General features: G+C 45.1%; 1 protein-coding gene across 1 annotated transcript; it reads left to right on the top strand.

Annotated features, from left to right (window-relative positions):
- Nucleotides 1-35,082: 35,082 nt before the first annotated feature.
- On the top strand, nucleotides 35,083-142,737 carry EMC3 (ER membrane protein complex subunit 3). The gene is made up of 9 exons (XM_069206786.1): nucleotides 35,083-35,277; nucleotides 39,339-39,507; nucleotides 47,934-47,991; nucleotides 66,915-67,008; nucleotides 80,540-80,644; nucleotides 84,469-84,550; nucleotides 90,574-90,653; nucleotides 118,491-118,573; nucleotides 141,337-142,737. Exons 2-9 carry the CDS (start codon nucleotides 39,353-39,355, stop codon nucleotides 141,469-141,471), a joined length of 792 nt encoding a protein of 263 aa, XP_069062887.1. The 5' UTR covers nucleotides 35,083-35,277; nucleotides 39,339-39,352; the 3' UTR covers nucleotides 141,472-142,737.
- The last annotated feature ends 1,442 nt before the right edge of the window (nucleotides 142,738-144,179 follow it).

Genomic DNA, 144,179 nt, shown 5'->3' with positions numbered 1-144,179 from the left:
ACACACACTACATTAAACAGTTACCAGAAAGCCCATTGCCGCACACCTTCCCCTCGTTGTCCTCTTGAGGTTAGTGGGTTGATAACGTTATGGAGCGTTCCTTTTCCTTTTACATCCCACCCTTTTCTTTTCCCCGGTAGGCATTTCAGATTCTGGAATTCATTACAGATTGCATCCGACTGAAGGGGAAAGAGTGGGGTTAGCACTGGAGTCCATGGCCTGAGTTCCAGTGAACTCCTAACAAGTACTTTCAAATGCTAGGTGGGGATGAAAGGTCAGCTGGTACCTAATAGTACTGAAGTCTTGAAACCTGGAAACTGAAACTTGAAACTGAAGTCTTGAAGCTCCATTCTGAATGCAAAATGAGGGGCACCAAATGGAAATTGCACCCCTCACATCAGTCATTGTTTGGCTTTGCCGATTCAGAGACTATGCTCACTACCAAATGATTCCTACTCAATATTGATGTAATAGCTTCTGTGCTGCTGTTAGAAATTGGGTTTCAGGCTGGTAGAGGTATGTGCCCTGTCCAAGCAGGAACCACAATCCTAGTCAGGGTAAGTCAGATACACACCATAAATTAACCTGTGCTTACCCTCTGGTAGCTTGGCACTGAGCAGTCAGGTTTATCTTAAGAGGCACTGTGTAAAGTATGTGTGCAACACTTCAAATGGTAAAACAGTGAAAGCACAACACAAAAAGATACCACATGTGCTTAGAAAAATAGAGCTTAATTTAATTAACAAAACAAAAACAAAACGACAAAAATCCAATAAGAAGTTGAGGTATTAATTTTTAAAGGATATCTGCAACTATAGGTTCTAAACCAGGCAATTGGGGGGTGTTGCTGCCGAACGCCTAAGGTGTAGGTGATGTGCCGTCATCAAGCTGCACAACCGATGATGCAACGAAGATGCATCAGTTTTATCATTACAATTCCATAGGTAATTATGGCAGGTCTACTCCTTCTCAATCAAGAATTACACTTGCTTAAATATCACATGAAATCCCCAATGTTAACCTATGAGAGCGGTAGGTCTCACAGGAATGAAAAACACATTTGGGAATTTTTCACTACCAGAATATGTCAAACTTGAAAGTATACGTAATTCCTTTTAATTACATAGCACCCTGGTAGGTGGGCAACCTAGGGCCTACTTAGAGGTGACTTATATGTACTAAAGGTGGAGTTTAAGGCTTGGCAAAGGGTTTTAAATGTCAAGTCGACATGGCAGTCAAACTGCACACACAGGCTCTGCAGTGGCAGGCCTGAGATGTTTAAAGGGCTACTTAAGTGGGTGGCACAATCAGTGCTGCAGGCCCAATATTAGCATTTCTTTTATGGGCCCTGAACACACATAGTGCACTTTACTAGGGACTTATAAGTAAATTAAATATGCCAACTGTGGATACATCAATGTTACCATGTTTTAGGAGAGTGAGCACATGCACTTTGGCACTGGTTAGCAGAGGTAAAGTGCCCAGAGTCCTAAGGACAACAAAAATAGGGCAGCAAAAGTGAGGCAAAGTAGGCAAAACGTTTGGGGGAAGACCACTATAAAGCTGAGAGGTCTAAGAGCTGCTATGAAACTTAAGGTCTCCTTTGGTACAAATTTCTCCTTTGCCATGGAAACAAGACAATCTGCAGAGACCTCAACCGAATTATAGCACAAAACAGTCGCTTGCTGAAAACTGTTTACATCTTCCAATGCATAGCTTAAAGATTGTCATAAATGTGGTGCATGGACGATGGAAGTGGAGCTCTGTTCTTTCTAGCAAATTTTATAAAGAAAAATGTCCACTGTAACATGGAGAGATAGACCAAAAACTATGTGCCACCCAAAGGCTTGTTGATGAGGAAGGGTTAAGGTACAAAGCCTTAGGCAGTGGTGGGATGCTTGTGCCTGTGCCCCTGTAAAAACGTTAAACTAATACCTTTGATAGCGTATTTTCAGTGTGGCTTGCCTCTGCAGGCAATTCCTAACCGCAGGACTCGTGCATACTTAAGTATCTCTGGACTCATTTACCATCATATATCTATCCAGAAATAACATTCTTATATTTATTTTAACAGACAAAAATGACATTAAAAAGTTGCCGATATGATTTGCACAGTTTTTATGTAAAAAGGTATTAAAATCACCTGACAAATAAAAAAAAAAAAGATCGGAATAACAATGGCTGACCAGTTTTACATGGCTATAGTCACGAAAACTGTGGGCTCTTCAAAATGTGGTTTGTTTACGTCAAGCTGCTATTTTCAGCTATTATCTGAAGTAACCAGTTATTAGCCCCTAGTATCCTTCGCTGTTTAATTTCCATTGAAATAAACAGATTTGTGAACTAGAATCAGCTGAATATACGGAGTAGAACCTTCTCTAGTCTGAGCTGTCAAAAGTGTTTCCTGTGACCAGTATGTCATCATCAACTGTGTGCCTAAAAGTGATGTGAAGCAGAGACGTTTAAAGTTAACAGTTGTGTATGCAGATGCGTAACATTTTCCAGGGAGGTGTTTAAGATGCACCAAACATACACAAAAATACAGCAGCAATTAGTTGATAAATAAAACTATAATCAGTTCCCAAATGTATCGCTTATAGAAACAACAGGCAACCTAAAACTGTTCATGGAAAAAGATAGCAATAATGTAAATAACAAAAACAAGCACTGCCAAAGGCAACAGGTCTCTAAACATGCAGTGCAGCATGGCTAAATAAGGAAAAAAACATGACAAGGACAGCTACGTAATTTTGAGGGATGCACATCGCATCTGCTGTTTTCCATTTTATTTACCAATTTCAGTGGATCGTTGAACAAAATAAAAGTGCAAAAGCTTTTAGTGCATAGTTGGTGGGCCAGGCCAGCAACACAGAGGGTGTGGGAGCAACACAGGGTAGGAAAGAGAAACAACAGCGACCGAGAAGGAGGGTGTAGATGGGGGTGAAGCAACACCGAGAAAGGTGGGGTAGAGGCAAAAGAAAGGGCGGGCTAGGGAGAAGAAACAAGGGTGAGGTAGTAATGTGGAGCAGGTGTGGGATAACCCGGGCAAGAAAGCAACTGTCGGAGGATATGACAAAGAGTGCAATTTGGAGGGGGCAGGGAGAAGCACATGGGCAACCGTGAGCAACTAAGAGTGCAGAGGAAGAGAACTGCATGGGGGAGACAACTGGAAATTACAAGTTTTCTCATGGAGTAGTTAATCAAAAAGAAGTAAAGTATTGCTTGAAAGAAAACAGTGGGAGCGCAAAAGCCAGCTAATCAAAAGAAAGGGTAAGGAGGCTATGCTCCTTGAGATGGACAAACACGAGATTGACAAACTGGGACACGAATGAGGTAAATGAGATTAACAATCCCTCTATGGCGGTCTGAAGCTTGCTGAGGGAGGACACTGAGGAAAGGGCGCCTGTCAGGTAGGGTCACCAGAAGTCCCAGACTTGCCCAGACAGCCCAGGTTTTCCAATGACTGTCCCGGTGTCCCGACACTTGTTATAAAAATAGACAAATGTCCTGGTTTTGGGAGAGGGTTGGGTGAGCCCGCACATTTATCACTGTGTTTTGAAGGCTCATGTTCTCACTGGCCCTCTCCTGACACAACAGGCAGAGTTTTGGTTAAGAGACTCTCCTGGTGTGCTGCCTGACTTAATTCAGGCAGCATAGCAGGACTTAATGGGGGGCAAATAAACCCCTGTGGAGCCCATCACCCAAGGTCATAATAACAAAGGTCCCATTGCAACACACTGCAGCATGGCCGAGGAAGTCTTTCATTTTCATGCTACAAGCTGTGGGTTTCAGTAGCATGAAAATTAGACTTCCTTGGCTATGGTGTGGTGTGTTCCATATGGCTGTCCTGATACTAATAAAAAATATATATATATTGACATAGACATAGGACTACATGTTGGCTCTGGTCAGTGCAGTGTCAACATTTAGTCCTATTTCTATGCCAATGGCTGTCCCGGTTTTTTGTTCTGGTCACCCTACATGCAGGGACCGGCAGACTGGCATCGCAAGGTGGGAGAGGCTGTCTGGATGTCGGAGTCCGACTGTTTACTATTTCCAGACAGAAGAGAGGGCGCGCTTGGACAGCCTTAGAATGCTCTCCTCCAGCCCCCACAACTGTGCCTGTGTATAATGTGACAAGCAAGGGGATGGGAGCTTGAAGTGGTGCGGTGCATCAGAGATGAGAGCGGGCTCGAAATCTTTTTAAGGGCAGAGGACTGTCTTTTGCGAGGAGTTATCTGTGCTCCAACATAGTTTATACTCTTGTCCCCACAGTTCCATTTGCTTTCTAGAAGGACTAATAGATTTTAAGCTCTGTAGGTCTGTCAGAGAAATTATATAATCATGATATAATCAGAGCCACACCAAACGCCCCAGTCTGATAGCTGACATTTTATTTGCAATCCTTTTTATGGATAATATGAAGTGAGCTACAACAGAGACTGCATTGGGTGTAAGCCTTCTCCAAATTCAGCGGTTCCCTGTCCCACTCCATTTCTGTTTTCTGTGGCGCTGGGCTGAGACTTAATCCCCCAGGTTGCTGTGTGTTGCCTAGGCGGGGCCAAAGACTGCTGACATGCCCTTGAGTGCAGACCACTTCCCACAGCGCGCAGGATGCGACCGGTCAAAGGCTGCGCCTCTCTTCACCTGGAGGAGGCTTGGCTGGGTTACCCCTCTTCCATCTGTTTCAAAAGGTACCAAGTAGCTACTTTGCCAACTCTTTGATCTCTGGACTCTGTGACTTCGTCTGTGCATACACCAGAGGGAAACACAGGGCCACTCATTTAAAATCCACCCCGGGGATCACTCTAAATAGCTTCTTACTGCGAGCTGTGGTAGTAATCAACAGAAAAATCGAAGTTGCCCAAAGGTGTCTGTCCCTGTTTTTCTCGTTTGAACCTGATCTTGAGCCCGATGAGTCCCCATTGTGCTCACACACTGTCCTCTTCACTATTTCACCCCAACAAACAGTGTGCATCAACGTCCCTGGGAACCGTACTGCACACATGCACTCCTCTGCACCAATCCTGGTTTTCCTGCAACTACCATGCCTGGTGAACTCCCCAAGAGAATTCAAATTCCCACCAGCTGAGTTGACACAGGAAAGTCAAAAAGCTTAAGGGGGAAAAGGAAGAGAGGGGAGCCAAATACAAGAGACAATGCCTGGGCCTTTTAGCGGCCCCACTCAGCACAGCCCTAGCTCCCAATCACCACCCTAGCAACCGCTCACAGAGCAACACTGGGAACACTTTATCCGACTTAGAGGGGGAATTATGTAAGAGTGTTGAATCTTCTCTCACGTGTGCTGGGTCTGATCCTGGATAGCCTCAAGAAAGTGGAGGCAGAATTGAGAGATCTGAGGGGTGAGTTTCTGGTACAACACCCTGCCTGGTCATCACCACCTCGTCTAATAACCAGTGTAACCAATGTTGCTTCATCCTTGCAGCCTCCTGCGGTCTCAGCAGACACCCCCATGGGGGGGCCAAACGACCCCAGAGGAAGAGGGATTGATACTGGGCCCTGGCTGGTTTCACAGCACTCTTCTGCTGGGGGAATTGAGGTTTGAAAACAACTCAGAGGGACCCGTGGCCCTGGGATTAACACACCTGGGCACATTCTGCTACCCCTGATACCCAAGTTTCCTATGCTACATTTACCGCCTCAGGCAAATCCGTTTGTTGTCATTTTAAAGAACATTCCCCCGCTGAGAAGTGATTAACGCGAAGACCATGACGAACTGGTTAATAAAGTGGAACACTGGACTAATGGCCGAATGGGCGGACCAAAGCAATTTCATAACCAGTTAATCTGAGGGATTTTACTCAAACTGTTTTTATTGATTTTGACAATAACAAGGAAATACATTGCAATGCTTTTTTCCAGGATGCTTTCGGTCTAAGTTGGGCTATTGTACAACTCAGTATTGCATAGAGATTGCATATGTAAATAGTGACCGTATACATTAAGCTAGTCATTTGCAATGATGTATCTTTCAATAAACAAAACATGAGCTGTACTGTAATCCACCCTCCTTCACTCCCACGGTAATGAACCAGGGAAATTAGGAAACAGGGGGAGTGGTATAATTGAAACCAGTCTATAACAATTCCACCAGTACAATTCTCAGAACAAAGAGGAGAAAAACTACAAAGAGAAAAGGGGAAATAATAAGTAAATAACAAAGGTGGCATGTCTAAGAGGAGCATGTACTAATCATTTACAAAGGGTAGGGTTGTGGTTGAAGTTTGTTTTATTTTGTGTGGTGATAGGACTAGGTTACGGTGGTGCAGTGAGAGGAAGGTCTCAGATCTGGAACTGATGGAGGGCTCTTGTGTGTGAGGGCGAAGAGAATAAAGGGAGGCCCACAGAGAGATAGCGTACTAGCGGGCACCATATGAATTCAAAATCTTTACATGTATCCGTGATTTTATCTGTCAAACGTTCCATGGTGATACCCTGCTAAAGGCGTCCATGCCATTGCGATAATGAGGGGCAATTGTTTTTTCCAGGCTGCAGCCAGAAGCATTTTTATGGATACCAAACAGAGCCACACAATGGATCTGTCCCCAGCGGTTTGGTGCTTGAGGGTTTGATCCCACAGGCCCAGTAGGGTAAATTAATGCATTTGGGGTAGGGGATACCCCAGGATGTTTTTCATCTGGGCAAGTTTTTCAGACCAGTAAGGCCGGATTGTGGGACAATCCCACCATATGTGGCGGAAATATCCCAAAAGGCCACATCCTCTCCAACATCTGTCAGACGTGTCTGGAAAAATCTTGTGTAGCTTAGCTGGGTGGAGCTACTAGTCATAGAGTACTTTATAGTGGGCTTCCTGTATACCAAGAGGTTGATTGAATTTTGTGAGATCTCTTGCTAGGGTCCGCCATTGCTCTGTAGAAATAGCATGATCTTTCCTGCCTACGTACACATTTCTCCAGTGGAAGCAGTTCCCTTCGGGCCGCTTGGCTAATCGTGGGGCTAGATACCCAGTGTATAAGTTGGTAATGATATAACTCAGTTGCCGGTAGGTTGAAGTTCCGGCGGCAGTTCTCAAACGTAAGGACATCACAGCCATGGAACAAGTCCGAAATGGTGAGACATCCCCTCTCTCTCTACACATCAAAAGGCCCCGGGATTAGAGTTGGCAAAAAGTCTTTATTAAAGTGTATCGGGGTACGCAGGAAAGGAAGGTCATCAATTTATATTTACTAGCCACCTCATCCCATGCTTTCAGTGTCGTTCTAGTTGGAGTGCTCAGGTGTGCGTTGGAGAGGAGGGGGGGGTGTGGTCCTAGATTTCCAAAGCAAGTCCCATATTGTTTTCCCCACAATCGCTCTATCCATGTGGAGCCAGAGTCTATCTGACTCTTATAATGACCATTCTGTAATTACTCTTAATTTTTGCCGCCATGTAGTAGAGGGGGAAGTTTGGAAGTGATAAACCTCCTGAGTTGTGGGAAGGGCCAGCAGTTTGTTTGGAAGCCTAGCTCTCTGCTTCTGCCAAAGAAATTCTGTAAGCATTGTTTGCAGTGATATAAAGACATGCCTGTCGACTTACACCGGAAGCCCTTCAAAAACATATAGAAGACGAGGCAGGATTGTAATTTTGAAAGCATTTATTTGTCCTAGCCAGGTTATATATAGGGGGAGCAATATGCTCGAAGCAAGAGCCCTCACTCACCTTCCGGTGACATGCTTCATCATGGGGCTATGCTCCTCGTCAGGCCGGCACTGCAATGCCTGACGGACCCCACAAGGGGGCTCTTTGCCGGAGATCTTTAGACAAATGGTGTGAAGCCGGTCAAGTCGTGAAAAAAAGGATTGGTATAGAAAAAGTTAAAAATGACTAGGGGTAAAAATTAGCCTTTTATTCTGATATTTAAACCCCTGACATGATTAAAAACACTATATAGGGATATGGTAAAATAATGTCTACATTCCCTAAACACAAAATATAAACGGTTTACTAGGATTCAAAGTAAAGATGGTACAAAAAGAGAGTACACAGAGTCACCGTGATACTCAATCAAGGGGTCAACATGTTTCTCGCTATATTGAGTCAAAATTGATCTCATGCGGTTCCGGGGACCGACACGGCTCACAGGTGAACCAACGTTTGTGGTTCGACACTAATTCATAATGGATTTCTGAGCCTGCTACCTCCCCGATGGGGCCCACCAGTAATACTTGGAGGGTTTTGAATTAATCAGTTCACAGAATTTTTTTCATAAGGATTAGGTACGTAATTAGGTCCTGAAGAATCGCATGAGATCAATTTTGACTCAATATAGCGAGAAACATGTTGACCCCTTGATTGAGTATCACGGTGACTCTGTGTACTCTCTTTTTGTACCATCTTTACTTTGAATCCTAGTAAACCATTTATATTTTGTGTTTAGGGAATGTAGACATTATTTTACCATATCCCTATGTAGTGTTTTTAATCATGTCAGGGGTTTAAATATCAGAATAAAAGGCTAATTTTTACCCTTAGTCATTTTTAACTTTTTCTATACCAATCATTTTTTTCACGACTTGACCGGCTTCACACCATTTGTCTAAAGATCTCCGGCAAAGAGCCCCCTTTTGGGGCCCGTCAGGCATTGCAGTGCCGGCCTGACGAGGAGCATAGCCCCATGATGAAGCATGTCACCGGAAGGTGAGTGAGGGCTCTTGCTTCGAGCATATTGCTCCCCCCCCCCCTTTTTTTGGAAACCTTGGCCTAGAAAACCATAACCCTTTCCTTTTTTCTCGTTTTGGAACTGTGTGTATATATTGTTTGGATATATTATTGGGAGACATACACACTGGACCAGGAGTTATCTCTCTTTTTCTCTCCGAATCTCCCACTCTGCCCCTCCTTTATGAGTTATATATAGGGGGACCCATTTCGTCAGATCTTGCTTGAGCTGATGTAAGAGTGGAGGGCAGTTGGCCTGGTACAGGTCTTCTACCCGCGGTGTGAGACTGACACCTAAGTAATCTCTTTTTTCACCATGCAAAAAGGTATATTGATAGTCTCTCCATATCCCTCGGTGTGACCGCCAGGTTAAGTAGGAAGGATTTAGTGAGATTAACCTTAAAACTTGCCACTAGCTCAAATTCCTTCTGTTCAGCTTGCACTGCTGGCAAAGATGTGTGGGGAGAAGTTAACATAAGGAGAACATCGTCTGCAAAAAGTCAGATTTTATGGATCATTGGCCCAAAAGGCATGCCATTAATAGATGGGGACTCTTGAATTCTGGCCACCAGGAATTCAATACTGAGGGCAAACAAAATGGGGGGGAAAGAGGGCAACCTTGTCTCGTACCCCGCTCTAGCGAGAAATATTCAGAGCCTGGACCATTAACAATAACTCTCTTGAGCGAGAGGGTGAGCATAGATGGCCTGTCTCTGTGTCATAATTCTATTCCCAAATCCAAAATGCCTTAGCGTGTGGAAAAGGAATGACCAATCGACGTGGCCAAAAGCCTTTTTGGCATCTAAGGCCAGTAGTATTGCTGGTATCTTTCTCAGTGACTTTTTGTATGAGGTGGGTCACTCGCCTGAGGCTATCATGGGTCTGCCGTCTTTTAATAAAGCCCGACTGATCCGAATGAATCAAGTCTGACATGAGGTCTTCAAGTCTTTAGCTAGTATTTTGGGGCCAGATGTATGAAGAATTTCCTTTGCGAGTCCCAAATAGCGAATTTTAAGAAATCGCTATTTCCGGCACGCAAAATGTGATGTAACAAAATCGCGAGTCGGAAATAGTGATTTCTTAAAAATCGCTAATGCAATTTGCAACGTCCAAATACCGGATCTCAAAAAAAATTGCGATTCGCTATTTGAAAATCGCAAATTGCGAAAACGGTCACCTGGCACAGCCTGATGAAATCACAAGCAGGAAGTGAGTCAGCCCATGCTGTTTCCAGGTACCCCACCCACAGGAGCAGTCAGACAGTCACAGACCAGCCCCAGGGAGCAAGTTTGTGAGCAAGCTAGGACCTAACACCAACATGGCCAATGCTGGTAATGGGAAGGAGAAGGGAAAGAGGAAGAGGAAGCTGAAATTCAGTGAGCAAGAATTGGAGGTGCTCACTGTGGAGGTGGTCAGGAGCCTGACCGGCTCTTTGGGAAGAGCTCACTCCAGGTACCAGAGAGTGAGAAGTGGAAACTTTGGGCTGACATCCAGACCAAAATCTGCGCAGTGGGGGTTGCGCAGCGCTCGGTGGAAGAGATACGCAAAAGGTGGTACGACCTGCGTTCCAGTGCCAAGGAGAGGGTGGCCAGCAGGCTAAAGGAGGCAAGGAGCATAGGAGCGGACCATCCACCCAGACACCCTCCACCCCATGGAAGACCTGGTGGAGGTCCACACTGCTTCCAGAAGCTGTCAGTGGGGTCACTGACATTGACACTTCCGGCACACCCAGCACCAGTAAAGGTAAGTCCAATAATGATATGTAACCCCATATGTGCATGTACAAATGCCCCTTACGAAATAGCAAGTAGTGCAAAGCATTGTGATAAGTGGTCCATTCCACATCTTACATGCGGCACAACAATGCCTTATGGGAGAGGTAGTCCACAACCCAGAGCTCAAAATAGCACATAGATAGCAATTAAGTATACCGACACACAGAAGAACAAAACACACAGTTCATAGTGATACGATGTAGGTGTGCATTTATCACCATTGTGCCACATTTGGTGATACATACATAAATGACATGCTGCACATTGTCCTTGCAGATGGCTCAGGCCCAGCAGCAGTAGAATGTGCCAATGTGGGGGATGCAGAAACACAGCCTCTGTCCAACTCTAACACCAGCGAGTCATTGTGTATGGCACCAATCAGACGCAGGGCAAGGGTGTTACCTCTCCACGATTTGAACCAGGACTCCGATGACATGCCGGATGAAGGCCACACACCACCCCCAGAAGCTAGATCCACAGGAAGGCAGCAGTATCTGCAGCAGCGTCACTCAACTCCCCGCAGGAGGTCTCACGATGCAGGCACACAGCACACAGATGAAGGTGAGGGCCCATCATTCTTTGGTGGCCTTGAAGCGTCCATGCTCAAGGTGCAGCGCCTGCAATGCAAAAACATGAGGGCAATGAACAGGCAGTTGCAGTCACACAATGCCAATATGGGGGGGCTGCACAAGCAGTTGGAGTGTCTGAATGCAAACATCTGCAAGCTGCATGAGGGACAGCAAACAGCGGCGGATAACACCAAGGAACTAACAAATGCCATTAAGGAACTCTGTACTGAGATCAGGCATGAGCGTCTTAGCCACCGCAGGTGCGAATGGCAATTCATGGGAATGTTCAATGGCTTTTGCAAATCTGTAAATCGTCTTGCTACATCAACTGCCCTGATATCACGGCGTGCCGTGGCCGCACAGGTGGAGGCAGCACATAGCAGTCGGGATGTTGCCCAGGGACTAGTGCAAATAACCAACGTTCTGGATGCTATGCTGACAGCACGCAGTGCTACACCCAGCGAACTGGGAGTTGGGGATACTGAGGAGTCATCTAGCCTCAGCAGTCTTGCAGTGCCCGTGCCTGTGAGCCTGATACAAGAGGTGCCGGCGAGGCCACTGCGCACTCAAGTGGAATGCGTGGTCGTAAGAAGTGACATTGAGGGCTACAGGGGACTACCTTCACATGTAGCAATACAGTAAACTATGATGATAATAGTGTGACACTGTTAATGGCTCATGTCTGACTCATGTGTATTGCTTTGTCCTAGTGACACGTATGTTGCCTGAAGTCAAGGTAATAAAGGTGCTAACTACCGGAATACATGTCAGTGAGGTGGCGTTGTCATTACTTACATCTGAAATGGTTGTGCTTGATGTCAGCACGCCTTTGCCTGCCCTCCGCTGCACTGGTCCTGTCTGCTGGCTGTAGGGGTGGTATGGGATCATCATCCACATCTGAGTCTGGCTCTGATATTTCCACAGGTATGCCCCTTGTGGTAGCTATATTGTGCAAAATCGCACATGTGGCCACTATTCTACAGGTCATGTCCGGGCTGTACTGTAGTGCCCCTCCACTTTTGTGGATGCACCGGAAGCGACTCTTCAGCAGGCCAAAGGTGCGCTCCACAACATTGTGGGTTGCCCTGTGTGCTGAATTGTATCTCCGCTCTGCTGGTGTTGCAGGATTTAGGTAGGGTGTCATCATGTAGGTGCGCACTGCGTAGGCACTGTCTCCTGGAAGGAACAGAGGGTATAATGAGTAGCTGTGCCATCTGATGTCACACTGCCATCAATGCAACATTGTAAAGTTGGAAATTACCCAGTAGATAATCATCACCAAATTCCCCAGCTAGCAGTCTTGTGTGAATCCCGCTGTGGCGAAAGATGTACGAATCATGTGTGCTCACTTATGATGTAGGAGGCATTGCATATCACCTGTATGTTCATTGAATGTTGGTATTTACGGTTGCGGTACACATACTCTGTGGTCGATTGCAACATGTGTCCCATCTATGGCACCTAGGATGTGGGGGAACTGTGCTATCTGGTAGAAATCTATTTTTGTCTGCTGTATTTCCTGTGGGGTGTGGGGGAATCTGATGTACTGGTGTATCCTGCTCAGCATGCATTTAGAAATGCATTGAAAAATCTGGAGAGGGCACTCTGTGATACCCCTCCAGCTGCTGCTATGACCCCTTGATAGCTCCCTGAGGCAAGTAGGTGCAGGGAGCATAATACCTGCGCATGGGTGGGTATGCTATTGGTCATGTGTGTTGTGCGCTGCAGTATGGGTTGTAGCTGAGCTATAAGGTCAAGTATCATGGCTGAGCTCAACCTGTACTTCTCAAAAATGTCCTCCTCAGTCTGGTCAAAAAGGGTAATGCGCACTCTGAAAATGCACTCCTGTCTCCTCCTCCCTCTCCTCAAACCTGCCAAGATCCTCATTCTCCTCACCATGACGTAGAGTGCAGCCATTGTGGAAAAGAGGCTGAGGCATTCGGGCCTCTTTATATAGGTTGCACCTGGTTACCACCTGGTTTCAATCCGTGGTAAATTGCATGTGAAAAAGGCAATTCTGCGAATATTCGCAATTTGCGATTTTTTTATGCATTGAATTGCGACATGGTTTAGCGTGTCGCAATCTGCGTAACGCAATTTGCGACACGAAATACCGAATCTGTATTTGCGAGTCGCTATTCGGGATCGCAATTTGCGATATGCATATAACGATTCGGTATTTCATGCTAAAACATGTCGCTTCGTGAAAAAAATCTAAATTTTTGCGATTCCTTGTTTTTGGCATGCGAATGCCTTTCATACATCGCAAAACACGTTTTTGCATTTGCAAACGGCCGATTTCTGCGATTTGCACCGTTTGCGAATGCAAAAACGTTTGATACATCTGGCCCTTAGTGTATAATTTAGCATATAGGTTGAATAAGGCGATCGGCCTATAGGCGGAACAAGCATTCAGATCCTTGCTGGCATTGGGTATCACTGTTATTAGGGCTTCTCCCATCAATGGGGTGACCGCTTGAGAGTCTGTGAAGGAATAAAGAGAGCGGTCAAGTAAGGGGCCAAGTCATTTCCAAATGTTTTTCAAAAATGGGCCGTGAGACCGTCTGGGCCGGGGGATTTATTGAGCTTAAGAGAGTCAATAGCTGTATGGGCTCGTCAAGCTCTTCCTGTTGTGCTAATGAAAGTTTAGGAAGTGTAGTATTAGCTAAGTAGTCCTATTGCGTGTGTATGGGTCCCGGGTCTATGGGAATGGGAGAAGAAGGTGTGGTCTTTAATGCTGGGATGGGTTATGAGCCATGTGTCCAAGATTCCCAGCTGTGTGAATTCATGCTGCAGGGGGGAGCAATTGTACCTGTATGCGACCTCAGTGGGTGGGTACTATCTAATTCGGGGTCCCACACCAGATTGAAATCTCCCAATACCATTATCTCTCCCTTGGCAAACCCTGCTAACTGATTGAGGGAAGCAGTCAGGAATTCTGTCTATTTCATGTTAGCATAGATCACAGCTATAGTACATTGGCGGCCACGTACGATCCCTTTTACCATCAACATCCTTCTCTCCTTGTCTGTCCTGACCTGAGATGTTTGAAATTTAAGAGAGGAATTGAACATCAAAGGAAACCCCGTTGTGTCGTCCTTCTAAATGACACTGTGCTCACAGTTTATAAATTGTGTTGACGTGTCGATCCCGCAGGAAACCCCTCATCCCATCCCCCCCAGCTCCAACCCACTCCCACCACTCTCTCGCCCCTCTGCATTAGACGTGCTGTATTGCACCATTTAAAACTCATTAACAGTATGAAACATAGGAGCTTGAACTCCTCACAAACAAATAAACTTAACTTTTACGACATATCTCTGGGGACTTTGGTCCAGTTCCGCATGTTCTCTGCATAGAATCAAATAGATGCTTAGGGAGACGTAGGCTACAGTTAATTGGGTCATCCCAGGATTAGGTGGGGGGCGATATGATTAGTCTGATAGTAACAGCGGTGTGGGTTTGACGCCCATTCCAGGAGCTCCCTGCCCATAGCTCTGGTGATAGGGTATGGGAGCGAAATTCACTCCTCTCAACTCTAGCCAGTTAAAGTTAGTGTCCCCTCTGGGCTACCCCCTCGCTCTGGGTGTCCCAAGAATGCTACCACCTGTATCCTCACTTGCCTGAACATCAACCCTTATGTTGCTGCGCCACTGCACGCTTGTCGTAGTTCGTGGCTGATTCACAGGTTGGTCTTTCCTCCTTCCAGTTTCTTCACTGGTGTTTGGGACATTGAGCCCCAGAAGAGCCGCCGCTGCATCTGGGTCCGTAAAGTGGTACGACTTATTGTATAGATCAAAGGCTATGCCAAATGGGTATGTCCATCTGTAGCTTACTCATTCCTTTCTCAGATGGTTCGTGACAGGCTTGAGCCACATTCTCCTCATCAAAGTGGCTGGCGCCAAGTTGTGAAATAGAGAGTAAGTAGCTCCCTGGAAGGACAGCAAATCTCATTTGCTGGCCTCAAGGAGGATCTTCTCTTTGACCTTGAAGAGTGTAGCTTGGATAAGGCGTCCCTCATTCGTCTGCCATCTCTCACTCTCTGTGGTCCAACCCTGTGGACCTGCTCAAGCTGCACCCCTGGGTGGCCATTTCTGAGCAGGTTTGAGACTAGTCCCACCACAAAAGACTCCAAGTCCGCCCCCTCGGCACCTCCCTCCAGGCCTCTTATTTGGATGTTGTCTCGCTGAAAGCAGTTTTCTAAAGCCTCACACTTGAAGATATCTGTCTGTAGTTGGTTGGAGATATGTTCGGTGTAATTTTCCAGTGAAGTTACACGTTTATCGAATTCTATGCATTTAGCTTCCAGGTCCTGAGTTCGGGATCCAATTACATCAACCTCTGTCTGAAGGGAGGACAACCGGGAATTGATATCCTTCCTCAGGGTATCTAGAGATGCATTGAGATCTGTACGTAGTTCCTCTGAGTTCTGTTTTAAAGTCTCTGAGTGAGGTTAGGAAGTCCTCTTTTGTCAGGGCCATGTCGTTTCCAGTAGCTTCTCAATTCTGCTCTGGTGACTGGGTGAAGTAACCAGTGACTTTATTTGACTGGCTTTTCTTCTGTGGCATAGAGGCTGTTGGGTTGGATGCTCTTCAGTGTCAACGATCTTGTCCCAGGCAACCACTCCAATAATCTTTCTCAAACTCAATATAGACTCCAAGGGAGGCAGTTGGCCCGTGGCCGCCAATAGGTCTTTTCCCTATGGATCAGAAGGCCGGGGGGGCTGCTGTTATGGTTATTTGTCTTTTTGTCTTTCAACCATACCTATAGATCTTTCAGGGAGAGTGGAATCCTCTAGGCGTGTGGAAACCTAGTATACCCAGATAGGTGACACACATAAGTGTGAGTCTTAGAACCCAGCATTGCAGGAGTTACAGAGTGGCTACAGGGGTGTTGCTATGGTTCACATGGTGGTCTAACCAATGTACCCCAGGCAGAAAATCAAGCACCTACCGCAATCTTGTCTTTAGCCAGCTTGCTTGCCCTATGGCCTTTAATGTGGCAGTTTGCCGTACTGGGTGATCATGGAGGTGTTTCCTCTGCCTGCTCACCTCCTATTTCGGCTGTGTGGTGCATCGAGACAAATCAGCAGGTTGGCGCCGGCGGGTCCAGACCTTTCAGGGCAGGTGTCAATGTTGGGGTCAGGCAAGGTTGTAGCGCTGTTTCTCTCACTGCCTGCCTGATCCCTTTTCTTTGAGTTGTGTGGTCTTCGCCGCTCCTGGCCCTTGTCAGCAGTCGATTTTCTGCTGTCTTCCACTCTCCCGGGTCTGTCGCAGCACTGTACCCACCATTCCGCCAATGGGGTCTCTGGCCGGTTCTAGTCCTCGGTCTCTCAGCACCCTTCTGAAAGCTAGTCCAGACTTCCCCTGGTCCTCCACTCACCGCTCCCACTCCTTGGGGTGGGGGGGGGCTGCACTGGTTTTGTATAAGGAGTCTTTGACTCCATTTTTGGCAGTGCAGTGCGGAGACGTTGTGGATTACATCCAGGTGGCCATGATGGTTGGCCACCACCCCTTCTGTGGGATTTTAATTTGAGACTTTTCCAGGTTTCCTCATTCAGGGCCTGTAGGCTGGTGGATAGAGCTGGGGACCCAATTGACCACTTTGTTCACTGTCCATTTGGGGATGAATTTAATCTAATCCTGACAAAATATAATCTAATTTTATTTTTTGATTCCTTAACTTTTAAATGGATTACCTCACCTACCTTTGTCGGGAGGGGTGCTCCAAGCCAGATTGACTTTATCCTTTTTTTAAAGGCAATGAGGAAGAGGGTGCTGAATTATATCCTCGTAGATTCGGCCCTTAGTGACCACGGGCTCTTGGCTCTCTCAATTCATGCTTCTTTTTTACAAGGAGTTTACTGTGAGTAATCCTCTCCCTCTCTCATTCTCTCAGAATAGAGGTATGGTAAAGAGGTGGTCTAAGGTGGACGAAGTTCCTTTTTTGACAAATCTGGTGGCCTTCTCACTCTCTGACTTCCTAAGATCTCTAGCTCATGACTATAAACAGGGGGGTGGACTTGAGATAAATCACAGCTTTAACAAAATATGCAGCACAGCATATGATCTGCTCTTGGCCCCAATTAAGTCTGGCAAGGGGAAGTTTAGCAAATGGGTTGACGTAAATTGCACCAAGGAGCACAACCAGCTACTGGTGGCCCTTAAACAAACCCAAGAGATCAGGAAATGGTGTTTAGGTGAGTGTCCTGTAAAAAAAAAAAACACCCTTAGAGCTAGGAAAACCATTTATAAGAGAGGAAGCCTACTCTTCCCTATTTCGGGCCAGCCAGCTAAGAGACAGCAAAGCCTTCTGAGCAATTGTAAACCACAACTATTTTGAAAGTAACAATGAGTGAGACAGTGATCATCCCCGATAGTTAGGTTGCTCATTTCACAAATCTCCATGCAGACCCTGATGCAAAGGTTATTTCCCCTCCAGGAGAGGCAGTCGTTAGCTCGCCCCAGTCATCCCCAGATTTTCTTATGCCCTCCCAGCCACTGGTTGCATCTTCAGCTGGCCCAGAGACTGAGCTGAGCAAGGTTTCGCTAGCAATGGACAGCTGTCCGGCCGTGAAAGCTCCTGGCCTTTAAGGGATTCCTTCTGATCTATTTTACAGCTAATACCTCACTGTGAGTTCCACTCCTGTGTAATGTTCTCAATGTCATTCTAGCCACAGGCCCGCTGAACACCTGGTCTCATGCCACCATTGTCCATATTTTTAAAAAGGGCCCCAAAGGAGATCAACATTGTTATTGCCCCATCTCTTTGATTAATTTGACTGCCTAAAGCATGGGGAGAATACTGCTAAAACATTTACAGACATGTGCTAGTGAGCGGAACATGCTCTCAGAGCTACAATTTGGTTTCCGTCCTGGCCTGAGAACAGTTCTTAAGCTGTACCTCCCAATTGGCAAATATGCTGTGGTCGAAAGGGGCAAATTGTATCTGGCATTTATGGACCTGAGCTTCGCAAGTTGTGAAGCATTATGTCAGGAACGGGGGCAGACTAGTATATAGTTGCTTTTAGACAACTCCATAATGAAGTCACCACTAGTGTGAGATATGGCCCGGGGGGTGGGGGGTAACTGCAGCTTCTAATCTTCCTAGGGGAGTTTTCCAGGGCTGTGTGAGGGCACCATGTCTCTTTATATTATACATAAATGGCCTGGAGAAGCAGCTCTTAGAGCTTGGGTCAGATTGCCCCTGCATAGGAGGTCGCACTATCCCTGCTCTGATCTATGCTGACGACACAGTCCTAGTAGCTAGGATTGTTAATGGTTTGCAGCGCCTACTGGACCGTTTCTGTAATTTCATAACAAGTTTGGACCTGAGGGTTAATCGGGCCACCTCGCGTCATGGGTTTTATCGCGAGAAAGGAGGAAAGCCCTGTCTTTACAGCATGCATTGTCCCTACGATCTCCTATTTAGGAATTCCTTTTGATAAGCACCTTACATGGGGCCCACTAAAGATTAGCCGATTTGCTGCTTTCTCTAAAACTGTGGAGGCCGTCCTCAATTTTACCAGCAGACTAGGCCAGAAGCCAATCAAGGAACTCCCAGCCATCTATAAAGATAAGTGTCGTGCAGTTGCCTCCTATGAGGGCTGGGGTGTGGGGCATTAGCGATCAGGGAGGGCTGGAAAAGGTTGAGGAAGTTTTTATTAAAAGGTTACTATCAGTCAATAAAAGCACCAGCTGCTTCATATATCACTCTGAGGTCCGGATAGGGTACATTGATGATATCATGAAAACACAACCCCTTCTTTTGTGGCTCAGAATCTGGACAAGGAGCCTGACCTCCTTCAATCGGGCTGTGCTTGTTGACTGCCTGAAACTTGATTGATGCCTAACACATCCCCTGGATAAGGTATGTTTGTAACACCTGCCTTAACCTGGGGTGTGAAGTTTTTTTTTTATAGCTCCCACTGTAGTCTGAATGCAAGCTCATTAATTGCCCTGAAAAACATGTTTCTAGCCGATTGTTTGGATGATAAAGTGTGGAAGGAGGTTGAGAATTCAACTGTCTAGGCACATATGGAGATTTCTACTAACAATGGTATTGAGCCATATCTAACATTGGTGTGCAGCCAGTATCACAGGGTTTTGCTGGTTAGGTTTAGATTGAGCACAGTGCACTTTCTTGCTGCCTTTCCCCTCCAGGGCTCTTATTTCATGAACGTACCTGTTTGTCTTTGCGATTACTGTTCTTCTGGACTATGAGGACCTGTTGCTTTTTTATTGCTGTTTTTATATTCAAAGTGTCGCAGGGCAGAGGACAATTGTTTTTATGTACCGAGCTTAACCTTTTCTAATCTCCATTTTATTCTGTATGTTTTCATGGTTTCTATGTTTCTTTTATGATAAAAATTTGTGCTTGAATAAAGATAATGAAACTGAATTGAATTCAGAGTGATAAGACAACCAGCCAATGACAAGCAATGGGTGAGCTCCAAGCCCCTGCTATGCTGTCTGGTAGGCACGACTGTTAGAAATGGTGTTTCTGGTTGGTTAGGTTATGCACCTAAGCCAGGCAGAACCCACCCACTCTAGTCAGGGCGAGGGAGATACACACCCAAGATAACCCCTGCTCATCCCCTTGGTAGCTTGGCACAAGCAGTCAGGCCTATGCCAGAGGCAATGTGTAAAGTGATTGCACAACACACACAACACACATGACGCACTATTCCCACCACAAAGGAAACACAACACCAAGTTATATATATAAAAATAAACTGTATTGTATACAACATCAATAGACCAAACACAACATGTCTGTAACACCCTGCTACACAAGCAGTTGTCAGAACATTATTCAGCCACTAGTATTCTGAAAAAGCAAGCAGTAGCCACATAAAACACATAGGTTACTGGTTATCCTTTAACATAAGCAGTAGTCAGGTTGTCATTATTGTTATCAAGAATGCACAGGTCATAGTAAACATGTTACCAAAAATGCATGTCATTGTAAACACGTTACCCAAAAATGCATGTCATTAGTATCACCAAAAATGCACATGTTATAGTAAACACATAATTACAACTGCCAAAACACCATCAGGAATGCACATAAAGTGAGACATCACCAAAAATGGTCATGGCAGAATAAACACCCCACCCCTGCACAAAGACTACAATTCTTGAAGACAGTACAGAGGTGCTCTTATCAGAAGAAGCACCACATATAGTGTACCCTCAGGTCATGAGATGCGGCAGTCAGGTTAGGGACGGAGAAACATGAGAGTTACCAATCCTCTCTGTGTCACCCAGATCGTTACCACAGTGGTCTCACACAACCCTGGACATTGATCCTTCTAATTACCAGCGGGACCATCAGGTCGGCTGCACGCCCTCCCCCCTATTCTATGGTGGCAGTATATCCCTCACAGAGGCCAGGAATAGTCAGGTCGGGACCTTTAATGAGGATTCCCCCTCCCCGCCTGGTCAGAGATTCCAAGTGCCCCAGGCTCCTTTCGACGGATACGCCCCACTGAGAAAAGGGGAAACCTACGGCTCCTACTATATGGGAGATCCCTCCTGGGGCACCTCGCGGCTGGGGAGCTTACCAGGCATCTGTCCGCATACACAAGTGGAAGCTGCTCCCTGCGCCGTCGTCTTCATCAGCCACCTGCCTTTTCAAATGGCATCCAGAGCTCTCCAAATCTCGGGGATGCGTGACCCGGCATTTCCGCCAGGCCTGGCCGGCCTCAAGCGCCTCACTCCTGGGCCAGCCTGAGGGCCCTGATCCTTTTCTGTCCTTCACAGGCAAACCTCAGGTACCTGGCAGGTCCCTCGCCTCCTGCTGATATGCTGTGTGTGTGGCCTGGGCCGAACCGCTGACTTCTTCCAAAAAGCAGTTCCTGCTTGTGCCCTGGGGGGGCCACCAGAACTCTCCTGCGCCCCAGGAGCACTTTCGTGAGCACGGCTCGGCTGCGCTCGGTTACTCTCGACCAGTGGCTCTTCCTTCCTTCTCCTGCACCAGGGAGAGGAAGGTACAGCAGCGCTCACCAGGTGCTTTGGAGCAACTCACTCAGCACTCACCAGGCGCTTTAAACATAAAGCAGGATGCCAGGCCTTCTTGTGCTCCTGATCGGCCCCAATGAATGTAGGGAGCGTTCTCAACGCTCTAGCCCCTAAAGTAAAGCGCCCCTCCAGCCCTCTAAGAACAAGATGCAGGGGAACAGGCACCTCAGAACCAAGCCGGCGGAGACAGAAAAATGGGGTACAGGGCGGTAGGGCCCCAGCAAAGTTTTGCAGGCAGTGGCAGTTCCTCTAGTGACCCAGCAGGTCACAGATAAGTAGCAGTCCGAAGGCGGTTCCTGGTGAGTCCCTCCAGAAGCGTCCTGTGTCCAGGTCAGTCCATTCATGTCTCTCCTAACATGGGGAAAACCCCCTGTACTTATACTCTGTTTTGCACAAGCTTTCACAAAAAGGGGGAGAAGAGGTTCCAACCAATTCCAACTGGTTCTAGGAGTGTCCCTTCTCTCCTCCAGCACAGGACCCAGACATCGGTTGGGGGGTAAATAAGCCCTTTGTGCGAGGCCAGGGCACTGCATTTACAAATGCAGGTGTGCCCGCCTCTCCTCCTCTCAGCCCAGGAAGACCATTCAATATGCAGATGCACCTATGTGACACCTCCACACTCCCTGTATACAGGCTGCCTGAAAAGTATGCACAAAGCACAGCTGTCAATCTGCCCCAGACGTGGATTGGAGTCAAGCTGAAAAACACCAGAGTCATAAGCACAATGAAATACTCACTTTCTAGAAGTGGCATTTCAATAATGGCAATAAAAAAATCCACTTACACCAGTAAGCAGCATTTCTCACTACCATTACAACCATACCAAACATGCCTATGCTACCCCTCATAGATCAGACAATACCCCTAGACATAAGGCAGGGTATGCCCAATGCAATCCTCTGAGCAAGGCAGCACTCACAGCAGTGAGAAACCAAATAGGCTGTTTGTAACTACCAGGACAGATAACACAGAAAGGCACATGTCCTGCCTTCTACATACATAGCACCCTGCCCATAGGGCTAGCTAGGGTCTACCTTAGGGGTTACTTACACATAGTAAAAGGGGAGCTCCAGGCCTGGCAAGTGAATTTAGATGCCATGTCCCTGTGGCAGTAAACTGTGCATGCAAGCCCTGCAGTAGCAGGTCTGAGACAGGTTTGAAAGGCTACTTCTGTGGGTGGCGCAAACAGCGCTGCAGGCCCACTAGTAACATTTAATTTACGGGCCCTGGGTATAGGGATACCACTGTACAAGGGACAGGTAAACTAAATGTGCCAATTTGGTGTAAACCAATCATACCAACTTTAGAAGGGAGAGCACCTGCACTTTAGCACTGATCAGCAGTGATAAAGTGCTCAGAGTCCTAGAGCCAACAACAAGAGGTCAGAAAAAATGGGAGGAGGGAGGCAAAAAGTTTGAGGATGACCCCGCAAAAAGGGCCAGGTGCAACAATGACCTATAAAGGTTGGTCTACAGAATCTTTGACTAATCTCAATTACGACAGGTTTAATAAATGTCCTTCTTAGAACTGAAAAAGATATTAAAAGGAAAAAATGCATGTGTGCTGTAAAGAGGCATTATCGCAAGGACAACATGTGTAATATGGAGACAATACCAAAAACAGATTGTATGATTAAAAAAACACAACTGTTTTTTTAAAAGACTAGAATATAAATAAGGCTCCCAGTTTTCCGTTTTTTTTTTACAAATACAGCCAGAAAACAATGTGTTTCCTTTCTGTATTTATTTTTAAAAGGGGAAAAACTACTGAAAATTGTGCATATAATGAGTGACGTTCAATGTTGTTTGTTGTGAATTCCAAGACAACATAAGCAGATAGACAGCATGGGGAGTTAAAAAACGGATCAAAATATCTTTCAATAAAGGCATATGTTAAAATATATTTGCTTTAAATTGCTAATATTTACCTGTGGGTGTACTGTTTTGCGATATTTGGCTGCTGAATTTGCTAACACATGACAGGCATCAAAGTATAAGTGCATGTTTATCAGTTAAATAAATGCGGAAATGTACCATTTTTGACTCCACTTATCCAAAAACCAAATAATAAATATGGATAAATACTAATAAAATGGCAAAAAAATAAATATGGATAAATACAGACGGGAATGCTAAAAAATAACTACCATAAAACCCAGAGCCCTAAATATAAGACATCCAGGTCCATTGCTGTTGCTCCATTCTTGCAGTAGTGTAAAGCAGATTGATACTTTGTCAGTTTTTATTAAACCAGTCAACAGATCTACCATGACTCTAAATCGAAGCCAGCAGGCAATTTCATTAATATAATCACACCAGGAAACAATACATATATTTTCCAGCTGCATAATGTCATTTAAAAGTAATATAGAAAGATTTACAAGGGAGCTTGAAAAGAAGTTTCAGCCCCAGTGTATTCAGACTGCTGCAGTTCATTCATGATTTTATGGAGTTCCTTTGTTGGGAATAAAACTAGTGTGATGTGGTGTGAGCAGTAGTTTCGTTTTGCCTTCATTACAGTTAAAGTTATATATTGTGGCACAACATTTGGAGGGTTACATTTTTCATTGCTACTATCAGTTTGCTTCACAGAAATGTAAATGTTTTTGCCATTAGCACCAAAAATGAAAAACAACACAAAATAATACTATGCAGGAACTAGATGTACCTAAAGTGAATGCTAACTATCGTTCTGCATTATTTTATTTTTGTTATCATACAAAACATGGCTTTTCCTAATATTGTTTACCTATTGATTTTGCCTAACATTGACAAAGTTAAAAGGTTGTTTTAAAATACTAACACATGCGTGCACAAACCAGGGGTATGGAATTCCTATTGTAGACAATAAGGGCATACTATTTGGAGTCAAGAAAAACAAATTTTCAAGTTATTTTGTCCAAAACACTGGCTGCTACTATACAAACCCACAGTATGGATTTGTGATAGAGGATGGTCTCCGTGTAGGAAGCTGGCTCTGTATATATTATACCAAAATGAGGTATAGTGCGCACCGAGTCCATGGGTTCTCCTGAGACTTAACAGAGGCTGAAGTAGATAATACTAATGCTGCCTTTTCTAGTAATGTGGTCGAGCAGTTAGGCTTATCAGAGGGCAGTGCAAAGCTTTTCTTGTACACACACAGTCAAGAAATGGAGCATAGACTCAATGATTAACTCCAGGCCAACGGTTTTTATAGCTAAAATATATTTTGTTACTTTATCACTAGAACCAGAAGAACTTTGTTGCAGGTAAGTACAGATGTCAATAGGTATCAAGCATATGTATCAAATAGACTTTGGTTTTTGTACATAATGCAATTTACAAATAAATAGCAATTTTCTTTTTCTAAAGTTGACACAATGCAATTTTCCATACGAACCAATGCAGTCCTATGGGTGGAAAAGTATTAGTATGTTATGAAGGTAAGTACTCGACTTACAGTTCCAGTCTCCGGAGTTTAGGATGTCCACCAATCAAAGTTCAAGTTGATCCCAAACATGCACCACCAGCAACAAGGGGCCGGCCGGGTGCAGAGGTCAAAGTTGATGTTGGGTTCAGAATGGGATCCTATGGAGACTGGGGGCACTTGGGAAAGATCTGTTGGCAGGTAAGTACCTGCGTCCTTTGGGAGCCGACCTGGGGGTTTAGAGAAGCACCAAGGGACCACACTTTTATACCAAACACACACCCTCAGTGGCAAAGGGACAGCCGGGTACAGGGTGCAAATACAGAGGTGGGGGCACACTGCTTTTCAATGGGGGGGCCCCAGGGGTCACAAAAGATGCTGCAGGCCGGGTCCAGGAGATCGGTTCTGGGAAACCAAAGGATGGGCAGGCAGGAGAGGCGCCTGCTGGACGTTGCTGGACCGTCAGTCGTATTCTCCAAGGCCACAGGGCGGCAGGTGCAGGGGGTCTCCTTGGGCGTCGGGAATCTTTGTCGGATCTGGTCGTGGTCAGGAGGGTCCTCCAGATTCAGGCTGCAGGCATCTTTGTGTTGGCCAGGAAGGGTCAACCCAGGGTGGATTCTAAGTCGGAATGGCCTGAGGAGCTTCACTGGACTGGTGAGCCACCTGGACTCGGGCTGTGGGCGTTGAGTGCAGAGTGGGCAGGACTCTCGGATCCAGAGTGGCTCTAGAGTCCTTTTGGTGGTTTCTTCTGGACAAGACTGCTGTCCTCTGGAGTTCTTGGTCCTCTGCTGGGGTTCTGCAGAGGTCGCTGGTCCTGCAGGATCAATTTACTTCTTGGAGCAGGGGTCTTTGAAGCTGCAGACAGGCCAGTAGGGCTGGAGAAAAGTCAGTTGTCGTCCGAGTCTTCACTGCTGGGGTCGGCTTAGCAGTCCTTCTTCTTTCTTCTGAGGTCACCAGGAATGTGAGTAAGGTTCAGGGGAGCGCCTAAATACTAGATTTAAGGGTGTTACAAGGGCAGATGGCTACTGTCCCTAAGAGTGGCTACACCCTTGCTGTGCCCACTCTCTCTGGGGAGGGAGGCACAATGGTCCTTATCCTCCTAAACAAGCTGGAGAATTCTGCCAGGAGGGTGTCACCTCAACTCTGGACACCTTATGGGTGGTCCCAGCTGAGGTGGTCACTTCTCCTTGTTTTTCTTAATTTTCCCGCCAGACTTGCTGCCAAAAGTGAGGCTTGGTCCAGGGGCGGGCATCTCCAATAGCTGGAGTGCCCTGAGGCACTGTAACAGTAGGTCAGAGCCTTTGAGGCTCACGGCCAAGTGTTACAGCTCCTGCAGAGGGGGGGAGGTAGGGTGACGCACTTCCACCGAGAGCAGGCTTTGTTTCTGACCCCAGAGAGCACAAAGGCTCTCACCCCATTGGGTCAGAAAGTTGTCTTTTAGTGGCAGGCTGGCACAGACTGGTCAGTCCAACACTAAAGGGTTGGTAAAATACAAGGGGCATCTCTAAGATGCCCTCTGTGTGTTTTTTACAATAAAGCAAACACTAGCTTCAGTGTGGGTTTATTGTTCTGAGAAGTTTGTTACCAAACTTCCCAGTCTTCAGTGAAGCTATCATGGAGCTGTGGAGTTCGTAATGACAAACTCCCAGCCCATGTACTTAACATGGCCACACTGCACTTAAAATGTCTAAGAATTGACTTAGACACTGTAGGGGCATATTGCTCATGTAGCTATGCCCTCACCTGTGGTATAGTGCACCCTGCCTTAGGGCTTTAAGGCCTGCTAGAGGGTTGACTTATCTATGCCACAGGCAGTGGTTTGTACGCATGACACTCTGGAAGGGATGCCATGTCGACTTTGCTTTTTTCTCCCCACCAGCACACACAATCTGCAATGGCAGTGTGCATATGCTTGGTGAGGGGTTCCTCAGGGTGGCATAATACATGCTGCAGCTCATAGGGACCCTCCCTGGTCACAGAGCCTTTGGTACCACTGGTTCTTTTTACAAGGGACTTAGCTGTGTGCCAGGGGTGCCCCAACTGTGGAAACAATGGTACAGTTTAGGGAAATAACACTGGTGCTGGGGCCTGGTTAGCAGGATCCCAGCACACACTCTGTCAAGTTAGCATAAATACCAGGCAAAAAGTGTGGGGGTATTTTTGTAATATTTGTATCTATATGCATAAATGGTTCAAACGTTTATATTCAATTCACAGTGGAAAGCTTTTACTGTTTGGAAAACATTTTAAGGGAATGCTATGAGCTCAGCTTTCATTACTGCTAGTGGTTATGATATATATAAATAGTTGGCAAAATGTAAAATTTTGAGGCAATTTATTATTCTCCGAGAAAGCTCCCAGATTATGTACAAATATATGCATAAGCACGGACAAAAGACGGGCGAGTGCTTGATTTCAATCTAAAATGAACACAGAAAATGCAAATGGGCAAAAACAGTCTTGCTTAACTATTGAGCAGCTTCAAATACCATTTTCTGGGGCATCATTTACTCAAACATGTGTGATGCATGTTAGTATTTAAATATTTAAAATTAATAATGGAAAAGCACTGAAAAAAAAATCACCAAAGTACTCTGCAGTTATACGCCCGTCCACTGATGCAGCTTTACGATTTTCAGTAATTCACAAGAGTTTACAAACGTAAGTCTGGAGACCATGCTTCTATGAAACTTTTGTGAATTCCATTTTCGCATGAGCAAATATATGTGTGTTTGCTCATGTGAAAATCTGAGTGATTGCAGATTCATTTTTTTGGTGATTGCAGATTCATTTTTTTCATGCCCCCTGAAAAAGTTTTAGTCTTACCCTTTTAAAGGGTAAATATGCAACCTTTTCCAATGAGAGATGTGATTCAAGAGCAGCTGATAAACACACTTGAACACATTAGCTTTTGGTTGTCCAGTGGCTCAAAGTGTTCAGAAGTTGAAGCTACTGCTTCCTACCTTCTTCTAGCTCCTGTATGCAAATTTGCATAAAGGTGGCAAAACTGGAGCTTTGCTAGAATCTAGACCCTAGTACATTATAAACCCTAAAATAATAAGAGATGCCTTTATCAGAGCTCTAATATAATGTAAATGCTGCAACCATTACTGAACTCACTGTATTTCACCAAGAGGGACAACTGGGCTTCCTTTACAGGGCAAGTATATTTCTAAAACGCTCAGGTCCTTAGACGTGCAGATATTTTATAAAATGTCACATCCCTGACAAACGCACACTATTCCTGTAGTATGTCTCTGCAACCTACATGTCTTTGCTGTCTAAACATGTGACTTGTTTTTTTTTATTACCAAAGTTTGTGGTGCATGTATTAGCACATTAAAGACAGACTGAAGCAATATTTTCCATAACTGCAGGAATATGACACTTTCAGTCTAAATATTAGAGCAATATATTGATTTGACCTTCCTTGTGAGTTGTGTCACAGGCAGGGGAGGACCAAATTATGTGGCAGGGTGACTAAATTATGCAGCACGAAAAGCCAAATTGTGTTGCCGAATGTGCCATATTTTTATGCCCTATTACTGTGTCATTGTTTCACGTTGATAATGTCTGAGCAAAGGTTTCACCCTTTTAGTACCAGAGGAGCACCCAAATACAGCAATAAGCAATAGAAAGGTGCCCAGACAAGCTTTGCGAAGGAGCTTCCACTGCAGTGAAACGTGTTGCCGTATTTGTAGTAATGTAGATTTTCCTAGTTTTAATGACGGAAAGTCTTAATTTTATTAAAGACACGGAGGCGAGTATTATGCATTCTTTTCTTGCTTTAATTAAAATAGCAGCAAGTGAAGAAAAACAACAATTCCCTTGAGCGTGGAAAAAAAACAGCCAATGGGAAACAAAAGGTAGTCCAATAACAGTAACCAATGAATAACTACATGTGCTATTATGACGTAACTGGACTGCGAACAGCCCTCTTTTCTTGTGCTTAAAGATCAGCTGGCACGAAATAAAGGGAAAATAGAAGCCAAAATTAACAGAGCCATGATGAAGGATAACAACTCGGTGCAGAAGTTCATAAGACCAGGAAACTGCCGATGAAGGGAGGCACACTGATGATCCGCCAAACAGAGAAGAGGATATGGGGAGAGCGTTGACGATGATGATCCATCCACACCATAAAATGATGACTTAGGTAGTAGGTTGGATAGCCGGTGCCACTAAAGGGAGGGAAGAGAAGATAAACAAACAGTAGTTATCAGGAAAACAACGGGTGGGATAATACTCGCCTCTGTGTCTTTAATAAAATTAAGACTTTCCGTCATTAAAACTAGGAAAATATACATTTTATGGCAAGACCGGAGGCTCCTAATATGCATGTTTAAAGCGAATTAATGACATTCATAACTGCATTATCAACCGGCTTACAATAAAAGACTCTAAACACATTGTCATTGGACGAATCTGCAGATCTAAGAATGTCCTCAAGACGTGAGCCCGCCCAAAAGGCCTTGGATGCCATAGCGCCTCTGGAAGAATGGGCTCCAAATTTGGAAGTGTCAATCCCAGCCAAGGACATAATCCACTTGACCCAACGAGCCAAAGTAGCAGAAGACACTGGCTTGTAAGGTTTCCGAAAGGAAATAAGAAGTTGGGAAGATGAGGACGTTCTTAGATGAGCAGTCATATGTTCGTACACTTTTAAACATTTTGCTACACATAATTTAGGATGATCAGGAAAATAAGGGTAAAAAACAGAATGCAAATTTGTTTTTGTTCTTCTGGATATGGTAAATAATACTCCAGAGGGAGTAAACTGACGAGAAGAAATGTCTAAAGCTTTGACGTCAGAAATCCGTTTAAGAGAGACAAGACACAACAACATAGTGAGTTAGCCGACAACATCTTTAAAGTAAGAGACGAATTGTCGGGCCATGAAAGGAAGAAATTCAGTACAATATTAACATCCCACAAAATTCTGTATTTAGGAAGCAGGGGATTAGAAAATTTTACTCCCTTTAAAAGTCGGCAAATTAGCGGGTGTTCCCCCACTGGCTTTCCGTTGACGAACTGATGATTCGAGGAGATGGCGGACCTATACAGATTAATAGTACGGAACGCTTTACCCTTGCTAGGTTCCGCAACGAGGAAATTCACTATAAAAGTGACATCTGCTGAAAGGGGATCAATGTGTTTTCCCAAACACCAGCTGTGCCATAAAGTCCAGGCTGATTTATAGGCATTCTTTGTTCCAGGGGCCCAAGATTGTTTAATATATTCTGAAGCTTGTGACGAAATGCAAGGGAAAGATTGGTAATTCCCGAAATTTTCCAAGCTGAAAGGGAAAGAAGATTGTCCAAAATGAGGTTGTGAGGGCGTTGAAGAGGGTCCAAAAGAAGGTCCGGGAAAGAAGGAATGAGAAAAGGAAATTCTATGGCCAATTCCAGAAGGGTTGGAAACCAAATCTGAGACTGTCAATAAGGAGCGATAAGAATTAATGTAGCTTGCTGACGCCGGACCTGAGCGAGAACTCTGCTGATCATAACGAAAGGTGGAAAAGCGTAAGAAAGGGACTTGGACCAGTCCTGAAGAAAAGCAACGTAGACTCGGGCCGAAGGATCCGGTCTCCAACTGTAAAATTGGGGAAGTTGCGTGTTGAGGCGAGACGCGAACAAGTCGATCAACATGGGCCCCCATTTGTCTTGTAGGAAGTGAAAGATTGCGGGATGGAGCTTCCAGTCGCTTGAATCGTGTAGATGACGTGAATGCCAATTGGCAATGGAGTTGAGAGTTCCCGGAAGATACTCTGCCTGAACCGAAATTTGGTTTGCAAGGCAAAACTCCCAGAAACTCTTTGCCAATTCTGCTAGGGGTTTGGATTTTGTACCCCCAAGATGGTTGATATATCGGACCGCAGAAATGTTGTCCATTCTTAGAAGGATAGCGCAACATACCCTGTTCTTTGCTAGGCTTCTGATTGCAAAGGAGCCTGCAAGCATCTCTAAACAGTTGATGTGCAATCTGGACTTCTCTAATGACCATGACCCTCCAGACGAGATTGGTCCACAACGGGCCCCCCAACCTGTTAGGCTTGCATCGGATTCTAATACAAGATCTGGGGCTGATGGAACGATAGTCCTCCCGTTCCAAGCGTCTAAAAGGTCTATCCACCATTGCAGTTCTGTACGCGAATCGTGATCTAGGGGAATAACATCTGCGTAAGAAAGACCTTTGCGTAAATGTTGAATCTTTAACCGCTGGAGGGCCCGGTAATGCAAGGGGCCTGGGAATATAGCCTGAATGGAAGAGGAAAGAAGACCGATGACGCGGGCAAGGGTCCTCAGAGAAATGGACGAATGACGAAGAACTTGAAGAAACTGACTTTATAGACTTGATCTTTGCAGAAGGGAGAAGCAGCGTGGACGAAACTGAGTTTATTAGGAAACCTAAGAATTCTATAGTTTGGGTAGGAAGAAGAATAGACTTTTCTTTGTTGACGATAAAGCCAAGATCTGATAAAAGAGAACACGTGAGGCTGAGATGGGATGAGAGTAGATGAGGAGATTGATTCATGAGGAGGATATCGTCTAGGTAAATAAGAAGTCTTACCCCCTGGGCCCTGAGGTGCGCTATCACTGGCTTCATGAGTTTGGTGAAACACCATGGAGCTGAAGAAAGACCGAAAGGAAGAGATGTAAAATGAAAGAATTGGTCGAGCCACTGAAATTGAAGAAACTTCCTGTGATCCGGGTGGATCGGAACTACGAGGTAAGCAACCTGTAAATCCAAGCGGACCATCCAGTCGTTCTGAAGGAGAGAGTCTCTGAGATAGAGAATGGTTTCCATCTTGAAGTGGCAGTAAACCACAAATTGGTTGAAGAACTTGAGATTGATAACCGGTCTCATTTTCTTGTTCTTCTTTTGAACTAAGAAAATGGAATTGGTGAAGCCCGCCGGATGGGGTTGAGTAAGAGCAATAGCTTGTTTTTGAAGAAGGGATTGGACTTCCGAGGAGATAAGAGCGGACATATCTATAGAAAAACGGGGAAGCGGAGGAGCAGCGAATTGTATTGGAGTTGAGTAAAATTCTATCATGTAACCTCGAATGGTGTTTAGAATCCAAGGATCTGAGGTAATTAATAGCCAATTTGGGAAAAAATGACAAAGGCGAACGCCCACGGAGACAAGAGAAGGAAATGGATTTACCTGTTTGGTTGGCGTTTCTGTTGTTCCTGAAGCCTCTGGTGCGGAAACCTCTGGCTCTTTGCGGGTAAAACTGTGGCCTAAAGTCTTGGTATGAAGAGTTGTAGATGTAGTTGCCACGGGAGCCTTGGTTGTAATATGAACGGCCGGCAAAGCGGCTCCTGCCTCTGCCGGCCCTGTTGAAAACCTGTTGACTGAACATTTTCTTTAAAGACTGTTGAGCCTTATCGAGCAAAGTAAAAGTAGCAACGTACTTGCCCAGTTCTTTGATAAAGTTATCGCCAAATAAACAACCTTCTGTTTTGGTGAGCGATTGGAGTGAGGCTAGATGAACCAGTTTGGGATCCAATTTGAGCAGAATACCCTTGCGACGTTCTTGTGAAATCGCAGCGTTAGCATTGCCTAAAAGGCAGACAGATCTTTGGACCCATAAAGAGAGTTTCTCAGGATCCACAGCAGAACCATCGATTCTGGCAGCCTCCGCCATGTCGAAGATATGGGTAAGAGGGCCAATGACGTCCAATAATTTGTCCTGGCAAGAGGACCAGGCTTTATCTACCCCTTTCCTGGGATCCTTGCCAAACTTAGTGAAGAAAGTGAGGATGGGTTGGTCAATGGTAGGAGTAACGGATGCCTTGTACTCTAGAGAGGGGCAAGGACACTCAGATTTAAGTTTAGAGCGGGTTTACTTATCTAAAGGACAGAATAACTTGGTCGAAACGTATTCTCCCACATGAGTAGCCGGGAACCATTCAGTTGAATTGGGGTGTAATATGAAGGAGGGGTCAAACATAGGCAACCCTTCAAAATCTAGGAGTGGAGTGGTATTGGAAGAGGAAATTTTGGGTTTTTTAGGGACAGACGCGGCGTCACAATCATCTTGGTCAGATGGATCAGCATCTCAATCCGCATCGGGTACTTCATCATCAGTGTCCGGGATGGAGGTGATAATTAAAGGGGACATAATATTTTTTGTTTTTGCTTTGCGTTTCTGAGCTGTACCCTCAGTGACTCTTTTCTCCTTAATTGGAGCCTTTTGAGGAACCGCGTCCTCTGCCATGGGTGAGGAAACCTCACAAACTTTGTGCGCCAATTTTTGTGAACCTTTGGAAATGAGTGAAGGGCGCTGTCTGCACTCCCCTGCAGACTGGACAGATAATGTCTTATTAAACATTTTCAAAACTGAGGATTCTAAATTTTTTGACAAGTTATTTATAGAATTATTAACAGCTTGTTGAACAGAGTTTTGAATAAATTCATTAATATCTTGCTTAATGGCAGAAGCCTCCTCAGGGTCCACCTGACGCGAGGTTGAGCTGCCAGAATCCATGTTAAACTGAAAACCGGGTATGAAAGGGTTAATGGTTGAGGGACTGAAAGGAAAGGAAACAGCTCCGCCCCAGGGCGTGCCTAATACTGCCTACTGTATGTCCTGGAAGACGCAGACGAGCTCCTGAGGAGAAAGGACGTGACCGGGATAGGAACTGGTAAAAGCGGCCTGGCTTCAGAGAAAAACGCGGAGGTACGCGTTAAAAGCAGCTGTAAAGCGAAGGAGGCACACGGAAGTAAGCCGTTCCTCACGCGCTGTCAAAATAATGGCGCGACGCGGGGAACGGTTAAAACCGTTTGGGGAAACCGGGCGCGCGCCGGGAAGCGCGAGGGCAAGCAGCTAATGCGGCAACATGCCGACTGGGAGAAAACAGCGTATTAACAGTAAAACAACGAGCAATAACATTACGCATAAAACGAAAAGTAAATAACCATAACTATTAAAATAACACACAATAATATAAGAGGAATATGGAAAAACAACTTAACTGGTTGCGAGCAGCAAGAAAAGAGGGCTGTTCGCAGTCCAGTTACGTCATAATAGCACATGTAGTTATTCATTGGTTACTGTTATTGGACTACCTTTTGTTTCCCATTGGCTGGCTTTTTCCCACGCTCATGGGAATTGTTGTTTTTCTTCACTAGCTGCTATTTTAATTAAAGCAAGAAAAGAATGCATAATAGGAGCCTCCGGTCTTGCCATAAAATTTATGAGGTTTGAGCTAGAAACATTTTTTTGTTAAACTGCCGATTTTGTAGGAGTTGATGAAAAATGTGGCGAATGTATATTTATACAGAAAACAATAGGTTGCAAAGTCATATTCTTCTTGCGCCCCTGCTTATGGGTTATTTGCTATCAGGATTCTTTCAGTCAACTTGGTTGATGGTTAGACTTCTTGGGGTATAGAACAGGCTACTTTAGTGCTCACATATAGCTCAATGATGTCTTAGGGCATTTTGCGCTGTATAAAGTTCTATCATTTCATTTGGGTAGTTTTGCCCAATTAACTCCATGTCATGTAGCGGGCCTTTTCCATGCCTGGGATTTTCTTGCGTGCGCGACTGTTTACAGACATCAACTGAGCTCAATACAACTGTACTACAATTCCCATAAAGAACTGATTTACTATGTGAAAGCATGGGACAGGAAATTAAGCGTAACCTTACTAACTTGTACACCGTGATCTCTACGGTTGGCAGGATTTTTTTTGCTACTACGACTTCAGGCTCCCCTCACCTATAGGTCCGCGGCCTCCACCTCCTGTCCCCACCGCCAGATGCCTCTGCGACCTGTGGTCCTTGAGGTGCCGGCCAGCGGCTCCTCGGTCCTAGATCTATTTATTTTTATTCTCTTGGCTCCTAGCAACCCTGAGAGCGTGGCGTGTTATGCGAGTCCAGACCCTGAGCGCCAGTATCGAGTCTTTAAAACTCGAAAAAAGATGCTCAAAAGACGTGACTAAATTGGGGACGCTTCAATAATTCTTGGACAGTGCTTTATTTCAGCATCTCTTCCTCATCACGCTTTTAAATAGCCGCTTTCAACTCGTCAGCACGGCGCCAGAGTAGCATTAAGTAACCAAAAAGGCGGAAGCATCTGTTGATTGGTTGTTGTACTTATTCGGCTGGTCTCATTGGCTGTGGAACTTCCACAGTATGATCTAATGTTGATTAGTAGTCAAGAGCGCTGGTTAGTCATTTCTGCCTTTCGTTCATGGTGTGGTACTGACGAAGTACTGTGACGCCGTCTTTTTAGTGAAAAACACAAAAAGAACAGTGACCCAGGCCCATCAAGTCTTTTTATTATACTGCTCCGAGGCTGAGGCCTGCGTCCACCCGGAAACACCAGTAGCTTGCTTTGGGAGAGGTCACGTTAAGCATGCCCACCGGCACCACGTCTGAATCTGGGTTGTAACTTGGGTTATGTACAACCACGCAGCTTTGTCAAACAATCAAGGTGTCCCTACGCCTGTCCAACTGTACCTCCGTCATCACCGTCCCCCCTCCTGCTAGCCCCAGAGAAGCAGCACTGTTCCATCCCAGTTACGCTAACTGCTTTTTCTGAAAGAAGGGGTGGCTTTGTCTATAACAGGAAGGAAGTGACTGTAAAAGGGCGGGGAAATCAAGCATGGGCCGTTTGATTGGATGTCACTGAAACAGTTTGTTGACCGTCTCTCCAATTAGAATCTATTCTCTATTATAGCCCTTACCCCACCCGTAACCAATAGGGATGAGTTAAAGAGGCAAGCTGCATCAAAGAGGATCTGTGGCAGACCGTAGGCACCGGCAGAAGAAACAACCATTCTTCCTCTGGAACTGGGAGCTGCAAAAAGGGTAGGTGGAAACAGCTGAGTTAGGATATTAGGTATGCCGTAAACGGAACATAGAAATGGGATGAGAATAAAATCCCATTCTCATTGCGGATGCGTAATAACAGCCGTTGACGTTCTTTTGATGTATGTGACCCAGGGAAATTAAAGCGTTTTATTTAATGTGTTGGGAGGGTAAGGTGTTTTCAGGGCGGAACCGGGAACCCAAAGCAGCCCAGGCAATTTTTGTCAAACCAGCCCCCATAGAGTACATTATAGCGCGTTAGCCTGACCACTACAATGGGATTTCGGGGAGAGGGGAGTCCCCCTCCCCCTCCAAAGAAAATGTAAGAAAAATGGCAAAGTGGTACATTCTACAACATATTTCTCATTATATATTCAACTGTATTAGTTTTTAAAGCATAGTAAATTATGACCTTACAGTGCACCAGGATATGGTCATCTCTATTGAGGTTCGTCAACGATTCCCTCACAATCGCCCTTTAACAATGCCTCCCATCTCTCCGTAGCCCATCTCTCACAAGTATTTCATTTGTTTTATAGTTCCTCTCTTAGCAGCGTAGGGTATTGGAACACTTTACATCACTCACACATTGAGAATGAAAAATACGTGTATAAATTAGTGTATAGAAAATAAAAGGACTAGTAAGTTGTAGGATTCACATCATTCATACTGATAGACGTCTCATTATAACTATATTTTTGTGAGTTTAAAAAACAAGTGTTATCCAATTCAACAAGGTCATCAATAACAAAGCAACTTTGGAGCAAAACATGCCTGAAAACTGTTGGGCATAAAAGGAACTCTGCAGTCCTTTTGAAACTGCTGTACTGCTACAAAACTGGCCGCCCATCCTTCCAGCCCCCGGGGAAATGTCTCATGAGCGGTATGGTCAGTCCCACCTCGGGTGTTTTTGTTTCAGAAACACACCAGGTCCTCAATGAGTCGTACCTCAGTGGGGGATATGTATTCGTCTATTTTTGACAGATGGTATAGTGACATAGCAGTCTTCTGGTTAATACACTTATTGTGATTCATGGGGGATTAACCTGCCCAGGTTACGGCCTGGGCTATAAATCCTAGAATTTGGTAGTCCATAATAAGCCCACCATTTCCCCTGAATTTTATCATGTTTTTGAGGACAGCCATGTGCATCATATATTGGTTTTTCTTTGGACAAGCGTGCCAGTCGACTCCCTTGCAATGAGGGGGTTAAGAGGTGTTTCCAGAGGTGGGTGACATCTCTTTTGGCCACCATACATGCCACCCCTATTAAGGTAATCTCAGAGCGAGGTCGACCACTGCCTCCAAAAGACCCAATAGTACTACCTTGGGATCCAGGTCAATGGAGTGTCCCAGAACACTGGTAGGCACTTTTTAAGAGTGCTTGTTCTGGGGAAGCATAAACTCAAGATTCAGAACGTAATGCAGTGGTTAGGGTTGACTTTACTAATAACAATTTTGTTTCTACCCAGACAAACCCTTTTTTTAGCTAAGTTAGGATAATCAAAGACTGGAAAACCATGACTTTATAACCTGTACTAGGCAGTTTGCATTCTGCTCTTTGATAGCAGTTCATAGCTGACTGTGCAGGATTATGATTGTAACTTATGAAGTATACAGTAAGAAAAGGATTTCTGTCACAAAAGCAGTATCCCACTGAGCTATGTACATAAAATACTGTTCTGTAATTATCTGCATACTACACGTTCTTTGCAATAGGCATATTAACCCTCTTGGCTACCCTTGGATGAGTCAAAACTGCTACTAGACAAAACAGCAATCTCAAACGGGTACATTAGTAACCACAGCTGTCTTGGCACTTTTAATATTGCCTGAAAACTGTTGGGTATACAAGGAACTCTGCAGTCCTTTTAAAACTCCTGCACTGCTACAAAACTGTCCCCCAGGAACTAAACCGTCCGCCCATCCTTCCAGCCCCCCAGGGAAACGCCTCATGAGCGGTAGGTCAGTCTGGCCTTGGTGTTTATGTTTCAGAAACATCACCAAGTTCTCAATGAGTTGTACCTCAGTGGGAAATATGTATTCACCTATTGTTGGCAGATGGTATAGTGACATGGCAGTCTTCTGGTTAATACATTTATTGTGGTTTGTGGGGGACTAACCTGCCCAGGTTACGGCCTGGGCTATGAAGCCTAGAATTTGAAAAAGGCACATGGTGATTGAAAATATATTTGAAGGCTTGTTGATCTGGAGCCATCAATAAGGTATCATCTATTAATGTACACCCCGCATCTTCAGAGGGACTGATGAAACTTGCATTTTGAACTTGTTAAAATTACAAGGACACCAAATGGGAGAACGCTAGCACGTTCCTTTGATGGAATTTTAGATATTTGTGATGATGTTAGCAAATGTGTACTTTGTGATAAACGTACTGAAGTTTGAGACACGTCATACAGTCCTTGGAAGAGGTTTGGTCTGTTGTCCTAATAGAAAATCACTGTTGATTTCAAGGGACATTAGAAGTTTGATTGCTTGAGGAAATCTGTATTGAAAGAGCAGGTAGGATTTGTAAAGGAGTAGAATAAAATTCTACACAGTACCTTTTCACAGCTTTTAGGATCCAAGAATCTGCTTTGCTTTCTGTACATTTTGAATAAAACACCATTTGAAGTTTTATTCCATTTCATATCCTATGATACTGGCTCTTATAAGAAGCCTGTTTAGGCAGTCTTGCCTTAAGTAGTTTTTCCTTTGCCTTGATCTCTTTACCTGTGGTCTGTGAAGCTTTTTCTCCTCTGGGAGTAGAACCGGGCTCTGTAGTCTTGCAACCCAGACCAGGAGCCCCTAGAATTGAAAATGGAAAGTTTTGCCGGTCAAGCTCCGGCTATTTGGAATTTGCACCAGCTGAAAATTAATTCACTGTGAATTAAATTTGATCTGGTTCTGTAAAAACTTAAAGGCTTGGCTTTTTAAACATGTTCATTTGACTAGCCCTTCTGGCTCTGTATTTCAACCCTTTATAATCTGTTAGTTCTGTTTAGCACCAATAAACCTCTGGGTGAACATGCACTCTATAAATAAAATGAACATAACAAATGTATGTCTGGCGTTAGCCAAGACTTTTTTTTGATATTTATTAAAATTATATATATATATATATATATATATATATATATATACATACATATATATATATATATATATATTAGCTCTCAGCCAGCTTTCTTTATCCTCCTCTGTTAGTCACGTTTTTCTACTGCCCACTATAGCATATGGCATGTTGACAGATGATCAGCTCACTCCATCCATTGGCTAAATTCACTGTGAATGTCTTGCATAAGGAGTACACCACACACCTAGTAGTCCTCTTCAATGTTTTTTGAGGCCCAAAATATTTTTGGTTTTAGTAAACCTTTTTTTTTAGGTTGATAGCTTTTCCAGCAGAAAAAATCTGCAAAAATCATGACACTGCCAAAAGTATGGCAGTCTGCGCCAGATGTACTGACTTTACCAGTGCTTGACTTAAAGAGATTGACATACACATATATGTATATATATACTGTGTAGAGTACATAATACATGTGTAGTTGATATAAAACTAACAGTTGTTCGCTCAAATGCCTGTCCATTTGAACTGTTTTTAAACAGCCTGCATTTTAACCTATAATCTTAAAATCGTAAAATAGAGGTTACTCCGGGTCAATAAAACCTTACTATTTTTTTCTTCTAATATTTTACATATACATTTGTGTGGTAGAATGATACCCTTCCCCACCTGTTTTATATTTGCTGCTTCCCCTGGACCCAATTTGTTGAAAAGGCCCAAAGAGGATTCTATAGAAGTGGGAAGTCAGAGGCGTTTGGGCCACTGGTTAAAAACATACCACTAGTCTTACAGTAGTGAGGAAGCAGTTTGTTATTTTAGAGACCTAAGTGCTTACACAGTGCATCATCTGTGACTCAGAATGAACAATTGTAAATTATTTTGTCTGCTTGAATCCAGGTTAGCAATGTTTATTAGTATCATCATAGTGCATGAATTTATTTGTAAGCTCTTAAGTTTATAAGTGTACATTTTTTTTTTTTTTTCCAATCAGATTTTGTTGTAAAAATGACGGAGCCGGAGCTGCTGCTGGATTCCAATATCCGTTTATGGGTGGTGCTACCCATTGTTTTCATAACATTTTTTGTGGGGATGATCAGACATTATGTTTCCATCTTGCTTCAGAGTGACAAGAAACTAACCCAGGAACAAGTATCTGACAGGTAAATACCCCTGTCAGGTGAGAGAAATAGCATTCCTGGATCTTTTGAATTTCGCACATGGGGACTGTCAAAGCAGCTGAAATGAATGTCCCAAGTTAGGTTGTTATCACACATCTAAAATATCGGGTTCATTGGGTAATGCTTTAATTTATATTCTCCTTTAACCTGTTGACATATTCAATTACCGTTTGAAGTCTCTTAATCTATTCTCTGTTTTTTGCAAACTATTTTGCTGTCAGTTTGCATTCACATAAGAACAACACCACTTGGTCAGCATGTAGAAGAAACTTTGAAGAACTCTGACTTACATCCTACAGAAGAAATTATTTTTCCATTGTCTGATAGAATCAACAAATCCTCTTGGCACCTGTTAAGAAATTAGCAAAATACTATTTCCTAATGTTCATTCTTCCACGCAGTCCAAAATACTGGATACAAGAACTCAGTTTAAACCTTTACAAGTGTGGCTATTTAAAAAAGGGCTTTATCAGTGAAATGTTTGAAGCGTAGGACAATACTTTGTAGGTTTAAACATTGTCTTTACAGCATGAACCTGTTGTAGTTTCACAGCACATCCATTAACTTGCCACCTAGTTGCAGGACTTGTAAAATAAGTTTTGTGCATCAACCTTCAGCATGGCCCAGAACACTCGTAATTATATCAACTTGAGACTTGTAAAGCTAGCTTGATAGCGTTAACTTTAGAATCTCTGAATCCATTTAAGCGTCTATAAGGTAAATTATCATTAAAGAACTAGACTTAGTAATAGGAATCACACACTAGAAGTGTAGGGAATTGTAAATCCATGTTCTGCTGGTACCAGAACCAAAGCTTTCAATTGAGCCAGCTGGGCTGTACAATCAATCACCCAAAATGTCTGTCTGTTTTATGTGCATGAAATGCACCATCTTTTGTTACACCTTTCACTGCAGCGCATGTAGCCGAGTATTTATACTTAGTACCAACCAAAGGCTGAGCTGAACCATCAGTATATTTTATGCTCATACTGGAGAAATTCCTGCGTTCTCAGAGTAGGGTCAAAAACATAGTCTACATCAGTAGCTGTTAAGGAAGTGGTCCACTGGTTTCATATTGGATGTAAGTATAACTTTGGCATTAGGAATGACTACCTTGGTGACAGCCTCTAAGGCCAGAACAGGCGATAACTCAATTGTGTGTTTCCCCTGAGCTACTGGACGTTCCTTCAGTACAACTGTTTGAACTGCAGTCAAAAATATTTCTGTCGATGCAAAATGCATTTCCTTCATAGGAGTATAACTGTGATTTATAAACAATCAGCACAGTTTCACCTTCATTAAAGGTGATGTACGTGTAACGACTGGAACCCGCAATGATACAGATTACAATATTAGCAGTGTTAACACAAGTATGTAAGTGTTTAGACTCCAGCATGTCTGTTAATAAGGTTTTCAGAATAGTATGTTTGGTAGCCCAATGTTTATTAGAAAAATCATTGCATAACAGTTGAATCCGTTATGCATAATTTGGTATGCATGTTCTACCAAAATTTAGAAATCTTGAAAGTGACTAAAGCTTTAAGGTATTTGGTGGTTGTAAATGAGTACATTTCTCTAAGGAATGTGGTGCTAGGCTTTTACCTTCATTTGATCATTTATATCTGTGAAACAGGACACTGACAGAGGCAATTTTAGATTTTGGAAAATTACGTTTTTAGCCATGGTCAGCGAATCCCAGAACCATACAATCTACTCTGGCCAAATTAGTGTTTAAACCATTATCTGTGAGGTAAATGTCATCAAGGTAAGACAGTGTTTCTGAGTCAGTTACTTGTAAAATTGATGTCACTCAGACAGCAAACAGACTTGACTGTTTTTATATCCTTGTGGGAGCCTACAGAACCTTCAATAGGTTCCTAGAGTGGGGAAAGTGGTTAAATCCCTGCTTTTGGGCACTATATTTTCACAGAAAAAACATTAGAAATGTCCAATGTAGTTTTGTATCTTTTTATGTACAATATTACTTATTAAGGCTCTGCTGTATGAATTTTCTATAGTAAAAGTCTGTGTGTGACTGTTGAAATATTGATAGTCTAAGACTATGCAATAGGAATAATTAAGTTTAATCACAGGAAATAATGTACTATTCATAGGGGAAACACAAGGCTCAATCACACCTTGATATACTAATTGAGATAGAATCTCCCTAGCCAAATGTTCAGCATCATGTTTAGTAGGATATGGTGATTGCACTTGCAACCCAAACCTTACAGGTATAACATGATAAGGTGAATCTTTATCCCAACTAGCCTGATTGCGATTTAATGCTAGGGCCTGTGCGAGAGCCGGTTTTGCTGCACATGCTTCTTTAACTTCCTCAGGAACAAGAACAGAAAAGGAAGGTAGTATTACATCCTCTCCTTGTGGGACTTTTCTAACAAACTCAGGTGGCCAATCTACCTCAGCCAAGAGAAGGTCATATGCATTAGTTAAATTCTTCCGGAATATTACTTTAATAGTACGATGTATGTCGCCCTCAATTTGTATGTCCAAATCAAAAACTCTATCAGGAGGCCTAATTGCTGATCTTGAGTTTCAACTTGTACAGGGAGTGCAGAATTATTAGGCAAGTTGTATTTTTGAGGATTAATTTTATTATTGAACAACAACCATGTTCTCAATGAACCCAAAAAACGAATTAATATCAAAGCTGAATATTTTTGGAAGTAGTTTTCAGTTTGTTTTTAGTTTTAGCTATGTTAGGGGGATATCTGTGTGTGCAGGTGACTATTACTGTGCATAATTATTAGGCAACTTAACAAAAAAAAATATATACCCATTTCAATTATTTATTATTACCAGTGAAACCAATATAACATCTCAACATTCACAAATATACATTTCTGACATTCAAAAACAAAACAAAAACAAATCCGTGACCAATATAGCCACCTTTCTTTGCAAGGACACTCAAAAGCCTGCCATCCATGGATTCTGTCAGTGTTTTGATCTGTTCACCATCAACATTGCGTGCAGCAGCAACCACAGCCTCCCAGACACTGTTCAGAGAGGTGTACTGTTTTCCCTCCTTGTAAATCTCACATTTGATGATGGACCACAGGTTCTCAATGGGGTTCAGATCAGGTGAACAAGGAGGCCATGTCATTAGATTTCCTTCTTTTATACCCTTTCTTGCCAGCCACACTGTGGAGTACTTGGGCGCGTGTGATGGAGCATTGTCCTGCATGAAAATCATGTTTTTCTTGAAGGATGCAGACTTCTTCCTGTACCACTGCTTGAAGAAGGTGTCTTCCAGGAACTGGCAGTAGGACTGGGAGTTGAGCTTGACTCCATCCTCAACCCGAAAAGGGACCACAAGCTCATCTTTGATGATACCAGCCCAAACCAGTACTCCACCTCCACCTTGCTGGCGTCTGAGTCGGACTGGAGCTCTCTGCCCTTTACCAATCCAGCCACGGGCCCATCCATCTGGCCCATCAAGACTCACTCTCATTTCATCAGTCCATAAAACCTTAGAAAAATCAGTCTTGAGATATTTCTTGGCCCAGTCTTGACGTTTCAGCTTGTGTGTCTTGTTCAGTGGTGGTCGTCTTTCAGCCTTTCTTACCTTGGCCATGTCTCTGAGTATTACACACCTTGTGCTTTTGGGCACTCCAGTGATGTTGCAGCTCTGAAATATGGCCAAACTGGTGGCAAGTGGCATCGTGGCAGCTGCACGCTTGACTTTTCTCAGTTCATGGGCAGTTATTTTGCGCCTTGGTTTTTCCACACGCTTCTTGCGACCCTGTTGACTATTTTGAATGAAACGCTTGATTGTTCGATGATCACGCTTCAGAAGCTTTGCAATTTTAAGAGTGCTGCATCCCTCTGCAAGATATCTCACTATTTTTGACTTTTCTGAGCCTGTCAAATCCTTCTTTTGACCCATTTTGCCAAAGGAAAGGAAGTTGCCTAATAATTATGCACACCTGATATAGGGTGTTGATGTCATTAGACCACACCCCTTCTCATTACAGAGATGCACATCACCTAATATGCTTAATTGGTAGTAGGCTTTCGAGCCTATACAGCTTGGAGTCAGACAACATGCATAAAGAGGATGATGTGGTCAAAATACTCATTTGCCTAATAATTCTGCACTCCCTGTATATAGTCATTAGTTGGGTCCGCCACCAGAAACTCTTGAACAGTCTGCAAAACTATTGTGACCTTTGCTGCACTGTCGAGCAGAGTTCTCACCCATGTCTTGTTCAGAAGAAGAGTTCTGAGTATTTGTGACATGTTTTGTGGCAATCCCTGTCACGTTCTTCTTTTTCAGTTGTGTTTTTGTTGTGGAAGTGTGTCTTCCATTTTTTTATGAAGAGATCGGAGGAACTCTGAGTCAGTTTTTGGTTTCACATACTCTACTTGCCTGTCGTCTTCTCCTTCCACTCTCATCTGAAGGTTTGTAAACGTGTATCAGAATACTAATACCCATCAGGCTGTTTAACCGGTTCTGTGCTGAGGATGTAATGGTTACGTCCAGCGGCACAGTGCTGCTGTGCCCAGGACGTAACCATTACGTCCTGGGCACCCAGCCCAGAGGGAGTGCTAGCGCTCCCTCTGTTTGGTTACCCCCACCCCCCCAAGTCAGGGATGTAAGGGGAAGCCCTTCCCCTTCCACCCCGACCCCCCACTCCCCTTGTGACGTCAGCGCATTTCTCTTCCGATCACGTGGAGGAGGCAGAGAGGCTTCAAAGGGAAGGAAAGTTATTTCATTCCCTTTGAAGTCTCTCTCTGCGTTTTGGCAGCCGGATTGTAAAGCAATCCGGCTGTCAAACGCCCACTAGACACCAGGGATGTCTGTTTCAAAAAGAAAAGTGGCATAAGGGAGCGACCCCTTGGGCAAGGGTCGCCCTCGGGGGGGGGCATTTTTTTGAAGGCCTTTTCTGCCCCCCACCCCCGGGGGGGGGGGGGTCAGAAACCTCTAGGCACCAGGGATAATTTTTTTGTTTAGTTTTTGTTTACTTTTTTGCTTTTTGAGGTGGGGAGCGACCCCTTAGGCAAGGGTCGCTCCCCTAGGGGGCAAATTATATTTAGGCCATTTCTGCCCCCCTTGGGGGAAGATTAGCCTATTTTTATGAGGCCAATCTGCCCCCAAGGGGGGCAGAAACCACTAGACACCAGGGAGTTTTTTTGTTTTGTTTGTTTTTCACATAAGGGGAGCAACCCCTTAGGCAAGGGTCGTTCCCCTGGGGGGCAAATTTATTTTAGGCCATTTCTGCCCCCCATGGGGGCAGATCAGCCTATTTGAATTAGGCCGATCTGCCCCCACGGGGGGCAGAAACCACTAGGCGCCAGGGCTTCTTTTTTTTTGTTTGTTTGTTTTTGTAGAGATTGGGAGCGACCCCTTAGGCAAGGGTCGCTCCCCTGGAGGGGCAAATTGTTTTTAGGCCATTTCTGCCCGCTTTGGGGGCAGATCGGCCGATTTTAGGTCAATCTGCCCCCAAGGGGGGCAGAAACCACTAGGCACCGGGGATTTTTTTTTTGGCGCCAATGTCACGCAGGGGGAGCGACCCCGTAGGCAAGGGTCGCTCCCAAGGGGGTGGGGGTGGGGACAAATTTATTTTAGGCCATTTCTGCCCCCGCTTGTGTTATGGGCCATTTCCTGGCGCTGGCGCTAGGCCTACCCACACAAGTGAGGTATCATTTTTATCGGGAGACTTGGGGGAACGCTGGGTGGAAGGAAATTTGTGGCTCCTCTCAGATTCCAGAACTTTCTGTCACCGAAATGTGAGGAAAACGTGTTTCTTTAGCCAAATTTTGAGGTTTGCAAAGGATTCTGGGTAACAGAACCTGGTCAGAGCCCCACAAGTCACCCCATCTTGGATTCCCCAAGGTCTCTAGTTTAAAAAAAATGCACAGGTTTGGTATGTTTCCCTAGGTGCCGGCTGAGCTAAAGGCCAAAATCTACAGGTAGGCACTTTGAAAAAAACACCTCTGTTTTCTTTAAAAAAATATGATGTGTCCACGTTGCGTTTTGGGGCGTTTCCTGTCGCGGGCGCTGGGCCTACCCACACAAGTGAGGTATCATTTTTATCGGGAGACTTGGGGGAACATAGATCAGTAAAACAAGTGTTATTGCCCCTTGTCTTTCTCTACTTTTTTTCCTTCCAAATATAAGAGAGTGTGTAAAAAAGACATCTATTTGAGAAATGCCCTGTAATTCACATGCTAGTATGGTCACCCCGGAATTCAGAGATGTGCAAATAACCACTGCTCCTCAACACCTTATCTTGTGCCCTTTTTGGAAATACAAAGGTTTTCTTGATAGCTATTTTCCACTCTATATTTCAGCAAATGAATTGCTGTATACCCGGTATAGAATGAAAACTCACTGCAGGGTGCAGCTCATTTATTTGCTCTGGGTACCTAGGGTTCTTGATGGCTCAATGGTTAGAGCGGCAGACCCTGAAGCAGAGATCTGGCTCAAGACCAGGGTTCAAGTCCCGCTTCGGCAGGTCTTGGGCTCAATTCCCCTTGACCAGATAATTCTCGCCTCGGTGCCTAATCTAATTCATGGGTCCCACTCTGCAACTCTGGGCAATAGCTTGCTTAATATCCACAACGGCCCCAACAGCGCTTGGATGCCTGGCTTCACCCTGGGGGTGCTCAGGAGTGGGCGCCTCACAGGGGAAAAAGCCAGGAGGGGTTCCATAGCAGTATGAGTACAGCGCCTTGAGACCCTAACGGGTGAGTAGTGCGCTATACAAGTGCTAATTTACATTTTACATTTACAACCTACAAGCCCTATATGTCCCCGCAACCAGAGGAGTCCAGCAGACGTAACGGTATATTGCTTTCGAAAATCTGACATTGCAGGAAAAAGTTACAGAGTAAAACGTAGAGAAAAATTTATGTTTTTTTCACCTCAATTTCAATATTTTTATTTTTCAGTTGTTATTTTCTGTAGGAAACCCTTGTAGGATCTACACAAATTACCCCTTGCTGAATTCAGACTTTTGTCTACTTTTCTGAAATGTTGCGGTTTCTGGGCTCCAGCATTGGTTTCATGCCCATTTCAGACACTGACTGGAAGGAGGCTAAAAGCACAAAAAATCATAAAAATGGGGTATGTCCCAGTAAAATGCCAAAATTGTGTTGAAAAATTGGGTTTTCTGATTCAAGTCTGCCTGTTCCTGAAAGCTGGGAAGCTGGTGATTTTAGCACCGCAAACCCTTTGTTGATGCCATTTTCAGCGAAAAAACCACAAGCCTTCTTCTGCAGCTCCTTTTTCCCATTTCTTTTTTAAAAAAACGAAATTTTCACTGTATTTTGGCTAATTTCTTGGCCTCCTTCTGGGGAACACACAAAGTCTGGGTACCTCTAGAATCCCTAGCATGTTGGAAAAAAAGGACGCAAATTTGGCGTGGGTAGCTTATGTGAATAAAAAGTTATGAGGGCCTAAGCGCGAACTGCCCCAAATAGCCAAAAAAAGGCTCGGCACAGGAGGGGGAAAAGGCCTGGCAGCGAAGGGGTTAAGTGCCTCACGGTTAGATACCTTATAATGTTTTCCAGAAGACTCCGGTTGTGGAGATCCAGTCTTGGTTTCAGTTTTAGCTTTATTTTTGTTCCAGGTCTTTGTAGAAGACTCAGGTGCCTGCTTGGCTGTATCAGATTTGCCTTCAATCCATACAACACAGGTTTCCCCCTGTAATGAGCATCACTAAAAAGTTGGTTTTGAGCAATTAGGTCATTTCCTTTTTGTTTAAGTAAAACCTCTTCCCCACCACACTGTTTGTGTTGACTGTTGCTTGTTCGGGAGGGTGTGTGGTGGTGCAGTACCTCTCGTCTCTCCTGTTGTGAAGGGATCCCCTCTGTATCCACCAACCCACTCCCTCGCTTCCCCATCATGCAGTTTTCTCTTCTGGCTTTTCTTATTTGGTTTTATTTTCCCCATTGACCACAAGCAGTGACAGCACATTGTACTTTATTAGAGACCATAGTACTTGGTGACGCTCACTTGTTTTATACAGAAAAAACCTGAGTAGGTCAGATAAATTCCATGCAAATAATATCTTAGTAGTGTAGTAGTGTACCACTCAACTGAAGTTGATTACCCCTCCAGAGACAAAATACTACTAGGATCTATATTGATAAATGCATGTGTGACCTAGCATTCTGGCAAGGAGGTATAGTAATGTTAGGAGTAATCCTTTTACGTAGAGAATGTGCAGCTTATAATGGAATCCAGTAAAAATGTACATGAATTGCAGAATATTGCTTACATTGTCTGCTCAAACCTGTATGTTTTATTTAATTGGATAACCAGCTATGCACAACTACAATTTCAGGTTCCTTTTAAAGACTCATATTGTTGTGATTCCATGAAATTATTCCTTACAGCAGTTAAGTGACACCATACACTTTTTTTTTCTTTCTTTTAGCCAAATTCTGATTCGAAGTCGTGTACTTCGAGAAAATGGAAAATATATTCCAAAGCAGGTTGGTGCAGTTGTTGTTTTTGTACTAGTTTTATGTGATGAAATCTGATTAAACCATGAACTTTATACAGTGTAATCACATATGTTCTTTTAACTTCGCTAGCGGGTACGATTACCTGAGGAAGTAGAATACATTTCTAGAATATTTTTGCAGTTATCAATTTGGTTAATCCAGATTCTTGGAACCAGGATATACTCTGGGGAATATGCATATGCATGTTTACATAAACTTTGATTGTGAATCAATGAAAAAGGAAACGCACGAGTTCTTGAAATACATGAAAACATTTCAAGGTGTGTGACATCTGTGATTACTGACTCATGTAAAATGAGGCAGCTCTTGGTTGTCAGCTTGCGAAAGACCTCTTGTGCTCCATACCCAAAACCTACAGTGGGCTTGGAGCTCATCTGTTGCTAAAAACTGCTTGCCTTTATTGTCACTATCATTCGCTTGATTCGCTGTCTTGTCCTCCTCTTATTGTGTTTGCCTCACATAGCGTCCTTACGATTGTTTTGGTTGGAAGACATGCATTTTTCAGATGCACACTATTTCTTTTCTTTCAGCACTCCATGAGAGTATACACTCTCAGTCTCTCCTTCCTGCTGTTTCATGCCTCTAAAAACAAATTTTTTTATTTTCGGGATATCCAGAAAGAAAGTATAAATTCTATTAATGAGACAGAAGTGAGTATTCTGCTTTACGGTTCTCTACTTCTCATCAGCAGCAAATAATCAACATACAAACCATAATATACAACTCTCCTTTAGGAAGCTGGCCTGGTGTGTGGTGGGTACCCAAGGTACTTACACCTTCTATCAGGTTCAGTATCCCCTCTTAGTGAAGTGTAGGCAGTGTCTAGAAGCCAGGCTCTCTAGAGGTAACTGTGGATGAGCAGCCAACGCTTATCTAGGAGACATTCAAAGCTCATGCAATTCCACTGTAGTCACACAGCACTTACACACATGAAAGAAAACACTCAGTTGTACAAAAATACTTGAAGGGCAACCCTCCAATAGGAGGTAAGTAATACACTAAATATATACACTGGTAATCAGAAATAGGCATAGAAAAGTTTAGAAAACAGTGCAAATAGCAATAACGAATTGTGACCCTAGGTGAAGCACAAACCATATACTAAAACAAGCATTTGCAATGCAATGGGTCTCGCATTTGAGTTAGAGATATTAGCGTGGTGAATTCCTAACATGACTTTTCTTGCCACACAAATTGAAATGAAAAGTAAAACAGCTGACATAAGCAGGCCAATTCAAAGCTCCATGAGGGCAAAGGAGAGACACAAAAGGAAAAAGAAGTTTGCTCACAGTCAAACGTATCAGCAACTGTGCAATTATCCATGTAACAGGGCAGTCTTCAAGGCAGTAACAAAACCGCAAGGGGGGACAAACATAAAGCATTTACCAATGATAACAAGGGATTTCTGAAAGGCAAGCCTATGAACTAGTAAGTGATGGGGGTGCAGTGGGTGTGGTTAAAAGCCCAAAATACTTACAACACATCAAAGCGTTTGCGCGCTCAACCTAAAAACTAACTACCTGATAAGGGAGTAAGTATAAGTCGGTAGAGGAAATGGACCACTCTGTAGGGTATGGGAACTGGTAAGGGAATGCAGCAAGAATATGCACAAAGCACCGATAAATTCGGGCCAACCGGGAAGTACCAGAATAAACTAATGGCCAGTCGGTCCACTGCACCTGCATACATCTGCAACTCGCAAAACTCATTCTGCAAGGCATAACTTGCATTGGCTTTTCTGCAGTACAATACGTTGTACATGTAAATTTCAATAACCAAATATTTAACTAAGCATGACTTATTGCCCTCACCACTCTTCAATACCATTTGAACTTACGATGGATTTTGCTCGTGCGATAGTTCTGTCAAAGATGTGATGATTTACCTTCGATCTTCAGAACTCGTTTAAAGAGTACATACTTCCAGTACTGAGGGTTAGACAACAAATAAACATGTGCTGCTGAAATACCCTGAACCAAGGAATTAACTTTTAAGTAATGGATCTGACAATGCTGTATGTCATTGAGTAGCCATCTTCAATTCCCAGGACTTCCAACATGAAGTTATCCTAGATCTGATAAAGTTTGTGACTGTGTATATGAGCGACCATCTTTAAACCAAAGCAGTTTCTACATCCACATCTGACAGGTTTCTATCCTTGTATGAGAGGAGTCATCTCTAAACCCGTGGCCTTCCTGCCTGACCCTGTAGCCGACCTGACAAATGTGAATAATCCTGCATGGGTAGGGACATTTTTATACAGCACTACTTCCTGTATGATGATGTTAGAAAGTTGACAAAGGTGCGTATCCTTAAGTAACAGCCTCTGCTTAAAACTGAGGGAGTTTTTCCGTAGGGGTCCAACAGATCTGACAATGGCCCGTGTCCTTGTGTGAGAGCCATGCTGCCATCTCTATAGTCCTGAAATTCCTGCTTTGGTTTCGGTGTTTGTGGGCGTCTTTGTGGGCGGTGTTTGTGGGCGTCTTAAAACCTGTTGTCTACTTATATGATGCTATAATAATGTATTTCACAACGGGCTGTGTTCTTGCGCGAGAGCTGCCCTTTCTGACCGTAAAAGACTTCCGTCAGAGTGCTGAAACTGTCACGATAGATATTGGTGTCTCTTTATAGGTACACAATCCTTAAAATCTTGGATTTCTTACGTGCTAAAATGTGTCTCGAATTTGTGTGGCTCTATCTGGGGAAAACATGCCCTTTGCATCCAATATAACTTGAGGATGGGTTTCAAACTTCCCATTGAGTCATTTAGGTCACTCCAACGGACCACAGATGGTGACACAGACACAATCAGTTTTCTAAAGGTGCTTTTACAATTTTCATGGAAAACCCTTGAAAGAAAATATTACTAGGTAGGCTGGGGAAGCGCTGCCTGGTTTTTAATCCATTGCCTGTAGTTCAGCCTTAAAATCACAATTGTGGGGAGCGCCATGTACACGGGAGTAGCCAGAAAATTACAATACCCTCCACTTTGTACTAAACTTTTGATTGCAACAAGTAAGCAAAGTGACCCTCACCCCTCCCTAAAAGAGCTTGCTTGTCTTTTCTATCCAAGCATCTATCCATTCATCCTTTCACTCTTCCATTCACCTGCCGATACCCACTGTTCTACCTTTACATTCTGTCATCCATTCATTATTTGCTCCATTGTTCAATCTTTCCCTACTCCATCAATCCCATCTGCCATCCATTGATGCATCCATCCACTCCACCATCCATCTATTTATCCACCATGCCAATCATCCATCCATTCTGCCACCCAATCACTCACTCGTCCATCCTCCCCTGTACTCTACCATCCTTTCACCTGTCTGTCCAGCTATCCATTCACCCTGCCATCCATTCCTTTAATCCACCATCTTTCTCTGTCTGTCCCCAAATCCATTCAATCATTCTTTAACACACTCATCCATGTACTCACTCGTTCAGCTACTGATTCATTCATTCATCCATACTTTCACTCCTCCTTCAAATTAATATTCCTTTCAAGGTACCCTTTCCTATTTATTCATCTTCTATTCTTCCTTCCTCCCGCTTGCTCTTCTTTTAACACTGAATTCCTTTATTACGTTAATTATGAGCTGTGGTCTGCCGAGTCACAGACAGAACCCGTGAGCTACTGCTGCTTTTGTTACTGGGGCCCTAGCTCGCTGCACTGCTGTAAAAACGGCCACGAGTTAACAAATACGGCCCCCGCCGCTTTAAAACCGCCCCCCTCCCTTCCAGCCGCCCAGGGAAACTTCCAATGCCCGCTACGGCCAGTATGGCCCTGGAGACATATGCAGTCACGTTCCCTGGGTGTCTGACCATCTCGGATAACATTCCTCAGAGCAATTAGACTCCCAAAGAATCTAGAATTATGCGGTTAGGCTTCCTTGCAACCTTGACATCTGCAATCACATTGCAAGCATATCCGGATAAATACAGCTACTCACTACAGGGACATTCGGACACCTACATTTCCTGGCTGTTGAGATTACATCAACTAGTTATTCCACTGCCAGGGAATGTGCACATCTGTGATTACATTCAACAGACATTTGGAGTGGTATTTTCTGAGCCTCCAGGCGTCTACATGGACAATGCTTTGGAAGGCAGACATCTAGGGTTACATTCCTTTTGTAGGCAAGCGCTATAGTTGCATTCCCTTTTAGTAATGTCCCCTTTGAGGACCGGCATATAAGGTTACAGTCCCATGGTAAGGATACATCTCCGGTTACATTCCCTGGGTATCCTCTGTTGCCCTCCAGGAGTATTTCGGTACCCACAGTTACACTGCGTACCTTAAAACATTGACTGAGACGAGATCCCGAGCGCTTTATTTGCATAAGAAAGTGGGGGTATGAAGTGGGGTACACCAGGTCACCTTATATAGGGGGCAAGGTGTCGGCCACTGTCTGCGTTTTTGTGACTGCACATAGCACCTCTGGTACTGTTTTGGGGGGCGGGTGACCACTTGGTAAACACTTGGAACATAGGAGCGTGGGGGGGGGGGAAGTAATCCCTTGTGGCACAAAAGGAAGTGGGTGTGACAGGGTCACTGGCGAGAGGCGTCCACTGCAGAGTACAGGCAGAGTCAGAGGGGACACAAATTAGTCGGTACATGTGAAAGCAAAGGCGTAAATTGGGACCAGTGGACTTTGTAACAATGAGCATCTCATAACGGGAGGGGTGAATTCCGGGGTGGTTGGCTACATAAGTAAAGACGAAGGGAGGGGGTCATTCAAGAGAGGCTGTTCTAAGCTACTTTATCGAGAAGGCGGGAGAGCGAACAGTGAAGACCCGTTATACAGCGCTCCCTACAGTTCTGCAGAATGGAAGAGGCGCAGCTCCTAGAAGCGACGTCGGAGACCGTGGGAAATAAACACACCCGTGCTCCCCGAGCGCAATAAACTGCAGTTTCACTAAAACTGTTTGACTAGCCCAAATCCCCTCTTGGGAGACAAGAGTTAGCAAAGGGGGAAGTCATCAAACCGGGCGAATCAAGTCAGAGAGCGCCAGGATTGTCCGAACACCCCGGGTGCAGTGTCTGGAAAGTGGCAACACACCGGCCCTTCCCCGCATCCTGCCCAGCGAACACAGCATGTACCCTGTAGGAAGTTGGCTCTGTATGTGCTATTTCAAAGTAAGGAATAGCATGCACAGAGTCCAAGGGTTCCCCTTAGAGGTAAAATAGTGGTAAAAAGAGATAATACTAATGCTCTATTTTGTGGTAGTGTGGTCGAGCAGTAGGCTTATCCAAGGAGTAGTGTTAAGCATTTGTTGTACATACACATAGACAATAAATGAGGTACACACACTCCGAGACAAATCCATCCAATAGGTTTCGTTATAGAAAAATATCTTTTCTTAGTTTATTTTAAGAACCACAGGTTCAAATTTTACATGTAATATCTTGTTTGAAAGGTATTGCAGGTAAGTACTCTAGGAACTTTGAATCATTACTTTAGCATGTATACTTTTCACATAAAACACAATAAGCTGTTTTAAAAGTGGACACAGTGCAATTTTCACAGTTCCTGGGGGAGGTAAGTTATTGTTAGTTTTCACAGGTAAGTAAGTCACTTACAGTTCTCAGTTTTTGGTCCAAGGTAGCCCACCGTTGGGGGTTCAGAGCAACCCCAAAGTTATCACACCAGCAGCTCAGGGCCGGTCAGGTGCAAAGGTCAAAGAGGTGCCCAAAACACATAGGCTATAATGGAGAGAAGGGGGTGCCCCGGTTCCAGTCTGCCTGCAGGTAAGTACCCGCGTCTTCGGAGGGCAGACCAGGGGGGTTTTGTAGGGCACCGGGGGGGACACAAAGTAGCACAGAAAGTACACCCTCAGCAGCGCGGGGGCGGCCGGGTGCAGTGTGCAAACATGCGTCGGGTTTCCTTCAGTTTTCAATGGGAGACCAAGGGGTCTCTTCAGCGTTGCAGGCAAGGGGGGGGCTCCTCGGGGTAGCCACCACCTGGGCAAGGGAGAGGGCCTCCTGGGGGTCACTCCTGCACAGAAGTTCCGTTTCTTTAGGGGCTGGGGGCTGCGGGTGCAGGGTCTTTTCCAGCCGTCGGGAAATGGAGTTCAGACAGTCGCGGTCAGGGGGAGCCTGGGGATTCCCTCTGCAGGCGTCGCTGTGGGGGCTCAGGGGGGACAACTTTGGTTACTCAGTCGTAGAGTCGCCGGAGGGTCCTCCCTGAGTTGGTTGTTCTCCATCAGTCGGGGTCGCCGGGTGCAGTGTTGCAAGTCTCACGCTTCTTGCGGGGAATTGCAGGGGTCTTTAAATCTGCTCCTTGTAACAAAGTTGCAGTTCTTTTGGAGCAGTGCCGCTGTCCTCGGGAGTTTCTTGTCTTTTTCGAAGCAGGGCAGTCCTCAGAGGATTCAGAGGTCGCTGGTCCCTTGGAAAGCGTCGCTGGAGCAGGTTTCTTTGGAAGGCAGGAGACAGGCCGGTAAGTCTGGGGCCAAGGCAGTTGGTGTCTTCTGTTCTTCCTCTGCAGGGGTTTGTCAGCTCGGCAGTCCTTCTTCTTGTAGTTGCAGGAATCCAAATTCTTAGGTTCAGGGAAGCCCTTAAATACTAAATTTAGGGGCGTGTTTAGGTCTGGGGGGTTAGTAGCCAATGGCTACTAGCCCTGAGGGTGGGTACACCCTCTTTGTGCCTCCTCCCAAGGGGAGGGGGTCACATTCCTATCCCTATTGGGGGAATCCTCCTTCTTCAAGATGGAGGATTTCTAAAAGTCAGAGGCACCTCAGCTCAGGACACCTTAGGGGCTGTCCTGACTGGCCAGTGACTCCTCCTTGTTTTTCTCATTATCTCTCCTGGACTTGCCGCCAAAAGTGGGGGCTGGGTCCAGGAGGCGGGCATCTCCACTAGCTGGAGTGCCCTGGGGCATTGTAACACGAAGCTTGAGCCTTTGAAGCTCACTGCTAGGTGTTACAGTTCCTGCAGGGGGGAGGTGTGAAGCACCTCCACCCAGAGCAGGCTTTGTTTCTGTCCTCAGAGAGCACAAAGGCTCTCACCGCATGAGGTCAGACACTCGTCTTTCAGCAGCAGGCTGGCACAGACCAGTCAGTCCTGCACTGAACAATTGGGTAAAATACAGGGGGTATCTCTAAGATGCCCTCTGTGTGCATTTTTTAATAAATCCAACACTGGCATCAGTGTGGGTTTATTATTCTGAGAAGTTTGATACTAAACTTCCCAGTATTCAGTGTAGCCATTATGGAGCTGTGGAGTTCGTTTTTGACAGACTCCCAGCCCATATACTCTTATGGCTACCCTGCACTTACAATGTCTAAGGTTTTGCTTAGACACTGTAGGGGCATAGTGCTCATGCACATATGCCCTCACCTGTGGTATACTGCACCCTGCCTTAGGGCTGTAAGGCCTACTAGAGGGGTGACTTACCTATGCCACAGGCAGTGGGAGGTTGGCATGGCACCCTGAGGGGAGTGCCATGTCGACTTAGTCATTTTCTCCCCATCAGCACACACAAGCTGGCAAGCACTGTGTCTGTGCTGAGTGAGGGGTCCCTAGGGTGGCATAAGACATGCTGCAGCCCTTAGAGACCTTCCCTGGCATCAGGGCCCTTGGTACCAGGGGTACCAGTTACAAGGGACTTACCTAGGTGCCAGGGTTGTGCCAATTGTGGAAACAATGGTACATTTTAGGTGAAAGAACACTGGTGCTGGGGCCTGGTTAGCAGGGTCCCAGCACACTTCTCAGTCAAGTCAGCATCAGTATCAGGCAAAAAGTGGGGGGTAACTGCAACAGGGAGCCATTTCTTTACACAAGCCCCCCCCCCCAGCCCACAGGCCAGGAGACTCAGCCAAAGCTGGGAGAGTCTTCCTAGTCTGTCAGGCGAGGAAGAGTAGAGGAAAGAGGCTGGTTTGTTGCAGGGCCTACTCTGCCTTACATCCTCCTGTTCAGGTCATTCCCTCTGGGGAACTGACCCACTTCCACAGTGATAGGACCTAGTCTGAACTGCCTCTTGTCTGTGCTTTTTATGTCTTCACCCATTCTCTCTATTTTGGGGTTAGAGGTATCCACCTCTGCTAATCTTATCTTAGCCAGGGTCACCCCTAGCTTACCCAAAGAGGTTACCCAGAGCTGGAGTAACCCCACCATGACCAACAGGGTCAGGGGGCCTAACTTGCTATTTGGCATGGGGTCAGACCACCATGCCAAGGATAGTGCAGCCATAAAGGCTAACACCCAGCAGAGGCCACTGACAGCTATCAGTGCCCAGAACCACACCTTTAGCTCTTCACCTACAAGGGCAGGGGCTAAGTTACAGGCTTCTTTGGGTTCAGGGTGCCTGTCTGCTGTATTAGAGTGGGGGGTTACCACATCTTGTAGTAAACACCCTTCTTCCACTCTTTCTTCTGTTAGCTGAGGAGCCACCCACTCAGGCTTAACAGTTGCCTGACTAGCCAGGACTTCTTGTGGGTCAGGTTGGACTTTATCAGAGCCACTTTTGGAGTTCTCCCCTACTGGAGCAGAATCTCCTTGGCTTGCTGGAACCTTGGCTAAAGGTTGTCCACCTTTCCTACTCTGTTTCCTTTTCTTTTTCTTCTGGGGCCTACTTGCATTTACTGCAGAGGCAGGCACTCCAGAATCCTTGGGAGAGGACTGGCACTGGACCAGTTCCTCTCTTGGGCTCTGACTAACCTCTGGGTAGTCATTTCCAAGGAGACAATCAAGGGGGAGGTCTGTACTGACTACCACCCTTCTCCAGCTAAAAGTCCCACCCACTTCTATGGGCACAAAAGCCACAGGCCTATCAGTGACCCTGTCTGGGCTAACTCTTACTCTGGCCATCTCACCTGGGATGTACTGGTTTGAGAACACCAGCCTGTCATGCACAATAGTGTGACTGGCACAAGTGTCTCTCAGGGCAGTGGCTGGGATTCCATTCACCAGTAGGTGGTGGAAGTGTCTACTTCCCTCTGGAATCTCCAACTCACCTGTTGGGCCCTTTTTCCAGTTGAAGGCTATGAAGACCTCCTCATCTGAGGAGTCATCCCCAATGGCTACACTGGTCACCCCTGGGATTTTGCTAGGGGGTTTGTTTTTGGGACAAGAAGTGTCCTTGGTGTGGTGCCCTGTCTGTTTACAGTTATGGCACCATGCCTTAGTGGCATCCCAGCTCTTACCCTGGTACCCACCTTTGTTTTGGGTTGTGTGTCTGGGCCCACCCACCTGGTCTGGTTTTTGGGGGCCTACAGGGGACTCTTTTTCTTTGTTTCTAGTGTCACCCACTTTCTCCTGGGGAGGCTTTGTAACCCCTTTCTTTTGGTCACCCCCAGTGGAAGTTTTGGTTACCCTAGTCTTGACCCAGTGGTCTGCCTTCTTTCCCAATTCTTGGGGAGAAATTGGACCTAGGTCTACCAGATACTGATGCAACTTTTCATTGAAGCAGTTACTTAAAATGTGTTCTTTCATAAACAAATTATAAAGCCCAACATAGTCATACACTTCATTTCCAGTTACCCAACCATCCAGTGTTTTCACTGAGTAGTCAACATAATCAACCCAGGTCTGGCTCGAGGATTTTTGAGCCCCCCTGAATCTAATCCTATACTCCTCAGTGGAGAATCCAAAGCCCTCAATCAGGGTACCCTTCATGAGGTCATAAGATTCTGCATCTTTTTTAGAGAGTGTGAGGAGTCTATCCCTACACTTTCCTGTGAACATTTCCCAAAGGAGAGCACCCCAGTGAGATTTGTTAACTTTTCTGGTTTCACAAGCCCTCTCAAAAGCTGTGAACCATTTGGCGATGTCATCACCATCTTCATATTTAGTTACAATCCCTTTGGGGATTTTCAACATGTCAGGAGAATCTCTGACCCTAGTTATGTTGCTGCCACCATTGATGGGTCCTAGGCCCATCTCTTGTCTTTCCCTTTCTATGGCTAGGATCTGTTTTTCCAAAGCCAATCTTTTGGCCATCCTGGCTAACTGGATGTCCTCTTCACTGGAGTTATCCTCGGTGATTTCAGAGAGGCTGGACCCTCCTGTGAGGGAGCCAGCATCTCTGACTATTATTTTTGGAGTCAGGGCTTGAGAAGCCCTGTTCTCCCTAGATAGGACTGGTGGAGGGGATTCTTCCTCCAGTTCACTATCATCCTCCTCTGTGTTATCCACAGAGGGGTTGGCTCTATCATACTCTGCCAACAGCTCCTGGAGCTGTACTTTGGTAGGTCTGGAGCCCATTGTTATTTTTCTTATGTTACAGAGTGACCTTAGCTCTTTCATCTGGAGATGGAGGTAAGGTGTGGTGTCGAGTTCCACCACATTCATCTCTGTACTAGACATTATTCTTCTAAAAGTTGGAATGTTTTTTAGAATCTAAAACTAGTTCTAGAATCTAATTCAAACTTTTACAAACTTTTAAACTCTAAAAGAAATGCTAACAGGGACTAACACAAGGCCCTAGCAGGACTTTAAAGAATTTAGAAAACTTTTCAAATTGCAAAAATCAATTTCTAATGACAATTTTGGAATTTGTCGTGTGATCAGGTATTGGCTGAGTAGTCCAGCAAATGCAAAGTCTTGTACCCCACCGCTGATCCACCAATGTAGGAAGTTGGCTCTGTATGTGCTATTTCAAAGTAAGGAATAGCATGCACAGAGTCCAAGGGTTCCCCTTAGAGGTAAAATAGTGGTAAAAAGAGATAATACTAATGCTCTATTTTGTGGTAGTGTGGTCGAGCAGTAGGCTTATCCAAGGAGTAGTGTTAAGCATTTGTTGTACATACACATAGACAATAAATGAGGTACACACACTCCGAGACAAATCCAGCCAATAGGTTTCGTTATAGAAAAATATCTTTTCTTAGTTTATTTTAAGAACCACAGGTTCAAATTTTACATGTAATATCTTGTTTGAAAGGTATTGCAGGTAAGTACTCTAGGAACTTTGAATCATTACTTTAGCATGTATACTTTTCACATAAAACACAATAAGCTGTTTTAAAAGTGGACACTTAGTGCAATTTTCACAGTTCCTGGGGGAGGTAAGTTATTGTTAGTTTTCACAGGTAAGTAAGTCACTTACAGTTCTCAGTTTTTGGTCCAAGGTAGCCCACCGTTGGGGGTTCAGAGCAACCCCAAAGTTATCACACCAGCAGCTCAGGGCCGGTCAGGTGCAAAGGTCAAAGAGGTGCCCAAAACACATAGGCTATAATGGAGAGAAGGGGGTGCCCCGGTTCCAGTCTGCCTGCAGGTAAGTACCCGCGTCTTCGGAGGGCAGACCAGGGGGGTTTTGTAGGGCACCGGGGGGGACACAAAGTAGCACAGAAAGTACACCCTCAGCAGCGCGGGGGCGGCCGGGTGCAGTGTGCAAACATGCGTCGGGTTTCCTTCAGTTTTCAATGGGAGACCAAGGGGTCTCTTCAGCGATGCAGGCAAGGGGGGGGCTCCTCGGGGTAGCCACCACCTGGGCAAGGGAGAGGGCCTCCTGGGGGTCACTCCTGCACAGAAGTTCCGTTTCTTTAGGGGCTGGGGGCTGCGGGTGCAGGGTCTTTTCCAGCCGTCGGGAAATGGAGTTCAGACAGTCGCGGTCAGGGGGAGCCTGGGGATTCCCTCTGCAGGCGTCGCTGTGGGGGCTCAGGGGGGACAACTTTGGTTACTCACAGTCGTAGAGTCGCCGGAGGGTCCTCCCTGAGTTGGTTGTTCTCCATCAGTCGAGTCGGGGTCGCCGGGTGCAGTGTTGCAAGTCTCACGCTTCTTGCGGGGAATTGCAGGGGTCTTTAAATCTGCTCCTTGTAACAAAGTTGCAGTTCTTTTGGAGCAGTGCCGCTGTCCTCGGGAGTTTCTTGTCTTTCGAAGCAGGGCAGTCCTCAGAGGATTCAGAGGTCGCTGGTCCCTTGGAAAGCGTTGCTGGAGCAGGTTTCTTTGGAAGGCAGGAGACAGGCCGGTAAGTCTGGGGCCAAGGCAGTTGGTGTCTTCTGTTCTTCCTCTGCAGGGGTTTGTCAGCTCGGCAGTCCTTCTTCTTGTAGTTGCAGGAATCCAAATTCTTAGGTTCAGGGAAGCCCTTAAATACTAAATTTAAGGGCGTGTTTAGGTCTGGGGGGTTAGTAGCCAATGGCTACTAGCCCTGAGGGTGGGTACACCCTCTTTGTGCCTCCTCCCAAGGGGAGGGGGTCACATTCCTATCCCTATTGGGGGAATCCTCCTTCTTCAAGATGGAGGATTTCTAAAAGTCAGAGGCACCTCAGCTCAGGACACCTTAGGGGCTGTCCTGACTGGCCAGTGACTCCTCCTTGTTTTTCTCATTATCTCTCCTGGACTTGCCGCCAAAAGTGGGGGCTGGGTCCAGGAGGCGGGCATCTCCACTAGCTGGAGTGCCCTGGGGCATTGTAACACGAAGCTTGAGCCTTTGAAGCTCACTGCTAGGTGTTACAGTTCCTGCAGGGGGGAGGTGTGAAGCACCTCCACCCAGAGCAGGCTTTGTTTCTGTCCTCAGAGAGCACAAAGGCTCTCACCGCATGAGGTCAGACACTCGTCTCTCGGCAGCAGGCTGGCACAGACCAGTCAGTCCTGCACTGAACAATTGGGTAAAATACAGGGGGTATCTCTAAGATGCCCTCTGTGTGCATTTTTTAATAAATCCAACACTGGCATCAGTGTGGGTTTATTATTCTGAGAAGTTTGATACTAAACTTCCCAGTATTCAGTGTAGCCATTATGGAGCTGTGGAGTTCGTTTTTGACAGACTCCCAGCCCATATACTCTTATGGCTACCCTGCACTTACAATGTCTAAGGTTTTGCTTAGACACTGTAGGGGCATAGTGCTCATGCACATATGCCCTCACCTGTGGTATACTGCACCCTGCCTTAGGGCTGTAAGGCCTACTAGAGGGGTGACTTACCTATGCCACAGGCAGTGGGAGGTTGGCATGGCACCCTGAGGGGAGTGCCATGTCGACTTAGTCATTTTCCCCCCATCAGCACACACAAGCTGGCAAGCACTGTGTCTGTGCTGAGTGAGGGGTCCCTAGGGTGGCATAAGACATGCTGCAGCCCTTAGAGACCTTCCCTGGCATCAGGGCCCTTGGTACCAGGGGTACCAGTTACAAGGGACTTACCTAGGTGCCAGGGTTGTGCCAATTGTGGAAACAATGGTACATTTTAGGTGAAAGAACACTGGTGCTGGGGCCTGGTTAGCAGGGTCCCAGCACACTTCTCAGTCAAGTCAGCATCAGTATCAGGCAAAAAGTGGGGGGTAACTGCAACAGGGAGCCATTTCTTTACACACCCCAACATTCACATGTGTTTACTAACGGGGCTTGTGGGATGGTGGTTACCCACTTACCCTTCACGTCAGCTGCAGTCTCTCCTTCATCTTACATGCGGGAGGGCGGGCGGGAGTGCCGGATCGGCAGAAGTGGGGGCTCCCAAACGTCCCTAAAATCCCTTCTCAAGAGGGCTCCACAAACTCCAAAGGGGTCAGGAAGATTCTCCCCTCTCTGGGCTGCAGCGTTGTCAGTGACAAGAAGGGTGAAACAAGCATTTGGAATGCAATAGTCTCCTGTTTGCTGAGTTAGAGCTCAGAGCGTTGTAAATTACTGACTGGACTTTTATTGCCAGACGGACTGAAAACAACAAAAGGAAGAGAGCGAGAGAAGCTGGCCCTGGAAAAGCCCCCTCTGCTGTGGTTTTTGTTTACAGAGGGAGCGGGTGGGAGGAGGAACTGAACAAGCACCCACACTCTTTAGGTGAAACAGGCAAATGCCAAAAAAAAGTCCCTTACAGAAGAGATAAACAGGACATAGCGTAATTACACAGTACTTTGTGCTGCTCCCAAAGTGAAAAAAGGCAGGACAAAGAGGCAAACTGACCACTAGCAAGCAAGGATTTTTGAAGGACACTGCAACTAACAAATCAGAACGCTGGAACTCAATCTATTGTATCCTTTAGTATACAGCAGGCTGAACGCTAACGCTTGACCTAAAAATGGAATGCGAACACAGGACCCCCCAACTACATAAGTGGAATGTGTAGAGGGGAGCTGGGGGTACTAGAAAACCACAGAGGTATGTAGCATAACACCCCCCAGTGACCAGGAAAGCAGGAGTAAATCACTGGATTTTCCCCAAACCACCCAAAAGGAGGAAAAAGAAGACACCCAGAGAAGGCGGCAAGAAACCAGGGATGGATTCCTGGAGAAGAGGACCTGTAGAGCGATGGGACCAAGTCCATGAGTCACAGTGGAGTCCAGGAGGAGTAGGAGCTACTACCCACCCAGCTGTACATGCAGGACTTGGTCAACGGTGATGAAGAACAGGTCAGCCCTGGAGCCGGGCTAGAGTTCCAGATGGATGCAGATGATGTCCCACGCTGGAGTGAAGATTGCCGATGGGTGTAGGTGCAGGAATTCCACCAACAAGCCTTGCCAAAGGCAATCTCGCGGTCAGTGGAAAAATTGTGCCGCCTGGGACCAGCAAGGCCCAGGAGGACTCAACCCGGGAGGGGAAGTCACAGGGGACCCTCTGCATCGCAGAGAGTCCACAGGAGCAGAGGCAGCACCCACAAGAGTCCCACAGGACAGGGACACAGGAGTCTCAGAAGAAGCCCACGCAACACTACAAAAGAGGATCCACTGCTGCCGAAGAACCATGCAGAAGGAGTGCTGGGGGCTGGAGCTGCATGTCGCCTGAAGATCCCGTGGAGGAGATGCCAACAAGCCTTGGCAGCTGCAAGAGACACAGTGCACCGGGGTACTGTCCTTCATGGGAAGGCGAAGACTTACCTCCACCAAAGTTAGACAGCTGCCAGAGAGGACCAAGAGGACTACTCTGGACCACCACCCGTGATGCAGGATCCACACAGCTCAAGATGAGGGGAGATCCACGAAGCCGATCGTCATTTGCTGTAGGTATCTGCGGTTGAAGGAATGACTCCTTCACTCCAAGGGAGATTTCTTTTTGTTCAGACTGAAGAGGTGCTGTCTTCTGAGGAAGCATGGCCAGGGAAATGTTGCCAGTTGGCAGGGGTCTTGGAAACCATGTTGCATTGAGTTGTCACTACCCTTTCTGTTGTCCAGTTTTGCGCTAGAGCAGGGACTGGGGGTCCCCAGACCAGAGTGGACTGGTTTATGCATGGAGGGCACCAAATGTGCCCTTTAAAGCATAACAGTGGCTTGGGGAGGCTACCCCTCCCAAGCCAGTTACACCTATTTCCAAAGGGAGAGGGTGTTACCTCTCTCTCCCAAAGGAAATCCTTTGTTCTGCCTTATTGGGCTTGATCAGATCAAGCAGCAGGAGGGCAGAAACCTGTCTGAGGGGTGGCAGCAGCTGGGCTGTCTGGAAAACCCTGTAAGACTGGTGGTAGCAATGCTAGGAGTCCTCTAAGGATCCCCAGAGTGCATGGAATCATACTTCCAATACTTGCAACAGTATTGGAGTAGGACTCTGACATGTTTGATACCAAACATGCCCAGGTTCGGAGAAACCATTATGTAGCTGGACATAGGTAGTGACCTATGTCCAGTATACACGTAAGATGGCATCCCCGCAATTACGAAGTCCAGAAAAAATGGAACTGGAGTTAGTGGGGACACCTCTGCTAGTGCAGGAGTGCTCTCACACACAGGTACCTTCACCCTTCCCTCTGGGCTGAGAGGGTCTACCATAGGGGTGACTTGCAGTGACCTGTAGTAAAAACGGGTGCGTGCACATTTTTCACGCAGACTGCAATGGCAGGCCTGCAGAACCTTTTGCATGGGCCCCTATGGGTGGTAGAATAACTGCTGCAGCCCATAGGGATCCCCTGATGCCCCAATGCCCTGGGTACCATATACTAGGGACTTACATGGGGGGGGACCAGTATGCCAAATGTGGGAAGAAAAAGGTACAGTTACCAAAATTTACAGGAGAGAGCATAACCACTGGGGTCCTGGATAGCAGGATCCCAGAGGACACTTTCAAACACACTGACAACAAGGAGAAAATGGGGATAACCATGCTAAGAAAGAGGGCAGTTTCCTACGCCTCTGAGTTTGTAGTGACCACCGTAAACATAATAAACAAAGAGGAATTATCACACTCCCCCTGTACGCATCCTTGCCCATCCATAGCTGCCCCAACGAACAGCTACATCTCCTCTTTTCTTTGTTGTGAAGTCTTTCCTCTAACTTACGTTCATCAACCTGAACTCCAAGAGAAACAAAACTTCCTGTAACCATTTCAAACTAAAGCCTCATTCAGGTTTTTTTGGAATCCCCTAAAAACGAATCAACAATCCTAAACTTTACACAGGTTATATAGAAAAAACAATCATCAGTGCAATACCTGATTTTTGTCTCCAACAATCTTACTCAGCATCCTTTAATAAAATAATGACATGTAAACATTATATTACATCAGAAATCGTTATGCACAATAAAATTCCCTTATTTGGATAATACTCTCATTTATATCTTGAGTAGAATGTATATTTTTTTAACATTGTCCTAAACATTTTAATTCTGTTAAATGATAGAGAGAACCATATTCTGCTTTTGGTAAAGATTCTCTATCTCCTTTCTTAAAGGACCCTCAAGAAGTTTAAAATAGAAATCACTGAAAAGATAATCTTGTGACCAAACTGCAGCTCTCAAAATGTCTTCCAATCACATACCCACCTATAACGCTTTTGAGACCATCACTCCTTTTGTAGAGGGTACACTAAACTACTTGATATTTGCATAATCTAATTCATTTTCGTAATTTGGGTTATTCTAGCTTCATATTTTTTGTCAGTTTACCACACACAGTTTAGGATTTAGTAGAAAGGCTGTATACAACACCATTCTGCAATTAGTCTTTATCCTTCTTGAAACAACAAAAGTAGCTCTCTATCGAGTAAAGGACAGTCCATCTATAGCCAATACTCCCGCGTCAGACACATTTATATGAGACTAAACACATCAAAAAAATCTTACCTAATCAATTATAATCTTGAGGTTAATCGAGTTTTTTAGTAGCTTGCTTTTTATGTTGAAGTAGATGAGAATCAGATTTCTGTTTCAGGACATTTGTAATATGACACGCTTACTAGCTTTTTTTAGTGGCAATATTGATGGAAATGCATAGGTCATTTTTACATCTTTTTTAGGTGTTTTGGGCTATGCACTCCCTTGTATTTTGTTTTGAGAAGGCATTAACGATTAGACCGAAAAGCGTCGACCGTCTCTGTGAGAGGTTCCTTCCAGTAAAGAGAAGAACCTGATTACATTATTATACTAAGGAATAATACTAAAAAGCAGTATCAGTCTTTGTTGCACAAACTGGTGGATTCACTCTCAGGGGTACCTCTGACACTTTATAGAATTTGGACCCATGGGCTCTCAGAAAATAGTGCAATGCAAACGATGCTTAATGTATTTCAGATGGTTTTATGTATTTTTGAATAGAAAATAAAATGAGTAATGTACTTTCAGAGGTATATATTGATGGTTCCAGAGATGAGTAAGAATGCAAAGGCAGTGGTGTAAAGAGATGTATATTGATTGTCTCACACCTAAATATGTAATGCAAATAGTGACTGTTTAGCGTTATTTGTGGAGTAGAGTGCAATAATTTATCCTTACTCTTCTTGATGGACATTGTACATTCAATTCAATTTAAACGGGATCTCTATCGCGCATGTCTACCCTAACAGGGCCTCCAAGCACTAGGAGAGCACCCAGACTGATGGACATTGTACATTCAATTCAATTTAAACGGGATCTCTATCGCGCATGTCTACCCTAACAGGGCCTCCAAGCACTAGGAGAGCACCCAGACTCCCGTTGTCACGTGGATCCTGTCTGGACCCATAGATTAAAAAGATATGTTTGGAGGAGTTTTCTAAACAAAGGTTCCGTCTGCTGTAAATGAGAAGGACCGACCCCCCCGCTCTCGCCTTTTTAACCTTCGGTACTACCATTAGGTCCTGGGAGCTGGACCCATGTACATGTACGCAGGGTTCAATAGGGTTTTTCAGGTACCCACAAATAACTGCCAGGTTCTCCACAGAAGCACCCAAATCCCTCTACAAGCTCCAGTTAAGGGGCAATTCACAATCATCGGCCTCTACTTAAATTGGTTCTGGCTCCTGGTCCATAGAGGCTCTCCTGTTTGGAAAAAGCCCGTGAATGTCCGGTTCAGAAATGCCATATCAAATTATTGTTATGCATATCCTAAAAGGCCACTAGACTGCCGCTCAGATAAGACTTGGGAAGGAGGTGGAACACAGGCACTGCCCTGCTGATGGGAATGTGGGCAAATTATGTTAGGGGCGTCCAAACAACGTACAATGTCATCAGTAAACGAAAAGAGGAAGCACGTTGATGAAACTGCATGGGCGCTTCTATGACCGCCTGATGACAGCCTGTACTGCTGAAATACACAACTAGGTTTAACGCATACCCTGCAACCACCCAACAACTCAACAAATACAATGTTATGCGCAAATAGCCAGGATACTCTCAGTAATGAGCTGCTATGTGTGTGTATAGCAGTCACTGCAAGTGCCTTTTCTTGCATGGTTATTATGTTGATTCTTTGTTGCTGACAAGAGGTGAAAAAAAGAGAATAGAAACTTCTGTGTCATGTAACAGAATTACATTTTTTTTTATTTATTTACCGTTCCGAATAGTCAGCCGTCTTCAATTGGAATTTTTTTTTTAAAAATGGCACCTGCTTCATTTCCTAAGTGTATGCGTTTGTGATGAAGCACGCATGTGCCTACATCTAGAATGACTCTGCTCCTTCGCGCCCTTTTTTATTTTTTTCTGTGTATTTATTTCTTGCCCATCCCGCATCAGCGAAAAAGGTGGCTTTGCATAGATCATTCTCCAGTTGGTTCTGATGTACTGTTTACTTACGTACATCAATTCTGCTTGTGTCTTGATTATGCCTTTGTATTCAGTCTTTCCTAGTGCGCAAATTTTTCTTCAACAACCCCGAGGATGGATTTTTCAAAACAACAAAGAGGAAAGTGGTGCCACCTTCTCCGATGACAGGTTGGTGAAGTGAAGTACTTTTCTGTTTATAATCAGATTGGGAAAAAAAAAATCTCTTAAATGGAATACATAGGCTGTAAAAGCACACACATACAAATTGTACAGTTTAAGGTAGCATTAGTCAATTTTACTTAGGTAAGGAGCTGAAGAGGATAACACCAGCTATATCCTGAGCTTCAATTAACGTTTCCGGTGAGCAAGTCCCAACATTTCGTGCTTAAAATGTTGAATATTTTCACCCTTTGTAAGTCTAAATACTTCCATGCCTGCAATACCGGGATCGGGTGACTGTGGGCATATATGAGAACGAGGCAACAGTTGCATAGATGAGTGCATGGTTGGATCGGTGATTGACTGAGTGAAAAATTAGTGGATGAGTAAACTCATGGATGGATGAATGGATAGATGGAAGAGTCGGAGTGCATGAGTGCAGGACTGTGTGGGTGGATGAATGGGTGAGTGATTGCATTGATAAATACAGACAAGTTACACCTGTCTTATGGGCTGACGTCTCAGGCAGCACTAATGCTGTCTGAAACCTCCTCATTATGTCAGAGGTACCATCACACAGGAGTGGGTATCAGCAAACCACAGCTTCCTGCAGTAAGTAAAGAATTATAACCACCATTCGTGTGAGCTATAGCTTAGATAAGCTATGAATTGTGACTGATTGTGTAGAACTATTTGTTTTTTTATTTCCATAGACCCTTTTCCACTTTTTAATATTATCATTGTTTTATGTAGAGTATTTGTTCAATTTGTAGTATTTGAATATATTTTTGAATTTGCTTCCAGTAATAAAAAAATAAATGACTCCCACGGTTGTCGGAGGGACGGAAGCTAGAGATATGCCAAACCCTCCCCGAGGATTCTCCAACCCCTAGTGTCCCGCTCCCTCCCGCGAATCACTCATCCGCAACGCCGCAACTCTCTCGATTTGCAGCAGGCCCGACCAGCATCCTCCGGTGGTGTCCACCACTCTTCGGTTCACTTCTCTTCAGACTCGTCAAGATAATTTGGTGGCGAGGCGACAGTAGATACCCCAGGGCTCAATTCAGGACCCAACAACCGTGTGGGATCTTGACTTTTGTGCCCCGGGGGGAGCCTGGACTACAGCACCCAGGAGCGTCAGCGGCAGGAGGCCGCTCCCGACATTCTCTTGCGGTAAAGGTACTTTGACACATGCCCGGGCCGGACGGGGCTGGGCAGCCCCCCCCACCCCCCCCCCCCCCTTTTCTTTCTAGGCTTTTGTCGATTATAATATATTTTCGTGGTGAGCTGGACGACGCCTTCTGTCTTTTGCTGAAATGCTGAATTACAATGGGCAAACTAAAAGCATCTAAGGGTTCTCCAGTGCCACGTAAGCCCACTAGCATCGATTCCAGGCTAGAATGTGTCATCGGGGTCGTGAAGAATTAGATTGATTTGACCGAAAAAAGACTATCCCGGGGGGCATGCAAGGGGATGAACTAACATCCCTTATACGTGAGACTCAGCCAGAGGTGTTTTCTGACAGTGGCCACGTGCATGGCCCGCAAACTCTCCATTTATCTCTGAAGTTTTGACGCCTTTGCGAAGTATTGCCTCCTCCTAGTCCGCTATTGTAGACCGTAGGACTTCTCTCGTGTCCACAAGCGGGATGCCTGATCTCTCCCCTGGTGAACCAGCTGCCAAACAGTATAAAAGAGGTCCCCGAGTCGGTGGCACTGGCACTCACAGGACTACGGATAAACGGAAGAGAGTGAGTACCATCGGGAATCCTGGGCCCCCCTGTCTGGGAGGATATTTTAAAGCGGCTGGAGCAGACCATATATGCCCAATTGGACCCAATCATAGCAAGACTGGACTCAGTTGAGTCCCGGCTGTAATCCCGCCACAGGGTGTGCTATTTTACAACCCGCAGTGGATGGACAAGCAGCAGTGATTCCACGTAGAGCGCATCCTTCTCAAAAGGCAGAAAGTCTTGTTAACTTGGCACATGTAGCTGAAAGGGGGAGTAAATTTAAGAGACATGTTGATACTGACCTGTTAGAGCGCAAGTCCCTGAGTCAGATATGCGCAAGGTCCACTTATTCCAGTTCCTGTTTCATAGCATGTTAACTTCAGGAACAAGGCCCCTTCCAACCCTTCTAGTGGCCCACCTCAATCCACAATTTTGACAAATGTTCCTTCTCTACAGGCTGGGGTGGTAGAATCCACCTGTGAACTCATGCGGAGAACCTGCCATTTGTTCATTTTAAGAGGAGGTTATCAAATTTAGATTGTGATACTCTTCTCTTGGCCCAACTAGTGGATTGGGTGGGCTTTGGGAATAAGCAATTTGATGACGATTGCATTGTACTAAACTTTAGGGGTCCAGCTACAGCTAGGTGACTGATTATGCCAGGTACGGTCATAAAGGGTAGAAGGGCTGGTATTTGTGTCTTCCCCATGGGGTTTTCGACCCTCCTGGACCAGAACATAGGTTGCAGGGTGATGGGTATGTGTATTCTTATGGCAGAGCTACAGTGGCTCCCCTAATTAAGGACCTAGTTGGGCTTTTGGCACTGGAAAATAGATTTCAACCCTTGGGAGACCTGGGGAGCAATGACTGACTGCTACCTGGTTGGGACCTGGGAATCCAGACTGTAATCAGTTGCCCGCTGGGGTCTGAAAGTATTAAGATGGTGAGGGAGCCCAATAAGTGTTCAACAAATTAAATAGTGGGTTGGAATATTGCTGGTCGCAAAAGAAATGATGAGAGGTCGTTAAACTTAATTTGTGCACACCAGCTAGTGGCTCTGCAGGACACTTTAGACGTATCTAGCTCCTTTTTTCTACTTGGGCAAGCTTCCTACTTTTCTCCCGCGACTTTCTTCCACTCATGGTAGAGCGCGTCGTGGGGGTTACTTACCCTTGTCTCTGTAAGCATTCCTTGTTCGTCCAGCAATACTGATACTGGTTCTGAAAATTTGTTAGAAGTCAATCTTGACTTTATAACAGTGCCAAGTCTAGTAGTAGTTAATATTTATAATTCCTCTGTGCAGACAGCCACAAATGAGCACCTTGGGCGTTTAAAAAAAATAATCTTGAATCATATGCTGAAGGGCATCATGGCCCCTACTCAGTGATCATCCTTGGTGACTTTAATGTGCACAAATGTAAGCTAGGCTTTGTAACCATGGATGATTATTGTTTGGAGTATTCTGGGGCAGTCCATTTCGAGCATACCACAGATGGGGAACTCTTAGAGTCCATTTTAGCTGATTGTAATTTGTCTTGCCTCATTCATGAGGGTGTGGAGGCTCACATCCCTCTGTTTTGTGGAAGGGGTTGTATCGCGACCATTGATTATATCCTAATCTCGGGCCCAGTTTGGGACAAGGCAAAATCTTTTGCGGTTCGGAGGAGTGTGTTTAGTGCGCATAACCCTATGGTTGCTGAGTTAGAGTGGGATATTGGAGTGATGGATAGTCCAGGAGAGGGATAATAAGGAAAGGAGTTGTGACCTAAGGATCAAGGCTGCTGGATTAAGTGGGATAACATAATCCCAGATAATTTCTTTAGCAATCTTTACAGTTCGCTTGCCTCTGATTAACACTTGCCTAAGCCTGGGTGCGCCCGATGAGAGGCTGTAAGTCGTTCCAATGAGTATGTAGGCAGGTGGGGACCAATCTTAGCTGACCAACAAGTAAAAGGGTTAAGGAGAGGCATAGGTGGTTCGATCAGAAGTGTTCTCGAGCCCATCGGAAATTAAGGAAGGCACTGAGCAAAGTGCTGAAGGATGGTACCGAGGTTGCAAAGAGGAGGAAAATATATAAACAAACTGTGGCCGAGAGGAATTCAGAGATAAAGAACAGAAATTGGGATGATTTGTTGCAGGTTAACATACTGAACAACATTGCGAAGTTCTGGGAGGTGCTTAACAGATCCTTTTTTAAGAATCATAGAAATGATCCTATGGGCTGTGTAATCGACACTGAAGTCTGGGTTTCACACTTTAGGAGTATGTATGATGGTTCTGGAAAAAATACACAGTTCTTGATCCAAGATGGTGGGCCGGCAGTTTACACTCTTGGGTTTTGCAAAGAGGTGGTACTTGATGCAATCAGCGCTTTGCCCACAAGGAATGCCCCAGGTCCTGATGGAGTGCCTGCAGATCTATTTAAAGTGGAGCCGCATATTTGGCCCACAATTCTATCACAGGTTGGATATGCAGTGTGTAGCCACGCTATCCAGCAGTCTTGGTCCAAAGCTATAATTGTCCCGGTTTTCAGAAAGGGGTCTAGAGCGGATCCAAAGTGTTATTGCCTCATCTCCCTTATTGATTCGACCGTTAAGGTTTTAGGTAAAGTTATTCTTACTAGGCTTACAGAGTGTGCAGAGCAAAATAGTGTACTTTCAGGTATTCAGTATGGCTTGAGTTCCGGGAAAGGAACTTTGGACCAATGGTTGAACTTGCAATTGATAATCGGTAAATATACACTTGCCAAGAAACGTGTGTTACACATGGCATTTATGGACCTGGCCCCTGCATTTGATTGTGTGAACAGAGGAAAATTGTGGAGGATGATGAGTGATCTGAGGATAGATAGAAGTGTGGTGTGTTTTCTTTCTGATTTGCATAGGGGTCTTGCTGCTAACATAAGAAATGATCAGGCAGGGTTGTTATCCGGCTCCGTGAGTCTAAGCTGGGGAGTGAGACGGCTGTATTTTGGCCCCCTTTTTAATTATTTTATATATTAACAGTCTGGGTTGGGACATAAGTGCTGCCTGCGGATGTATTCCAAGGGTCGGCTCACAATTTGTACCAGCCCTTTTATATGCAGACAATGCAGTACTGATTGCCAGGACTGCTAGGGGCTTGCAACAGCTGGTTGACTCATTTGTATTCTTTATGAGTGTGTTGGATTTGTGTACCAATTACCTTAAGTCGCATACAGCGGTTGCCGGATCCAAGAACTCACAAAAAGTGCGTTTTGGGAGGTAAGAAATTGGTCAGAGTCCGCACTTTTTCATACTCTTTGAGAGAGGGTCATGGGAACCCCAAATGAGACAAAAAAGGAACTTTTTTCAAGAGCAGTAGTAGCATAATTTGACTTTGCCAAGAGGTTTGGTGCCAAACCTATTCAGGCCCTTGTTAAGGTTCATCTAGGCAAGTGAGTCCCCATTGCGACCTACAGTTGTGACGTCTGGGGCTCTCAAAACAGTGGAAATCCAGACCGTGGAAAACAAATTTCTTAGGAAATTGCTGTTGGTTCCTCAGTCTGTCCTTGCATATATTATTCATGAACAGCTGGGACTTGGATATATTGGTTATCAGCTAGCTCTCGCTCCCCTGCCAAGGTGGATCAGGGTTTGGTCCAACTCGGTACTAGATCTTAATCGTGCTATCCTTGAAGATTGTTTGGCTTCAGATGAGGCATTATGTATTCCCGGGAAACTGGGTCTCCCTGAACGTTTTGTGAATCCGCATGCTATTACAAAAAAAGACTTGTTATGGGCAAAACAACCCTTCACCTGTATGATGAAGTTGGAAAGGGAGGCACGAGAACTTGTTAAACCTACTGTCATCTCCTATGTGTTGACAAAATCTAGCCCCATGATGGAGCCCTATTTATTGTTATCCGATCACAGAATTGTTTATTGCTGACGAGTTTCAGACTTAATTTACTGCATTGGTCTTTTGCAGTACCCCAAGGGAAGCACAGGCTGGAAGAGAGAGTACCATGCCCGTGTGATGATTTTTCTCTACAAGACATGGTGCATTTTCTTCTGTGAGTACTATAGTGCTCGACAGCATAAGTTCATCACGCCATTGCTTAGGGGTCGCTCATTTGTGCAGATTAAACAGGTTTTGCTGTTTCTTCAAATGTTATCGAGTCCTCTTATTTGCCATAGTGTTGCAAGTTTCTTGGTAAGGGCTCACAGGATCAGGGAGTCTTTGCCCAGCTGAAATGTAGATTTTGTACTACGATGTTGGTTTATATTTTATATTCCTTTTTAACACATTACATATTGTACATTATTTATTGCACTTTTTATCTGGTTTTAACGTTATGATTTTATATCTGCTTATTTGTGTGTGTACATTAATGGCTTTTGGTAGTCGAATAAAGTCTGCATAATGATGATGAAAAAAAAATTATACATTTGCCCCATCACTCATCAATGCTTAATGTATGTAACCTCACTAACCAGTCTTAGCTACATGTTTAGATTTGCCCGTTTACTCAATAATTCTTAAGTAGTACTTAAGTGTGCCCATCAATCAGTCATCCTTAATGAATGTGCACATTTCTTCACTTTATCATCTTGAACGCATGTTCATATTTGCCCTTTGAAATCTTGTCCCAGTCCACATTTGCACACTTGTCTGCATGCATACATTTGCATCATCACTTATTAAACCTTAGTGCATGTTAAGATTTGCAGCATCACACATGAATTTTAGCTCTTAATTTGCACGATCTCTCAGCTAGTCTGACTGCATAACTCATTAATCCTTAGTGTATGTATGTTCATATTTGCTCTATTTCTCTAAAACTGTATGTTAAGATTTACATTGCATAACCACTTGTTACTACTAAATGCAACTTTTGATTCACAGACTGGGTGCTGTACTGCAGTTAGTTGGATAAGTTAAGCCTTTCACATGCGTACAGTTCAGCTGCTTTCGGATTCAATCTTCCCGTCTGTTCTACTGCTTCTCTTTGGCTGGCTAAGAAGTACTGCAGGATCTTGAGCAGCGCATGGTAGCACTTTGTTGTTACATCTTTGATGCTGTTTATAGAACCCCCTTTGGCTGGCTCTTGCAAGAAATTGTCAAACAAGCAACCTGGGTGAAGGAAGAGAAAAAAGAACACTGAGTAATGCCAGTACAGTGTCAGTCTGCTTTCAGAGAATGAAACATGCAGGTGCCATGCACCCTAAAGTAAGAGTATGGCTGGTGATTCTGATAGTGTCATCTAAACATACTGTCAATACTAAAAGTAAATACTTGCCAGGAAAATTGTCATGCCTTCTCAAAAATGCCTCGGTAGTCGTTAGAGCAGTTCTGCATAAAAAAAGATTGTGGATAGAAGCACACAAGTATTCAGACCTAGATTGAGAATTAAGCATAAGGGGTGTTGACTTTGAACTTGTCCTGTAAAGAAAAACGGTAGTACTCAAACCCATCCTTGAACAGTATAGTATTTTTGCTCTTAATTTCAATCGAAAACCATGTTTCTTAGATGAAGTGTAGAAATGTTCTTAGGTATTATTCTAGTCTTTACTCTTCCTTTTCTGGTTTGCGTCCACAGAAAAATATCACAGTATGTACCTCTGTGCTGTCCACCTTCTTTGAACTGCTTCCAGAGATCAGGAGGCAGCTTGGACAGCTCCCTTTGCTCCAGAACTAGGCAACTTCTCATTGGTGTGAAAGTCAAGCCAAGACTTTGCTGGCACCAAGAGCTGAATTGTTTTTACATAGTTATTGGATGTATGGGTGGCTGCTCATGCAATTCCTGCTGCAACCCCTTGGTGGACTGGAAGGGTGCATGAACTGAGCGAAACAGAAACCTGCTAAATTTGACAGACTGGCTTTAAGGCACGCCTATGAAAAGTGCTGCACTGCATTGTTTGAGGGAATAACCCTAATCTTTGTTCATGTCTTAGAAACATCTGGCTTCTGGCGACAGAGGTCTTCACAGAGGGGTTGCTGCAGGGGCGTCTCATTCGCAATAGCGAAGGAGTATCACCTCCTGGATAAGCTAGGAGCTGAAAGATCAAATGATATTTTCTTATGTGCGCATGTGGGTTTGACCGGCCATCTCAGGCTGGCCAGACACACATGCGCACTTACGTTTCTCCGGCCCAGCTGTGTTGAAAAGCCGGATGGAAAAATCTGCACAGACGCCAGGGCAGTGTCTGAGCGACACTCCAAGCCGCTCAGACCAACCCTGACACTGCATTCATGCATAAAAGCAGCTCTAGGATTTCTGTGGAGCATGTGCTGGTGTCCCAGTGAATGTTGGGACACCAAAAGAGGATTGAGGTGGCGGCAGCAACGGAAAAAGGTAATTATTTTTGTTTTTATTAAATTATTATTTTATTTTCCTCCCCCTGTCCCACCCCTCCCCTTGAAATTTGCGGTGGGTGCTGCTGTTTAGTTGAAAAAGGTACCTGGGAAGTTTACTGTTTTGTAGGAAAGTGCCCCTTTTGACATGGTCACCACCCTTTTTTTTTGCCACTGGTGTTGATATTTTTTTACTTAAGGGCATAGGATTCCTGCTAACCAGGACCCCAGTGCTCCTTTCCTAAAACAAGGTAAAAAGTCCAGTTGTTTACAGCTGTCACACACTTTAGGACCTCTGTAAGTCCCTAGTAAATGGTACCCCTGATACCCATGGCCTGGGTCCTAAATAGGGTCCCTAAAGGCTGCAGCATGTATTGTGCCACCCTAAGGGACCCCCCTACACACTGCACGTGGCCTGCAATCTCAGACAGCGTGGAATAGTGCAAACCATGAGTGAAAACACAACATGTCCAAATTACTACAAATAATATATGTAAGACACGCCTACAGCAGGCCTTAGAGCCCCAAGTCAGGGTGCGTAATATTTTATGTAAGTACATATCTGCATGAGCAGATATGTCCCTCCGATGTCTAGTTCTATTACATTGCCAGTGAACAGGGAAGCATATCTTAAGGTATGTACTGGTCACTGTTCATTATGAGTTGCCCAGCTATATAATGGTTTCACTGAAACCTATGGTGTGTGGTATCAAAGACCTTGTCTTAATAACTCCATACTGATGCCAGTGTTGGGTTTATTATGACAGCACCCAGAGGGCACCTTATAGGTGCCTTCTGCTACCTACTAGTCATCTAGTGTGCTGGCTGACTGGTATCACCTCCTCCAGCAGGAAGGCTAGTGTATCTGCATACCAAAAGCCAGGGACATCTAAGTCCCTGCCGCCTCTGATATGCAACCCCGGCTTCCCCAGACCTGGGAGAGGGCATCCCCTGCCCTGAGTCCCATTTTGGACCAGCACAGGCAGGAATGTAGCTCTGCAAGGAGCATGTTGCACTACCAGGACAGTCACACCCCTAAGGTGGACAGCCTGTTGTGCTCCGCAAAGGAAGGTGTAGGAAACTGTACTTCTTTGCAGATGTCCCACCCACTTTTTGCCCCTTTTAGAACTACTAATGCTGGTTGTCGATTCTGAGGGTGCACTGAGGCCTTCTAATCAGACTTCATTGCTCTTTGCTTTAAAACAATGTATCTTGTTCGCTTGTTTTACAATTGGCACATAACTTTGTCATCCCTGTAAGTCCTGTGTAAATGGTGCCTCATGCATGGGTACTAAAGAGGGTCCCTAAGAGCTGCAGTATATCTTATGCCACCCAAAAGGACCCATACCCAAATGACACAAAGACTGCCATTGCAGACTGCGTGTCATGGTTCAAACCATGTTTGAAAACACGATATGGCACATGCATTGTGTGCCATGCCGAAATCACTGCATCTAATATATGAAAGTCACCCCTACAGCAGGTCTTGAAGCCTCAAGGCAGTGTGCATTATATTTCATGCAAAGACATATCTGCATGAGCAACTTGTCCCTGTGAAGTCTGGTTCTATTTCCATATATATCAAGTGACTGTGCAGCCATCTGAGAACATGTACTGGACACTGGTCATCATGAGTGATACAGCTACATGATGACTGCACAGAGGTCAGAAATAATGCCCATCTATGGAAGGAGATGTTATCACCTCCTCCAGCAGGATGGCTAGTAAATCTGCATCCCAAGGCCAGAGACTTTAAAGTCCCTTCCTCCTTTGATATGCAATCCCAGCTTCCCCCAGACCTGGGAGAGGCAACCTCCTGCGTGAGGTCCATCTGGCACCAGGACAGGCAGGAAAATTAGCCTGTCGGGAGGCGTGTCACACTTGAAAGCTGAACATACCCCGAAGGGGCAGCCTGAAGTGAACACAAAAAGGAGAGTTCCACCATCATGTGTGTGGTGGAATTAGGAACTCTGGGACAGGGTGATGTCCACTCACCACAGGAAGTGGTCATCTAGTGGGTTTGGTGACTCCAAGGATAAGTAGCCCATTGGCTACTACCCTTCACTCCCCTTAACACCGCTAAATTGAGTATTTAGGGGGGCCCCTGACACCAGGAAAGCAGATGATGTCAAGATTTGAGTACTGGGATCCAAGGAAGAAAGAAGGACTAAGGAGAGCAAAAATTGGTGCAAAATCCTTTCAGGCTGCATGTACTTCGACCGACTTCGCAAAGAGCTGGGCATCCTCCTGAAAACCCTTGGGGGACCAGAAACAACCAGAAAAGATCTCTCTTGGAGCACAGGAGCTTGTCCCCTGCAACTGCAGGCACTGCTCGCAAAGTCCAATACTCTGTCCCGTTGGCCATTGGGCCCACGAGGGAGCAACAATCCAGGAGAACATTGTTTGAATCTCAGGAGGTCAAGCCCGCCAATTCACCGAAGTCCCGAGACTCTGATCCCTCCCAGATTCTCCCTGCACCTATACCTGGGGTACTGGACCCCTTGCAGCAACCAAGGCTTGTCAGTGGGCCAATCCGGGCTCCCAACAGCACAAAGGCAGACCTACTATTGAGGGACATCAGAGTCCAAAAGGCCAGTCTTGAGAGTAGTCCCACTGCCTCGTTCTTCCTCTTCACCAGGTCTCCAAGACACATAGTGAGTCTCGGACCGCCGTAACCCAACGTCTCAAAACACGCCTGCACTCGATCCCCACAGCCTAGTCCGAGAGAGACAACAGTGCCAAAGGCGTTCTGAGACCCTCAAAAGCTGAGCCCACCCTTGGGCTTGGCCAGACTGAACCATTAGTCGCTGCCTGCAGCCTCTTTCTGCAGGGACCAAGAACCGGGAGAGTCTTCAGCAGCACAACCCCACCAGACAAAGCACCACTGCACACGAGCCCCCAGCCCAAGTTTGAGGGGACCAACGGCACCCCAGTCTGCCCAAGACCCTCAAGAACTGAGCACCCCCCCCTTTGGGTTAAGCCAGACTAGCCTCCAGTTCCCTGTTTGCAGCCTCTTTGTCACATGACTGTTTCCCACTGAAGTGAACGGAGCACCTAACGTCGAAACACACCTCTGCACCCGGACGCCCAGTGCCTCCCGAGGTGACCTGTTGGTGCTGCCTTGAACCTTTCCCCATATTCACTGAAAGTCCAGGAAAACGGTCCTGTAAGTCGTTGCTAAATGACCCTATGCGGTATATGTTTATTCCCCGTAGGATAACATTACCGCTTGAAGCCCACAGTAAAAGTGTATTTTATTGTGACTCAAAAACTGATAAACTCAGAAAGTGCTTACCCAATTACGATGATCGTGGTGTCTAAATTCATATACAAATCTGACTGATTTTTATAAATTGGCATCCAATTTCTTTATTTAGTGTGTATCTCACTTACTGGCTTTGTGTGTGCAATACATGCCCAACACCATACTTTGATAAGCCTAACTGCTCACCCACACTACCACAAAAGAGAGCTTTTGGGAAAATTATTGTAAACCCTGTAAGCCAATAAGGGGTCGCCCTGGACTATCTTCATAGTGTCCCCTTGCATTGGTACAATACGTAGATAGCCAGCTTCCTACCTACGGATTCCACAATCTTGTTTTTGGTGGAAATAGGAGTTCAGGGACAGGGATATGCCCACCCCCAACAGGAAGTTGTCATATAGGGGGTGTAGTCACCCCAGGGGTAAGTAGCCCATTTGCTACTACCCTGTACTCCCCTAAATTGAGTGTTTAGGTGGCCCCCTGACACCAGAAACTTGGATTCATCTGATTGAAGAAGGAGGACAAGGAAGAGTCAACAAAAGCGAGAACTGTGGAACAGCCTGGCCTTTTTGCGCCAGACCCTCCCTACCTGCCTCTGTCCTGACAATCGCCTGGACTAAACTCGTTCTGCAACTGTGCATCTCCCAAAAGCCTCTGAGGTCTGCCAGCTTTTCGCTAACCAGCCAGCATCTCCCTTGGAGTGGAGGAGCCACTTTACTTCAACCTGCAGGTACCAAACGTGATGTCCGGTCCACCAATCTGCTGACTACTGGGTGCACCGACGCAGCAGTCACCCAGGAGGAGGTCACCATGCTGCAGGAGGACAGACCCGTCTCCCCACCAAGTTTGCAGACTCCGGGCCCACCATGAGTTGCCCTGCACCAGTACCTGGGGGTACCAGAGCAGTTGCAAGCGCCAAGGCTTGTTTGTGTCTAGACCAGACACCACTGCCTCAAAAGACGACCTGACCACAGACAGATGATGGAACCAAGGAGGCTGACCACAAAAGTGGCCCTGTTGTTTGTTTTTCTTGCCCCCCTGCTGTTCTAGCCAAGACCCATGAGCGCCTTTGATGCACAGGTCCAGCCGACCAAGAACCTCTGCACCTGAGCCCCCCCACCCAGGTCCACAACTATCAACTCTGCCCCCTTGCTCCCAGGGCCCTCACAAACTTAGCCCCCCACTGGGAGCTCTCAGACTTGTCCCCAAATCACCCATCTGCAGCCTCTTTCTAGGTGGCCTCTCTCTTCGCCAACCAGCTGTGCACAATGCACCCGACTCGTCTAGCACCTCTGCACCTGACATCCCAGGACAGGTAAAACTGAACTGCTGGGGGTTCTTGTGACCTTGACCACCTAACACCCTAGACCTGAAGGGGACCCCCTCCCCTAAGAGACCTCTGGAAGACTGTATGCAGTAACTGTTTCTTCTCCATTGAAAAGCATTACCGCATAAAAGTGCATTTATGTGAAATACTTACCTCACTATGGAAAGTAATATCTTGAACAGTACTTACCTTATGCTGAAGATTTTTGGTGTCTCAAATTATTATAAAAGGTGTTATCTTTCTAAAATTGGATTCAAGTTTCTTCTTGAGTGTGTGTCTCAGTAATTGAGCCTGTGTGTTCAACAAATGCTTAGCACTACCCTCCGATAGGCCTAAACTGCTCGCTCACACTACCACAAAAGAGAACATTTAGGGTTATTATTTTAACGTCTGTCAGCCAACAAGGGTAACCTGTATAATCTGCATAGTCTACCCCTACATTGGTACACTGCATACATAGCCGTCTTCCTACACATTTGAATTGTTTTGCAGCACTCAAAGACAACACTGTCGGATAATGTTAAAATCCTTTTTTAAGAGTCTCGCAGTAAAAGCAAAAAACAATGCAAGACGTCGTATGACAAATTAGGGCATGCAGATGCTGCTTTTTTCACATTAGTAACACATTGCCAGTCAGAACTCATGAAAGATGCCAATGTTGGAGAGCTGTAGTTCCAGGCAGGTATGTTTTTCTTTCGGCATTCGTAACCTCATGCCAGTTGTTCAAATGTTATTTTTGTAAAACTCATTTATGATCCTAATTTTGCAAAAGACAAACATTAAATTCCAATTAAAACACATAGGTGTAAAGTATACTTCTATGCTGATTACTTTTTTGTCCATTAAGCATAAGTTTGTAGTTGAAGAATCTAAAGATCAACTGTGTCTTATCTTTGTTTAGACCCAACAATGTTGACTGATATGATGAAAGGAAACGTGACAAATGTTTTGCCCATGATCCTTATTGGTGGCTGGATCAACATGACATTCTCTGGATTTGTGACAAGTAAGTTTGCAAAACCTGTTGTGCTTATAATGTGACACCAAAGGTTAATAAACCATATTCAACTAACTTTGAAGAAAGAAGTATGAAATAAGAAGACAGTAAAAGCAGACTGTTCAAAACGTTACCCTTTTATTTCGATCAGTGGCTATATATGACTCTTTGTATTAGTTGTAACTTTTTAAATTCCAGTATTTTAATGTTTTTTGATGTGACAAAAAGACAGAATCATGTGTTTTTCTAGGACTTAAATCTTTTTATAGACTTTTTGGTGTGCAGGAAAAATATTGAAGTGATGTTTCAAGATTTATCAATAGTCAAAAAAGGGCCTAACTGTTTCATATATCCTTGTCTCGCCTCTTCATGCAATCCTGCATAAAAGTGCAGAATTGCGGTGCATGCATACTAGACTTTCTCTTGTTGTGAGCTTTCATTTTCCCATTGGTGTGTGGTGCATGATTTCAGTGTAGGCAAATCATTGCTTTGTTACTGTGCAATGAAAACTTCTTCGTCCTCATCACAAAGTATTTGTCAAAGTCATTAATTTACAACAACTGTTGATGGTGACTTTCGATTTCCTGCTACAAAGGCCCACTGCTGATGGAGAATGCTTCCTTGCAGCATTTAGCTGTCTTTGCATTCACCAGGCTAGCAACCCCAAAACTTGTAGCCATCTGTTCAGTCTTGTGATCAGTGATTCCGTGTCCAGCCTGTGTACCTTTCTGTTACCTCACCACTCCCGACTTGCATAAGCTTTTCACTTCCCTCGTCCCTTCAGTATGAAGTAGGAAAATAGTAGGGGTTTTCAGAGCTGTAAGCCGTCGTTCCCAAAGTTCCTCATGTGTGATCAATATACCTTTCTTCTGCAGCTTTTTGTTTTTAAACATGACTCAAACACTTTCAATTAAATCTTAGATAACCTGACTTAAATTGACTTTCTTCTAACAATGCAATGCTTGGCAATGATACAGTACATACTGTTCCAGAGGAGACCGTCTTCTTCATGTGGCCATTCACAAGGTCTTTTCAGTCTTATTCTTACCTTTATTGTGTTCTACCTTTCCTAAAATGTAACTACAAAAAGGTTGAAAATCTGGCCACAGCATTCCAGGACTGACTTCCAGACGTGGAAAATATCACTGATGTGGGCTGCATACCTGGGCACTTCTAACGTGACCTACTGTCCTGTCCCTGACACACTAAGCTTAGCTGACTTCCTGATTAGCACTTAATGTGTCAAAAATATTTCTGAAAGTAGTAGAAATACTTAGTTGAGGCAGTGAGAACTGGACACCATTAAACAGGTTCAAGAACTGGACACAGCAGACCAAGTGTGGCGTCTAAAAAAACAACTATACTTGAGTCGAGGCATCATGAAAAAAAACAAATTATTGCAACTGAACCCTCCGGAACTAGACTGCGGACATTGTACCCATCTTTTCTTTTGCTGTTTCTGCTACCTCTTCATATTGTTAACCCCCTTTGATGCCATCAAAATGAGGTCTCATAGATGCTGAAGGAAGTGAACATACTTGTGGCAGAGCCAACTAGGGAATTACCTGGTTTTTAAGCCATCCAACAGCACTTGCTTCCACCAGCTGCCTAGCACATGTATATCTGCCTGACAGTAGGCAGCCATACCTTTGGGGAACATTTGTAAGTGATTTGACTGAACATTCTGGCTCAGTTCATCTATTTAACTCAATACTCTTTAAAGGTAACCTATTCACTTAACATATTCTAAGTCAGTCCATTGCCTCAAATGTCCACAAACCGAATCAAGTTCTAGTCTGCAATGGAAAACTAGGCACAGTTTGGAAAGTCAGATCATGCCCAATATAAAAATTATAACAAGGTAAGCATGCACTGCTGCTCCCTGTGGCATGACTGTTCCATTTTACAGACTTTCACTACTGCTACTCATGGTAGAACTGTTCTGTGTGTGGGAGGAAAGATGCACTACGGCCTATGCTGCACTTCCTGTGTTGTCAAAACCTTCGCTCTTACTACTTATGTTAGTTTTGCTGTATATGTTAGTGAAACGTTGTGAAACATTTTCTCAACGCAAAGACCAAAATATGTCAAGTGTTTATAATTTATCCACTTGAATCAGGCTTGTTTATAATTTCTTTTAAACCTTCACATCTGATAGAGACTTCTAGTTGCAGATTCCTTACCTTTGAATTCCCCAGGCGACAGTCTGGGTCCGGAGATTTTTCTTCGAGCAGTACCTCTGCGAGCCCTTAGGTGGCGTCGGTCAACTCCGCGGGCGTCGTTGGCATTGTAGTCGCCATGATGACGTGGCTGTCGTATATAGGCACCACCCCGGCGCGCTGACATCAGTTCTTTTCTTTCCGCGCCAACCTTCACGCAGATCCAGGGAAAGAGCTACCTCAGTCATTTCTTGACTACCAACAGCTTTTTGTCGTACTTTTTGTGACGAGATTGTGGATGCGTCGAATGTCACGTAAGACCGTTTTCAAACCCTGCGACTCCTGTCACCAAACTACGTCGATGACTGATCCACACCTCGTGTGTCTCTATTGCTTGGAGCGTGACCATGACCCGAAATCGAGCTCCGAGTGTCGGGCCATGAATCCGAAAGCTTTGAGGGAGGGGTCCCTAAAGCTGCAGGCGGCCCGACACTTGACTCCGAGTCGTTCCCGGTCTCGCTCAAGAGGAAGGTCTCGAGACCGCCCGCGGATTCAACACCATTCTTCATACTCGAAGTCTTCAGAGCATTCAGGTCACAAGAAAAAGAAGTCGAAGAAGAATAAACGTTCTTCGACTTCACCCGGTCGATCAGATTATACGTCGCGGGAAGAGTGTTGACACTCTTAAGCCTCGGTCATTAGAGCCTGCATCTGGGTCCGTTCCGCGTTTCACCGACTTCCCGGGAGCTGGTGCCACCCCAGCCCAACTCAAAGAATTCTATGAGGCTAGGCGCCTCATCTCTGGGCAGACTGATCCACCCTCAGCGCCCTCGGGCCCAGGTGAGTCAGTAGGGACTCCGTTGGGTTCCAAGTCGTCGGCTTCGGCCCGACTCCGGTGGGATCTGCAACTAGAATATGTCTCTACCAGATATAGCGATACCAAAGGTAAGTAACTTGTACATTTGGATTACACACACCTTTAGGTATCATGAAGTTAGGTTTGACTGCCCCATCTGGTCAGCTCGTTTTCCAGACCAGCACAAACACTAGACTTTAGGCCACATCCACAGATCGCTTTCTGTGTAAGCCACACTTCAGCATAAATAAAACTGTAACTTCTGTATTTTGTATGATTCCAAAAGCCAGTTATGTATTCAGAGGTGTCACCTACTCATGCATAAATCGCAGGAAATGTACAGTGCTTCAGCAGTTGTAAGTAAAACCAAGATGCGTAAAAGTGGTGTACAGTTTCTCTTCCATTCTCTCTTCCAAAAGATGTAGGTTTAGATTTGTGTAGTTATCATTATAAAGCCTGATGTAGACTTTTCAAAAACATTAATAACAAATGTATGTCTTTATGCCTTATAAATCAATTCTGCAGTTTTTTAAAATTTCTTTTTGTGCAGTAATTTACTTCAGGTAGTTTGCATATCTGTGCTCGTTGTTGAAACCAATTACTTATTTAGCTTGATTGTATTTATACAACCATTCACCCACATGTTCTGTGGATGGTTGCTAACAATTTCATACACACCATTTTACTTCTGTTCTTGCAAATACTTTAATTTACATTTTGTTTCAAACTATAAAGTAATTGACTTTCAAATGAGATTGTTTGTTTTTTTCCTTATTTTCAGGTTTTTAATTTCCCTCTTTTCTTTCTGTTTTGTTCAGCCAAGGTGCCTTTTCCACTCACATTACGCTTCAAACCAATGCTTCAGCAGGGAATCGAGCTACTATCTTTGGATGCCTCTTGGTAAGAAGATTAATAATGTGTAACGACATATAAGGCAATTTAATGTAATAGGAAAGAAGATTGTTATAGTGGTATCCTCAACCTAAGAGCTTCCCAGTACACTGCTTTTGCTTCTCATACAGCACACATGCAAAGAGTCCAGTGGGCCCCAGCATTCACCATTCCAGATATGCAGAAGGAAAACCCACCAACACTTAATACATGCACATTCATCCATCTTCTATGCATGGTGCAGGTAAAGGAACCCAGTTGTAGGAGACAGAAAGGACCTTTTATGAGATAACCAATTAGGTTATTTGCCTCATGGGGGGGTATAGGTTGTGCCACTGACGCAAAACATGTTTCCACTTCCTTTTTCTCACAGCCTGGGGAAAGAGAGGGCAATAGCCACACGCACAAAATGATGATCCTTTGCACAAATAACACAGACAAAGGAGAAACTCGTGTGATTTTGCAGGATTGTTCAGCTCACTTGGTAAAAATACATTAGGTTACCTAAAAACATACTCAGGGGCAGGGCAACTCAGCGTCATGAAGTTACACAGCGGTCTTTAGTCCCAAGAGACTTAAACAACATTGAGCCTCTCCAGTTGAAGTGAAAAGTTGATGCTGCAGAGATCTCAAATTGTGTTCTACGTTGAGGAATTGAGTCTTACATCACACTTCTAGGTGGTGACCAAAAGGTGAGCTTGTGCTATGTGGGAGTCCTAGAGTGCTGGGTAGCAATATAGCCCCTCTAGCTCTCATACTGCGAGTGCCTTTCCTGGCACTACATGAAATATGAAATGACAAAAAGATAATTTAAAAAAAACAGACACCAAGTCCGTGTTTTGCTACTGGTACCGTTCCTAGCATTGCAACCTTACATGACTGGTGCAACCCACTGCCTTTGCTGCTACCACCAACCCTCCCTGCAAGAGGTCCGTTTTGGGGGATGGTCCTTGAAAGTGTGGTGATTGTGCTTTGTGCATCCTCTTTTAACTTGGAGTTTTGAATCCTGTGGCACTAGTTCACACAGTAGACTTAACATTTATTTACAAAGGTGGTGGAAAAGTGCTCTAATCATGTACATGGAGCGAAATCAGATACGCCTAACAGACTCTTGTCGGTTAAATGGGAGTTTGAGGTTTCTCCTTCAGTTCAGTCCTCTTGAAAACGTGTAATGCACTTATGGCTAAGTCTTCACTCACAACAATACATTTTAGAAAAGCCGTTCTGTATGTTACTTATTGTACTTTATTGCTTTCTTAAGAGCAACATGCCAATGCACTCATTATATTATGTATTTTGAGGAGCACTTACTGTGACAGTGGCAAATATAAGTAATCACAAATATCTAGAGGGTCCATGACTATAGGAGACGACTGTTTAAGCGGACGGATGCTAAAGTGGCTTTAAGGCAATGAAGGTGGGCAAGGCCTCTCCATCACATCCCATTACTTCAAACCCAGTGTTCCTCTGTGTACACCACCGCATGCTTGAGATGCTCCTGCTGTAATCAAAATATTGAATGTATAACACTCTGCTGCTGCGTGGAGTGCGGTCAGCGCTGTATCAAATACCAAAAACAATCAAACTCAGATCTATATTTGATTTAGGGGCTTTCTATTTGAAAAAGAAACAACCAACTATGAAAATTCACCTACCTTACGACAATTACATATCCACAAAAACAACTGCCAAACCCACTGACCTGGGTCAAGAAAGCATGTTACCAGAGGCGTGTGCTCACCTTGCTGTGAATGTCCCATGATTATGCTACACGCATCTAGCAAATTGTTTTGGAGCAGAGATGCCTAGTGGCTTAATGTCTTGAGGCTGTGTCATCTTGTTATGTGAAGGTAGCAATACAGCGTTCCGGCTGGCTTGGGTACAGCTTACTCCTAATGTCTTCAGGTGAAGCACTGTGGTTTTTACAGAGGATCTGGACAAACAATAGACAGTAAGTTTCATTGCTTGCCAGCAGCTAAGGGTTTGGAAACCTACTAAGAGAGCACCTGAAACATGTAGCATTTCTTTGAGTTTGTTCTCCCACGGAACACCAGACTGCTTCCAACAGTTAGGTTGCCTGGCTTGCTTGCCTTCTCTACGGGTCATTTGCAGCGGAGTCTTCGAACGTGGACAGGGAAGGTAATCGCCAGGATCAGTTGCTGAGATGATGCAATGCCAAGCAGCCCAAACATGTAGATCCAGTGGGAAGGGCTGCCTTCATACCTGGAATGCAGGGTGTTTTCTGAATTGCCTGGCTTGCCCTGAGTTAGCTCAAATCAGCCAATGGGGATTGGTAAGCACTGTGACCCTCCTGCTTGGGCTGTGGTGACATGTTAGCCCTGAGAGATGTAGTTGGCTCCTCATCCTTCACTACTATAAAAAATAATTACATTGTTGCTGAATACTATATGAAGCATGTATACATTCTACCTGAACGTGTACACCAGTTATCCATGTAAGAGCTGCAAAATGCAGACATCGGCCAGTCTAGACCCTTGTCAATGCACAGTCCAAGCACCGCCTGAAGTCACATCCCAGTGAAACGAGTCCCAGTGTTCTACAATGGCGAGCACCAGCTCACATTGATTACTGCAGATAACTCATTGCCACAGCTTCATCTTTTATCAGATCTGCTTTGCTACTCAGTTTTGTTTATAAAGAACAAGTAAGAGAAATGCAACCCGAAAGTCCGATATTACTGCTTTGATAAATGTACAATGAAAGTGTGAATAGGTTGTTATACCGAGTTGCCTTCTCATTAAATCACTTCTCAGTTTATCTCTTGGGATCTCAAAGTAGAATAATGCCACTAAAAACAGTGGGGAGAATGTTGAGAGAGGAACAAGAGAAATGAGCACGGACAGACAGAACAGCAGTACCACTAGTTTTAATAGCTAGCATTCCTGTAGCTGGATCCGACTGAACATGACTGTTAGCCCAAAACCCTCTGCATTAAGCTCACCTGTCAAGGCTGTGTTCAGCTGGAGTAGTCCTGCTTTGCTTGGCCCTAGACAAAAAGGCTTTTGGTGCCTCATCCTGCAAAAGACATGGCCTCTCTCCTCACATGGAACCTTCATCTCACCAAATGCCATACTGAAGATTTCAGTTTCATGGTGATTAACATGTTCTTGACACACCTGCAGCTGTTATCACCTGGTGGTGGACCTTCCTTAATCAAAACATTTCTCCCAGGTCTCCTACATCTTTCTTCACTGGCCTGTAGCGCAGAGCAGCAGTTCCCTTTTGTATGCACTACACAACTTTGCAAAAATATTTTTTCTTCGCTTCCTATCGCTTTTTGCCTTCTGTGTTAGAATGTCAACCTTTCAGGGGTTCTAGGTTGACAGGGGTTACTGAACCACAAACATGATGGTTGGGGCCTTTTGTCTCTGCTGGTCAGAGGCCTAAACTACTGTTGAATTTAGGCTGCACTGGAAGTACACCATTTCTGCACTGTGATTTCAGGGTAGCGAAGGCGAAACATCCATAGTGTCAGGAAGATAGTGTCCGGTGGTCCCGAGTCGCATCCCAAACAATCTTCAAAACCGATACAAAAAAATATTGCCCAGCCCACTGCATTTTTCTGTATCAGAGAAGAACTTTAATATACTCTCCAACACTAAATATTACACACAGTAATAGGTTATAGGCACGCTATTCTAAAATTGGGTGCTTTTGGACAAAGCACACCTAGACTAATCTGGTGTAAAGAAAAGCCCCCAAAATGTTCACGGTTGTATGCATGAGCAGCGCCCGCAGTGTCACTGACCCGTAAGTCAGTTTTTAATGGCCTCACCCACTGTTGAAGCTTGTTTTGGTGTTCTCCGGTCACCTGTCCAAAAGTTCTCTTGGGCTTGTTTGCGTAGCACGTTGCCTTCAGTTTGTGGTTTTAAAGCTGGTCAGCAAGTTGATCATCTTGTGCACTGACTTTGCTCAGGCGAAGAGGGTCCGAGTCTGAGATCACAAGTAAGTTTATCTCAGACACTATGAAGAGAAGCAGATCGTCTCTTCACCAGCAGCCGTCTGAGAGTTTAAGTTTGCTTCTACATCAACATCATTCTTTTGCTTCGGTCAGGGCGTTAGGTTGCGCAGCGCTTGTGGTCTCACTGCTCTTCTCTCACTGGTGATGCAGATAAATATGGCCTGCGTTGATCAGTCCCATTTTGATCTACGAAGACCTCACTACTCTGGTCGAACCCTGGTCTATTTCCTTGCTTCTGTCTGCTCCTCTGGGCTGCACTGAGCACAGTAGCTGCTCTCCTTTCAAGCAGTTGACTCCAGTAGGGGCAATACACCTTTTCCTTTCTCAGCAGGCAGAAGGGGCTTTCAGGGTCTCTAGGCATTCCCTCTACTCCTTCCATAATGATTGCGTAGTATTCCAAGCTATGTCCCCTCACCTCTGGGAGATTGGCAGTCCGCAACACTAGCCCCAGATCTCGGTATTTTCTCGAGTACACTGTGGCGCTTACCCCTCAGGTGGTGAGAAAGCAGAACGAAGTCGGAGAAATAGTAATTTTTGAGATATAGGATGCGCATCTCACTGTTAAGTCTCTTGACAACTGGCTCAGTGTGTAGTTCTCCTCTTCCTCTACAGAGCCTGCAATATTTTCTTCAGGCAATGGCGCCACAGTGCAAAGGAGCCTCAACTCGGGGCACAATGGAGTGTGAAGTTCTGCACCTGGCTGTCAGCATTTTGAAATAGCACCTCTGGGAGGGGGTGGGGAAGGCACAGATCAATCCTAAAGGATTACTTGTGTAATTAAACAGATTCTACTGAATCACCTCGCCCCCAAACCATCTACGCAAATAGCATTTCTCCTGGGTGTGACAATCTGCAGCCCGTTTTGAAAAGGTCACTGTTGCATTTGAAAAGAAGCCTGTCTACATCCTCCCATAGATAGGATAATAGCGGGTGATAACCAGCATGAGCACGTCCCCTCTATTAAATCTTCGCACGTCAAGCCTGCATGCCCTACATATATGGCATATACTATGCAAATCTTCTCATATGTAGCTTAACACTTCCATATTTCTGGGAGATGGTTGTACTCCAGTCTCATGTACATCCTACGGATCCACTGGAATGGAAATAACACATGGTCAGTCAGGCTTTTTCATTGACTTCACCCAAGCTATTGAATTATTTCATCCTCTGTTCTTCTTGCTCCTACCACCCAGACCTGTGTAAAAAAAGAAAAAAAAACAGTTGCTTGACTGCTTATCCAAAACGTTGCTTGAGTTAATTCTTGAAAAATTGCATAGGGGGGTCTTTCCTTGTTTTCCTTGGTATTAAAATCATTACACATTTGTGGTGTATTCTATTTTTGCAGTACTCCTTTAGTGTCTGTAAAGGTTCATGGATTATAAATACATACATTTATTAAGTAAGAATTTGTGAATTGCAGTAGTGATCCCTGTCAGTCAGATGACTTGTTAAGGAGCACAAGCAGAGCTGTTGCTGTTGAAACAAAATGGCCCTGCCTTCCAGTATACAGACTGTTGCTGAGCGACCACAAGTCTCCCCAGTTCATGCAAGAGGATTCAAGAGTCACCCATGTGCTTTACGTCCCTCCTTCCCTATTCACAACAAATTATCAACAAACATTCTGCAAACCGCAGAACAATAAAAACAACACAGTTTAGGGCACAAGAGTAATGTTCCCTCAGAATGAGCAAGGTGACAGACTATACCAAAGCCCGAGGCAGTGCTTTTGGATCTCTGACCAATTTTCTTGTGCACTTAAATTAATCAGCCTGCCTAGATTAATTGGCACCCCAGACAATTATATAGATTGATATTCAGTACATCCAAACTACTCGCAAACCTGTAACTTTAAACCTCCTTCCAAAGGCCAAACTGGCCAAAGGGGATGTGTGTTTTAAAAAAATCTAAACACAATGTCAGAAACCATATCCACAGGATAACAAGCAGATATTTTAAGAGAATGGTTGTGTTTTTGGAAGTGTTATTTGATTTCATACCTATTTGTTTTTCAGTTAGCATGCTATTATTTGAATTTGTGTCTCCATAGGGTGAGTTCTGCCTCATGGTACTTCCTAAACGTGTTTGGGCTGAGAAGCATTTACTCCCTGATCCTGGGCCAAGATAACGGTAATAATTACTTAAACATTTAACACATTATATAACTCATCAAGAGAATCATCCTGTGACAGACTTGGGCTCTATGCATCTGAGTGCAAAGTTTATGTATTTTCTTTTCTCCCTGTAGCACATACATTTTTGAAATTGCTGCCCCTGAAAAACCTCAGTGGTATGTTTAGATCTAGGTGCCACAAGTAAATGACCAAGCTGAGACACATATATCTCCCTTAAGAGGCAGCAGTAGTGTTTGTATAGTTATGGTTAGGTCAGACTTTCGTCATGCAGATTTCATGCAAATTCACCATGCAGCAGCAGAAAAAAAGCATGAGGAGTGGGAAGAGAAGGAGAGCTCCAAAAGTGACATTTCACATTTTAACTCCCATAGCATTCTTTGTTCCTTGACAGGAAAAAAACAGTGGAGCAGAATTACATATGAGCTTCCTGGGGTCATTGGGTTTACAAATCCTGGAAAAATATTTTTGAAGAATTTGGGGCCAGATGTAGCAAGGCTTTTGCGCCTCACAAACAGCAAAAATCACTGTTTGCGAGGTGCAAAGGTCACATCGCGATGCCCATTCCCATTTTGCGAGTCAGTAACCTGGTTACCGACTCGCTAAATGGGACTGGGCGGTGCAAATAGGAAAGGGGTGTTCCCCTTCCTATTTGCGAGTCGCAGCGCGATGTAAGATAGCTTTGTGACCGTGGCGCAAAGCAATTGCAGTTACCACCAGTGTCACACTGGTGGTAACCCATTCGCAAAAGGGAAGGGGTACCAATGGAACCCCTTCCCCTTTGTGAATGGCCTTGAAAGCATTTTTTCAGAGCAGGCTGTGGTCCTATGGACAACTGCTTGCTCTGAAAAAATGAAACGGACATGTTTCATTTTTTTCGTTTGTAATACATCTCGTTTTCCTTTGAGGAAAACGGACTGCATTACAAAAAAAAAAAAAAAACTGCTTTATTTAAAAGCAGTCACCGACATGGAGGTCTCCCGCAGGCCACCATCCCTGTGAGTGCTGCGGCTCGCAAGGGGGTCGCAAATTGCGACCCACCTCATTAATATTAATGAGGTGGGCCTTTGCAACCCCCTCCTGCATCCGGCATTATGACTCGCAAATTGCGAGTCGCAATGCCGGATTTTCCTACATCTGGCCCTTGGTGCATTGCAGTTGTGCTTGGCCAAGCTCCATTGTGTATGATCTTCATGTGCAGCAGGGGGTGGATGCACAACCTTTCTGAAGACTAGGTGCTAATTCCAGCTCCTCCATCTCTGCACCCTGATCGAAGAGGTGTTAAAGGTTGCCACTCTTTGAAAAAGGATACTTTAACAATTCAACTTTCTGCCTTGGTGAATCAGTTTCGTAGTTTTCTGTGCCTCTTCAAAATCGTCAGGTAATGGTTGCCCTCATCCTCTTGTGTAGTGAGGGGTTCACCTGTTTGAAGCAGGGATTGGCTAATTTTTAGGGTCAAGCCTGTTATAGCATTCACTAGCACATGCGTATCGCTAGCAAGATGCTGTGTAGTTAGAAAAGGGCATGGAGCCCGCCTGTGGCTTGCCATTTGTTGGCTTGCCTGGCACTCATCTATACAGCCTTGTAATTTGTCACTGGTGGCCATATAATCATTCCCATTTTTAAGTCTGGAGCAGGGACCAAACACTGATTGAATCAACTTAATCAGTGCCCTGTCCACTGCTCCAGATGTGATTGAGTTACTATTTCTAGCAAAAACAGGGCCGGCAGGACAAGCAAAATTGCAAAGTTTTATTTTCTTTAGTTAACTTTTTTTTTACATTTATTTTGCCAAGTCCTCTTTTCTCACTTTGCACTCATGTTTTTTTTTGTTTTTTTTAACTTCTAGTGCCCTGCAAACTGAAGTTGCATGACTGTCAAAAATGTGCTCAGCAGGACAAAAAAAATGAAAAGTTGGATTTTGTAATTTTTTGAAGTTCTACTTTAACACATAATTGTGCAGTGTGCCCCAATCCAATTCAGTCTGCTCCATTTCAATTGAAACCCCTCTCCCCAATCCACTCCAGCCAACCTCACTCCTATCCTCCCAGCCCATCCCACTACAATCTGCCCTACTCCAATCCAAAACAATGTGCCCCACTCCAGTCCCAAAAAATGCCTCCACTCCAATACAGCAATCCAAATCAATCTGCCCCACTTCAAGTCACAAAAATATGCCCCAATCCAAAACAATCTGCCCAAATCTAATCCAGAACAATCTACCCCACTCCAATCCAAAAGAATCTTCCCCACTCCACGCTGAAACAATCTACCCCACCCCAATTCCCCCGCTCCAATGCAATACTCCCAACTCCAATCCAAACCACCCCATTCCATTCCACCTCACCCCAATCCACCCCACCCCAATCCAAAACCATCTGCTCCACTCTAATCCGAGACATTCTGCCCCACTCCAAACTGTCCCACTTCAATCCAAAACAATCTGCCCCACTCCAAACCAAAACAGTCCCCCCCACTCCTATCTGAAATGGTGTACCCCAATCCAAATCCCCCACTCCAATCCAATCTACCCACTCCAATCCCATCCGCCTCACCCCAATCTGTCACACTCCATTCTGCCCCATTTCAATCCAAAACTGTCTGCCCCATTTCAATCCAAAACTGTCTGCCCCATTTCAATCCAAAACTGTCTGCCCCATTTCAATCCAAAACTGTCTGCCCCATTTCAATCCAAAACTGTCTGCCCCATTTCAATCCAAAACTGTCTGCCCCATTTCAATCCAAAACTGTCTGCCCCATTTCAATCCAAAACTGTCTGCCCCACTCCGATCCAAAAGAATCTGCCCTACTCCAATCTGCCCCATTTCAATCCAAAACTCTTTTCCTTTTCCAGACCAAAACTATCTGCCCCACTCCAATCCAAAACAATATTCCCCACTCCAATCCAAAACAATGTTCCCCACTACAGTCTGCCCCAGTACAATCTACAATCCAAAAAATCTATCCCACTACAATCCAAAACAATCTGCCCTACTCCAATCTGTCCCAGTACAAACCAAAACTGTCTGCCCCAATCCAGTCTTTCCCAGTGCAAACCAAAACAATCTGCCCACTCCAGTCCAGAACAATCTGACCCACTCCAACCTGTCCCAGTCCAATGCAAAACTTTCTGCCCCACTCTAATCCAAAACAATATTCCCCACTCCAATCCAAAACAATGTTCCCCACTACAGTCTGCCCCAGTACAATCTACAATCCAAAAAATCTACCCCACTACATTTCAAAACAATCTGCCCTACTCCAATCTGTCCCAGTACAAACCAAAACCGTCTGCCCCAATCCAGTCTTTCCCGGTGCAAACCAAAACAATCTGCCCACTCCAGTCCAGAACAATCTGACCCACTCCAACCTGTCCCAGTCCAATGCAAAACTTTCTGCCCCACTCTAATCCAAAACAATATTCCCCACTCCAATCCAAAACAATGTTCCCCACTACAGTCTGCCCCAGTACAATCTACAATCCAAAAAATCTACCCCACTACATTTCAAAACAATCTGCCCTACTCCAATCTGTCCCAGTACAAACCAAAACCGTCTGCCCCAATCCAGTCTTTCCCGGTGCAAACCAAAACAATCTGCCCACTCCAGTCCAGAACAATCTGACCCACTCCAACCTGTCCCAGTTCAATGCAAAACTTTCTGCCCCACTCCAATCCAAAACAATATTCCCCACTCCAATCCAAAACAATGTTCCCCACTACAGTCTGCCCCAGTACAATCTACAATCCAAAAAATCTACCCCACTACAATCCAAAACAATCTGCCCTACTCCAATCTGTCCCAGTACAAACCAAAACCGTCTGCCCCAATCCAGTCTTTCCCGGTGCAAACCAAAACAATCTGCCCACTCCAGTCCAGAACAATCTGACCCACTCCAACCTGTCCCAGTCCAATGCAAAACTTTCTGCCCCACTCCAATCTAAAACAATCTGCCCCTCTCTAATGTAAAACAACCTGCCCCATTCCATTCCAAAACAACCTGCCCCATTCCATTCCAAAACAACCTGCCCCACTGCAATCCAAAACAACCTGCCCCACTGCAATCCAAAACAACCTGCCCCACTCTAAAGTAAAACATCTGCCCCAGTCCAAGACAATCTGCCCGCTCCAGTCCAAAACAATCTGCCCCACTCCAATCCAGAACAGTCTGCCCTCTCCAATACCCCCACTCCAATCCAATCCACCCCACTCCCATTCAACCACTTCACTCCAATCCATAACAATCTGCCCCACTCTAATGTAAAACATCTGCCCCACTCCAATCCGGAACAGTCTTTCCTCTCCAATACCCCAATCTAATCCACCCCACTCCCATCCAGCGAGCCACTTCACTCCAATCCAATCTGCCCCACTCCAATCCAAAATCATATGCCCCACTCCAATCTGCCCCACTACAGTCCAGGCCAATCCATCCCATGGCAATACAGTCCACCTCACTCCATTCCTCTCCACGCCACTGCAATCCACTCCACTCCAAACCAATCCACCCCACCTCAGTGCATTCCTCCTCACTCCAATCCACCTGGCCACACCCAATCCAGTCCACCCCACATCATTTTAATCCACCCCCTCCAGTCCACTCCACCCACCCCACTCTGCTCCAGTCCACCCCACTCTGCTCCAGTCTACCCCACTCTATTCCAATCCACGCCACTGCACACAGTCCAACCCACTCTACTCCAATCCAATCCAATCCACACCACCCCAGTTCAGTCCACTCCTCTCCAGTCGAATTCACCTTAACGCACCCCATTCCAATACACCTTAATCCACCCCTCTCCTGCACAATCCAAACCACTTTAATCCAACCGACCCCACACCAATCCAGTCCACCACGCACCAATCAGATCCACCCCAATCCACTCAATACAATCCACCGCCCTCCATTCCAATCCACCCCACACCAGTCCAATTCATCAAATCCACCCTACTCAAATCCAGTCCACTCCAATCCACCCCCAAAAAAATCCATTCCACTCCAATCAACCCCACCCTACTCAAATCCAGTCCACCTCAGTCAAGTCCAACTCACTCCAGTACTATCCAGTCCAGTTCCAATCCCCCCAACCCAACCCAGTCCACCCAACTCAATCCAATCCCCCCATTCCATTCCTCTCCTCCCCACTCCAGTCCAATTCACCTCACTCCAATCCACCCCACCCCTATCCACCAATTCACCTCACTCTAGTCTACCCCATCCCAATTCAATCCAGTCAACCCCACTCCAATCAACCCCACTTCACTTCAGTCAACCTCACTCCACTCCAATCCAACCCTCTCTAGTCCAGTTTACCCCCACTCTAATCATCCACTCAACTTCAGTCCAGTCCACTCTAGTCCAATCCACCCCACTCCAGCCCAGCGCACTCAAAACCACTCAACCCCAATCCAGTCTACCCCACCCCATCCTGATCATATCACTTCAGTCCAATCCACCCACCCTAATCTAATCACCCCAATCCAATCCACCTCACTCTATTTCAATCCTCCCCACTTCAATCCACCCCACCCCACTCCATTCAATTCACCCCACTCTAGTCCAGTCCACCCTACTACCTCAGTCCACTCCAACCCACTCCACCCTATTCCACCCCACGACACTCCCTGCCATTGAGCCATTGAACTCTACTGGACTCTTCAACACTTTACTCCCCCCTACTCCACTGTACAACACTCTACTCCCCCACTCCATTTTATGACACTTAATGCCACTAACTTTTAACCTTGCTGAACAGCAGCCACTGTGATGTACAACATGGCAAAAACACGTTGCCTAAGCTGATAGTTCTTGCATAAGCGAGACCTATTGACTTTGCCAGTGCTTATTTTATTACTCTCTTGGTTGAGATTCTTAAGTGAAAGTGATAATAAATTGGTCGCCTTGCTAGTGCTTCCTTGAAAGTTAGTTTTGTTTTTCCTGATATTATGCATTTGCAGTTTTCTGGAACTTGACAGGACATATTTTGTTTAATGCCAAAATGTGGGCGATGTTGATGTGGAAAATTCAGGATCAGTCCTAGAGATTCAACTGAAGATTAGTATCATATGGGTTTGCACTGGCACTCCAAAGTTTTGGAGTTGAGGATGAGATGGGTTTCCTGACTCCATGGTGCCACAAATTGTTTGCGTCTTGAGGCTGATGGTGCTAACATGGCCTTCAGGTTGGAATTTCTGATTCATTTCAAGCTTTTGCAATGTAAATATCTTCTGGAATAGTATGAGTGCATTATTCCATCATCTAGTTGTTGAGCTAAAAAGTGCTTATTTACAAACTTTCTCTGATTATGCATTGACATAGGTGGAGGTTGTATGACTCCCTATCACATTGACCATAAGGCCACAATGTTCCAGAATGTGACCTCCATTTTAGATCCTTTAATCTTCTGGCGGGATTGGAGGTGCCTGTAGAGAAAATATGATCATGAAATGTTTTATTACAAGTGCTGTCCCAGTTGGCACCTAAAGTTCTCCCTTAATAATGAAAACCCTGTATGCATGTTCTGCTTCTTAAGAGCCTCTAAGTCTGAAGACTGTTACGCTATTCACTTTTTATACAAAAGAACTTAGTAAACAGGGACAAAACTTTGCTGCCACTCCTTGCTACAGCATCAGCATACCTGATGGTGCAGTTGGAGCTACAGAGGCAAGAGAAGAATGTTCAATTGATGGAGGAAATGGGGTTTTCAGAGAAGGAAGAGATGGAGGCCTCCGAAGAGGCTCGTGGAGATCAATAAGCAGGTTCGGGCCTTGAGGACATTTCCTCATACAATATCAAGGGACATGGAACATCTCACCCATGAACAGTCGAAAGACAAGGTATACAAGCCAGAAACGAAAAGTAACAACAAGATAAAAGCACTTGCAACATCACTGGCACAAAGAAGAAAAAGATGACACCTGAAGTTGAGATTAAAATTCTCATTAAAGCCTTTAGGTATCCAGGACATTCAAATCCTTAATCCACTGGAAAAGCCAGATCACTCAAAACAGAGGGAGAGAAGTAGACTAAATACCCCCTAATCTGAGGATGAACTAGAATAAGGAGGGAGGGAGGAAATCCCAGTGCTACAACAGGAGGCTTATCCATAGGAAGCTCTGAATTATTTAAGGGAGGACAAAGAAGGATTATGAGAGTCTCAATGAAGTCTCCTCACAAAAGGAGATGTACGTGACCTTCCAGAGCATCCCTCCTCCCCAGGGACATTTCCATACTTTCCTGAATCATGGAGTGATTAAGAGAGCAGCTGATCCTTTTGAGGTATACAAACTTAAATCCTCGCCCTAGAAATACATTATTTTAACAAACATCTTACACCAGCGCAGAGCTTTTAACAAAACCTGCAACTTCAAAAGCTGTTACCTCATGTACTGAGAAAAAAGACAAGGCATCATCCCAAGGACCCACAACACATTTGGAAGGAAAATAGAGCGTGATAGCCGCTCAGTGCCGCATAACAAACTCGGTGTTTACCCAGTATGCATATATGTGTGTGTGTGTATGTATATATATATATATATATATATATATATATATATGTATGTATATATATATATATATATATATGTTCGGTGGCATGTGTAGCTGCAGATACACATGCTGTGCACTGTTCCTGCCATCTAGTGTTGGGCTTGGAGTGTTACAAGTTGTTTTTCTTTGAAGAAGTCTTTTTGAGTCACGGGACCGAGTGACTCCTCCCTTTCTGCTCCATTGCGCATGGGCATCGACTCCATCTTAGATTGTTTTCTTTCTGCCATCAGGTTCGGACGTGTTCCTCTTTGCTCCGGTTATTCGATTCGGAAAAATTAAAAAATCGCTGACAATCGTCGGCATTGTTTCGATCGTGAACCATCTTGCATCAGCACCGGCGAAACACACCTTTGGTTGCCCTTCGGGGCACCCACGCCCATCCTGGGTCTGGTCGGCCTGACTGCAGGAAGCGTTGAAGCCTCATGGACCGGACCCCGGTCCGATTCTGCCCTCAGTGCCACACAAAGTATCCATACACGGATTAACATCGGGTGTGTAATCTGTGTTTGTCACCAGATCACCAAGAGGATACTTGTGAGGCCTGCAGGTCCTTCTGATCCAAGAAGACCTTGAGGGATCGAAGGGCGAGACGACTACAAATGGCGTCGAAGAAGAGGAGATGGCTATCTCCATTCAAGGATCCGATTCGGACGAGTCTGACGCGGACAGACAGCAGGCCAGCACGTGAGTACACCTGCCCCGACCCAAACCCAGAGCCAGTCCAAGACCAAACAAAAGGCCTCGGGGACGCCACTGACGGAAGGCCATGGCTCTACCCGGAAGAAATCAAGCAGTGACCAAGCAACACCTTCGGCCCCGAAAAAGGCCACATCCGCATCAGTCTTCGGACTCGAGTCTAGACACAGTCTCCGAAAAAGATCGACATGTCGAATCGAAACCCCAAAAGACTCTTTCGGAACGAGGCCTACTATCACCATGGGCATTTCGGTACCGAAAAAAAACGGCTTCGGAGCTGAAAAAAGCCTCATATATTGAGGAACATGGACTTTCAAAACAGATGCAAGAAAGCCACAGATTTGAGGCAGAACTTCATCAAATGGAGGAATTTGATGAGAGACAGGATGCAGATCCACAAGGATACTGTAAAGATCCTCACAGCACCTCCCCTCAAATTTAAAAGGAAACTGGCTTGACAAGGACGTTCGGACACTGATCAGCCAAAGGCTAAAGTGCCAAGAGAGCAATCTCCGCCACACCAGTTTTCCCCAGCACATTCTCCTCCTCATTCTCCTCAAAGAACTGTTTCTCCTATTGCTACACCCATTGCACAGTCACCCACACACACTGTGCAGTCACATCAAGACACAGACCCATGGGATCTTTATGATGACCCTGTGTCAGACAATAGCCCAGAGTGCTATCCGTCTAAACCCTCTCCACCTGAAGATAGCACCTCCTGCACACAGGTTTTGGCTAGGGCTGCAGCTTTCCACAGTGTAAGCATGCAAACCGAACCACTGAAGGACGACTTTCTTTTTAATAAGTTGTCCTTAACACATACCTCTTACCAAAGTCTACCCATGTTCCCGGGTATGCTTAAGCATGCCCAATAGATTTTTCAGGAGCCGGTTAAAGGAAGGGCCATAACACCAAGGGTAGAAAAGAAATATAAACCACCACCTTCTTACCCGGTATTTATCACGCAACAGCTGCCCCCAGATTCGGTAGTGGTCAGTGCGGCGAGGAAGTGGGCCAACTCCCAGTAATCTGGAGATGCACCCCCTCCAGATAAAGAGAGTAAAAAGTTTGATGCGGCAGGAAAGAGGGTAGCGTCACAAGCAGCCAATCGGTGCATAGCGAACTCTCAGGCCCTCCTCGCAAGATATGACAGAGCTCATTGGGATGAGATGAGCGACTTAATTCAACATCTCCCCAAAGAATATAAAAAAAGAGCTCAGCAGATAGTTGGTGAGGGCCAGGCAATAACCAATAACCATATAAGGTTTGCATTAGATTCAGCTGACACTGCCGCACGAACAATAAACACTGCAGTTACAATTAGACGCCATGCATGGCTTAGATCATCAGGTTTTAAACCGGAGTTTCAACAGGCGGTCCTCAACATGCCATTCAACCAGCAACAGCTATTTGGCATACAAGTGGACACAGCCATAGAAAAAATGAAAAAGGATACAGATACAGCCAAAGCGATGGGAGCGCTTTACTCATCCCAATACAGAGGGACTTTTAGGAAGCAGCAGTATAGGTGGGGTTTGAGGCCACAGCCATCAGAACCATCCACCTCACAGACAAAGCCCTCATACCTATCCCAGTATCAAATAGAGGGGTTTTGATGGTCCTTCAGAGGGCAATTTCCCAAATCCAGGGGAAAATTCCAAACTACAAAGCAAGCCACTAACAACAAGCAGTGACTTTGCCATCACCTTCCCCCAACACACATCCCCTGTGGGAGGAAGACTGGAAAGGTTCCACAATCAATGGTCATACATAACAACGGACACATGGGTAATATCAAGTTCGATGGCATATGTTGCTGCAGATACACATGTTGAGCACAGTCCGCTGCCTGGTGTTGGGCTCGGAGTATTACAAGTTGTTTTTCTTCGAAGAAGTCTTTTTTGGTCACGGGACCGAAGGACTCCTCCCTCTTCGGCTCCATTGCGAATGGGCGTCGACTCCATCTTAGATTGTTTTTTTCCGCTGTCGGGTTCGGACGTGTTCCTTTTCGCTCCGTGTTTCGGTTCGGAAAGTTAGTCAGAATCTCGGAAGAAAGCGTCGGTATTGTTCCGTTCGGTATCGGGATAGTTAGGTACATCGACACCGATCATCGGAAGACTTTGGGGTAGCTTCGATTCCCCCATCGGGGCCTGGTCGGCCCGACCGCGTGTGACGCCGAAGCCGATGGAACGGACCCCGTTCCGTTTCTGCCCAAAATGTCACAGTAAGTATCCTTATACAGATCAGCACTTGGTCTGTAACTTGTGCTTGTCCCCTGAGCACAAGGAGGATACCTGTGAGGCCTGTCGAGCATTCCGGTCCAGAAAAACACTCCGGGACCGAAGAGCCAGGCTTCTACAAATGGCGTCCACGCCGACAAAACAACGTTTCGACGACGAAGAGGAAACATTCTCGGTTCCGGACTCAGAATCCGGAGACTCCGACGTCGAACAACAACAACAAACAGTGAGTAAGACGTCGAAAATAAAGAACATCGAAAAAACAAAAGCCCAGGGGACGCCACTGCCAACAGGCCATGGCTCGACCCATAAAACCGGCGACCCGTCGAAGGCGCCGAAAAAGGGCACGCCCATAGCGAAGACACCCGACTCCGGTCGAGGGACCGCCATGGAGCAACCTCGGAGCCGAGATAGCGGCTCCGAGAAGCAAAAACAAGATGCCGGCACCGAAAAACATCGGCACCGAGACACACTGCCGAAAGCCACAAAAATTCAGTCGGTACCGAAGCCGAAAAAAGATTCTCTCTCGGCGCCGAAAAGTTCCACACCTCCTTCCTACACAGAGGAACAAGGAATAAGTGGCCAGATGCACAGATTTGGACAAGAGCTCCAAAGTGTAGAATCACACACACAAAAGAGACTGTACATCCAACAAGACACAGGGAAGATATCAACCCTTCCCCCAATAATGAGAAAAAGAAGGATCGGATTTCTCAAGGATGACGCACAACCACAAGCCAAAGTGGTTAAAAAAGTCACGCCTCCGCCCTCTCCACCACAACAGGCATCGCCGGCACAAACTCCGCCACAAATGCACTCACCAGCGCAAACTACTATAAGTCAAGATAATCAGGATCAAGACGCTTGGGACTTATACGACACCCCAGTGCCGGACAATGATCCCGATTCATACCCCACAAAGCCGTCACCGCCAGAGGACAGTACCTCATACTCGCAACTGGTGGCTAGGGCAGCAGAATTCCACAATGTCCAACTGCATTCCGATCCTATAGAGGACACATAGCCAATAGCCATAGCCATAGCCAGTATCGGCTACACATAGCCAATATCAATGTCTCCCAATGCTACCAGGGATGTTACGGCACTCAAAACAAATTTTTGAAGAACCCGTAAAATCAAGAGCCATCACCCCAAGGGTGGATAAGAAATATAAACCACCACCCACAGACCCAGTGTTTATTACTTCGCAGTTACCACCTGACTCCGTAGTAGTAGGGGCAGCTCGCAAAAGAGCAAATTCCCATACATCTGGCGACGCCCCACCTCCGGACAAAGAAAGCAGAAAATTTGATGCGGCAGGAAAAAGAGTCGCATCACAGGCAGCCAACCAATGGCGCATCGCAAATTCTCAAGCGCTGCTTGCCCGATATGAACACGCGCACACTGGGATGAGATGCAACTTCTCATAGACCATCTTCCCCAGGAATACCAAAAAAGGGCGCAGCAAATAGTTGAAGAGGGACAAACGATCTCGAACAATCAAATCCGCTCTTCAATGGACGCAGCCGATACTGCAGCAAGAACAGTCAACACTGCTGTCACCATAAGGAGACACGCATGGCTCCGCACTTCAGGGTTCAAACCTGAAATCCAGCAGGCTGTCCTTAATATGCCCTTCAACGAAAAACAACTTTTTGGCCTTGAAGTGGACACAGCCATTGAAAAACTTAAAAAGGACACAGACACGGCCAAAGCCATGGGCGCACTCTACTCCCCGCAGAGCAGAGGCTCTTTTAGAAAAACTCCATTTAGAGGGGGGTTTCGTGGCCAACCCACAGACACCACCAGCCAACAAACAAGAACCACACCCTATCAGGGTTCATTCCAAAGGGGAGGTTTCAGGGGATATAGAGGGGGTCAATTCCCAAGGAGTAGGGGAAAATTCCAAACTCCAAAAACACCTCCACCTAAACAGTGACTTTCAAGTCACACAACCCCTTCACTCAACACCAGTGGGGGGAAGACTAAGCCAATTCTACCAATCTTGGCAGCAGATTACAACAGACAATTGGGTACTAGCAATAATCCAACATGGCTATTGCATAGAATTCCACAAATTCCCACCAAACATCCCTCCAAAAACACGCAAAATGTCACTACAACATTTAGAACTTTTAGGACTAGAAGTTCAAGCACTACTGCAAAAGGATGCAATAGAATTAGTACCAGTACAACAAAAAAACACAGGAGTTTACTCCCTGTACTTTCTAATTCCAAAAAAAGACAAAACATTAAGACCAATATTAGATCTCAGGACACTAAATACCTACATCATATCGGACCACTTTCACATGGTCACACTACAAGACATCATTCCACTGCTCAAACAGCAAGATTACATGACCACATTAGACCTAAAAGATGCGTACTTTCATATACCGATAAACCCTTCTCACAGAAAGTACCTAAGGTTCGTATTCAAAGGAATACATTACCAATTCAAGGTGTTGCCATTCGGAATAACAACTGCACCAAGAGTATTCACAAAATGTCTAGCAGTAGTAGCAGCACATATCAGGAGACAACAAATACATGTGTTTCCTTACCTAGACGATTGGCTAATCAAGACCAATACAGTAAGAAAGTGCACAAACAACACCACATATGTCATACAAACCCTTCACAAACTGGGTTTCTCCATCAACTATACAAAGTCACACCTCAAACTGTGTCAGACACAACAATATCTAGGGGCAACCATCAACACATCAAAAGGAATTGCCACTCCAAGTCCACAAAGAGTTCAAGCATTCCACAAGGTAATAAGTGCTATGTTTCCAAACCAAAAGATACAAGCAAAATTTGTGCTAAAATTCTAGGCATGATGTCCTCATGCATAGCCATTGTCCCAAACGCAAAACTACACATGCGACCCTTACAACAGTGCCTAGCATCACAATGGTCACAAGCACAGGGTCAACTTCTAGATCTGGTGTTGGTAGACCGCCAAACATACCTCTCGCTTCTATGGTGGAACAGCAACAATTTAAACAAAGGGCGGACATTTCAGGACCCAGTGCCTCAATACGTTATAACAACAGATGCTTCCATGACAGGGTGGGGAGCACACCTCAATCACCACAGCATTCAAGGACAATGGGACGTACACCAAACAAAATTTCATATAAATTACCTAGAACTGTTAGCAGTATTTCTAGCGTTAAAAGCCTTTCAACCCATAATAACACACAAAGACATTCTTGTCAAAACAGACAACATGACAACAATGTATTATTTAAACAAACAAGGAGGAACACACTCAACACAATTGTGTCTCCTAACACAAAAAATATGGCAGTGGGCGATTCACAACCACATTCGCCTAATAGCACAATTTATTCCAGGGATCCAAAACCAACTAGCAGACAACCTTTCGCGAGATCACCAACAAGTCCACGAATGGGAAATTCACCCCCAAGTTCTGAACAATTACTTTCAAATTTGGGGAACACCCCAGATAGATTTGTTCGCAACAAAAGAAAACGCAAAATGCCAAAACTTCGCATCCAGGTACCCACACCGCGAATCACAAGGCAATGCTCTATGGATGAGTTGGTCAGGGATATTTGCATACGCTTTTCCCCCTCTCCCTCTCCTTCCATATCTAGTAAACAAATTGAGTCAAAACCAACTCAAACTCATACTGATAGCACCCACATGGGCAAGACAACCTTGGTATACAACTCTACTAGACCTTTCACTAGTACCGCATGTCAAACTACCCAACAGACCAGATCTGTTAACACAACACAAACAACAGATCAGGCATCCAAACCCAGCATCACTGAATCTAGCAATTTGGCTCCTGAAATCCTAGAATTCGGACACTTAGACCTCACACAAGAATGTATGGAGGTCATAAAACAAGCTAGAAAAGCTTCCACTAGACACTGCTATGCATCTAAGTGGAAAAGATTTGTTTGCTACTGCCATACCAATCAAATCCAACCATTGCATGCCTCTACAAAGGACATAGTGGGATACTTACTACATTTGCAAAAAGAAACCCTCGCTTTTTCATCTATAAAAATACACCTCGCAGCAATATCTGCTTACCTACAAACTACTCATTCATCGTCTCTATTTAGAATACCAGTTATTAAAGCATTCATGGAAGGGCTAAAAAGAATTATACCACCAAGAACACCACCAGTTCCTTCATGGAACCTTAACATCGTCTTAACAAGACTCATGGGTCCACCTTTTGAACCCATGCATTCCTGTGAAATGCAATATTTAACGTGGAAAGTCGCATTTCTCATTGCAATCACATCCCTCAGAAGAGTAAGTGAAATACAGGCATTTACCATACAAGAACCATTTATTCAAATACACAAAAATAAAATAGTTCTAAGAACAAATCCAAAATTTCTACCAAAAGTAATCTCACCATTCCATTTAAATCAAACAGTAGAATTACCAGTGTTCTTCCCACAGCCAGATTCCGTGGCTGAAAGGGCACTACATACATTAGACATCAAAAGAGCACTAATGTACTACATTGACAGAACAAAGTTAATCAGGAAAACAAAACAACTGTTCATAGCTTTTCAAAAACCACACATAGGAAATCCAATCTCTAAACAAGGCATTGCTAGATGGATAGTCAGATGTATTCAAACATGCTATCTTAAAGCCAAGAGAGAATTGCCTATTACACCAAAGGCACACTCAACCAGAAAGAAAGGTGCTACAATGGCCTTTCTAGGAAACATTCCTATGAGCGAAATATGTAAGGCTGCAACCTGGTCTACGCCTCATACATTTACTAAACACTACTGTGTAGATGTACTAAATGCACAACAAGCTACAGTGGGCCAAGCTGTACTAAGAACATTATTCCAAACTACTTCAACTCCTACAGGCTAAACCACCGCTTTTAGGGGAGGTAACTGCTTTATAGTCTATGCTCAACATGTGTATCTGCAGCAACATATGCCATCGAACTGAAAATGTCACTTACCCAGTGTACATCTGTTCGTGGCATTAGTCGCTGCAGATTCACATGTGCCCTCCCGCCTCCCCGGGAAGCCTGTAGCCGTTTAGAAGTAAATCTTAAATCTTAAACATTTGTACATTTGTAAATAATTATTATAAACTTTTTATGTATATACGTATTCACTCCATTGCATGGGCACTATTTATAGCAAACAACTCCAGCCTCACCCTCTGCGGGGAAAACAATCTAAGATGGAGTCGACGCCCATGCGCAATGGAGCCGAAGAGGGAGGAGTCCTTCGGTCCCGTGACCAAAAAAGACTTCTTCGAAGAAAAACAACTTGTAATACTCCGAGCCCAACACCAGGCAGCGGACTGTGCTCAACATGTGAATCTGCAGCGACTAATGCCACGAACAGATGTACACTGGGTAAGTGACATTTTCATTATCCAACATGGTTATTGCATAGAACTTACACATTTTCCTCCAGATATTCCCCCAAAAGCGCACAAACTATAGTCCCAACATCTAACAATGTTACAGAGGTGCAAGCACTATTAACAAAACAAGCCATAGAACTAGTACCTCACCAACAAAAAGGAACAGGGGTCTATTCCCTGTACTTCCTTATTCCCAAAAAGGACAAAACACTAAGGCCAATATTAGATCTCAGGACTCTCAACCTATACATTCAATCAGAACACTTTCCCATGGTGACACTACAAGATGTAATCCCATTACTGAGACGGGGAGAATACATGTCAACACTGGATTTAAAAGATGCGTATTTTCACATACCCATCCATCCGTCTCACAGAAAATACCTCAGGTTTGTTATACAAGGAAAACATTAATAATTCCAGGTATTACCCTTCGGGATAACAACAGCCCCCAGAGTATTTACGAAATGCCTTGCCGTAGTAGCAGCATACATAAGGAGACAACACATGCATGTATTCCCATACCTCAACGATTAGCTAATAAAGGCCAACACTCAAAAACAGTGTCAACATCACACACATTATGTAATAGATACCCTACACACACACACTAGGGTTTTTGATAAATTATAAAAAATCACACTTACAACCATCCCAGATCCAGCAGTACTTGGGAGCTACACTCAACACTCAAAAAGCGATTGCAAGTCCAAGCCCACAAAGGGTGCAATCATTCCACACCATGGTGCCAAAAATACAACCAAATCAGCATTACACAGTCAGATTTGTGATGAGACTCCTAGGCATGATGGCATCATGCATTGCAGTTGTCCCAAAGGCACGGTTACACATGCAGCCCTTACAGCAGTGCCTTGCAAAACAATGGTCGCAGGCACAGGGTCATCTCCAAGATCTAGTGTTGATAGACCGCCAAACACACTATTCGCTTCAGTGGAGGAATTTCACAAATTTAAACAAAGGGCGGCCTTTTCAAGACCCTGTGCCTCACGCCATTCTCACAACAGATGCATCAATGATTGGGTGGGAAGCACACCTCAACAATCACAGTATACAAGGACAGTGGGACAGCAAGCAAAAACAGCTACACATAAATCACTTAGAGGTGCTAGCAGTATTTCTAGCACTAAAAGCATTTCAACCTCTTCTGGCTCACAAACACATTCTTGTCAAAACAGACAATATGACAACGATGTACTACTTAAACAAACCGGGGGAACACACTCATCGCAACTTTGCCTCCGAGCTCAAAAAAATTGGCATTGGGCAATTCACAACATTTGCCTAATAGCTCAATAAATCCCAGGGATTCACAATCAATTAGCAGACAATCTCAGTCGGGATCACCAGCAAACTCATGAGTGGGAAATACATCCCCAGGTACTACAAACACACTTTCGTCAATGGGGGGACACCAGACATAGATCTTTTCGCCACAAACCAAAACGCAAAATGCCAAAACTTCGCATCCAGGTACCCGCACCCTCAGTCCAAGGGCAATGCTCTATGGATCAACTGGTCAGGGATATTTGCTTACGCTTTTCCCCCTCTCCCACTCATTCCATTTCTAGTCAACAAACTGCGTCAAAACAAACTCAACCTAATACTTATAGCACCAACGTGAGCACGCCAACCGTGGTACACCACACTGTTGGACCTCTCAGTACTACCTCACATCAAGCTTCCAAACAGACCAGCTCTGTTAACACAACACAAACAGCAGATCAGACACCCCAATCCAGCAATGCTCAATCTAGCAATGTGGCTCCTGAAGTCTTAGAATTCAGACATTTAAATCTTCCAAACGAGTGTATGTAAGTCATTAAACAGGCAAGAATACCTACCACCAGGTATTGTTATGCTAACAAATGGAAAAGATTTGTCTTCTACTGCCAAGCAAAACACATCACACCGTTGGATGCGTCCATACAAGACATCATAGGATACTTACTACACCTACAAAAAGCAAATCTAGCCTTTTCATCCATCAAAATACACCTCACCGCAATTTCGGCTTATTTTCAAATTAAACACACAGAATCCCTATTTAGGATACCAGTCATTAAAGCCTTCATGGAAGGACTAAAACGAATCATACCTCCAAGAACCCCACCAATACCCTCGTGGAATCTTAATATTGTACTTACACGACTCATGGGTCCACCTTTTGAACCCATGCATTCTTGTCAGATCCAATTCTTAACTTGGAAAGTGGCATTTCTAGTAGCAATCTCTTCCTTACGAAGAGTTAGTGAAATACAGGCTTTCACTATTGAAAAACCCTTTATAGAAGTACACAAACATAGTTGTTCTCCTTACAAATCCAAAATTTATACCAAAAGTCATCTCGCTGTTTCATTTAAACCAAACAGTGGAACACCCAGTCTTCTTTCCACAGCCAGACTCAGTGGCAGAAAGAGCACTGCATACATTAGATATAAAAAGAGCTCTAATGTATTATATCGACAGAACAAAAGCATTTCGGAAAATTAAACAATTGTTCGTCGCATTCCAGAAACCCCATACTGGTAACCCTATATCCAAACAAGGCATAGCCAGATGGATAGTGAAATGTATTCAAACTTGTTACCTGAAAGCTAAAAGACAACTACTCATTACACCAAAGGCACACTCCACTAGGAAGAAAGGAGCAACAATGGCCTTTCTAGGAAACATACCAATGACAGAAATTTGTAAGGCAGCCACTTGGTCCACACCTCATACATTTACCAAACATTACTGTGTAGATGTGTTAGCAACACAACAAGGCACAGTAGGACAGGATGTACTAAGAACATTATTTCAAACAACTTAAACTCCTACAGGCTGACCGCCGCTTTTGGGAGGATTAATGCTTTGTAGTCTATGCACACCATGTGTATCTGCAGCTACACATGCCACCGAACGGAAAATGTCACTTACCCAGTGTACATCTGTTCGTGGCATGTTCCGCTGCAGATTCACATGCGCCCTCCCACCTCCCCAGGAGCCTGTAGCCTTTTAAGTTGCAATTAGAAATTGTACATATGTAAATAAACATTCCTTTACCTCAACTTTGTACATACATCTCTATCCCATTGCATAGACATATTTACTATTCTCATTCTATCACTCCTACTTTACCCTCTACGGGAAAACAATCTAAGATGGAATCGATGCCCATGCACATTGGAGCCGAAAGGGAGGAGTCACTCGGTCCCGTGACTCAAAGACTTCTTCGAAGAAAAACAACTTGTAACACTCCGAGCCCTACACTAGATGGCAGGAACAGTGCACAGCACGTGAATCTGCAGCGGAACATGCCACGAACAGATGTACACTGGTTAAGTGATATTTTCCATATATATATATATATATATGTATATTTTCGATGGCATGTGTAGCTGCAGATACACATGCTGTGCATTATCCTGCAATCTAGTGTTTGGATATATATATGCACACTAATAAGTGCGTGATATGGAGGATTCTTCTACAGTAGGTGCAAGACTGTTGCAAAAGATATGATAGAAATCGTTCCGCTACAGGAGAAAGCGTAGTATATTAATTTTACCTTCTGAAACTATGCAAGATATAACGTTGCCTCCAGTATTGGACCTACAGTTTGAGGGAAGAGTACTCAAAACTCAAGGTTTCAAAGGACAACTCTCCAAGAGGTTATACCCTTATGAGAGGAACACATCTTGCTAGTGACAGCAGATCTCAAAGACTCCTACTTCAATATCCCCATGCAGCAGACACACAGATTGTGGTGATGATGGCACATTACCAATTCAAGGTGTTACAGATTGGCATAACGTTGGTGACAAAAAACACTGGCAGTTGTAGCACCTCACTTGACATGGCAAATCATTTAAGTGAACGCTTAACTGGACGATTGCCTATAAAAGGCAAACATTCAAACAGTGCCAATTGAAAATGAAAACAGTGAGTGTGAACCTGCTGTATCAGCTGGACCTCACTGTCTATTAGAAGAAATCACCCTCCTTAAACAGAAATTAAAGGTATTCTTGGGGTCAGAATTGGACTCCATGAAGGCATTTGCCTATCCAGTAATGAAGAGGGTGCAAGCACTGCACTAACAAATTCTCCTTAACCACACATTTCAGTCTTTGGCAGTGAGGACTGTTGTGAAGTTGTTGGACTTCATATATTCATTGGATCCCAACTTCAAGAATGCAGTTAAGACCAGTACAGGAATGGTTAACTATGAGTGGTTTCTGAATTCTAGGGGGCTTGGGAAAGATAGTGGTCGTATCAAACAAAGTCAGCATGGGGCTAAATGGTGGAAAATAGTATGTAAAAGGACAGATCTTTCAAGACTTTGCACAAGCCATTCTAACAGTATATGCAACATATGTATGATGAGATGCACACTTGGAAGAATGCAAGATAAGGCATCTTTTGGTCTTACAAGAAGCAGTAAAACACTTCTCTGGAATGCAGGACAGATGTCCTACCTCTACAGGCTGTCCAGAATCAGTTTCTCAACAAAAGTGTGCAGCTCTTGACAGTCAACACAACTGCAGTGTTTTACCCGAGAAAGCAATGGAGGCACAGTCTCACCCACTCTCAAAACAAGAGATTTAGAAGTGGACTGTAGGAAGATGGCTCTATATAGTGACCTAAAATGAAATACACTGTGCAGAGAGTCCAGTGGATCTCCAGTTGGTATTGCAGAGGTAAAAGTAGAGAGGACTAATGCTGTATTTTGTGGTAGTGTGAGCAAGCGGTTAGGTTTATCAGAGGGTAGTACTAAGCATGTTTTCTACTCAGAGGCATTAAATGAAACACACACTCGAAGAATAAATCTGAGACCAATTTAGAAAAATAACAATTCTTTTTATATGTTTCAAACCCAAGGACTTCGTAATCGGGCACATAGACCTTTAAGCATAAATACTTTGCAGTTTCAGAAATCAATACTTAATGCAATGTTTCCTATGGAGGAATAACAATGTTCCGCAAACTCAGGATCAGCAATGACTTACAAAGCCAATCTCAGAAAGCAGAGGTAAGTACTGGGCACTGATTAGAACCACACCAACAGGTCACACTGGGCGGCATTGGGGTGACTAGGTGCAGTAAGGTGTCAGGTGCCAAATAGCTTTCCATGGGAGTTGAGCCTCGTGACAAGCAGGCTGTGGCTAGGAAGCCAATCAGGGACAACAAGCACGTAAGTAGTAGACTTGGGGTCCTGGGGCGTGTGTGCACCTTTGGTCCTCTTCTCCTGTGCCCCGGGGTGACAAATGCAAGGGTGTCTTTAGGCATTAGGTTTTCTCGTGCAGGAGCACTCGCGGTCGGGGGGTTCAGCATGTGGAGGCTGCAGGCAACACCGGGGAGTCTGGCAGGGGTGGACCTAGGGTGGACTTGAGCTTTAAGAAGCTGGGGGACATTGTTGCACAGGTGATCCACCTCAGCCGGGGTCATGGGTGCAGTGGCTGCTGGATGTGTCGGATTTTCTCTAAACACAAGCCTGTGGGAAAGGGGGCCTGCATGCAGAGGCTGCAGGCCTCTTGAGAGAGTCCAAGATGGGTGAGGCCACACTGGACCCGGTCTCTGGGAAGCTGGGGACCCGCTTTGGCACCTTTGGTTGGCTTCACCTCGGATCATGGATGTAAGGTGCAGTGGTCACTTCTGTTGTTGGGTTTCCTGGGTCCAGCAGCTGCAGAGTCTTTTCCTTGGGGTTTCTTCTTGCGGAACAGGTCCACTGCTCATGGACGACTTGAGTCTTCATTGAAGGCTGGATGAGTTGGCTTTTTGGGCAGAGTCTTTTGAGGCCAGCAGGCAGTCCGGGATGGTCAGCTGCTTCTTCTTTTCCTCTTCTGCGGATGCAGCTCTTCTTTGTCCGGGTCTTCTTAGGTTGTCAAAAACTGATTTCTAGAGTACAGGGGTGCCACCTAAATACTCATTTTAGGGGCATTATAAAGAGGGCTAGGCGGTAGCCAGTGGGCTGACCACCTTTAGGATGACTACACCTTTCTTATGACCACTTCCACTGAGAATAGGGCATAACCCTAACTCTAGTGGCCTAATTCCTTCCAAATAAGATGGAGGAATTTTTAAAATTAGTGCCCACTTCAGCTCATCCACCTTAGGGGTGGGACTGGCATGAAGTAGGCACTCCTCCCAATTTGACTAATTTTCCCACTTGTACTGCAGCCAAAAGTGTGGTCAGGACAGAGGGGTTGGTAATCTCTGCCATCTGGAGAGATCTCGGTTGCATTACAAGGGCGGCAAGGCCTTTGAAGCTTCCCGCCTTGGGATGTCCATCCTGCCTGGGTGAGGTGGTAACACCTCCGCCCACTGTAGGCCTTTTTCTCAGGCCATGGAGAATGCTGACTTTCACCTTGGGGAGCCAGAAACACATCTGTGGTGGCTGAACTGGTAAGGACCAGTTAGTCAGCACACTAGTAGCTGGTAGGTTTTTCAAGGGGCACGTCTAAGGTGCCCTCTGTGTGCATTTATTAATAAATCCACTAATGGGTTCAGTGAGGGTTTATAATTCTGAGATGTTTGATACTAAACATCTCAGGATTCAGAGGAGCCATTACGTAGCTGGGGAACTTGTAGTGACCAGTGTCCAGCACAGGCATTTAAAATGTCTTCCCTGTCACCTTACTACATCTCAGAATCAACAGAGACACAATGGCTCATGTATATGTGCCATCATATGTGCCTTGATGCACCCTGGGTTAGGGGTGACTACACCAGGTACATGCACTAATGGTGACCTGGCACACAGGAGTGTGTGACAGGTTGTGTTTTCAATTTAGCCTGTGTAGGAAACTGGCCCGAAGGTTGCAGTCCCGACACAACCACACCTCTCCCTGCCACACACACTCTTTGCCTGAAATTTGATGCTAACTTGAGTTAGTGTGTGTTGGGATCCTTCTATCCAGGTTCCGTACCTGTGTTCTTTCCCTAAAACTGTTCCATTGCTTCCACAACTGGCACACAGCCAAATCCCTTGTAAAAGGTACCAGTGGTACCAAGGGCCCTGTGGCCAGGGAGGGTCTCTAAGCGCTTCAGCATGTATTGTTCACCCCAAGGTTCTCCTCACCAAACACATGTACACTGCCATTGCAGATTGTGAATGTTGGTGGGTAGAAAAAGGTAAAGTCAACATGATATCCCTCTCTGGCACCCATGCCCAGAAACCACTGCCTGTGGCATAGGAAAGTCACCCCTCTAGCAGGCCTTACAGCCCAAAGGCAGGGTGCACCATACCATAGGTGAGGGAATAGGTGCTTGAGCAATATGCCCATACACAGTCTAAGTCCATTATTAGACCCTGAAAGTGCAGTGTGCCATATTGAGTACAAGGGTTGGGAGTTTGTCATTACAAACTCCACAGCTCCATGATGGCTTCACTGAATGCTGGGAAGTTTGGTATCAAACATCTCAGCTCAATAACCCCACACGGGTGCCAGTGTTGGATATATTGTAAAATGCACACAGAGGGCATCTTAGAGATGCCTCCTGAAATTCATCCTACTCTCTAGTGTGTGGCTGATCGGTCTGTGCCAACCTGTCACCACCAGACAAGTTTCTGACCCCATGGGATGAGGGTCTTTGTGCTCTCATGGGTCGGGGACAACACCTGCTCTGGGTGGAGGTGCTTCACACCTCTCTCCTGCAGGAACATCAACACTTGGTGGTGAGCTTCAAAGGCTCCTACCATTTGTTCTGCTGCCTCACAGCACTCCAGCTAGTGGAGATGCCCACCCCTCCAGACCATGCCCCACTTTTGGTGGCAGGTCTGGCAGGAAAATTAGTGAACACCAGGAGGAGTTTCCACCCCAGCTGGGACCTCCCCTAGCGTCCCCAGAGCTGAGGTGAACTCCTCCTGGCAGAATCCTCCATCTTCTTTTGGGGGGGATAGACAATAGGATGAGGAATGTGCCCCCTTCCCCAAAGGGAGTGAGTGGGAACAGGAAGGCTGTTGCCACCCTCAGTCAGTAGCCATTGGCTACTGACTTCTGCAGTGCTCCTAAATCTAGTATTTAGAGGGACCCATGAACCTTGCTCTTCAGATTTCTGGTAACCTAAAGAAGAAGAAGGACTGAAGAGCTGCACCAGCAGTAAACCCCAGACGACAACTGATTTGGCCTAGCCTAATAGCCCTGTCTGCAGCTTCAAGACACCTGCTACAAAAAAGCGACGGATCCTGCAGGACCTGCAACCTCTATAAACCCTCAGAGGACTGCCTGCCTATCCAAGGACCATGAACTCATGAGGACAGCGGCCCTGTCCACAAAGAAACCCCCAACAATGACTCAAGAACCTCTCGGATCCGCGAGTCCTGCCCACTCTGCACCCGACACCCATGGCCCGAGTTCAGGTGGCCCACAGGTCCAGAGAAGGTCCCCAGGCAATTCCGACCTCGAGTCCACCCTGGGTTGAACACTCCTGACCAACACAATGACGCCTGCAGCCTAAATCCATAAGACCCTAGTGAATATTCCTGACACCAAAGGGTAACCCTGCATCTGCAGCCCCTTGGCTTTGGGGTACCCAACCAACAGTCCAGCAATGTCCAGTGGGCTCTCTACTTACTTGTCCACCTGTTGTTCTTTTTCAGCCGACTCCCTGTACCAAGCCTGCATCCTTTGTGAATTCTGGGGTTCCTCCATTGAAAAGCATTGGGAGCCCAACTCTGTGTTTGCACCCTGCACCTGGCCGCCCCATGTGTTTCGTGCTGACCTGTGGCCCCCTTGGTGCTGACCTACACCCCCCAGGTCTGTGTCCTGAAGTCATGGGTACTTACCTGTAAGCTGTTTCTTTGCGAGTGCCCCCAGTCTCCATTGGTTTCCATTGGGCGCCCAACACCAACTTTGACTCCTGTACCTGGCCGGCCCCGTGTTACTGGTGGTGCACCCTGGTGTCTTCTTGAACCTTGCCATGTGGACACTCTAACCCCCGAAGACGGGGATCATAAATTGAGTACTTATCTGCGTTCTGTGTTGATACTTTCCTCCCCTAGGACTACATTGCTTTCTATGAAAATTGCACTGTCTGCTTTTGAAACTGAAAAGTATTACTTACCTGAAAACTGTTTTATCTGTGAATTCTAAACAAAATGCATTTGATACTTGAAAGTGATACATTCCTGAAACTGAACTTACCTGCAACAAAGATCCTTTTGGTTCTAGAAATAAAGTATCTTTTATCATAAATAAACATTTGCCTTGAGTTAGTCATTGAGTGTGTGCCTCATGTCTTGACCGTGTGTTTTCAACAAATGCTTAGCACTAACCTCTGATAAGCCTAACTGCTCGACCACACTACCACAAAACAGAGCATTAGAATGATCTACTTTAGCCTCTTTGAAGTCTCTGGGGATCAACTGGACTCTGTGCACACTATACCTTACTTTGGTGTAGTATATACAGAGCCAGCTTCCTACAGCCTGCTCAACACACAGAGTCTGTAATGGAAGCATTGTGTGGGTTTGGCGAGGAGTCTCTGGGGTGGCACAACTGGTGCTGCAGCTGTGAGAGACCTTCCTCAGTACCCCAGGCCCTAGGTACCAGTGATACCATTTACTAGGGAGAGTGGTAGCTGAAGAGTTTGCCAATTGTGCAAAACAACTGTGCAGTTTTGGGGAAATAGATCTGGCACCAGGGAGCTGGTTAGCAGGGACCCAAAGCACTAATGGTCAAAGGTACTTCATAAAGTGGGGGCTAACCATGTCTAAAAGGGTGCTTCCCTACATGACAATTTAAGAATTATCTCAGTTGTTGCCAGTTGTATTCTAGAAGTAGGAAGTTTTCACACAGAAGAATGGGCACATCACAGCAGTGGGAATTAAAGCAGTTGAGGACTTGCTTTTCCTGTATTGGGGAATTGAACACTTGGGCCTGTTCACAACTTTAGAAAAGGTGAATGCACAGTTGCCAAGGTGATTTGGCAGTGACATCTCATCTGAGTACATACACGCCCCTTAAATACAACTGTGTAGATATAAAAACAAGGAAAGAGACAGAAGAAGAACAATTGGTTTTAAGACATTTTGTTCAGTACTCCTCCTATTTTACACCCCTCTCTAAGCAGGGGAGCTTGTGCCACTATATCTACACAAATCATGTGAATCTAGAAGAGATTTATGCTGCAAAGGAAACCAGTTACTTACCTGTAAGAATTCTTTATCAACTTGAATCTCTACTGCATTCACGATTGGCATTCCTGCCTCCTTACAGAAGAAGAATTGTGCCAAAAAAATTAATAAAATCTAAATGGTTAGCTAAATTAGGAGTATTTGTGAGCCCAGTCGACATCCTTGCAAATCTTACACACTTCCTCTACATTTATGCCCAACAAGAAAAAGTTTGTGAATTAATGTTTCTGGACCGAGTCAATGGATGGCTGAATAATGCACAATAAGTATACATAGAAGGTATTCACACTGCAGATGATCGAGATACTCAAAGCTACAAAACCATTTCTTTTTCTTTGACCTGATGATGTCTCTGCACCTGTTGCACGGTAAGGGTTGGGGCAGGTGGATACAAAGAAAAATTCTTGATAGCTTCGCTATTTTCCCTCCTAGCTATGTCTTTCGGAGTACTAGAGGATGCTGAGTACACATTATCTTAGCTCCCTTCAGTGTCTATTGAGTCTGGCTGTGCTGACTCGAAAAAGGTGCAAGTTTCTTCTTTTTCAAAGTCTTAGGTATAAAGTGTGTTCAGGTCGAAGACTGAGTGTTTTTGTAGTCTTGTGGAAGACAAATGCCCTGTGGAGCATCCAGTAAGCAGTACCCTTTCAATAGCATATCAATGCTGTAAACAGATTATTTGGAGCTCCGGGATTCACTAAGCTTTCTAACTTTTCACTCTCAAGCTACAGACTTCCTTTTTTTGGTTAGTTGAAGGAGTTTGAATTTGCTCTTTTTAGTGCCAGGACACCGTTTAGGTAATCTTATGCTGTTCTAAATACCAAATAGAAAATAGACATAAAAATACAAATAACTTTTGCATCCTTGCACTTTCCTTGTACGCTGTTCCTTGGCATGCATCTATGTGCATGTTTCATTACATCATGACCTCCCCTGCACCCACTATTTACTATCTCACTTATTATTGGAACAGACTTCAGTCAGTAAGGTGTCTCCTTTGTGGGGTCCATAGTCCATAAAGGTTGGCATTGGTGTTAAAATTGACACACATTGCGTTGTGCCTGTCTCAGCACTACAACTTTGGCATAACATGACCCAGTAGATGCTAAACAAATTGTAAACTATGGAGTTCTGCAGTAGGACAGACCAGCTTTTGTTGTTCTACACTTCACAGCAGAAGTGCAATGCAAACACCAACTTGGAACTGCAATATGGCTACAAGTTGTAAAATTGTTGCACTAGCTTATCTGTCCGACTGCAAGTTATACAGCTCATACCATTCAGGAGACTGCTGTGATGCTGTTGGTAATATTTGTTTGCTATGCGACTACTTGGCCATTCATGGCCAATTTTATTACGTGTTACTGTGTAGATATTCAAGACAAGAAAAAGTAAAATGTCAGACAGTTCTGATGCATTTTTAAAACTAGTCCAACCATACCAATCTTTCACTTTAGGCGAGCAGTGCTTAAAGTTGGTGCCCAGTATATGAACAAATATTTGCTTCATGCTCCTACAGAAACCAGCTATTTTACAATAACAGTACAATTGTGATCTTGTCTTTATTATAGTTTCACATTTACCTTTTCCCACTACAAGTGAATTCTAGTTCCAGGCAGCTATGCTGCCTCATGTTTTTTTGTTGTCCAGAAAAAATGTAAACATGGTATCTATGTTATAGGGCATTTTGGACTTCGGTTCAATGTCATCATCTTTCGTGTTTCATTGTAATGTCCTATTGTTATCATATCATTCTCAAGTTGGGTTTGCATGCATGCATGTATAGTAATCTTAAATATGTCTGTTCTTCAGCTGCTGACCAATCTAGAGTAATGCAGGAACAAATGACTGGGGCAGCAATGGCCATGCCTGCTGATACCAACAAGGCATTTAAGGTATGAAGCAAATTATATTTGTCCTTTTCTAATTCTTAAAACACCGCATAAAGACAAACATGCATACCACTGGTGCATTTGTGCTTGTTAATTCTGCACCTGAGTATTAGCTAAAAGCATTCATAGCTTGCATCCTGAATGCTTTTTTCTACATACGCAATCTATTTGTTAGTTGAGGACTTGGTGATTTGACATAAGGCCTGATTTAGAGTTTGGCGGATGGGTTACTCCATCACAAACGTGATGGATATCCCATTCTCCCTATTACAATATCCATAATAGAATCCTAATATGGCGAACACGATATCCGTCACATTGGTGACTAACGCCATCGGCCAAACTCTAAATCAAGCCCATAGTCTCAAAAAAACTTTTACCTTTATTAACTTAATGGTTCAAATCGACCCCTGTGCCCTAGAACTCACCAGCTGGTAACCTCCGTCATATTGTCAGTAGCATTTATGTATTTTGCGTTCTGTTACAAAATATATGCACTATACCACCAAATGCATGGATGAGGAGGGAATATAACATTTCCTAGCTTTAGTAACAGAAAGTTTCAATTCTATTAAGGACACTGAAGCAAGGATTATTCTCGACCTTTCTCCACTTTATTGATCCAGCAGCCTTACAATCTCATAAGAAACTTACTTTCCCGTGAACCTTTGGGAAGCGCCATGAGCAACAACAGGCAATCAAAACATCAGAGTCTGAATATAGTCCATTAATGATCTCTATGGTCCCTCTTTCTTCGTATGACAACCATTCTCCATTATGCAGTGATCAGTCTTGTTTAGAAGAATCGTTCCCTGCAAAAAATACAGAAAAAAATCCCTTGTAACAGAATCATACCAATACGGTAGAGATAGCATAGGCATGTACAGAATCCAAGCAAGAACGCAGATATCATGGTTAAACACCAGTATATCACAGACAGACATATCTCACCATGCAAAGAATGTTATACTTAGACCAGTGGTTCCCAACCTGTGGTCCAGGGACCCCTGGGGGTCCACGAAGCCTCCTTAGGGGGTCCGGGACTGCTTAGAAAATTAAATAATAATAATAGATTGGGCCCCCAGCTTTCAGTAATGACTTAATGGGGGGGGTCCCCTGATTCCAATAATGATTCAGTGGCGGTCCCCGGGTCCTAGTAATAATAAAGTGGGGGTCCACAGAAGTCATAAGGTTGGGAACCACTGACTTAGACTATACAGTGTTCAAACTCTCTTCCAAGAGCTCCATTTGTTATCGGGAGGAAAATGTCTAACTTGGGTGTGAATAATCCTTCCCTCCTTGTCCTTAATAGAATTGATTTTCCGCCACTAAAGCGCGGAAATGTTACATTCTTTGGCAGGACCGGGGGTGAGGATTATGCTAGTTCAAGGCTTATTGATGACCAATGTAGCCATGTTATCCACTGGTTTGAAGTAAAACATTTTGAACATTGAACCTGACAACCAATCAGCTGCATTTAAGATATCCTTCAACCTTGCCCCCCAAAGAAGAGGCTTTGGAAGCCATCGCCCCTCTGGCCAAGTTGGCACCAAAAATCGAAATGTCAGTGCCAGTCTCTTGCGTGACAATCTTTACCCATCTAGCAGTAGTTGGAGAAGACACCGGCTTATATGGCTTACAGAGGGAAATCAGAAGTTGGCGTTCCCCTGCAGTGCGGCTCTCTTCCGTCAAACCCTCATAAGCTATAAGGCACCTGACCACACAGTTTAGGATTGGCTTGCAAAGCAGGATACAATACCACTCTGGAATTGGATTTTGTCTATCTGGAAATGTGGAAAGTAACCCCATCCAGAGTAAATACCCAACCTGTATTGTCCTGGGCATGTTCATCAGATGCTTGTTTACATGAAAGTAGACATAGCAGCATGGCTAACTTACCTGATAATTGTTTCCTCGCCAGGTATTTATTACGCGCCCACGAAAGCAATAGGTTAAGAACTTTGTTGACATTCCACAGGACAAAATACCTAGGTTCAGGTGGCTCTTGACCAGCGGATGTTCCCCAACCGGAGAGCCATTAATAGGGCTATGCCTGCCAATATCACTGAACTAAAGGTATTCACAGACCGATAAGCCAACCCACCTGAGACCAACGAGGACAAAAAAATGTAATATGCGGACCACGCTGAACCGCATGGAATCCGTTTTCCTATGAATACACCAATGTAACCATCGCCTCCAAGTGCACCCATACTTCTTACTCGTTCCAATCGCCTAGGCCTTTGACAAAAGATGATTAGCTGTCTTCGAAAGTCCTCTGATCATCCATTGGCTCCTGAAATCCTCCACACTATTAGATGGAGCGACCCGTCTTGGATCAGATGATGAGGATTCCCCGAATTTTCTCTCCAGCGATCCAGCAAGTGGAGTAGACAGATTGGATAGTCCCAAGAAAGTTCCATCATCACTGGAAACCAAACTTGAGACCACAAAAACAGAGTGATGACTACCAGATCTCTGATGTCAGATATGCGCTAGCAACCTCATGATCATTGTGAATGGGGGAAAGGTCTAACATCTCTCCACACTCCAAAGTTGAAGGAACGCATCTGTAGCCACCACTTGCAGATCCGGCTTCCAACTGAAGTATTCTTCCACTTGATGATCCAGGTGGGAAGCACACAGTTCCACTGTGAATGGACCCCAGTGTCTCTGAATCACCTGGAAGACGTCTGAGTGGAGTTTCCAAGCACTGATAACTTGAAAGTGCTATCGGTGCCAGTCGGAAACTTTATTGGTTGTCCCTAGGAGGTACTTGTCTGACACCAATATGTGAGGATCCAAACAGTACTGCCAGAACTCCTTTGCCAGATCTGCTAGCATCCTGGATCATGGACCTCCCAGACAATGGATACAGCAAACTGTTGAGACGTTGTCCATCTTCAGCAGCATGCAGCACTTCGTCTTGTCCTTTGTCCAACAGCAAATCATGAAAGACACCGCCAGCAACTCCAAGCAGTTATGTGCATATTCTGTTCTTCTGATGACCACTTTTCCACAGGTGGCTCCCCAACCTGTCCTGCTGTTGTTGGATTCTATCAACTTATATTGGCTGGAACCGAAGATTGCTCGCCCATTCCAAGCCTCCATGTTGGTGAGCCACCACTGCATCTCCTCCCGAACTTCATCCATCAAGGAAACGGACTCCGAATATCTCAAGCCACGACGTAGATGGAATGCTTTCAATCTTTGAAGCACTCTATAATGAAGAGGGCCTGGGAAGATCGCCTGGACTGACGATCCCAGTAGCCCCACTAAATGAGCCAGCTGCTCGGGACCTTAAGGCCAATATTAGATCTCAGAACCCTCAATCTTTACATCCTGTCAGAACACTTTCACACGGTGACACTACAGGATGTTATCCCACTACTTCAACAACACGATTTCATGGCAACATTAGACCTCAAAGATGCGTATTTCCACATACCCATTCATCCAGCTCACAGAAAATACCTCAGGTTTGTCATTCAAGGAAAGCATTATCACTTCAAAGTGTTACCCTTCGAAATAACGACAGCTCCCAGGGTATTCACAAAATGCCTGGCGGTAGTCGCAGCCTACCTAAGAAGACAGCACATTCATGTCTTTCCATATCTAGACGATTGGCTAATAAAATCAAACAGTCATACACAGTGTCAAAACCATGGGCATTATGTAATACCAACCCTGCCCACCCTAGGGTTCTCCATAAACTACCAAAAGTCACTGCGCAAATTCAACAGTATTTAGGGGCGATAATAAATACTCAAAAGGCGCTTGCAAGCCCAAATCCACAAAGAATACAAGCATTTCACAATATATCAGCACAAATACAGACAGGCCAACATTACACTGTCAAATTCATGATAAATGTGTTGGGCATGATGGCATCCTGTATTGCTATTGTTCCACATACAAAACTAAACATGCGGCCCTTTCAACAGTGCCTTGCACAACAATGGTCAAAGGCACAGGATCAACTTCAAGATCTAGTGTTGATAGACCGCCAAACATACATGTCCCTTTAGTGGTGGAATTCCACAAACCTAAAGAATGGGCGGCCATTTCAAGACCCTGTGCCTCAGACCATATTTAAAACAGATGCATCAATGATTGGCTGGGGAGCTCACCTCAACAATCACAACATTCAAGGACAATGGGAGGCCAAACACAAACAGCTACACATAAATCACTTAGAGTTGGTAGCTGTCTTCCTAGCACTCAAACCTTTTCAGCCTCTTCTCACTCAGAAGAATATCCTTATTTCAATCAGGCAACATGATAACCATGTATTACCTAAACAAGCAAGGAGGGGCACATTTGTCCCAACTCTCCCTCCTAGCCCAAAACTTTTGGAAATGGGCAATCCACAACCAAATTCACCTGGTAGCACAATATTTTCCAGGGATACACAGCCAATTGGCAGATGTTCTCAGCAGAAATCATCAACAAACACACGAGTGGGAGATTCACCCTCAAGTACTTCAAAAATACTTTCAACAATGGGGAACACCAGACATAGATCTGTTCGCCACCAGCGAAAACGCAAAATGCCTAAACTTTGCATCTAGATACCCACATCCCCTATCCAAGGGAAATGCTCTATGGATCAATTGGTCCGGGATATTTGTTTATTCTTTTCCCCCTCTCCAACTCATTCCATTTCTAGTCAACAAACTGCGTCAAAACACGCTCAATCTGATACTCCTAGCGCAAACGTGGGAACGTCAACCGTGGTACACAACACTATTAGACCTGTCAGTAGTACCACACGCCAGACTCCCAAACAGACCAGATCTGTTGACACAAAACAAAGGGCAGATCAGGCATCCAAATCCCAACACACTCAATCTAGCGATTTGGCTCCTGAGGTCATAGAATTTGGGTATCTACAACTACCAACTGAATGTATGGAAGTAATTAAGCAAGCAAGAAAACCCACTACCAGACAGTGCTATGCCAGCAAATGGAAAATATTTGTATATTACTGTCAATCTAAACAAATTGCCCCTCTTTCAGCATCAATACAAAATATTGGATGCTATTTGCTTCATTTGCAAAAATCAAATGTAGCTTTTTCTTCCATAAAAATACATCTCACTGCAATTTTTGCATATTTGCTAAATATACAGCACGGCTCTTTATTTAGATCAAAGCCTTCATGGAAGGGTTACAATGCATCATCCCACCTAGAACATCTCCAGTGCCTTTGTGGAATCGAAACATAGTGCTTACGCAACTTATGGGCCCACACCTCATACTGGTAACCCCATTTCAAAACAAGGTTTAGCAAGATGGATAGCAAAATGCATCCAAACATGTTACCTTAAAGCTAAAAGACAACTCTTAGTTGCACTTCTAGCACATTCCACGGGAAAAAAGGGGCTACAATGGCCTTCTTAGGAATTATACCAATGGCTGAAATATGTAAAGCAGCTACTTGGTCAACACCACATACATTATTGTGTAGATGTTTTAGCAGCGCAGCAGGCCACAGTAGGTCAAGCTGTACTAAGAACATTATTTCAAACAACTTCAACTCCTACAGGCCAACCACCGCTTTTATGGGAGGAATAACTGCTTTCTAGTCTATGCACAGCATGTGTATCTGCAGCTACACATGCCATCGAACGGAATATGTCACTTACCCAGCGTACATCTGTCTGTGGCATGTTCAGTTGCAGATTCACATGCACCCTCCCACCTCCCCGGAAGCCTGTAGCCGTTTAAGTTAAACAAACACTTGTGTGTATATATATATATATATATATATATATATATATATATATATATATATATATATATATGTATGTTCGATGGCATGTGTAGCTGCAGATACACATGCTGTGCACATCCCGCCATCTAGTGTTGGGCTCGGAGTGTTACAAGTTGTTTTTCTTCGAAGAAGTCTTTTCGAGTCACAAGATCGAGGGACTCCTCCCCTTTCGGCTCCATTGCGCATGGGCGTCGACTCCATCTTAGATTGTTTTCTTTCCGCCATCGGGTTCGGACGTGTTCCTCTTCGCTCCGTGTTTCGGTTCGGAAAGTTAGTTAAATCTCGGAAAATTCAACTGTATTGTTTGCGTTCGGTATCGGGTTAGTTACAACAGATCGACACCGAATTTTGAAGAGCTCCGGTGGCCCTTCGGTGTTTTCGATTCCCCGGCGGGGCCTGGTCGGCCCGACCTCGTGCATCTTCAAGGCTAATGGAACGGACCCCATTCCGCTTCTGCACCGAATGTCACAACAAGTATCCTTACACAGATCAGCATCTGGTCTGTAATTTGTGTTTGTCTCCCAAACACAAAGAGTATACCTGTGAGGCCTGTCGAGCGTTTCGGTCGAGGAAAACGCTAAGAGACCGAAGAGCAAGAAGACTACAAATGGCGTTGGCGTCGGCAGGACAACAACACTTGGAAGAAGAAGAAACCTTTTCCATCGCGGATTCGGACTCGGACGAGGTCGATCCCGAACAGACGCCGAGAACCGTGAGTAAGACGTCACTGCCCAAAACTCACGGAAAATTCACTAAAGCCCAGGGGACGCCACTGCCAACAGGCCATGGCTTAACCCGAAAATTAGGTGACCGACCATCGGCACGAAAAAGGGCACGAATGTGTCGAAGTCATCCGACTCCGGTCGAGATACCGGCACAGAACAGACTCGACCCCGGGTCAGAGCAATCTCGACACCGAGAGGGCGGCACCGAAATGAGTCGGCACCGAGAGATCAGTACACCGAAAGGCAAAAAAGTGTCTTCGGAGCCGAAAAAGACGGTCGAAAAGGTTTCCATACCGAAACATCCGGCCTCGGAACCGAAACCAAGTTCCTACACCGAGGAACAGGGCCTGTCCTCACAGATGCAAGGACACAGATTCGGACAGGAGCTAGAGGCAGGGGAGCCAGATTACACTCAAAGGAGGCTCCACATTCAGAAGGACACAGGAAAAATCAGTACTCTCCCTCCAATCCGAATTAAAAGGAAACTTGCCTTCCAAGAGAGACAAGCAACCACAAGCAAAGGTGGCAAAACAAATAACTCCGCCACCATCACCACAACGCTCAGCACAACCATCACCGGTAGCCACTCCACCAATGATGCAGTCTCCAACTCATACAGGAATGAGTCAGGATGATCCTGACGCATGGGATCTTTATGATGCGCCTGTATCAGATAACAGTCCCGACTGTTATCCAGCGAAGTGGTCTCCACCTACTGGTCCTGCCTACACACAGGTGGTGTCCAGAGCAGCTGCGTTTCACATTGTCACCCTGCAGCAGAACCAATAGAAGATGATTTTCTGTTTTATACACTGTCGTCCACACATAGCCAGTACCAGAGTCTCCCTATGTTACCTGGAATGCTGAAACACTCAAAACAAGTGTTTCAGGAGCCTGTGAAAGGCAGGGCCATTACTCCAAGGTTGGAGAAAAAGTACAAACCGCCACCAACAGACCCTGTGTACATCACGCAGCAATTAACACCAGACTCAGTGGTAGTAGGCGCAGCTCGCAAAAGGGCGAACTCACACACCTCGGGAGATGCACCACCACCAGACAAGGAAAGTCGCAAGTTCGACGCAGCGGGTAAAGGGTCGCGGCACAGGCAGCCAACTAATGGCGCATTGCCAACTCACAGGCCTTGCTGGCTAGATATGATAGGGCTCATTGGGACGAAATGCAACATTTCATAGAACACCTACCCAAAGAGTTCCAAAAGAGGGCACAACAAGTGGTGGAAGAAGGCCAGAGTATCTCTAACAATCAGATACGGTCAGCAATGGATGCAGCTGACACAGCTGCTAGGACTGTAAATACAGCAGTCACCATACGGAGACCCGCATGGCTACGCACCTCAGGATTCAAGCCGGAAATTCAACAAGCGGTGCTGAATATGCCTTTTAACGGACAGCTGTTGTTTGGGCCGGAGGTGGACACTGCTATCGAAAAACTTAAAAAGGACACAGATACAGCCAAAGCCATGGGCGCGCTCTACTCCCCACAGAGCAGAGGCACATTTCGTAAGTCACAGTTTAGAGGGGGGTTTCGGGGACAGAGCACAGAACCCTCAACCTCACAAACAAGACCCACTTACCAGAGTCAATATCAGAGGGGAAGTTTTCGGGGACAGTACAGAGGGGGACAATTCCCAAAAAATAGAGGGAAGTTCCAGAGTCCCAAAACACAGCAAAATAAACAGTGACTTCAGCATCACAAATCCTCAACACATAACACCAGTAGAGGAGAGACTAACCAATTTTGACAAAAACTGGGAAGAAATAACAACAGACACGTGGGTCCTAGCCATTATCCAACATGGTTATTGCATAGAATTCCTACAATTCCCTCCAAATGTCCCACCAAAAACACACAACATGTCCAAACAACACATGGATCTATTACAACTGGAGGTCCAAGCGTTGTTGCAAAAAGATGCAATACAGCTAGTACCAATTCATCAGAAAGGAACAGGAGTTTAATCCCTGTACTTTCTCATACCCAAAAAAGACAAAACTCTAAGACCTATCCTGGATCTCAGAACATTAAACATCTACATCAAATCAGATCACTTTCACATGGTGACACTGCAAGATGTGATCCCATTGCTCAAACAACAAGACTACATGACAACACTAGACCTCAAGGATGCGTATTTCCATATACCTATACATCCTTCCCACAGAAAGTACTTAAGGTTTGTAATCCAAGGGGTACATTACCAATTCAAAGTGTTGCCATTCGGAATAACAACAGCGCCAAGAGTTTTTACAAAATGCCTGGCCGTAGTCGCAGCCCATATCAGAAGGCAGCAGATACATGTGTTCCTGTACCTGGACGATTGGTTAATCAAAACCAATACGCAAGAACGGTGTTCACAAAACACAAAGTATGTCATAGAAACTCTTCACAAGCTAGGTTTCTCACTCAACTACAACAAATCACACCTACAGCCGTGTCAAATACAACAGTACTTAGGAGCAACAATCAACACAACAAAAGGGATTGCCACTCCAAGTCCACAAAGGGTACAGGCATTCCAAAACGTAATACAAGCCATGCACCCAAAACAAAAGTTCCAGGTAAAATTAGTGATGAAGCTACTAGGCATGATGTCCTCATGCATAGCTATTGTCCCAAACGCAAGATTACACATGCGGCCCTTACAACAGTGCCTAGCATCACAATGGTCACAAGCACAGGGTCAACTTCAAGATCTAGTGTTGATAGACCGCCAAACATACACCTCGCTTCAATGGTGGAACACTATAAACTTAAACAAAGGGCGGCCTTTTCAAGACCCAGTGCCTCGATACGTAATCACAACGGATGCTTCCATGATAGGGTGGGGAGCACACCTCAACCAACACAGCATCCAAGGACAATGGGACACTCAGCAGAGACAGCTTCATATAAATCACTTAGAACTACTAGCAGTATTTCTAGCGTTGAAAGCATTTCAACCTATAATAACCCACAAACACATTCTTGTCAAAACAGACAACATGACAACAATGTATTATCTGAACAAACAGGGAGGGACACACTCGACACAGTTGTGTCTCTTAGCACAAAAAATATGGCATTGGGCGATTCACAACCACATTCGCCTAATAGCGCAGTTCATACCAGGAATTCAAAACCAGTTAGCCGACAATCTCTCTCTCGGGATCACCAACAGATCCACGAATGGGAAATTCATCCCTAAATACTAAAGACTTACTTCCAAAGATGGGGAACACCGCAAATAGACCTATTTGCAACAAAAGAAAACGCAAAATGCCAAAACTTCGCATCCAGGTACCCACAGGCTCACTCTCAAGGCAATGCGTTATGGATGAGTTGGTCAGGGATATTTGCATATGCTTTTCCCCCTCTCCCACTCCTTCCATATCTAGTAAACAAATTGAGTCAAAACAAACTCAAACTCATACTAATAGCACCAACTTGGGCAAGACAACCTTGGTACACAACACTACTAGACCTCTCAGTAGTGCCTCATATCAAACTGCCAAACAGACCAGATCTGTTAACTCAACACAAACAACAGATCAGACACCCGAAACCAACATCGCTGAATCTAGCAATTTGGCTCCTGAAATCTTAGAATTCTGACACCTAGACCTTACACAAGAATGTATGGAGGTCATAAAACAAGCTAGAAAACCAACCACAAGACATTGCTACGCAAATAAGTGGAAAATATTTGTTTATTACTGCCATAATAATCAAATTCAACCATTACACGCATCTGCTAAAAACATCGTAAGCTACCTACTACACTTACAAAAGTCAAAGTTAGCTTTTTCATCCATTAAAATAGATCTCACTGCAATTTCAGCTTATCTGCAAATTACGCACTCAACTTCATTGTTCAGAATCCCAGTCATAAAAGCATTTATGGAGGGTCTGAAAAGAATTATCCCACCAAGAACACCACCAGTTCCTTCGTGGAACCTCAACATTGTATTAACACGACTCATGGGTCCACCTTTTGAACCCATGCACTCATGTGAGATACAATACTTAACATGGAAAGTAGCATTTCTAATAGCTATCACATCTCTCAGAAGAGTAAGTGAAATACAAGCCTTTACCATACAAGAACCCTTTATTCAAATACACCAGCATAAAGTAGTTCTACGAACAAATCCTAAATTCTTACCTAAGGTCATATCACCGTTCCACTTAAATCAAACAGTGGAACTCCCAGTGTTCTTTCCAGAACCAGATTCTGTAGCTGAGAGAGCATTACATACATTAGACATCAAGAGGGCACTAATGTACTACATTGATAGAACAAAACAAATTTGCAAAACAAAACAATTGTTTGTTGCTTTCCAAAAACCTTGTACAGGGAATCCAATATCCAAACAAGGCATCGCCAGATGGATAGTTAAATGTATTCAAACCTGTTATATAAAAGCAAAAAGAGAACTGCCTATTACACCAAAGGCACACTCAACTAGAAAGAAAGGTGCTACCATGGCCTTTCTAGGAAACATACCAATGACTGAAATCTGTAAGGCAGCCACATGTTCTACGCCTCATACATTTACCAAGCATTACTGCGTGGATGTGTTAACAACACAGCAAGCCACAGTAGGACAAGCAGTATTACGGACTTTATTTCAAACAACTTCAACTCCTACAGGCTGAACCACCGCTTTTGGGGTGATAACTGCTTACTAGTCTATGCACAGCATGTGTATCTGCAGCTACACATGCCATTGAACGGAAAATGTCACTTACCCAGAGTACATCTCTTCGTGGCATGAGATGCTGCAGATTCACATGCGCCCTCCCACCTCCCAGGGAGCCAACCATATACTAAGATAGTAGATTGTGAAGTGAAGTCCCCCACCCAAGGATGTGGAGTAGTTAGAGGGGAGCTGGGAGAACTCTGGACCCCAAGAAGTGAGTACCTAAGTGACCCCCAGCGACCAGGAGAGCAGAGGTAAGTACCTGGGCTTCCCAAGGACTAACAAGAGGACTTAGAAAGAGGAGGATTGCAAGACCAGGACCAGTGCGGTCCAACCGTGGATTCCGACAGAGGAGCACCTGAGAAAGAAGGGTAGAGAGTCCAGTCCACACAGGCGTGTCCAGACTGGGCAGGAGCCACTACCTACCCTTCTATGGTTGAAGAACCAGGTTGACGAAGGATCAGCTGTGGAACCCAGGAGCTGCAGAGAAGTCTTTGGAGCCCTGTACATGATGTCCCACGTCGGTTGCCAGGTCGCAGTTGGTCAGTGGTCAGGAGGACCACCAACAAGCCTTCGCAAATGCAAGTTGGAGCAAAATAAGAGTTGCAGTGTTGAAGAGGACCAGCAAGGTCCTGCGGACTCGATCCTTGGTGGGGAGCCTGGACTGACCTTCTATGCTGGCGGGAGAGCCAGTAAAAGCAGTCACAGCCCCCACAGGCAACTCACTGGAAGCAGGCACAGTAAGTTACTGTGAGGCCCAGTCACAACACCCGAAGAGAAGACCCGCGTCACTGGAGCAGCAGAGGACAAACTGTACTTGCAAGGATGAAGTCCTCAAGGTCAGGGCTACTTTGAGCCTGTAGATCCCTTGGAGCAAGAGTCTCAACAAGCCTTGGATGCTGCAAGAGTCGCAGTGCACGGGGGTACTGTCTTGCAAGGAGAGGCAAGAGCTCCCTGTCTCTCAATGTGGACAGCAGGTAGAGAGGACCAAAGGGACCACACAGACCCACCAGCTGTGTTGGAGATTCTTCCTGGAGTCGGATGGCAGAAGATCCCAGCAGGCAGTCGTCGTTGCCTTAGGTGCTTGCGTATGCAGTGGAGTCTTGCCGACCCCAGAGGATGCACAGCCGTGTAAATGTTGCAGTTGCTGAAAGGAGCCAGAAAAAACAATGTTGCAAGGTGAGGTCAACTCTGAAGTTGCAGGCTTGTTTGGTTCCTGAACACTCCAGTTGCGGTTCCGGTGGCCAGGAGCAGAAGAGGTCATTGCAGAGGAGTCATGGTGGAGTGCACGCCAAATCTGGAGACCCATCCTCAAGGGAGTCCCTAAATAATCCTACCAGGGGGGAATTGGTCACTCTGCAGGGTGACCACCTATCAGAGTGGGTCACTGATGTCAGTCACCTGTCCTGACCACCCAGATACTCCCAGGCGCCTCTACACAGCTTGTTTTCAAGATGACAGAATCAGGTGGCCACCTGGAGGTGCTCTGGGCACCACCCTTGGGGTGGTGATGGACGGGGGAGTTGTCACTCTGCTTTCCTTTGTGTGCTTTCGTGCCAGAGTAGGGACCAGGGGGTCCCTGGACTGGTGCAAACTGGATAATGCAAGAAGGGCACCACATGTGCCCTTCAAATCAAGCCAGTGGTGTGGGGAGGCTACCCCTAACCAGCCATGTAACACACATTTCCAAGGGAGAGGGTGTTACCGCCCTCTCCCATAGGAAATCCTTTGCTCTGCCTTCCCCTGCTTGAGCATGTGAAGCAGCAGGAGGACAGAATCCTGTCTGAGGGGCTGCAGCAGCGTGGGCTGCCCGCAAACCCTGGAAGACTGGCAGCAGCAATACTGGGGGGTCCTCTGAGGAGCCCCCAGAGTGGAGGGAATCATGCCATCAATACTGGCATTAGCACTGGGGTATGATTTTGACATGTTTGATACCAAGCATGCCTAGGTTCGGAGTTAACCATTATGTAGCTGGACCACTGGTAGAGTGACCTATGGCCAGTCTATTCCCCACACTTACGGAGTCCAGTGCATTGGAACTGGAGTTCGTAGGGGCACCTCTGCTCAAGCAGAGGTGCCCTCACACAAAGGCACCTGTTCCGTACCCTCTGGGCAAGGAAGGCCTACAATAGGGGTGACTTACAGTGACCTGGTGCAGTGACCAATAGTGAAAGGGTGCATGCACCTTTTCATACAGGTTGCAGTGACAGGCCTGCAGACATAGTTTGCATGGGCTCCCATGGGTGGCCTAATGCATGCTGCAGCCCATGGGTGACCTCTGGTGTACCAATGCCCTGGGTACCTAAGTGCCATGGTCAAGGGACTTACAGGGGTACACCAGTGTGCCAGTTGTGGGGTGTAAAGGGTACCAAAGCAACCAAATTTGGAGGAGAGAACACAATCACCGGGTTCCTGGATAGCAGGATTCCAGTGAAGACAGTCTAAACACACTGATAAACATGCAGGAAATGGGGGTAACCAGGCCAGAAAGAGTGACTTTCCTACAAGGAGCATTCAGTTTTTGTTGAGCGGCGTTTGGCTGTCAAGATGACATCTACTACCTTCGGAGAAAGGTTGAAGGTGTGCAATTGTTGCATCTCATTCTCCAAGCATAATGGTGGAGATTGAAGGGTCAGGTATAGAACCCTGTCCTGTTTTGCTAATGTAGGCCTTGCCAAAGGGGCAGCCTAATCAGAAGACCTATGCTCAGGAGTTCTGGATACCATACTGTCTGTGCCCAGTCCTGTGCCACCAGGTTGGTTTGGGCCATGTCATGTCTGATCTTCCTGAGAAGTCTGAGCAGGAGTGGTATCAGCGGGATGACATACAGGAGGCTTGAGTTTTACTTGCAGCAGAAAGCATCTTCAAATGAGCAGTACCTTGGAAACTTCCACAAGCAGAAGTGCTGACATTTTGCATTCTCGGCAGTGGTGAAGAAACTGAGCCAAGGTTCTCCCCATTTTCAGAAGAGACCATTTGCCTTCTCTGGATGTGACTGCCACTCGTAATCCGCTAGGTGCTGATGGCTTAATATACCTACCCTGGCAATCGGTGATCTTGCCAGGTGGTTCACCAGCAGGAAGATCCCTCTGGTGGTCCAGCCATTTCCAGAGACACAGAGCCTCCTGGCACAGGATCTGTGGCCCAACCCAGGCCTGTTTGTTGCAGTGCCACCTGGTGGTGTTGTTTGTGAGCACCAGTATCAGCCTCCCCTTAATGAATGGAAGGAAGGCTTTCATTGCCAAGAGGATGGTCCTTCACTCCTGAAGGTTGACATGGAGCACGGACTCTACTGGAGACCAGAAGCCTCTGATCTTTACATCTCGCAGATGGTCACCCCAACCTAGAAGTGATGCATCAATCACCACTGTGAGCTCTGGGTGGGAAGTGGGGCCTGCAGCTAACCCAGAGGTGGTCCAGCAACTACCACTGTAGATGTTTTGCAGTCTCCTCCAAAATCTGAACATGGTCAGAGAGGTTGCCTTGATGTTCGGCCCACTGAGACTTCAGATCCCACAGCAGTGCCCGCATATGCTCAACCAGCAGGATGCAGGAGACCATCAGTCCCAAAAAATTCAGAGTTCACCTCACAGAAATCCACAACCGATGCTGAAGGATCGGGATCATAGCTTGAATGTCCTGGACTCTATTTGTTAGGTAAAAGGCACAAAACCAAACCGTGTCCAGAATGGCTCAGATGAAAGATAGCATCTGAGGAGTCAGGTGTGACTTAGGCACGTTTTTAGTGAACCTCAAAGATGACAAGAGGTTCACTGTAGTCTGGAGGTGATTGACGACTGCCTGGGGTGAGCCTGCCTTCAATAGCCAGTCATTGAGGTAGAGGAAGACTTGCACTCTTGACCTCAGAATATGTGCTGCCATCACTGTTGTTTACAGCAAAGGGGTTCTGGTGGGATCAAAACGGAGCACAGCAAACTGAAAATGCTTCTGTCCCACCACGAATGGAAGGTAACACCGATTGATCTGCAGGATGGGTACATTGGCTGACCCTAAGGTTCTTAGTTACTTTAGGCCAATCTCACTCCTTCCTACAGTTCCAAAACTATTGGAGAAAATTGTAAAGAGGCAGATACTGCATTTTATGGAGTCTAATCATCTGCACCATTACTCCCAGTCGAGATTTCCTCCTGGCCACTGCACTGAGGCTGCTCTACTTGTAGTCTCAGAATGCATTAAAGAAAATCTGAATTCAAGTACCCCAGTCATGGTAATGGTGGTTTTGTACCTCGTCTCGGCATTCAGTGTAGTCTCCCACGCCATTTTGCTGGAGAGACTGGAAAAGATCTGCGTGAGAGACCAAGCCCTGTCATGGCTGAAATCGTTTCTCAATGAGCTCTCCCAGGCTGTTTTACTTCCTCTTCTACAAAACCATTAGAGTGGTATAAGGTGTCCCTCCTGGTCGATGTTATGGCCACTAAGAAAGCAGTATTGATCGTTAGCAAACAAAGTGGCGCATATCAGAAAATTCACAACAACTATTAAGTCCCACTGGGGCATGATAAATGGTTTGGTAGGAAGCAAATTGGAGGTCTTTGAGGGTCATAGTCACAACAGGGGACTTGAACAAAGAAGGTCAGTCCCACAACCTCATAAATGCCAAAATGGCTGATAAATACCCCTTAAATATGCCAGAGAAAATCCCTGCTGGGCCAAAGACTGAAAGAATAGCAAAACCTGAGGAAAGGGTGCAGAGAGAGGATCTATATTCTTTGAGTTATTTTTTTTTTGTTAGAGCGCTCTAAACCCGAAGGTATCAAGATGCTAGCAGAAACTCGCTCTGAGGCAGAGGAACACTCATTCATTCATTCAAAGCCACGTTGGGTGAAAAGCTAAGTTTTCAGTAGTTTTTTTAAAGATTTCCACATCTGCAATGTGAGGCAGCACGGTATTCCATAATTTCTCCTCATCTGGCTCTATGAAATCTAGGGACAGTTGCCAGTCTGCGAGAGGAAGATCTGAGAGGTCCTGCTGGTACATACCAATAGAACATGGTATTAACCTGTTCAGTGTTTATAAGATAGAGGGCTTTATGGACCATACACAAGGCTTTGAAAGCAATTCTCTTTCCGATGGGAAGCCAGTGAAAAGCCTGCAGTCCTTCCCTCACTGACACCTGTCTGGGAATATTCAAAATGAGCTAGGCAGCAGGATTTTGGATCACCTGCAGCTTGTTAACACCACTCTTATCCATATTAAGATAGGATTAATTACAATAATCTAATCGAGAGGTGATGAGAGCAGTGACAACAGCCTGCCGTAGTTCATTAGGGATGAAAAGGAAAATCTTCTGATGATAAAAAACAGGTGATGGGCATGTGACTAGTTTAGGTATTAAAGTTCATAGAATTATCAACTAAGATACTTCGGTTTTTGGCAGATTCCACAGGGTCGGGAGAGACCTACACTCCTCTGGCAACCAGATATTAGACCATATTGAATTCTGGGCACCAAAGACTAGCACCTCTGTCTTTCCAGCATTGAGTTTAAGCACATTGCTGCTCATCTATTTCTCAATGCTGGACATGTATTGCCTAAAGGACTGGGCGACAGGGGTCACATCATTGGAGATCGTCACGAGTATTTGAGTGTCTTAAGCATATGATTGAACCTCGAAGCCTAAAGACTGGACCAGGGCTGCCAAAGGCACCACATAGATGTCAAAAAGAGTCAGACTCAATGCAGAGCCCTGGGGGACACCACAAGGAAGACTGAAGGCTTCAGCCTTGAAGTCCCCACAATTGACTACCTGGGTTCTGTCAGTGAGGAAAGTAGTAAACTGAGAGCAAGGCCACCAACCACAGTCATTGAGATATCTGAGCAGGCCATACCGTATCAAATGAAGCAGACAAATCAAGTAAAAGGATAGCCACCACTCTCAATCAACATGGCGATGGAAATTGTTCGTTACTTGGATTCACACCATGCCACAAATTCCCAACTCCAGGCGTAGACTGTCTTGATAGTGGGGCGCCTGGCTGCCGGAATAACATTGCAGACTTTGAGAGAAAGGTTGAAAACTGTCACTGCTCAATTACCAGGCAGGAAGACAAGGGTGCGCAGGTTCGGGTGCAGGATCCTTCTCTATTGCTGCAGTAGAAGATCCTCCTAAAGAGGCAGTCTGACTGGAGGATCAATGCTCATTCTCAGTAGCTCAGGATCCAGACTCTCCATGATCAATCCGGAGCCACAAGAATGGCTTGAGCCTGGCTGTTCCTGGTCTTTTTGAGAACTCTGGGCAGGAGTAGTATTTGCGGTACGGCATACAGGAGGACGGAGTCCCACTCAAAACAAAAAAGCGTCTATGAGCGAGAGTCAACTTGGAAACTTGAGTTTGGCTGCCCTGGCATTCAGAGAGCCCACCAGGTGTTGAACCACCAGGGGAATGCCCTGTCAGAACTGTGATAGCCAGTACACACACACACACACACACACAAGGTATAAACACAAAAGGCTGTTCAAATACCTGCAGTGGAAACACCATTGTCCTAATTTCAGGCAGATTTTGCCCTTACTGATCAAATTAATGCAACGCCCCAAAGCAGTACTTCCAAGATGGTAGCTTCCAAGAAATTGCTGCTCGAAGTCGCATGTCTAGATTTCTAGCTCAAGAGCAGTGTTCGGCGTTATCAAGAGTGCGCCGAGAGCGCAACACGCACTTCAACTCTTTTTCTGAGAGAATTAGTAGCATCTCCTATTGTGCAGAAGTACCTGAGAGGCTTTTCATGCCAAAAAGGAAGTGTCTCTGCAGCACGCTTGACTCTACGCGTTGGTCAAGTAGTGTTTAATATCAAGAAGAACTGTGAGTAAGAGATTAGTGTTCAAGAAGACTCATTATTATACATTCTTGAACTCTGAAGTGAGGTGAAAGAGAGTTCTTGGTTCAACAAAAGACTAAGATAATGTGTTGAAATTGAAGATATTATCCTGAACTTTTAGTTGTGAAAGGATTTCCATAGAAGTTTGGAAGAACACTAAAAGTATTACAAGACTTAAGGAAACAGTTAATTATTGAGCCAAATAAAACTACTGGAAGTTATCAAACATCGAAATATAAACAAGACAAAGACACAAAAGATTACATAAGGAAGAGTGCAAGAAAGTTACGATTCATTCTAATTTCCTTCCTTCTATGTACCCAAATTACAAGAGCAAAGAGGTAAATTAATCATAGAGAGCAGCTTTCCCTCTGAGACAAAAAAGTAATCAGAAACTCAAAGGGAGTACGGTACACAGGGCGTCAGAGTTATAAAACAAGCAAGAACTGTAGAGTATCGCATGTTTCTCATATTTTGGTAACCAGTGCTGCAAGATATTCACATATTCACTCTTTAAAAAGAAACGAAACAAATTACAAGTTAGATGGTGTAGAGTGAAAAAGTGGCACACCGTCCGGTGCTCAAGAAGATAGGCGGAAACTGCACTGAGTCCAGAACAGCTTAGATGAAAGGGAGCTTCTGAAAAGGAGGTGTAACTTCAATATGCTGATAGTGAACCCTTGTGAGTGCAGGAGGTCCACTGTAGACAGGAGGTGAGAGACGACTGCCTTGGGTGAGCCCGCATTCAACACACAATCGTTGAGGTAGGGGAATACTGGAACCCCTGACCTCCACCAATGTGCTGCCACCACTGCCATCACTCTGGTGAACACCGAGTGGTGCTGGTAAGGCCAAAGGGGAGCACCGCAAACTGAAAGTGCTTTTGACCTACCATGAACCGCAGGTAACACTTTTGGGCATGCATGACCGGGGTGTAGAATTAAGCATCTTGCAAGTCCACTGCTACCCTACAGGGTCCAGAGCAGACAGGACTTGAGCTAATATAAGCATTATGAACTTCTTTTTTTTCAGGAAGAAGTTGAGAAGGCGCCGATTTAGGATAGGACTATGGCCTCCATCCTTCTTGGGCACCAGAAAGTAGTGGGAATAGCAAACACAACGTACTTCTGATGCAGGCACTCTCTCAATTGCCCCTTTGGCCAAGAGAGCCAACATGTCCTGATGTAGCAAGGAGAGATGGTCCTCGGTCAGCCAGTTGTAAGTCGATGGCATGGGTGGAGGGATGCCCAGAAAGTGGATGGTGTAGCCCCTTTGGACTACCTGCAACTCCCACTTTTCGGATGTGATTGATGGCCAGTGGTGCTGATGTATCCTACCTCCCGCTGGATGCTTGTGGTGGTATGCTAGCAGACTAAAGGGGTTTGGAGGCTGCGTTTGCTGGGGGAGTGGTGCACTGGCCCGACTTCTGGCACCATGTGGTCTGTCTTGGGTCACAAAAAGGTTGGGAAGCCTGTTGTACTTGTTGGCTTAGAGGGAAAGAACGCAGCTGGAAGCCCCTTCTATAACCATGAAAGAGGATTGGGGGGGCATGGATGGGCCCAAGGACCTAACCATAGCTCTGCTGTTGCTAAAGTGCTGCAGCGCTGAGTCCGCCTTCTCACCAAAAAGACGAGAGCCATCAGACAACATGTCTATGGGAGAGGGTTGGAAATCCCCCGAAAAGCTAGTGGTTCTCAGCCAGGTCGAATGGCCACCAATGATGAAATCACTCTCCCCAGTGAATCTGTCGTGTCCAGTCCACATCTGATGGTGAACTTTGCTGCATCCCTCCCGTCAGCAATAGCTTGGGAGAGTATGGGCTGGTCTTCCTCCGAGACCATAGGCAGCACTTGTGCAACCAAATCCCAGATCATACAAGTGCATTGGCCAAACAGGCATATGGTGTTCACCGACTGCAGTACTAGGCTGGCAGAAGAGAACATCCTCTTGCCAAAGGTGTCCAAGCCTGTTGGATTTCCTATCCGGTGGAGTGGTGGTAGTGAACGTGCCAGGGTTGACTCAGGAAAGTGCAGCCTTGAACTACCAGGCTCTCCGGGATGGGGTGCTGGTTGAGGAAACTGGGGTCCCCAGGAGTTGGCCAGTGGCGGTGAGCAGTTGCTCAGGAGCCCCTGTGCTGGGTGTGAACCAGGCCCCAAGGAGGACATATGTAACGGCTTCATTAAATGGGAGTAAAGGTTTGGTGGGGGCAACTCCCGGCTGGAGCTCCTCCAAGACGTTTGTCTTGATTGCCACTTAAGATACTGTGAGGTCCAGGACCTCTGCTGCCCTCTGCACCGCCACTGCAAATGAGGCAACCTCCTCTATAGCCACGTTAGATGGAGAGTGCGAGCCAGTGTCTGGTTAGGAGTCCAAACCACTGGCATCCACTAGTTCCTCTAATCAGTTGTGTATGCAATCTAGAGGATGCTGGTATCCATAAGGTATCGTATAACCTCCAGGCTTGTCAAATGAAAAAGGTATGAGGTCCAACTCTGAGACTATGGTCCAGGTCAGCATTGGACAATGCCCATATGGCTTTGTGTTGGAGTTGGGTATAATGATGGGAATGGTGGTGCTGTGGAGCATCTATGATGTCGGGAACATCTGTACTGGAACGGCTGCAAAGCAAGGTCGTGGTCTTTCTGGCGGTGCCTTACTGGATCCAAGTGGTTTGACTGCTGTGAGTGCTAACCCGCCAGCAAGCTAGTGCAATTTCCACCTCCCTCCTCAACCTGCACACACCCTCCAGCCCCGCACCCATGGGGCCCAAAGGCACGCCAGAGGGGACAGTCTGCCCAAACATGAGGTGCAGGGCCTCCTAGAGCTCTTTTGTTCAGGTGGCATTGTTAAAGCTCTGGGAAAATCAGGGAGGAGCAGAGGTGACCCTGGCGCGGGCTCTACAGAGGGGCAAAGCCTGGAGTTCCAACGCTCTCGCACCTCAGCCGAGGACATGGACGGGCGCAGAGATGTGAAAGTCATCTTCGACTTCTTCTGGCAATGGGATGTATGCAATGACTTATATCGGGACGATGACTGTTGAGAATAGTCCTGCGAGCCGGGACCTTCCACGCGACTGGGATTGAGCCTTTGGGTGAATGGTGTGACAGTCCTTGCAGGTCTTGGAGTCGTACTCCTGCTTCAAGCACCAAAGACAAACCATAGACATCTTCCTGTGCAGACCATATGGCTTGCAACATACTGGTTTCTTAGGGGATGTCCCTAGCATACCACAAGACGAAATAAAAAAAAATAAAAAAAATAAGTGTTGACACAAAGTTGAGAAAAAGATTAGTCAAAAATTGACTGCTGGTAGCTCTTTATGGGTCTAGGCTAGCTGGCCCAGAAAAAAAAGATCTGATGTCAGCGCGCTGGGGTAGCGCCTATATAGGCACCGTGCATGTCAGTTCCCACATGAATGATGCCAGCGCAGAGCTAAATGAGGCCACTTACTGGGACGCAGGGTTACTGCTTGAAAATTTCTGAATCCAGTCTGACGCTTGGGGAATATTATAAGGTGAGGAATCTGCAGCTAGAAGTGTCTCAGATGTCAGCGCACAGGAGTGGCATCTATATGGGCCCTGTATGTCATTTCCAGTGTGGAACAGCATCAGTATGGAGCGACCTACTGGTTCGCAAAGGTACTGCTAATACGTTTTAAGTAAACTATGCTGTTATGGAGTGCAGGCGCACATTGAGCGTGCACCTCTATTGTTAAGCAGCCAGCATAACTTAGGCTGGTGATGTCATCTATTGTTCTTTTACTGCACTTAGGAGGGTCATGGTTACAGAAAAGATGGATGTAAGCCTTTCAATCACAGTTGCAGCCGTTCCAGTACACAGTTGTCTGTCCACTCAAATCAGCATGCCTGCTTTGGGAGGGAACCTGCTCCTCATCCAACAAGGGTTCTGTCAATTTGGCGATGGCCTCTCCGTTCTCCCTCACATTTTGGGAAGACGATATAGACAGCCGTAGTATGGTAATCAGTGTTTTGAGGATGATACTTAATCTTAACCATGCCTCTGCTTCCAGTCTGTCAAACTTTCCATATGGCCTCATAAATAGTTGGAATTATTGCACTGCATTTCTGCTTAGTTTGGAGCACTTCCCTATTCTTTGGGTTGTTTTCTTTTTTTGTCTTTTCCACCTCTGAGATTCAGAAGTCCAATGCTTGTCTCTTGATCAACAATCCTGTACCTTCCGTAGCTCCTTCTGCAGCAACCTTAGATCATACTGTATACCGGTGCCTTCTCAGGATTGGTGAGCAGTGGTGTTAAAGCCTGATATTTACTGGTTGAGACTTTTTACATTGTATTCAATGCATTTTTCTGCTTCCATTATTAAGGCCCCAGCAGGGCTCACATTTGCAGGTGGCACTAGATGCTGCTGCTTCAGAGGTGAAAATTCTACGTCAATATCTGCTCCTGTGCTGCTGCATTGGTCTTTTTAGTGATGGAGACGGTGTACCAAGGCCTTCGGTCTGGTTTGCTATATTGTACTACAGTAGCTATCTAAGCAGATGCATAATTCCTGTGTGCTAAATCTTGAAGCTCTGAATAGAAAGTCTATTGCAGCATGTTTTGTTAGGAAAAACACCTCAAACATAAACATTTATTACAGGAACACAGTCAAGAAATATGTACATTTGATGTACCTGCTGTGTATGGAAGTTGTTTCAAATTTGTTTATTAGATGATGATTTAGCTCTTTGTATTCTCCCTTCTTTTGCAGACTGAATGGGAAGCGCTGGAGCTGACGGACCATCAGTGGGCCCTAGAGGACGTGGAAGAAGAACTCATGGCTCATGGCAAAGATCTTAATTTTGAAGGAATGTTCAAAAAGGAGATTCAGACTACCATGTTCTGAAAGAGGCACAGGAGATGGAGTGCTCCTGACCTAAGTTTTTCATTAGCTTTCACATTGCCAGTGTGTTTATACAAATAAGCTGTCACTGCACACACCTGTGCTATTCAGAGATTGCCTAGATTAGTTTCGCAACCCAGTTTTGAGACCAAGTTTGAAAATAATGACCGTCAGACGGGGAGTCAGTACTACTCATCTGTATTCTGTACACAACATAAGGTTTTAAATATGTATGATCAAAACAGTAAAAAAGGACACAGCCCTTTTTGCAGTTTCGGTTAGCGATTCTCCCAACCAATGAAATGGCAGCTTTAACAATAAATATTACATTCAGTGATAATGGAAAAAATATATTTCACAATTTTTTATATTGAATTGGTTATTTACATTCGGATTAGTACAAACTAAATGAGGTGTAGACACAGTATGTGCTTCTAGCTGGGAATTTGTCACCTCTGCTGTACCATCTTATTAGATTTTATACTGCTGATCTGCATGTCAATGGCCTGCCCAGACTACACATTGTGTACTGCCTTTTCCTAGGGTGTCTAGTCCAAAGAAGAGGTTCCATATTTCCTTTTCATTTCAGTCTTGTTGATTCCTGTCACAGAAAAGTACCACTTTTTACCATCTACAACGAGTATTTTCCCTTTGTTGAGTTGTGTTGTTGGGAGAGGCATCCTTCCTATTACTTGTAAAGAGTGGAACAAGTCTAAATGCACATTCCCTTCTTTACTAACCATTTCCACCCTGCCGAAATGCAGAAAAAGATGTGGTCAACCTCCCCTAAGATTGAGGGCCTCATTTACAAGAAACTGCTGCATTGTCATTGAGGCGTCAGATTTCTTGTGTCTGCAGCATATCCCCTAACGACGCCATGGATGTGCTGTATTTACAATACAGCGCCCCATAGCGCACCTTTTACTAACGCAGTATAAATTCTGATGCATTAGTTGGCACTAAAGTGACGCATTGCCGAAGTTGCATCGTTAAACTGACACAACTCCAGCAATGCAAGGAGAGTCCCATTGAAAAAGCTCTGCGTCAATTTTATGCCTAGTCTGAGAAGGCAGCAGCAACACAAGGGGCCTGTAAATGAAGCCCTGAGTCTTTTTACAGTATGCCATGGCTGTATGTATTTATTTATTTATTTGTTATTTTATACTGTTTGTTTTACCACATCTGTTTTATTTTTGACAACTGTTCTGCTTGCAAATATTAAGCACTTGTATTCCTTTTTTAATCCCAAATAAAATCTGAAACAAGTTATTCTTGTACTTGTATGCCTTTTAGTTCTCACCTGCGGACAACGTATGTGTGCTGTGACTTACAAAGAGTATTGCTTAGAAAAAGGGCTTGGAGCCCGCCCGTTGCTTACCATTTGTTGGCTTCATGATCACTCTTGTTTGCTGCTTCCTAATTGGCCAGCACACACCAGGCGTCAATTACTGTTTCTTCTTTGGAGCATGGACCAAGCACAGATTGTATCTTCTAAATTAGTGCCCATCCGCTGCTCGTGCTGTTATTGGGGTACTATTTCTTTTTTCCAGGGTTTCTTTCCAGTTGCCACTTAGCAAATCCCCCAAACCCATCATCTTTGCTTGCCCAGGCAGCTATGCTGGTTATGTTTAGTAGACTTCACTTGGCCTCTGCACTTACTGGTGTTCAAGTACCATTCTGTTTCCAACTATTGGAATGATGTTAGTATAGTCCATTAGTATAGTCAGTGCAAACAAACACTGAATAATTACTACACAGCTGCGAAAGATAACTAATTGCATTAACTGCTGCTAATGTTTGTCGTGCATCCACAAACACTACAGGCATGTTACGTTTCAGACGTAGCTACCACAGGACAGCGTAGCTGCATGCAACTCCCACAAGTAGCGCATGTAAATTGGTTGATGGTAGACAATGCTAAGAGCCTTGCTGCTGTGTTCTGGTTGGTCCCCAAACTGCTTTACCAAGCTTCACGAAATATGACTAGTCCATCATGACTGCCATGATTATGAGCTAAGGGATAGTTCTTGTTACTGTAGTCCCTTTTCTATGTTCATGAGCGCCTGTTAGTGCCTGCCTATAATTGCGGCGAAGCAGTTTTAACAATGGTTTTACCAACTACGGTAGGTGTTGCACCTAGTCTGTAACTTGTATAGCTCATGTTGCCCCTAGTTCTACAGAAGACTTGGGCCCATATTTATACTTTTTTAGCGCCGCATTTGCGTCATTTTTTGACGCAAAAACGTCGCAAACTTGCAAAATACAATTGTATTTTGCAAGTTTGCGCCGTTTTTTTGCGTCAAAAAGCGGCGCAAAAAAAGGATAAATATGGCCCCTGATGTCTCTTAATGCACTTAAAGGATGTGCCAAAATGGTGGACATGGTATATAAAAACAAGTCTCCCAAACTCTTATGCTTTCTTGTGTGAAGCTTGCTAACTTTCAGTCTTCCTTCCTGTGCTTCTAAATAGCCATCTGTCAAATTACCCACTACCGTGGAGCTCCACGGACTGCCCATAAGCACCAGTTTCTCAAAGTACAGACACAGGAAATCTTTCCACATTTCCCAACAGTGCATGCTTATAATACTCCTAGCCAGTGCAATATTCTCATAATGCTGACCTTTCACATGTCCACCATAGCATGCTTCTTACACTTCTCACCAATATGATAACCTCTTCACACTATACATCAGTATCAGGTTTTAGCAAT

The sequence above is a fragment of the Pleurodeles waltl genome, chromosome 9 (assembly GCF_031143425.1).
Source record: "Pleurodeles waltl isolate 20211129_DDA chromosome 9, aPleWal1.hap1.20221129, whole genome shotgun sequence".
In the NCBI taxonomy this organism is placed as follows: Eukaryota; Metazoa; Chordata; class Amphibia; order Caudata; family Salamandridae; genus Pleurodeles; species Pleurodeles waltl.
Note: the sequence above shows the minus strand (reverse complement) of the source record. Positions and strands in the feature narration are given on the sequence as shown.

Excerpts from the sequence above, each read along its gene's own strand:
- EMC3 (XM_069206786.1), top strand. The coding sequence starts at position 39,353 with ATGACGGAGCCGGAGCTGCTGCTGGATTCCAATATCCGTTTATGGGTG. Across the intron at positions 47,992-66,914 it reads GAAAATATATTCCAAAGCAG|TCTTTCCTAGTGCGCAAATT; the intron begins GTTGGTGCAGTT and ends CTTTGTATTCAG. Across the intron at positions 67,009-80,539 it reads GCCACCTTCTCCGATGACAG|ACCCAACAATGTTGACTGAT; the intron begins GTTGGTGAAGTG and ends ATCTTTGTTTAG.